The following is a 144179-nucleotide window of genomic DNA, read 5'->3' as shown; positions in this document are numbered from 1 at the left end:
TAGTCATCTTGGACTCCCAACCATACCAGGCCAGTTCAAATCACAGGATTTTTTTCCATAATGTGAGGATGCCCTTCCACCATTAAGCCTCAGCCAGGAAGTTTAATGACATCCACGAAAGAGATTATGATGTAGGGGAAGTCCTTTCCATAGAGGAAGAAAAAAACAAACACTACTCCTTCTAGTCCCTACGAGATTAGGAAAGAAAGAAAAAATGTTAGTTGAACACCAAAGATATTTGTCCTTGCTTTCTGATTTTACGGGCTAAATCTAGGTGGTGGATGTGGGGACACAATAGAAATATCTAAGTTATGGGGAAGCCTTGGATCAAAAAACAGGGAGGCACCAGTGGAATGCTTCCCCAAGCTCACTCTTCCTTAAGCTCCTCTAAGAAGAGTCCCGCATATGACCCAGAGATATTGTGAACCAGCAGTGGAAAGGACCACCATCTTGGTTGCCAGGTTCTGTGAGACACTCTTGATTGTGGAAGCATGCTGAAACCTGTAAGTCATCTCACTTCATCATGTAAAGATGTTTAAATCCCCCCCACCTGTGCCTTTCCTGGAAGTCCTTGATGTAGGAGTGAGATCAGTGGGCGGGCAAAGTGAAATGTGAGTTGTTATCAGAACTCCCTTGAGGACAGCTGTTGGGAGCACAAGGTACCTAACCTCATCCAGGAGTAGTTCAAAAAAGTTCTTTCAAGGTACCTGGGTGACTCGGTTGTTAAGTAGCTGACTTCTGCTCAAGTCATGATCTCTGGGTCCTAGGATCAAGCCCCATGTTCGACTCCCTGCTCAATGGAGAAATCTGCTTGTCCCTCTCCCTCTGCCCTTCACCCTGCTCATTCTCTCTCTCTCTCTCTCTCTCAAATAAATAAATAAATAAATAAATAAATAAATAAATAAATAAATAAATATCTTTTTAAAAAATTTTCTCTCTCCTTAAAGAAAGAAAGAGAAGTAGGGAGGGAGAAATCAAGAGAGAGAACATATAGTCACATGCTTGTGACTCATTTAATAGCAGCTCACTGGAAAATGTGAAAGTGAAGAGGTATGCCTATAAAATACACAGATGGGGAGAAGATCTGGAAGGAAAAGCTCATCCTCTGTGGGACCTGGAATGTCAAAGGCTTTTAACGGCCTTCTGGAGGCCCCAGGAAATTCTTATAGATGGAGTTCCTCAGCACCAGACAAAGTACTGCCAAGGGAAGAGGGGTAGATCCTGGGTGAGGCAAATCCTTTGGGTAGACATAGAGTTTCATGATTCAGGGTCATGAGATGGAGCCCCACGTTAGGCTCTGTGTTGGGCTGGGCATGGAGCCTGCTTAAGATTCACTCTCTCCCTCTCCTTCTGCCCCCTCCCTAGCTTATGTGCATATGTGAGCACACACACTCTCAAAAATTTTTATTTTTTTAAAGATTTTATTTATTTATTCATGAGAGACACATACACAGAGAGAGGCAGAGACATAAAGGGAGAAGAAGGCTCCCCATGGGGAGCCCAATATGGGACTCGATCCCAGGACCCGGGATCACGACCTGAGCCAAAAGCAGACACTCAACCACTGAGCCACCCAGGCGCCCAAAAAATTTTAAAAATAAAATAAAACCTTAAAAAAAAAGAAGAAAGAGAAGTTCCCTTTTAAAGTAAGAACAAGATTTTAAAATGTCTGCTTTCATCCCTTCTGTTCAACCTGTAGAAGTCAGCATAATAAGAAAAAATATATAAGAATTATAAAATGCCATTGTCTTTTTTTGCAGATAATATAATTGTCAACACAGAAAAACCAAAAGAATCTAGTAGAAACTAATAGAATTAATAAAAGAGTAGAACAAGGTAGTTGGCTATAAGATCTGGAAACAAAAATCAGTAGTAAACTTGACAAGCTTATTCCAAAATTGAATCTAAGTCACCTTTTTGAAGAAGGGGCTTTTCTACCAGACACCAATATTTATTGTGAACCTATAGTCAATAAGTAGGCCAAGGAAATAGAATATAAAACCCCAGATACAGATGTGTATATATATATATATATACATATATATATGCACATATATATATGCAAAAAAAATCAAATTTTCTCCAAAATGTGCAAGTCAAGCTCAAGAATTAAATTTGTTGGGATCCCTGGGTGGCGCAGCGGTTTGGCGCCTGCCTTTGGCCCAGGGCGCAATCCTGGAGACCCAGGATCGAATCCCACGTCGGGCTCCCGGTGCTTGGAGCCTGCTTCTCCCTCTGCCTATGTCTCTGCCTCTCTCTCTCTCTGTGTGACTATCATAAATTAAAATTAAAAAATTAAAAAAAAAAGAATCGTTTAAAAAAAAAAGAATTAAATTTGTTATAGAGACAGAAAGTGAGATTTTTTACACACTTGACTTTTTTTTTTTTTTTTTTTTTACCAAAACTTTACACTTCCAGCCTCCTCTCATACTCTGTTGTGGAGGTGAGAGGATAAGGGGACAGGACAGGAAAGGGAAATGTAGTCTGCCCCCACCTCAGCCCTGTCTGAATGCCTGGACAGAGGCATCTGGGTCATGGCAGGGAGTATGGTGTTTAAGCATTCCTGAGTCACCAGCGGCAAAGTGAGAAGGGGTGGAGATGGAGCCATGGTGCCCTGGCTACCGCCAGGTAGATACCTTAGACTTGAGAGAAACTCCCCTGACACAAGGCCAGTAGGCCGAGAGGCTGGTCCACAGATGATGCTATGCCAGCCCAGTCAATATCATATATTACCAACAGAATTCCTCTATTATGGGTAACACACCAGCAACTCACTTCCTAAACATTCTGTGATTTCCCTTCATGTGCCAGAAACAGTTTTCAAGTGTCTTTGCCCATTTTTAGAATTTTTTCCTTCCTCCTACCATCACTAAAGAGTAAGGCAAAACTACATAATCATGAGCTATGATTGTGTCACCTTACATTTATCAACATGTGAAACAGAGGGTGTGGGCTTCTGTGTCACGTGTCCTTTCCCACCTGCCCCTGGTTTCATCCCTACTCAGACTCCCCAAAGAGCATGAAAATGACCCTCAACCTCCCTGCCTTCATCCTACTCCAATTTCTCTGGTGGAACTGGCTCTATCTCATGACTCTCAGACCGTTGGCTGGCTGGTTCTGGTCTCATGCCCAGGTCTGGGCTCCCCACCCCACTGGGATGAGTCCTGTTAAATGCCCAGGGATTTCCCAGAGTGAACTGTGTCCCCAGTGTATCTCCACTGCCCAAGACCCCTGCCTCTTCCCATCACCAGAGAATGTCTCCCTGGTTTCAGCACCAGCACAGACCGGTAGCAATAACCTGTAATTTAGAACCGTGTGAGCCAGCTCTACTATTGTGCTCGATTCCTGGGTCCTGCTCCGTATGTCCCAAGTTTATTCCACCTCCTTCTCCCCCCTCACCTGCACTGCTGCTGCCTCAGAAAATTGATCCCACAAAGACTGGGACCTCTGGTGCCTTTAACTCTCTCTCCATGCACCAGTCAGATGGTTTTAATATGAAGATTTTAATGGAGGGACTGCTTACAGAAGTGTGGGTGTGGCTAAGGGAACCAACAAGAGGTGATTGGGCTCCCAGACAGCAGCAGCAGAGGCAGCTTTACTGCCCTTGGGACAGGAGAGCAAGGGAAGGAAATGGTGGCACAGGAGCCCGAAGAGAGCTGCAGGCTGGGGAGAGGACATTTCCTGGAGGGACAGAGCCAGTGTGAAAGCAGGGGGCAGGGATGTTATACTCTGACCTCTCTCTCCTGCTGCCCGCCAGTCTCCGATAACTCCCATAGGTCAAACCCAACAGGAATCCAGCTGGCATGTGAGCCCCCAAAATGCCACTCCTAGGGTCAGTCTCCAAGCTCAGAGCAGAACAGAGAGGGCAGAAAATGAGTCTGGGGTGGGCAAACAGCACATGCATCATACCTCTCATGGTAGGTCCTTCATTTCTTCTGCATCCCTGAGAGCTTCAGCTCTATCACCTGGGCTCTATCCTGGCCTCGAGAGAGGGAAGTTTCTTAAGTCCTTCACAAGGTATCCACCTGGCAGTTGCCAAGGCATTATGGCTCCCACCATGCTACTCCAGCTACCCACCTAGAAGTGAGATCATGACTCTGACTTTCTCCCACTCCTAGAGGTGGAGGATCTCTGGCACTTCCCTGATGCCAGGCGTTACTGCGGACTTACAGAGGACAGCGAGGGTGCGGCTCCACCAGGGAGCTCCCAGTGGAAATGCAGGCAGGTGGGACAGAAGCAAAAGAGAGGAAGACCACAGAACTGCACAGCTCAAGGCAGGTCCCTTTGGTCCAATTGCTTAGGACACTCAAAGGAGACAGTGCCCAACAAGCAGCAGAATGGCTGAGGCAGCCCTGATAGGGAGGGCTGCGGACCACGTAGTGATGCCCTTTCTGAGTTCACATCCTTCATTCTGTCCAGACCGTGCACAGATTCCCAGCGCCCATTCAGACACAGTTGTCCTGCTCTGACTTTAGTGCACATTTTCCTACCTGCATCTCATACCCCTAGCTCCTGCCTCTTTTTTCTTTCTAGGTTTATTTATGTCATCCCATCACTTTGTGTTGTCACCTAGTCCCAGTTCCACATTCTTTGCCAACTTTTAGCGACTTTAGAAAATATGGTTGCCATAACAACGCTTGCAAAAATCACGGGCTGGCTGCATTATTTAGCAGTTGGCATGTCCCACCTCTGAACAACAACCTGGCAAGACAGAGGGTGTGGGCTTCTATTTTATGTTAATATTGAGACTCAGAGGGAAGAACCAACACATTCACCACTGGCTGGAAGAAACACACACTAGCTCATTTAACTCTTCAACTACCCTGTTTGGTACAAACCAAACGAGTCCCATTTTATAGATGAGAAAACTAAAGCCCAGAGAGGTTGAGCAACTTGCCCCAGGTCATGCTCTCTATGAGTGTCAGAAGGGGGACAGAAACCCCGATCTGTCCAACTGTAAAACACATGCTCTTCACCAGTAACTTAAGTCTCCTCTATAAATCATTTCAAGGACCCTGAAGTGAAGACATAAACATGAGTGACATTGTGATGCACACCTCCAGAAGCCCCTGCTCCTAGCAACCTGCCCCTGCCCTCCCAAGAGCTTTTCTAGATGAGAATTCTGCTCTGGCCCATGGTTGGTTAAATAGAGCTAATGCTTCCTTGGTTCTCTTCTTCTGTGAGAACCTGGGGTGTTATTAGAATATCCTGGGATTCAATCACTGGTTGCCTGTCCCCTACACTGTAATCAGATCAGAATCTGACACGGAGACTGGAGTTCAGGTATAAGTGGTCAGTTACAAAATAAGTTCCTTAATGAATCAGATCATTAATTAAGGAGAACCCAGCAAGAAAGTGGGGGAAGCAGGATATGGAAGAGGAAGAAGCCAAGGAAGAGAGCATTTCTGGTGGGATCCCAGGCTCAGCCTAATCCCATGGGGAGGTCTGGAGCATATATTACCCTGGAGTTTGTCTACTATGGGGAGCTGAGCTCTGTACTTCTACACTTGTCCCTGGCTAGGAAGGGAGGATTTTGGGGGGAAGGTCATGGAACTCTCAGGCTCCTCTAGCTCTTGTCACTGCCCAAAATGATCTTTCAAAAGGCACAGGTGCCAGCATTCACAGCAAAGCCCAGGGCAGCTGGGGATGCAAATGGAGAGCTGGGCGGGGGGGGGGGGGGGGGGGACCTCAGGGGCTCTGGGTGGTTCAACAACAGTGCTCACAATACACACCAGCTCCTCTCCTAAAACCAATACTGTTCTACTCCAGGGCGACAGTCAGCCCCACCTTCCCGCTGCCATCACTGTCATCCAGGCAGTTCTGAGGATGCATTGGTTGGGTTTCCGGCCCTAGTACGAGTTTTGTCCAACTCCAGTGAATCAGTTCCCTATGTTGCTGAGTGTGCATGATCCAAGGGTGAGGGATAAAAGCAGCATTTTGATGAAAGGCACTTTTCTCTCCTCTCATTGCTGCTAGTTCTCTGGCTTCCCCACAGATTCTGTATACATCTGCCCCTCATCTCTACCTTATGTTTCAGAGAAAGATTGAATGAATGAATAGCCAGGGCTGTCAGAAGCAGCCTCCCAAATGGGGCGACCTGAGCCCTGGGTAGCTCCAGGGGGAACTGGGGTCCTGTGGTTGGGCCTTTTCAACCTCAGCTCAACAGTCTGCCATTGTATCTCCATTCCCTTTGATTCTAAGAACAGAAAAAAAGAAACTTTTGTTTTCTCCAGGGAGTGAGGAGGGATGGAGGTGAGGTTATTCTGAGAGAGTAAATTGAGACAGAAATGGGGCAGGACCTCTAACTGCTCCACACCCACTCACTATCTCTGTCAGTACAAGAGTCATTTCCACACTACAAAATTGCAAAAGCATGGCTGTTAGCACTTAACAAGCGATTTCCTGCATTATCTAGAGCAGTTTGGGATCTCGCATTCATCCTTCATCACACACACACACACACACACACAGAGCCCTGGCTGGGTACAGAGTAGACAAATGACCACATGCTCCTATCCTGGTTGTACCGGGAAGCTTGCGTGTAATGCCTGAATGGTCCATAAAACCCTCAGCCTCCTCACTTCATAACAGGGAAATCAGATCTAGAAAGGCAAACTGTCCTATGCAGAGTCACAGAACCTGTTGGGGGCAGACCATGACCTAAAGCCCAGGTCTGGTCCACGGTCTAAGGTGGAGGGCTAATTGTGGAGAGTCAACAGCAGTGTACAGCTGGGCCCAGCCAGCTGGGGTGAGAGAAGATTTGTAGGGGAAGAAGCTCTTAAAAAGTGAGAAACCAGTCTCATCATCTTTCTCAGGGAAGAGAGAACTCTTCCCAGGTAGGGCTGCCAGATTCACAAATTAAAATACAGAGTGTCCAGGTAAATTTGAATTTCAGATAAGAAATGCATTTTTGGGAATAAGCGTGTTCAAATATTGCAACTCCATCTGGCAATCCTATTCCCAAGGTTTGAATGGAGGGCAGGAACACTATAACTGCCACAGAGCCTTCATCCTTTCCCTGAGGCTGTCAGTGTTCTGACTATAACGAAATGAATCTGTCCTGTTTTCTAGCTTTAGTTATGGTCTGAAGTCAACAGAGCACCAGGAAGAAACTGGAAATATCAGAGTATTAACTGGGGAAGTAAAAAAAAATACAGATTCCAAAACTTTTAAACCACACTACCTCTTTGCTTTTCTGAATTTCTCAGAAAATGAGAAATAGACATGTCATGCTACTCTAAGGGATGCTACTCTAAGAAAGATGCTATGCAGATGACCCTGAAATTAAGCAGATGCTCCTTCACATATTTCTTGAATGAATGAATGAATGAATGAATGAAACACACCAGGCCTGAGCTATCTTTCAGGGCTCAATGGAATCCCCTCCTTCTCTAAGAACAAGGTGCTCCTGGATGTCAGGCGTCTGGCTCACTCATCCAGGACACCTAGGGCCTATCCTAATGCTAGACACAAAGCATGAAGCCAATTAAAAGTTGAATGAATGAACGAATGGCAGATCTGACCACAAGGACCTCAGGAGTTCAAGAAATTAGCAGCTTTCTAGGATTTTAAGTGCACAATGAGAGGAATCCATTATCACCAATCCTGAATTCACCCTTTCATTCAATACTAAATATGCTGAGCTTATTGAGGTCTAAGCAGGAAATAACTTCATTTATCCATTTGCCTTCAAAATTGCTCAACCCCTTCCCCTAGAAAACATCTCAGCCTAATTGACCCCTTTCAACAATAGGAACAGTCTCAGTTTGATACTGACTCACTGCTTAGCTATTGAAAGCCAAGTCTGGTCCAGTCCAAGTCAAAAACTCCAGTCTCGTATACAATTCTAAGCATCAATTCTCCTTGTAGCTCATCCCTAAACTGTGGCTCAAGACCCTGTAACGAGGAAGAGTGCTGTCAGCTGTCCTTGCCTTCCTCCACTTCTTCCCTCCAATGGAACAAAGCAGGAGAAGGAGGGATTAGAGAAAATAGGGAAGCATCAATGCACTTAGCTAGTGCTGTTTGTGGGTGTGCCTTGATTGTAAAAGTCTTCTGTATGTGGAAGGCTCTCAACCTTGCTCCTGGTGGGGCACACTGGGGAGTCCTTTGGAAGTACTTTTGCAAGAGCCTCCACATGATATATTTAAAGTAGAGAGTTTTCTCATAATGACTAGAGGTAAGGGGTACCTGGGTGGTTCAGTGGTTGAGCCACTGCCTTTGGCTCAGGTTGTGATCCTGGGGTCCTGGAATCGAGTCCCACAGCAGGATCCCCATGGGGAGCCTGCTTCTCCTTCTGCCTATGGTCCCTGACTCTCTCTGTGTGTCTCTCCTGAATAAATAAATAAAATCTTAAAAAAGAAATAACCAGAAGTAGGATGGGGTTGATGGCCAAGGAATGTATTCTAATATTTCCAGTAAATCTGGCATAGGTATGTCTAGTGCCTCTCTTGGTAATGTAGGTAAATACATCTTGCATCACTCATCCTAGTACCTCTCATTGGGAAATGAGGGTAACTTTCACCTACTATTCTCCCTTTCAGGGATTCACCAAAACTTCATGATATGAGGAAAAGCCCTTTCAACTTCCTGTGGAAGTCCATTTACTCATTCACTCCTCCATCTGTTTCTTAATCCAACACATTGTTAGAGTCCAGTTTTGAGTATGGCAGATTCCTGACAGAAGGAATCTAGATGGAAGATTTCACTGGGAGAAAGCATCTGATTCCAAAATCACACCAAACCACCAGTAATAATGGGCTTTAAAATAAAAAAAAAATGAAGCAAAGCAGTGTAATCAAAGGCCACAATAATATATGTGAAGCCTGACTCCATGGACATAACAACCATCCTTCCCTCTGCACTAACACACTCAGTCCAGGTTCCATCTGGAATCCCACGTTTCCTTGAAGAAAGAAGTGTGTTGACAAACTGGAGTCGGTTGCCAGATGTGACTGCATTGGGATAGTGAGGAACCTGACAGCCATACCCTAGGAAGAAGGGGTAGGTGAGTTCACCCAAGAAAAGAGGAGCCCAAAGGGAGAAGTGAACAGTATCTGCCTTCGATATTTGAATAGTAACCAGGCATGAGGGGAGCAATCTCAAAGAGTCAAACTACAATGACAGAAGCTTCCCAGAATACAGATTGAGTTGTGTGTATTAAATCACTTTCTAGAGATGCCTGGATGGCTCAGTGGTTAAGCACCTGCCTTCAGCTCAGGTCATGATCCCGGGGTCCTGGGATTGAGTCCCACATCAGGCTCTCCTTGAGAAACCTGCTTCTCTCTCTGCCTATGTCTCTGCCTTTCTCCGTGTATCTCTCATGAATAAATAAATAAATAAAATTTTTAAATAAATAAATAAATAAATTGCTTTCTAAGTCACCTGATTATTTGCACAGTGTGCCAGTGGAGGTGTAGACTAAGATCTGCTGGACCATCTGCCAGAAAGTGTCTCTACTGCAATGGTCTTCAGGCCGCATTTGTAGAACATGTCAAAATACAGGTTCCTGGGCCTACCTCCAGGCTGGAAATCAGGACCTCTGGAGCAAAGCCCAGGGGTCTGTGTGTTTCCGTAAGCTCCACAGAGGATTTTGAAGGGCCAGTCAGGACTGATAACAAGTCCTCTGCAGGGTAGGGAGCCACCTATGGTCATTGCTGATTCCCAGCTGAGATAATTTGAAGAAATATTTGGTAAGAAGTAAATTGGGGTGTTCTGACTTAATATAAAGACTATGGTGCCTGGCTGGCTCAGTCAATAGAGCATGTGACTCTTGATCTCAGGGTCATGAGTTGAAGCCCCATGTTGGGTGTGGAGCTTACTTTAAAACATAAAAATTAAAATTAAATGTAAATAACTAGGAATTGAACACACAAATTATCTCCTGATCCTCCCCAAATCCTACCAGAAAAATAACATAAATGCTTATAAAAGCATAAACCACAAAAATAAAGACAAGACAGGAAATGACAGGCATCACGTTTTGGAAGGTGGGCAGCAGTAGGAGACGCGGTAACTGAGTTAGTAGATATGAGAATTGAAAATCGACAGTGGGAAAATCCAAGAAGCAACCCACTTTGCTCAGCAGAACCCGCCAAAGTTTCCAATGTTATCAAGGGCAGGGTTAAGGGCAATGCTGAAAACAGAATGAGGTTGAGAGTCTAAGGGCAAAGCAAATAGACACCTAGATTCTCCTCCTTGGTGCCGTCCAAAGACTAAAGGATTCCATCCCCTCCACTCCCCCCAGAGAGAACAAAGTGGAAACACCAGGCACAGCAGAGGGCAGCAAGTACCATATTGAGAAAGGGAACACCAGCAAAAATGTGTCTACCTATCGACTTTAAGCCCCAACTGTCTTCCTCCACTTATCCCCTGAATTCTGGCAACTGGTGTCACATCCCCGAAGTAGAATGAGAAGTTTTCTCCTCTGGAAATTGGCTCAACCCAAAGAGGGTCACCTAAAGAGGAAAGACCTAAAGATACTGACATGGAATTTCCCTAACAAAATGGCCCAGCCACATCACTCTATAGTGAGACACAAAGTCAAAAGTGCTACCCATGAGCACAGACTTCTCCCATCATTCTTAGAGACATACACTTGAAGGTGAGCAGATAGCCAAATATCTGAGGAAAGCCATGGACAGAGACAGAAATAATAGAAGAAAGTGACTAAGAGGGGACATGTATGTGTACATATGCATAATATATATAAATATATTACACATTAAAATATATTATTTATATAAACATGCAATATAAGTTAAATATATAATATTCTACATGTATAAATATAAAATGTCAATGGCAATTCCATCCTTCCTATACATGTGCACTAGGAGACAGAATATTCAAAGTAAAATTATTTCCAATTTTATAAAGTGGGGAGGCCAGATACAATTTGAATGTCCATTGACAAGAGAATGGACCCAAGAATTGTGGTTATATTCATAAAATGGAATACCATAGAGCAAGGATTTAAATTTTTTGTTATATGTGTAGTTTGGAATATCCAGCAGGAAAATGATTGGAGCTCAGTTATATATATCACCAGGCAGATCTCAAAATAATAAAAAAAAGAAATCTCAAAATCAATATTGACTGAAAGAAATGAGCCACAAAGGGACACACATTTCACCTATAAATCTCCCCGGTGAGTTCCTCTGCCTGGAAGAAATATAATTTTCCAGGTCCGACCCTTCACTTCGTGTTTCTGTCTGATATGGCTTTGGGAAATCTCTCACCACCGATTTCCGGGGCTTAGCCATTTGGCCACAAAAGAGAAGAAGCTAGAGAGGGAAGCTCTTCAAGCCAGCTTGTTAAAGGAGCACCTAGAAACTTCTCATGACAGGGTTCAACTCTGTTCCCAAACACAAAACCAGGGGTTTAATCCAGAATTCCACTCTTAGGGTGTTTATTTATACCAAGTCTTTCACGATGTTTTTTCCACCCTGTCATGGCCTTTAGATACCAAAAGGCAGGGATGCCTGGGTGGCTCAGTGGTTGTCTGCCTTTGGCTCAGGTCATGATCCCAGTGTCCTGGGATCAAGTCCCACATCTTGCTCCCTGCAGGGAGCCTGCTTCTCTCTCTGCTTATGTCTCTGCCTCTCTCTCTCTCTCTCTGTCTCTCATAAATACATAAATAAAATCTTAAAAAAAAAAAAAAGGCAGCCGTTCCTTCTGTAGGCATATGGCAGGACAGTAATTAATTCCCCTGCCCCTTTCTCTCTGTGTACCTGTGGTCTGTGCCTGGCCCAGGCAGGAGGACATCCCACCCTCGCTGCCCTGGACAGTGCTGTGACACCACATCAGCACTACATCATCCCCACCCCTACCACACCCAGGAACCCAGATGCACACAGTCAGCGGAACATGGGGCGATGGTAGGGGTGAGGGAGGAAATCCTGAATTGACCAAGTTGAAATCTGAAATGATCAAAACTTTTCAAGTGGGATGCCTGGGTGGCATCTGCCTTCAGCTCAGGGCGTGACCTCTGATCCAGGGATTGAGTCCCACACTGGGCTCCCTGAGAGGACCCTGCTTCTCCCTCTGCCTATGTCTCTGCCTCTCTCTGTGTGTCTTTCGTGAATAAATAAAATCTTTAAAAATTTTTTCAAGTAACTTTATTTACCTGAAAAATGACTAGATTAAATTTTACGTATTCAGGTGGGAAGTGAGGCTGTGTTGGCTTGGCCTCTTCTAGAAGCAGACCCCAAAGTGGCTTATTTAGGGGTGGTGTCAGAAGATCCCCGTAGGAGAGTGGGGAAGGAGACAGCAAAGAGAGAGTGGCTCACAAAGAATTTGTCAATGAGCAGATGCCCATCATCAGTGAGAATGAGGAAAGTGGGCCAGTCGATGGTTGAGTCTTCCTTCAGGCCAGCTCCTTGGATCTACCAGCCGGTGCTGTCCAACAGGAGTAGCCAGAGAATATCCCCAGCGGAGAAGGTGTAGGAAGCTGTAGGGTTAGCTGGCACTAGAACAATGAATGTGAGGTGGCATGTGGGAGTGGGCATCAACAGTGTCTGCTACAGAGGCCCCAAATGACTGCGTTCATCGTTAGAAAACAAAGGAAATTTCAATTTTGCACTCCTGAGTTCTGTGGCCTTGAAATATAGTTTCAGGTTCACAGCAAAATCAACAGAAAGGACAGAGTCCCCCTATACCTTGTGCCCCCGCGCATGCCCAGTCTCCCCCATTGTCAGCCCAGAATTGTCCTCTTGTTACAGCTGATGAACCCACCTGGACACATCACTGCCACCCAAAGGGCATAGTTCATATCAGCATTCACTCTTGATGTTGTATATTCCGTGGGTTTAGACAAACGTATAAGACACATATCCACCACCACAGGATGGTTTCGCTGCCCTAAAAAGCTTCTGTGCTCTGTTTACTCATCTCTCCCTCCCCCCAGGCCCCTGGCAACTGCTGATCCTTTTACAATCCCCATACGTCTGCCTTTCCCAGGGTGTCATGTAGTTGGAATCACTACAAGATGCAGTCTTTTCAGATTGGCTTCTTTCACTCAGTAACATGCATTTAGTGTTTCCCCATGTCTTTTCCTGGCCTGAGAGTTCATTTCAGTAAGATTCCATTGTCTGGGTGGACCACAGTTTATCCTCTCGCCTACTACAGGAACACCCTGGCTACTTCTGAATTTGGGCAATGAGTAAATGAATAAAGCTGCTGCGAACATCCATGTGCAGATTTTTGTGGGGATGTATGTTTGCAGCTCCTTTGGGTAAATGCCAAGGAGCATGGTTGCCGGCTTGTATGGTAAGAATATGTTTAGTTTTGTGGGAAGATGCCATACTGTCTTCCCAAGTGTCTGTACCATTTTACATTTCCACCAGCAAAGAAATGAGAGTTTCTGTCACCCCACAACTTTGCCAGCATTTCCTCTTGTCGGTGTTCTGGATTTGGGCCATTCTGATAGTTATGCAGTTGCATTTTAGTTATTTCATACTAATTTTCAATTTAATTGTTAATGTAATTTAAATTTTTAAAAATATTTCCGGGCATTAAATGTCTCCTCCTTAAGTGAAGGAGAAAGCTGGCCTCTGTCCTCCACATAAGAATTAAATGTAAGGGGGCACCTGGGTGGCTCAGTGGTTGAGCATCTGCTCAGATTGTGATCCGGGGTCCTAGGATCAAGTCCCACATCAGGCTACCCAAAGGGTGCCTGCTTCTCTCTCTGCCTATGTCTCTGCCTCTTTCTCTGTCTGTCTCTTACCAATAAATAAATAAAAATCTTCAAAAAAATAATTAAATGTAAGAAGGGCACCCTAAGCCTGAGGGGTTATAGGAGAGGGCAGGAGGCATGCCCTCCCCACAGAACAGCTGGTTCCACCTTTTGGCTTCACCTCCCTCTGCCCTTCCCTCCTCCAACTGCCACTCAGAGGCTAACATTTATAGAACAGTTACCATACACCAGATCCAACAGATGTTAAGTATCACGATTATATTATTATCCCAGAACATTGCAAAACATTTGAAAACAACTCTAAATAGAAACTCAATGTATTTTAAGTGGCTCCATAAGGAGACAGTGAAAACAGATGCTCATCGGGAGAAAGTGCCCGGTAGACAATTTAGCAACATGATTCCATTCCAGAGTCCCCTGCTGTTTGTGGGTGACATCAAGTTATTGAAACTGCATTTGATCCACCAGCAAGTGAGCAGTGTTAATGCAGGCATTCGTGTGCTCCCAAGGACGCCTCCCTGGTTTGTGATCTGAAAAGCCTGGAGAGTTCACTGGCAGGTCAAGGGGCTAAATCACCAGCTCCTCAACCGCTGCTGGGTGTGTATATGCACAGTAAAAGAAACGGCAGCAAGTTTACATAAATTTTCAACTTGGTGGGCACCTGGTGGCTCAGAGGTTGAGCATCTGCCTTCGGCTCAGGTCGTGATCCTGGGGTCCTGGGATGGAGTCCCCGCATTAGGCTCCCCAAGGGGAGCTTGCTTCTCCCTTTGCCTATGTCTCTGCCTCTCCCTGTGTGTCCCTCATAAATAAATTAATCAATCAATCAATTAATTAATTAATATATTTTTCAACTTTGTAACCCTCTCAATTTTAAAAATTGTAAGTGTGGGAAGAATATATACAAGAATGTGCATACACAGACACATATACATACATACAGGGTTCATTGACAATTACTTTATTAAAACAAGATCACCTTATATATATGCTTTTCTACATCTAATTTTTCTCATTCATCAGGACCTTGGGGAGATACCTCCAAACCATCTGCATAACTCTGATAGACTCCTTTTAATGATGGCACAATATTTCCCAGCACAACCACACCATAGTCAAGCATGCCTCCATTTGTGGGCATTTACTTTATTCCCAGTTTCTTTAGGCACAACAAACAATATTGTGATAAGCACCTTGTTTTATACAGACTGGTGGTTTTAGTTCATGGGATAGACTTCTAGGAGAGCATTACTGGGCAAAAGTACATGTATTTCAGTAAAGCACACAGTTTCTTGAGTGCCTGACTCAATAAATTTTTAAAGTATAAATATTTTTTAATTGTAATAGATGTTGCCACGTTGCTGTTTTTAATTCACATGTCCACAGCAATGAGGGAAAGTGCCTTTTGCCCTCACATCCTTCCCTGTTTTATCCAGTCTGTTGGGTACAAAGTGACACTTATTACATTAAACTGTATTTCACTGGTTGCTGGTGAGTTTCAGCATCTTGTCCCATGTAAGTTGACCACTTGAATTTGATGTTCTGTGAATCATCTCTTATGATCATTGCCCGTCTTTTTTCCCTTTGGGTGCTTGATCTTATCCTTGTGGATTTAATAAAGCGTTTTTGAATCTTAACAGTTTTAACTATGTCATGTGCATTATTGATATTTTTTAATCTATCATTTATCTACTAACATTTTCTTTGTTTTTCTTTTTTTTTTTAATTTTTATTTACTTAGATAGTCACACACAGAGAGAGAGAGGCAGAGACACAGGCAGAGGGAGAAGCAGGCTCCACGCACCGGGAGCCCGACGTGGGATTCGATCCTGGGTCCGCAGGATCGCGCCCTGGGCCAAAGGCAGGCGCCAAACCGCTGCGCCACCCAGGGATCCCTCTACTAACATTTTCAATGGTTGTTTTTTTTTTCCATAGAAGCCTATTAACAATTAAGGGGAGGGGCAGTATATAAACACACAAGAAGGAAGAGGGAAGGGACAAGTGAAAAGAGAAAAAAAAAAGACTGCATTTGAAATAAACCCTGCGCATTTATATAAAATTATGTATAAGTTTAAAGAAATTAAATACGGAGATAAAAATATTTTTAAAAGACATAGTGATACTGCTTTTCTTTATTTTTAAAAATATTTTATTTATTTACTCATGAGAGACACAGACAGAGAGGCAGAGACACAGGCAGCGGGAGAAGCAGGCTCCATGCAGGGAGCTTTATGCGGGACTCAATCCCTGGACCTTAGGACCATACACTGAGCCAAAGGCAGCTGCTCAACTACTGAGCCACCCAGATGCCCCAAGACTGCTTTTCTTTTTAATTCAACTTTTTATTTGAGAAAACTGTATACTCACTTGCAATTGCAAGAAATTATACAGGTTCAAATTACCCTTTATCCTGTTTGCCCCAATAATAACATTTTGCAAAACTATAGTAAAATATCACAACCAGGGGACACCTTCTATGTGCTAGACATGGTGTCAGGTGATGCAAAGAGGGGGAATAAGACACTTTCAGTGTTGACAAATTTGTGGAAGAGACAGTAAGAGAACAAAGCAGTGGGGCACCTGGGTGGCACAGTCAGTTAGGCATCTAACTCTTCAATTTGGCTCAGGTCATGATCTCAGGATCATGAAATCAAGCCTCACATCAGGCTCCACGCTTAGCACAGAGCCTGCTTGGGATTCTCTCTGCCTCTCCCTCTTCCCCTCTTGCTCCTACTCATATGCTCTCTCTCTCTCTCTCTCTCTCCTCAAATAAATAAATCTTTTAGAAAGAGGGGGGGCACCTGGGTGGCTCAGTGGTTGAGCATCTGCCTTTGGCTCAAGTCATGATCCTGGGGTCCTGGGATCAAGTCCCACATCAGGCTCCCCATGGGGAGCCTGCTTCTCCCTCTGCCTATGTCTCTGCCTCTCTCTGTCTCTCTCTCTCTCTCTGTGTGTGTGTGTCTCTCATGAATAAATAAAATCTTCAATAAATAAATTAATTAATTAAAAGAGAGAGAGAAAACAAAGCAGTGATCATCCAGAGTGATGGCTAAGCCTGTTACCAGACAGAGACCCTGTTCCAAACTAAGGTCACCTGTTCAAAGCTTGAAAATCAACACTCTGAGAGACAAGTGATGGTGGGAAAGGAAATATTGCTTTATTCATGAAGCCAGCACCCTAGGAAGGTGGTAGACTAATGTCTCAAAGACGAACTTTCCTGTCCAGGGGGAGCCAGAGGGCTTTAAAGGGGAAGGCATGAGGAAGGAGGGGGGCTGCGTGTAGGAGGAGGTGTTTGGGCAGTTAGTCCGATGTTGACATGACCCTGCACAGACTTGGTGGCATCCGGGGCAGCCTTGTTCGAATGTGGTCAGGCCTTACCTTCTGGGAAAGTCTGGGCCTTTGCTCCTCAACGCCGGTGGTCTGCAAATCTCAGAGTAAGTTAGTCCTGCTACAGATCAAAGGACTTAGGTCAGCAACAGGGAGTGTGTACGCTTGAGGTTAGTTAACCCCTAACATGGGTTGGGGTGCTATTACAAGTAGAAGTGAAAGCATAGAACACCAAGTCTTTTTTTTTTTTTTTTTTTATTTATTTATTCATGAGAGAGAGAGAGGCAGAGACACAGGCAGAGGAAGGAGCAGGCTCCATGCAGGGAGCCCTAAGTGGGACTCGATTCCAGGTCTCCAGGATCACGCCCTGGGCTGAAAGCAGCGATAAACCACTGAGCCACCCGAGCTGCCCGAACACCAAGCCTTTTGTAGGATCATGGAGCCATGTGCCAACCAATCCATCCCTTCCTCCTCTTGCAATGGCCCCCAGTGACACATCTTCAGTTTCCACGGCCCTGTGTTTCTGTTTCTGGCTCTTCTATCAGGCTTCATCACTCCAGTTAACTCTTCCATGACAATATCACACTGTCTTAACGGCTCTGAACTTTCAATGTTGTGATATGTAGTAGAGCCGGACCTCACACTACCTTGTTCTTCTCTGTCAAGAGTGTTTTGACTATTCTTGGCTCTTTACTTCTCCATGTAAATTTTCAAATCTTTTTTTTTTTTTTTTTTTTTTGGAATTACATTGTATTTATAGCTCAGTTCTGGGGAGATTGATGCACGTGTGGCACTGCATCTCCCTAGTCATAAACATGGCATTTTTAGCAATCACTTAGATATTCCTTAACATCTTTCAATAAAATTTTATCTTTCTCATCACAAATCTTGCTTTGACAAATGAAAAATCTGAGTTTGTACAGAAAACTTCCTTGTCTTAACTTCCAAACTGCTCGGGGTCCCTGGGTGGCGCAGCGGTTTAGCGCCTGCCTTTGGCCCAGGGCGCAATCCTGGAGACCCGGGTTCGAGTTCCACGTCGGGCTCCCAGTGCATGGAGCCTGCTTCTCCGCCTGCTTCTCCCTCTGCCTATGTCTCTGCCTCTCTCTCTCTCTCTGTGTGACTATCATAAATAAAAATTTTAAAAAAATTCCAAAATGCTCATCTAGTTAACACTGATTTTCATTAGTAAATTGGCTGCTGCTAAAGAACTTTGAGAGGAGCTCTTCAATCTGAGTTCTCATCAGTGAGAAGCAAAGGCTGGGTGGGGACACCATTCCTAGGAGATTCTTAATTAGTTAATTTTCTCATCCACTTGTTCAAGGAAAAGAAAATGTTCACTGCTTAGGCAGTGCTCCAGGACTTAAGTAGGTTTTTAAAAGTTATATCCTTTCATTTTTCCAACAGACACTTACACTCCATGTGCTTGGCACCATGCTACCAAGATGCGGGTGGGAAATATATTGTGGTTGGTCCCTGTTCTCCCAGAATTTATAATGTCCCTATAGAGACAAGTCACCTCTGAGCTGTTCTTAACCCCACAGCCCAGAGCTTCAAGCATCCCAAACATTGATTTCAGTTTGTTCTTCTCATTTGGCCGAAGGCAAAGTGATGATGATGCCTAAAAATATGGTTCTTCTTTATCCCCACAATGTAAATTTTTAAAAAAATGGAACTACTGGTTTGCCTCTCCTTCATAGAGAAGGAGCCAGTGGTCCCCTCAATTCATGGACCGAATTTTTTTCTTAGTATATGTCTTTCTTGTACAATGTCAGGTAGTGTTTCTGTCACCAGCCTTTATCTCTAATTGGGGAACAAAAGACTTTGCTTGCGGTTAAAGGATTTTTTTTTTAGATTTTATTTATTTATTTGAGCAAGAGAAAGAGATAACACAAGCAGGGGAGGGGCAGAGAGACAAGCAGAACCCCACCAAGCAGGGAGCCTGATGCAAGGTTCCATCCCAGGACCCTGGGATCATGACCTGAGCTGAAGGCAGACGTTTAACCGACTGAGTCATCCAGGTACCCCTGTTAAAGGAATTTCATGTCAGCATGGAAGGCAATTTTTTTGGAGGAGGGGATTTAACAAAGGGGAAGATAGAACTTGAAATCTAGAGGCCATATACAGCCCTGAAGAGAAAAAGACAAGTTGCCCTGCTTGCAGTGATGAAATTATACTTCTAGAATATGAGACTTTTTAAAAAGGGGAGGGGTGCCTACAACTTCTCAAAGGAAAAATAATGTGAAACTATGAAATATGATTAAACTGTCAAAAAAGTATCTTGCATACACCTTTTGTAGGCGGTAAGTTGTGACACATAAGTTATATTTCCATTCTGCAACAGCCCAGAAATGTTAAATCTTTCTTTAAGGTAAAAAAGAAAATGTAAGAGCACCTTGGTACAACTCAGCCACCTACATCGTTCAGATTATCCCATCTCTACATCCCTGTACTCGCTTACTTCTTCACATTGACACATGTGCAGTTCTCCATTGCCAGGCTCCTGTATTTCTTATTTCCCTGTGGTCACTAAATATTTTAGGCATGATTTGCTGTGGGTCCTTTCTAACACTGCAATGTCTCAATACAGTAGTCATTAGCCACATGTGACCGTTTAAATTTTAATTGATTTAAACAAAATTTAAAATTCAGTTCCTGAGTCACAATAGTGACATTTCAAGTGCTCAGTAGCTACATGTGACCAGGGTCATTGTAACAGATGGCACAGATAGAGAACATTCTCTTCATCATGGAAAACTCTATGGTACAGTTGTTCTTGGTAATTGGAAGAATTTGAAAATCAAATTAAAATAAAAGTCTCTCCTCCCAGACTCCTCTCCTCCTCCCTCTTTCCTTCCTTTTCTACCATAGCCTCTTCCTACATCTGGTTCAGAATTCCTGGAAGAGATTGGACAGGATTCTCCAGGGTTTGTGAGCATGAATAAACTTTCCAGCAATGACCTCAAAGTTGTTATACATCAGTAAAAATACTGGAGCTGGAACCAAGAGAAATTTTAAAAGAATGAACTAAACAGGAAATCAATACTTAATAAATGTTTTTAGAAATTTATGAATAGGCCAATAGTTCTCATTAAAATGTTTATTATTATTTCGAATTAAACATAACCTGATTCACCTTAATTTTTTTAGGTAATGACTTAACATTCTGTGTAATATAATTTGAAGGTAGGTCTGTCTCTTTCAACATGTTTTTGATATCTATTGTAACCGAAAAAGTTTCCTCACAAGAAGTAAATGTCGTAAGGACATCATTGGATGTGCTCTCCTAAATTGCCATGCTTATTTTTTCTCTCTTCCACCATCAATTATGCAGAGACTCTTGTCGACACTCTGCAAGTGAATCACTCTGTTCCCTGAGGTTCTTGGAGACTAAAGAGAGGGTGTTGTGTTCTTATGTATTAACAAAATGTTTCAGTTCAAAACCTACTGAAATACTTCATGTGGAAGCTTTTAAACAGCTCAACTATTCTGTTCCCATCTTTTCCTCCGCTTTTTATTATGTAAAAAACACATAAAACTTCTCATTTTAACCATTTTTAAGTGTACAGTTCAGTGGTGTTAAGTACATTCACATTGTTGCAAAGGGATCTCCAGGATTTTTTTTTATCTTGTAAATATGAAATTCCACAGCCATTAACTCCTTTTTTTCTCTCTCCCCTGCTCCTGGGAGCCACCTTTCCACTCTGTCTCTGAACTTGACTATTTTAGATGTCCCGTGTAAGTGGACTCATGATATTTATCTTTTTGTGACTTGCTTATTTCACCTAGCATAAAGTCCTCAAAGTTTATTCATGTGGTGGCATGTGATAGGATTTCTTTCCTTTTTAAGGCTGAATAATGTGTGTGTGGGTGGGTGGGTGGTTATCACATTCTGCTTATCCATTCAACGGTTGGTAGGTGCTTGGGTTGCTTCTGTCTCTTAGCTACCGTGAACAGTGCTGCTGTGAACATAAGTGTGCAAATACCTCTTCAAGATTCTGCTTTCCATTATTTTGGATGTACACTCAGAAATGGAATTGTGGCATCATATGATAGTTGTTTTTAATTTTTTGAGGAACCTCCACATCGCTTTCCATAGAAATTGCACCAGTTCATGATCCTACCACCTGTGCACTACGGTTCTAACTTCTCCACATCCTCCCCAACTTACCTCACCTCACTCTACTGTTTTCTATCGTTGTTGTTTCTTATAGTAGTCATACTATTGAGTTTGAGATGATACTTCATTATGCTTTTTTTAACGATTTATTTATTTATTTGTGAGAGAGAGAGCATGTGCATGCAATGGGGGGAGGGGCAGAGGGGGAGAATCTTCAAGCAGACTCCTCACTGAACATGAAGCCCAATGTGGGGCACAATCTCACAACCCAGGAGATCATGACCTCAGCTGAAACCAAGAGTCAGATGCTCAACTGAATGAGCCACGCAGGTCCCCCTTCATCATGTTTTGATTTCCCTGCTGATTCATGATGTTGAGCATCTTTTAATATGCCTGTTGGCCATCTCTATATCATCTTTAGAGAAGTATCTATTCAAGTCCTTTCCCCACTTTTAAATTGGGTTATTTAAATTTTTGTTTTTGAGTTGGAAGAGGTCTTTATATGTTCTGGATATTAATCCCTCATCAGGTATATGATTTGCAGTTATTTTTTTTCCTGTTCCATAGCTCACCTTCTCACTCTTGTTTGTGTCCTTTGATGCACAAAAGTTTTTAAGTTTAATGTAGTCCCATTTGTCTGTGTTTGCTTTTGGTGTTTGCTTTTGGTGTCATACCCAAGAAATCATTGTCAATGTCATGAGCCTTTCCCCTATGTTTTCTTCTAGGAGTTTGACAGTTTTAAGCCTTAAGTTTAGATCTTTAATCAATTTTAATTTTCATATATGTTGTAAGATAAAGGTCCAACATCATTCTTTTGCATGTGGATATCCAGTTTTTCCAGCACCATTTGTTCAGAAGACTGTCCTTTCCCCATTGAGTGGTCTTGGCATCATTTGACCATATACACAAAGGTTTATTTCTGGGCTTTCTATTCTATTCCATTGTTCTATTTGTGTTTATGCCAATGCCATATTGTTTTAATTATTGTGGCTTTGTAATATGCTTTGAAATCAAGAAGTGTGAGCCCTCCAACTGTGTTCCTTTTCAAAATTGTTTTGACTAGTCAGGGCTCCTTGAGATTCTATATGAATTTAGAATGTATTTTGCTATTTCTATAAAAAATGTCTTTGGGATTTTGATAGGGAGTGCACTGAATTTGTAGCCTGCTTTGGGGAGAATTGATATCTTTTTTTAAAAGATTTATTATTTATTTATTTATTTTTTGAGGGGGAGAGAGAATAAGTGGGACAGGCAGAGGGAGAGGGAGAGAAAATTCCAAGCAGACTCTGGCTGAGCGCAGACCCCGACACAGGGCTTGATCTCACAACCGTGAGTCGAACCCAAGAGTTGTAAGCTTAACCAGTTGCGCCACTCAGGCACCCCTAGAATTGATATCTTAATGATAGTAAGTCTTCCTATCCATAATACAAGAGCTCTTTGCATTTATTTGTCTTCTTTAGTTTCTTTCAATGATGTTTTATAGTTTTAAGGATAGGAGTCTTTCACCTCCCTGGTTAAGTTTATCCCAAAGTATTTTCTTCTTTTTATTGCTATTATAAATGAAGTTATTTTCTTTTTTTAAGATTTTATTTATTTATTCATGAGAGACGCAGAGAGAGGCAAAGACACAGGCAGAGGGAGAAGCAGCCTCCCTGAGGGGAGCCTAATGCAAAACTTGATACCAGGACCCCGGGATCAATGACTTGAGCCAAAGGCAGACACTCAACCACTGAGCCACTCAGGTTCCCCAATCCTGTTTGTTATAAAAATTTTTATTATGAACATTTTCAAATGTATGGAAAAATAGAAAAAATAGTACAACAATCTTCTATATATGCATTACCTAAACTTAATGACTGTTAATATTTTGCCAGATTTGCTTCATACTTTTTGCCAAAGTATTTATAATAAATTACAGACTGTGACATTTTACCTCATAATACTCCCATGTGCATCTTTAAAAATAAGGACTTTCCTACATAAACCTATACTACTGTACCTAACAAAATGCACAATAATTATTTTACGTCACTTAGTACCCAGTCCATATTCAGATTTCTCCAATTATCACCATAACGTCTTTTGCAGTTGGTCTGTCTGAGCCAAGATCCACACAAGGACCACACATTGCATCTGCTTCGTAGGTCTCTGAAGTCCCTCTTAATCCAAAGACAGCTGGACAGCACTAAATTCTGGAATGTGTCTGGACAAGGCTGTTAGCTTAGGATCCAAAGGGGACAACAGAAGGCTGTGTTCATGGCTGAGGGTACTGGGACCTATAATAATATTTCATATCATAAACTCCAAGAGTGATGAGGTGCTTCTGGCTCCAGCATAAAATTTACTGTGCAAGTCTGGAGCCAAAGAGACAGGCTTCCAGAACAACTGTTGGAATCCTTACTTGATCAGATTTTGTCATCTGACATTGTATAGCCTGGGAGAAGATTTAGTGCACAAGTTTACACCTCCGTGTGGTTCAGTTAATGTTTCTAACCTCTTTGCAGTGAATTCTGACTATACCAACTCCCTTCTCCATCCATGAGATGAGTGAGCCTTGCTGATTTACCCGTCCATGATTGTTTCTTGGCTTTCTGCCAGGCTGAGCCCTCCCATGTCATTTGTCAATTCAATTGATTGATGGTTACTTGTCTTCCAAGAATAGGCTCCCAGATTTGAGACATTTGTCTTGTTTTCAAGGAAAACTGTGCAATTTATCTTTAAGTGAGAAGATCTTTAACACACTTTGCCACCAGATAACCCATGAATTCTAATGTAGTCACATGCTTTTCATGCTCCTCCCCTTAAAAATCCTCTTTATTGGGATCCCTGGGTGGCGCAGCAGTTTGGCGCCTGCCTTTGGCCCAGGGCGCGATCCTGGAGACCCGGGATCGAATCCCACATCGGGCTCCCGGTGCATGGAGCCTGCTTCTCCCTCCGCCTGTGTCTCTGCCTCTCTCTCTCTCTCTATGACTATCATAAATAAATTAAAAAAATTTAAAAAAAAAAAATCCTCTTTATTCAGGGCAGCCCAGGTGGCTCAGCGGTTTAGCGCCACCTTCAGCCCTCCAGGATCAAGCCCCACCTCGGGCTTCCTGCGTGGAGCCTGCCTCTGCCTGTGTCTTTGCCAATCTCTCTCTATCTCTCATGAATAAATAAATAAAATCTTAAAAAAAAAAAAAAAACCTCCTTATTCAGCAAACTATGTCAATGGAGCACTTCCTATTTGCACCTCTTTGCTGCAACACCTAGCCTCTGAAACAATGGTGAATGCATTCTTTTTTTTTTTTTTTAATTTATTTATGATAGTCACACACACAGAGAGAGAGAGAGAGAGAGAGGCAGAGAACACAGGCAGAGGGAGAAGCAGGCTCCATGCACCGGGAGCCTGATGTGGGATTTGATGCTCGGTCTCCAGGATCGCGCCCTGGGCCAAAGGCAGGCGCCAAACCGCTGCGCCACCGAGGGATCCCTGAATGCGTTCTTTAAGAGGTGTTCAAGATCCTCACGCCTAAATCCTTCCTGTTCTCCTCTCAAATCAAAGCAGATGATCCTTGGTGGCTACAGGTTTTGAGGGCTTTCCTTTTCATCAAATACTGTTTTTTTTTTTTTCAAAAAGTCATTACTCAAAAAAAAAAAAAAAGTCATTACTGCTGAGACTATTTGTCTAGTTCATCTTTCCTTTCCTGCTCATTAAAAGACACCTCTTGCATTTTATTACTGACAGAATCTAATAACCACTATACCCTGGGACACATAAGGAACAGCTCTCTGTACTTGTATCAAACTACATTGCAAACTTCCCACCTGTGTCATTTGTTTTAACATTTTCCAAATCTCCAGGAGTATTTTCCAAGTGTCCTCCACATATTTTTTTGACCAAGAACTGCATTTTAATTTTGCTACCACATTGGTTTCATGTATTCTTCTAATCATTTTATTTAGGATGAGATGTTTTTACACAATGGCATAGTGCTTTCCATCTCTAAACTCTTAAATAGGAAATATTAAAAGTGGCTATTTGCCGTGAAATTTCATAACATTTTGTTAAGTTCTGAGTCCTGTTTCCCATGATTTCAATAACAAAACAATGAAAAAGTAGATCATTTTGGATTAGGGCCCTATCTTATTCCAGTGTTACTTCACCCTAATTACATCTGCAAAGACCCTATTTCCAGGTAAGGCCATCTTCTGAGGTTCCAGGGGTTATGACTTCAACATATCTTTTGGGGGAACACAATCCAATCCATCACAGAGCTCTAAATAGTTGTTAGAGGAGTAACTGCAGACCCTCTGAGCACTAACGTCTTATGTATCGAGAAATGAGATGAAGTGTTTTCAAAGCAAGAAGCTATACGTGGAGAGAACACAATGACTATGGGAAGTGTTGTTAAAGCAAGAAGCTACACATGGGAGAGCACAATGACTATGATTTGTTACAGTTGGTACAGGTGATGTCAACCAGAGATATCATTCTGATCTCTGGATCTGTCACCAGATTTGGCTTTCTTTCTTTCTTTCTTTCTTTCTTTCTTTTTTTTTAGCCTGTTAGTAAAGGTTTTTGTTTTTTAATTTTTTTTAATTTAAATTGCATTTGCCAACATATAGCATAACACCCAGTTCTCATCACATCACGTGCCCTCCTTAGTGCCCATCACCTAGTTACCCTCTCCCCATACCCACTTCCCCTCCTGCAACCAACTCTTTTGTTTATTTCCCAGAATTAGGAGTCTCTCATGGTTTGTCTTCCTCTCTGATTTTTCCCCACTCAGTTTCCCCTCCTTCTCTGATGGTCCCTTTCCCTATTTCTTATATTCCATATACAAGTGAAACCACATGATAATTGTCTTTCTCCGACTGATTCATTTCACTCAGCATAATTATTGGGATCTAGCCAGACTGGGTTCTGGCTGCTGTTAAATCAAAATGTGTAACTGCACTCTCTAGCCAGAGGAGTGCTCCATGCAGGGATATTTCCTCCCACCTGTAGAAGCAACTGATGTTCATAATAAGAGTCCATGGCCCTGCATGGTCAGGAAGTATCTTATGAATCATCACAGTATGATGAAATTGTCTTCTGAAGAATGTTTCTGCTAAATGCATTTGAGTGATTTCATTGAAATTCAGTCTCAAGGTAAGTTCCTTAAAAGCGGAGATGGACACAGGATTCAGGTACACAATTTATTGAGGGGATCTCTGGAGAAGGGGAGGGAAAGAAGTAGGAGGCAGCAGGGGAAGCTGCCACGCAGGGATGTGGTCTCAGCTGCAGCGTTCCGTCAGCCTGGTCCATAGGGAGCTCTAGAGTATGAACTGCACCACATGGTCAGTCCCGTATTGAAGCAAGGAGGCTGGACTTTGGTACCCAGTATCAGTCATCATTAGCTGTGGGCTGTCAGAAAGGGGGTATAACATCTTCCAGGGAAGTTCCTGGACAAGGAAAGTTCTGCATGGAAAGGGTCAACTGTGAACTACCAGTTGCCAACAGTACCAGCAAGTGAGAGATAGCTATACCAGCCAGGAAAGGGAGCCCAGCACTTCTGTGCTCTTGGTGATGTGCATTGGAAAGAGAAAGGGTGGGTGCCTGGCTAGAGTCACTGCTGTGGGCTGAACTGTGTTCTCAACATCACCACCACCATCAAATTTTTATGTTGAGGTCCTAGGCTCCAGCACCTCAGAGTAACTGGATTTGGAGATAGGCTCTTTAAAAAGGTAATTAAGGGGCACCTGGGTGGTGCAATTAAGCATCTGACTCTTGGTTTCGGCTCCTATCATGATCTCAAAGTCATGAGATAGACCCCCGCGTCAGCCTCTGCACTCAGATCCTTGCTCAGCATGGGGTCTGCTTGAGGTTCTCTCTCCCTCTCCCTGCTCCTCCTGCTTGTGCATGCTTGCTCTCTTTCTTTCTCTCTCAAATAAATAAATCTTTTTTAAAAAGTAAAAATAAATACATAAAAAGGTAATTAAGGTTAAATGAGGTTATTGTATGGTCCTTAATCTGATATAACTGGCATCCTTATAAGAGGAAATTAGGACACAGACACGCAGAGGGAGGGCCATGTGAAGACACAGGAAGAAGATGGCCATCTGCAAGTAAGAGACAGAGGTTTCAGAATAAACTCTGCTGATCTTGGACTTCTAACCCCCAGAACTGTGAAAAAATAAATTTCTGTTGGTTAAGCCACCCAGTCTGTGGTACTTTGTTATGGCAAACTAATAGTCTAATATGGCAAAAACAGCCACTGATATTCATTAGCTCTCCAAAGGCCAGGATGTTTGGTTCACTGGGAAATCTCACCTCCCAATACTGCTAGAAAACCCTGACCATAGGGTTTCACTTTCCCCAGTGCCCAGAGGCCACCAATAAAAACAAATTCATCTAAGCTCTCCCTCTGTGGAAACATACTTACATTCAGGCATCTCCTCAGTGTATTTTCCCATACCCCTACAGGCAGTTTATACAGCCAGGAAGCAGGCTTTGTTTTGCTAGGAATTATAAATATGAGAGCTACTGCATTAGGGTGGTTTGAATAACAGTGAGAGAGAAAAGCTGTTAGCCCAGGCATGCTTGCTGTCTTCTGTTTATAGAACATTTTCACTCTGTAACGGTGTCAGGGGATATTAAAACGTCATCGATGGACAAAGGCTTTGTCACAATACCATCTTACGCAGAGGCTTACGGATTGTTGGATTACGATGGAGAAGTACTCAAAAAGCTATTGATCTCTGCTGTGTTGTATGGGGAAAAACATTTAGTGCTCTGATTTTACCATCTTCTCCTAAACAATTGCCAATGAGTTGCTTTTTGGTAAGGATTGCTGAGTTTGGGTATATGTCACTATTTGGAAATAAAGCAACTTTTTTTTTTTTTTTTAAAGCAACTTTTTAAAAAATATTTATTTATTTTATAGAGAGAGAGAGGGAGGGAGGGAGCACAGGGTGCAGGGAGGGGCAGAGCGAGAGGAATCCCAAGCAGACTCCCCACCGCATGTGGAGCCCAACACGGGGCTCAATTCCATGACCCTGAGATCATGACCTGAGCAGAAACCAAGAGTCAGAAGCTTATTAAACTGAGCCACCCAGGTGCCCCTAAAGCTACTTCTTAATGACCTTTTCCATAAGGGTGACGAAGGCCAAGATGAAATTTCCACAAAGGCAATTTTGGTTCCTTTCCTCTCCCTTCCCCACACCCTTAAAGCAAACAACAATGTTGCCTCCCTAGAGTCTCTTCAGTCTTTATTTTCTCTGTTACTATCAGTTAGTGGTAACTGGTGGAAATATGAAGTGAGGTGAGGTGGCAGGCTCAAGGAGGCAGGAGAGAGAGATGCATATCACAAATCATTCAATTCTCATTTTACTCTAGACCTCAGCTTTGGAGCTCCATTAGGCCCAGTGGCCCAATGACTCTGGCATTCACCCCCAGAAGCCCCAGCCAGCCTTCCTAACCTCTCAGTGTTGTTCATGGGTCCTTGGATAAAGCCCTCTATCTGAGGCAGCTGCTCACCACTGGCCAGAGGTAACCCCAACAGCTGCTCAGAATCTTCTCCCTGAGACAGAACATGGAAGACTCCTAACTCTGGGAAACGAACTAGGGGTGGTGGAAGGGGAGGTGGGCGGGGGGTGGGGTGACTGGTGGCGGGCACTGAGGTGGACACTTGACGGGATGAGCACTGGGTGTTATTCTGTATGTTGGCAAATTGAACACCAATAAAAAATAAATTTATTATTTAAAAAAAAACAAAGACAAAAAAAAAAAAAAGAATCTTCTCCCTGAACTCTGGGGGCTGGGGGGATGGTAGCTTCACTCCCCAGGGGACATGTGCCAATATGTGGAGGCATCACTGGCTGTCACACTGTGAGGAAAAGAGGGATCGCTACCTAGTATTTAGTGTGTCGAGGCCAGGGGTGCTCTAAGTATCCTACAACGCACTGGACAGTACTCCCCACCCCCACCCCAACATACACACACACACATATATAAAAAAAAAATTATCTGGACCAAAATGTCAACAGTGCTAAGTCTGAGAAACCCTGTTCTAACTACTTTTCATCAGAACCCCCTGCTCTAGCCTTGTATCCTGCCTTGACCTACATCATCCACCTATGCAGCTATCATTTGGTCTATAAACACTCAGCATGTTCCTTGTCTACGCCTGGAATTGTACCATTTGCTTTCAAACACACATGGACACATGGAACCAGAAGGATAAAGTTTTCAACTGTAGCTCAGTAACTAACGAGGGCAATAATTCAGAGAGTGATTTGACTTGTAGATATGGAGGAATGTTGTGTGGGACAGATGGGGGATGGCTGGGCACCAAGGTGCTGGCTGGGCTCCCTCGTGCACTGCAGTCAGCCCGTGGTCGATGACCTCACTCACATGTCTGCTGGGTGTCTGCCAGCAGGGGCCTTAAAGGTCTGTTTATCAGAGCATGTGTTGCTCATGCAGCAGCAGGCTCATTCACATGGCGTAGTAGTAGGGTTTCCGAGAGCACCATGAAAGGGTGAGCTCCCTTGTTGCAAGGGCTTTGCAAGTGCTCGGTTTGCAACACAGAGCAAGCCCAGGGGCCCAGCCCAATTTCCAGGAGTAAGAAATAAGCTCCACCTCTTGATGGGAGGAGCTACAAAGTTACACTGCCAGGGGGTGTAGATAAAAGGAGAGGAAGAAGTGGAGCTATTTTGCAATCAGCTTTGCAATGAGAGTGACTCATTATTAATCTTTTTCTCTGGTGCCTCTCCAAGACCAAATACTGAGTTCTTCCCATTGGTTTGGGTTAATACCATTTCTCATTTTCACTTCACTTAATCCTCACCCTAATCCCATGTGGGTTGGCCAAGCAAGTTTGGTTTCTGTTGTTTCTGTTTTTACTTTATAAGTGCAAAATTTGAGTCTCAGAAAGACAGAGTTCTAGCCTAAGGTCAAAGGCTAGTAAGTGACAAAAGTAGACTAGAGTAATGACCACGATGTGGTGACCAACCAGCAGCTGTCAGGAACTTTTACAGACTTCCTTCACCCTCACAACAATCCCCTCATGGATCCTATTTTGTAGATGGGTAAAGTGAAGCTCAGAGAAGTTAAGTAACTTGCCCAAAGTCACACAGCACATAGCATTGAAACTCTAATGTAGGAGTTAAATCCAGCTTTTTCTGGTGTTAAGCCAAATTATATCTCAATGTAACAGGATCATTATAAAAACAGGCTGAGCCTTTGTTGAAGCAGTAGGTGGCTCTGTCTCCAGGGGCGATGCTATAGTTAGCTGGGGTCATCTCTGTACTAAGAGCAATTTCCCCATTGTCTAAGCTGACACACAGGACAATGAAGAGCTTATAACCATGGTCAGCGATGCGTTCTGACAAGACTTAGAGGGCACATTGCTGTTTCTTCATGGGGATAGAGACCCCATCGGTGAGTAGCCTGCTTTCAGGTCTGCTGACCTTGACCAGCACCTCAGCCTAGGTAAACTATGTTAGGATGAATGACAGAGTTACATCTGGGGTTGAAAGAAAAGCAACTGGGAAAAGGAGTAGTCTTAATCTGCATCAACAAGGGCGAAGACAATATTCTTTTTCTTGATGTATTTTTCTGTTTACCAAAAGAATATGGTCAATTAAAAATGCTGTGAAAATGCACTGATAGTATCTTCCCCTATATTACAAATCCCCCCTCCTTCCAATGTACCCATTATGAATACGGTCATGTCTACTCTCCCCATGTTTTGTATATGTAGTTTATATGTGTAAGTAATTTACATGTATAATACAAGCCCGTGTTGTGTGAATGGGAATAATTCACAAACATCTCTATAATTTGTATTTGCCTATATAATTTATCAAAATGAGGACTTTCTGTACATTCTGCCTTGCAGCTTGCAATCTATTGTGAGCATTTACCCCTGCATGTCGATATTCTCTAAAATATGACTATAAGGGCTATGATGTATGGTCACAACTTGATCATCTCACTGGATTTCAGGGTTGGTTGTTTAGATGGACAGATCTGCAATTAGTTGAGTTTGGGATTTTGTTTTGTTTTGTTTTGCCCCTTAGCATTGAGACAAAGACATCTGGGGTGGCCAAATGGAGATAAGGGTGAGAAGGAAGGCAAAAACCATTCTGGTCTGTGCTGTCTCCCCACGCCTCCTTCTCCTGCAGTCACACGCAGGGGCCCACAGTCCTTGAGTTAATTAAAAATGCTTGGGGGTGTACAGAGTGAGGGTAGCACATTACATCTCTAAGGCTCCACGAAGCATGATGTTGCGTGGGATTGTGGAATGCATTATTTATTTTCAAATCCACCTTGCCTCCAGGTAAGGCAATTCAGTATTTTCAGTGTGTCCATACTGCTGTAGTCTAGGACAGCATACTGCTGGTCTAGGACATGGAAGCCAGATATTCAAGAAAAATTATAGGCTCAAGTGCGTGCTTGAGGTTGATTGGCAATTTGAGGCTATATGCCAATTTTTAAAATAATACTACCCAGAGTCCTCATCATTCCTCTTTTAGAGAGATTCCAGGAAGAAGGAACATTATCTTCTTGTACAATTTGTATCTCTGCTTGTCATTCATGTGACCAATAGAGAATATGCCTTACCCTGAACACTGTGTGAATAAACAGGACTTTCCAGCTGTGGCTTTAAGTCTCCTTGGTGTACCTTGAGCTCACTTTTTCTCATCGTGCCAGATATAATGAGGAAAATACAGTTTTTAAACTGTTTGTAGTGTGAGTAACAGCTAACAGACAGAGAAGTAAGCAAAATGTGCAGGGTGAGACGTATTGTTTTGTTTAGCCAAGCATCTTGTTAGGTAGGGTTGGTAGAGAAAGTCAAGATCCCTGTGGGCATTGCTTAGGTGAGAGAGAGAAGGATAAAGAATAATCAAATCATTCTGCATAATAATTTGGGATTCATCTGCTGGGGCCTGTAAAACAGGGTAGAGACTATGGAAGGGGAAATGGGACCAAAGGGGTCCCAGCAATATGGTGGAAGGAAGGGACCAGAGATAGGATGATGAGGCCAGTCCTGACATCAGTCCCAGAGAAAGGAGGACCCACAGAGGCAGCAGGCATAATGAGTGAGCAGAAGTCAGAGACCAGTGTCTTGGGTGGTCCCCCGGAAACTGACCTGAGACAGGACCTGAGTGGAAGTAGATGATTAGGGAGGTGATTCCTCCGAAACGCTGGTTAGAGGAGTAGGGTGAGAGAAATAGAGATGACAGGAAGTAGCAACAAACAGGACACCCCCTGCACAACCAGGACTCAGTCTTGCTAGGCAGCTCCAGGAGAGAGCACAGAACACACCTCAGAGTTAGCCCAGTGGCAGGACAAAGGGGATGGGCTGTTTATCTGCCAACTCTTATACATCATCAGCTGAAGGCCATCCTGGGGAACACTTCCTCCTCAGAGCTTCCAGCCTCCTCACTGTGGAAAGAAAAGCCTTATGCAAAAAGGTGCAGGGGCCTGCAGTAGAATGCAGTCAGCATGTCCTGCAATGGTGAGTGCCAAGAGTTGGGTTGGTCACTGGTGGGGTCTACTGTAGGCAGTTGAGATTGAGACTCACCAGTAGGAGTCACTAAATACCCTAATAGGACAGTTTTGTTGAAGGCTGGCCACAGAAAGGTAGAAATGAAAGGGAAAAAAAAGTCTAAGATTTAGGAAACTAAATTTAGGATTTAGGAGCCCCAGGATCATTGAGCTCAAACCCATTATTTTACAGGAAAGCATAGCTCAAAGGATTTCCTGGCATTTCTTGTCCATACAGCAAGATAGAAGCAGGGGATTAGGAAGAGAGGCCAAAACATCTAACTTTTTACACACCTGGGAATCCAGGAGGGAAGTAATCCCAGGGGCCAGCTGAGATGGTTGCTGATCAATTCATAGAATAAGCACTGCTAGCTTCCCGTTGTTCACATCTATCTGTATTGCAGGACACTTACTATGGCCCAGCATTGTTCTAGGATATTAGGACACAACAGTGAACAAAATAGGCAAAAATATTTGCCTTCAGGAATCTCACCTTTGAGAAGGAGAGATAGATAATAAACAAATAAGTAAAATATACAATATGTTCATGATGAGCACTATGGAAAAAAGATAAAATAGGAAAGAAGAAGGGGGTGATCTGATGTAGGTGTGTGTGTGGCTAAACAGGTGGCCTGATGAAGCCCACTAAGGAGGAGACATTTGTATAAAGATCTGAAGGAGCCATGTGAACGTCTGGGGTAAGGGCAATCTAAACAGAGGGAACAGCAAGTACAAAGGACCTGTGGAGGGACATGCTATTCTGGGGGGCCAGTATGGCTGGTACAGAGTGTACAGAGGACACAAGGAGGAAATGAAGCCAGATCATACAGGCATTGTAAGGACTTCTGCTTTTACTGAATGAGAAGAAAGCTCCTGTAGGGTTCTAGGCAGAGGAGGGATAGGATCTGAGTGGGTCAGGTCACTCTGGCAGCTGTGTAGATACTAGAGTGAAGAAAGGGATAGAGAAAGGGAAATCAGTTAGGAAGGTGGCTCATTCCACAGTGATAGCAAGGGGCAAGAAGAGATTGGATGCAAAGTACATCATTTTTAAGAGAAAGTAGAGGTAAAACATGCATTTGTACCAGAAGTGATGTCATAGATGCCCATGCCATAAAAACCTAAATGGCAAGAAGAGAGCCAGACAGGGACACTGCCTATGTAAGGTATGGGCTGAGAGGTGAGGGGTGGCATCCAATCATTCAGCCAGCGCCTCCCTCCTTCCTCCTTTCCTCATGGCAAAGACCCTCTTTGAATTTTCACTATTTTCCCTACAGAAGGCCCACCCATAAGGCACCCAGAGTGAGAGTTTAGACTGCAACTTTCCTGTTACATTATTTAAGGCAACTAGCTCACTCTTGATATTGAACCGCAGGGGACTCTGAAGTCGGCATGGACTTGTTACTTCCACACACCTCCTGAAGCTGGTTAATACTGTGGACTTTTGGGATGCCTGGGTGGTTCAGTGGTTAAGCGTGTGCCTTAGGCTCAGGTTATGATCCCAGGGTCCAGGGATCGAGTCCCGCATCAGGCTCCCTGCATGGAGCCTGCTTCTTCCTCTGCCTGTGTCTCTGCCTCTCTCTTTGTCTCTCATGAATAAATAAATAAAATCTTTTTAAAAGGACAAAAACAAAAAAAACTATGGATGTGTGGTAGGCTCCTGTGTTTCTTTCTGCCTTTTTTTTGTAAAGTGGAGGAGTAAGTGGTTATTTGGTATTTGTTATTACTATTGTTTTGAAGTAAAAAGGGTTCTTAAGACAGCTGATGTAACTTTCCACTCAGTCCTTCTCGAGTTAACAGTTAAATGTCAGGCCAAGCATCAGTGTCCTTTGGACTAATGTGGGAAGAAATATGGCAGGTCCCAGAACCATTAAGACTCAACTTCACATCCACACTGAACACCAACCAATACAGTGCCTTCATTTTGCCCAACGGTTGCCTTAATGACATACTGTGGATGTAAATCACTCTTTTCTAAACTCACTTTTCCTCTGTGGTGCCTCCGTTAACTCATACGGCAACTTTGTACAAATTAGAAGATACATCCTCCAGGCAGGTTATAGATTTGTGTCCAGATGTATCCAGACTGGATGCAACTCCTTGCTGGATGTTGGAGACTAGGTGAATGTAGCTGTTCTGCCTTTTGACCCCCATCACCCAGCATCCTTGTGAAGCATGCAATCTACTCTATAGTATCCAGCGGACCGAGCCCACATGAGTCAGGTATCAGTGAATTAAAGCCAGCTAATTATTCTAGATATTGCATTCATGAATTCCTGGGAAAGATCTGCCACACCCAACCCATACCTGCTGCAAGAGTTGCCTGGGCTACACACAAGGTGGCTATTTCAAAGAACAAAGAAGTTGAATGAAACACAAAAAAATTAGTGGATTATTTTGAGATGGGACTGTCATGGAAATTATCTTGCTACTGTTTATAATCTGTTGTGAGCATCTCAAACCATGAAACTGCCACAGGCAACGTTTGTGTCATGCTGGGAAAGACTGTCTGCCCTGCCAGTCATGGCCTGAGGTCCAGCAGCCCTAATCTTCCCTGAAAGCTGTTGTAGCCCAGGACACCAGGCCTCACCCTTACCCCCTTGGCCCTCACCATTCCCAGTATGCAATGGCTTCCTACACAAGAGCTTTCAACTCATTGCTCGAGAGCTGCCTCTGGCTGCAGTGATGTTCTTAGCCCACTGCACAGGGGGTACAGTATGCTGGAGGATTCGATTCCCCCAGAAGCTCTCCTCAACTGGTGACAAAACAAGTTGGAGGAACCTCCTCACCTCTTAGCAGTGCCAACCCTGAAGACTGTGCTTCTTGTAGTCTCATGGATTCCTCCAGAGGGATTGAGTCCCAGCTGCCCCCCTGGAAGGACCTCCTCATTGATACGTGCTTCTCTGTCTGCCTCCCCCACCACTGTGGGTTTGTCCTGAACATGCCCCCCGATGACCTCCCCTCTCTCAGGGTCTGCTCTGGAGAAGCCCAATCTACAGCAGCTGCTTAAAGGACTAGCTAAGTTGATTCTTCCTTCAGACCTTCTAGTCCTTCAGGCTCCAGTGTAGATGGGGAATAATTTTCACAGTGGAATTGAACATATGCAAATGACAGGCAAATCAATCACACTCAGTGGGGAGAATAAGAAGTATGGCTATTTCTGCAAACCTAATTATGCCAACGCCCACCAATGCCAGAAAGAGAGAGGCTGTTAAAACAAAGATAACAGAAACAAATGCACCAAAACAGCCAGCCCTGGTCCATGCTCTCAACTCCCAGTATTTGTTATTGGTCTCCCAGAGGAGACCAAGAGACTTCACCATAAGAAGTTCTGATTTGCAAAGGTGGGGGAGGGAAAGTAGAACCATCTCAAGGGTTTCTCCTCTGAAACATCCTTCACACCCTTTACCCAGTTATGTGCCCACTCCCTTGGATCTCTCCTGCTCCCCATGACCACCTCTGTCCTATGCTAAATAGCAAGACTTTTACCAGGAAACAATGGAACCGGGTCCACAATTATGGGAAAGACCATCCTTTCCCCACCGCACTAACCTTGGTCATAAATCAAGTGATCCTGAGTATACAGGTCTGTTTCCTTGCCCTTTTTTTTTTTAAGATTTTATTTATTCATAGAGACATACACAGAGAGAGAGAGAGAGAGAGAGAGGCAGAGACACAGGCAGAGGGAGAAGCAGGCTCCATGCAGGGGAGCCCAACTTGGGACTCGATCCCAGGACTCCAGGATCACACCCCGGGGCTGCAAGCGGCGCCAAACCGCTGCACCACCAGGGCTGCCCTGTTTCCTTGTTCTTAATCCTTTCACTTTATTTACCAATTTCAAAATTACTACCTAGGGTGCTAGTTGATTCATCTTCATGCAGCAGGTATTTGATTGCATTCGTATACAGTTTATTTAGAAAAGGCAGGATCAATGCTGGATTCTGCCCCTTTGTTTACAAGTTCCAGAAATAGATTTCATTGACTAGCATCCTTCAGTGGTGATCCATTGAGTGTAAGTATCATCCTGATACTTCCCAAGTATTTAAACATAATTAACATATAAAACATAATTGATGATGTTTCAGTCAGGACTCTTTCCAACTCCTAACTCATGTCACCCTCCCAACAATACCATGGGGTGGGGGCTCTCATCACCCCCATTTCACAGATGAGGAAATTAGCAAAGAAAGGTTAAAGGATTTGCCCAAAGCCACCAGGTCACATCAGGAAATGATGGAGTTAGGAGAAAAAGTTGGTCACTCTCCTGGCCACAATGAAAAGGAAGACCAGCCATTCCTCCTTTGTGGATCTGCGAAGGACTCCATGGAGGGGGAGGGGTGGTCGCAGCACCCGGTTGGACTCTGCACAATGCCCTGACACGCTCAGTTGGCACCCCACTGAGAATTCAGATCTAACTGACTTTGGGATGCTCTGTTATAATTTTAGTTCCCCCTGCCTTCCTTCCCAAGAGCCTCCTTCCTTTTATTTTTTAAAGATTGTATTTATTTGACAGAGAAAGAGAGAGAGAGAGAACAAGCAGAGGAACAGCAGGCAGAGGGAGAGGGAGAAACAGGCTTCCAGCTGAGCAGGGTGCCCCATGTGGGGCTCTATCCCAGGATCCCAGGACCACAACCTGAGCCCAACAAAGGCAGATGCTTAACCAATTGAGCCACCCAGGCACCCCAAGAGCCTCCTTCCTCGTCTGTGCATCAGCTTCAGTGTCCCACCCTGCTCCTCCCTTCACTGGAGCATGGGTGCCTTTCCTCTGCTTCCCCCAGAAATTCACTTCTCAGATCAAGGGGTAAGTCACAAATCAATTTCTGATGGATGAGTAGTAGGTGCTAGGTGCCAGACAAGTGCTTTGCAGATTTGCTCAATTATCTCCATTTTGTAGAGGAGGAAGCTGAGTGGTTGAGTGTTTCCTTCAAGTCACAAAGCTGCGGACCATTGGACCAGGATTCCACCCAGAGGGATCTCACACCAAAGCCCTGTGCCTCGCTTATGACCCACTGCTGCCCTCTGCTGGGCTTACGGCAGCACTGCCCCGCATGATGCCTATGCCTCTTGAGTGATTGCATCTGAGCAGGAAGTGATGGCAGCGGTGGCGGGACCTGAGAAGGGCAGGGATGGTATTTCTCATTCTCAAAGCTACTGTCAGAACCAGTGACAATGACAAATCGCATCAGTCAAAACTATATGTATTACTTTGCTATGAAGAACATTATTGGGATAATTGCTGAAATTTGAATAAGGTTACAGAACAGTAAAGGAGAATAATGTCTATAATTTCAAACAATTTGAAAAAGTGTGTGTGGAGAAAGGGAATAATTGGCAAAATGCTAACATTTGAGGAATTTAGGTGAAGTCTGTGGGGGAATTCTTTACACTATTCTTATTTTTTTGTGCATCTGAAATTATTTCAAATAAAAAGTAATTGTACCTTCAATAAGCCACCAACTACATCTCTCCTGAGATGGTATCTGGCAACTGATGGAGTCTGTAGGAGACAAATTTATGATCCACAGGGCTCCCTCCTCAGCTCCTCTTGATGACGATGATCACAATCACCGCAGGTACAGAGTACAGGGACCCTTGAGATGAGTAGAGGAAGAAGCTGCCTCTGAGGCAGTAGTGGCTAGGGGACTTCAGTTCTCATAGCACCCCATGTGCCGCCCCACCAATGCACATACCTATTTACAACTACAGGCAACAAGTAGAGACCCTCAAAAACCATAGGCCTGTCTGTGCCCAGACACTGGCACTGGTCAGCACAGTGAAGGAGCAGAAGGCATTTCTCATAGGAGAAAGAAGGGCATAAGATGGGAGAGCTACAGAAGAGAAGCCTGGGTGGCAAAGGCAGGAGCCACCTGGGAGCACACAGCAAATATTACAGGCATTTGTGAAGCAAAATAGATGCAGACTCAGTCTCTGAGATACAGGGAAAAGGAATGAGCACTAGGTGGAGGCATGTCATTCCACACTGCAGCCATGGTGGGCAACACCATTCCAGGGATTAATCCAGAAAGCTCACCTCAGGGACCCTGGGACTCCCAACTGGAGACACTCCCCCAAGAGGGCGAGGGGGTGTCTGGGAGGGAATCAACTCACTGGAGGGAGTTTCAACCACCAGTTCTCAATCTTGGCTACACATTGGAATCAGCCAGAGAATTTCTTTCAAACACCCATGCCAGAGTCCCAGCCCGAGATTCTGAGGTAATTGGCTTGAGGTGCTCCATGCCTGGGCATGGAGATTTTTTTTCAATTTCCTCAGGTGATTCTAATGTGCAGCCAAGCTTGAGAATCACTGGCTTAGAAAGCACTACCTTGGGCAGCCCCGGTGGCTCAGCACCGCCTTCGGCTCAGGTCCTGATCCTGGAGACTCAGGATCGAGTCCCACGTCAGGCTCCCTGCATGGGGCCTGCTTCTCCCTATGCCTGTGTCTCTGCCCCCCTCTCTCTCTCTGTCTCATGAATAAATAAAATCTTTAAGAAAGAAAAGAAAAGAAAAGAAAAGAAAAGAAAAAAGAAAAGAAAAGAAAGCACTACCTCTAAGACTCTTGGAATCTCAGAGAAATCAGGACCACATGAATAAGATTGGAGGGCCCATCTTCACTGTAGGAATAACAACTTCAAACACCCTCAAATAGAAATCAGACTTAACCCTGAACCTAGTCTCCGACGCACGTGCATTTGACCCTGAAAATGTGCTGGGCTTTCTTGTTAAAATTGAGAAGAGGCAGGAATTAAGGGAATGGCAACATGGTTTTATTCCATTTGACAGCAACCCGGGCTTTGATTTTGGAACTAGCAATGGCTTTTATGGGGAGGTAATGGCTTGTGATTATGTCACGGTCAGGCCATCAGTCCATTCTCTGGGGCTTTCTATCCCAACTGCCTGTCCTCTGAACATCAGAATACAGAAGTCATTCTTGCTTTGTTTCCCTCTGCCACTTCCCCCAAGAGGCCAAAAAAGTAATGGCACCCCTCCTTCTTGAGGAAAGGGCCTCTAAAATTCTGGCCCTCTTCCCCAGGAGGAAGTTAGCAGCCACTTCTGTTATTAGGTGGGAGGGGGCTATCCGAAGACAAACTCCATACAGGTCTTTGTCCTGGCTCAAATGCTGGATTGTCTGAGGCATGAGACCATCTCATAGAAGGCATGAGGGGAAGGGCCCCAGGTGAAAAGAAGTGGATCCCTAAGTCCAGAACAATGAACAGAGGGCTTGGCTTTGGATCTGAACTCCTTCCCATCAATTGTCTCACCTAGTCTCCTGGATCCTGGTACAGAATAATATCCACATCCCCTGGATTGGACATCCCCACATGGATATTTCAAGGCACATCAGATCTACTGTATCCAAAACCAAACTCCTGATCTTCCCTCTCTGCCCCACCTCCTACCCCAAACCTGTTCTCCTTCAGCCTTCTTCGGCCCCCCAAAATGGTGCCACCACTCTTCCAGTTGCCCAGGCCAACAGCATCATAGCCATCTTTCACTCCTCTCCCATGCTATATAAAATCATTCAGCAAATTCTGATGATTGTTTCTCACTATACCACCCATGCTGAGTCACTGTCTTCTGCTGTCTCGATTGTTGTTGTGTCCCTCGCTCTGGTCCTCCTGCTTCCACCCCTCTGAAATCTGTTCTTAACACAGCAGCCAAGTGAGTTTGAAAACAAACATCAGATCAAGTCACTCCTTGGTTCCAAACTCTCCAACAGCTCTCATCTCGCACAAAGTAAAAGCCAATGGCTTCACCCTGCATAATAACATCCTATCTCTGGGACCTCATTTCCTACCACTGGCCCTCCCCACTCACCCTGCTCCATCACTGTAGCTCCTTGAGGACATTTTGCATTTTGCTGCACACCTGCCCCAACACCCTCCCCCTACCCTTCAATGCGTCCAGTGGCCTAAACTTCACCTTGATAGCAAGGCCTTCCCCAATTACCCTATTTAAAATAATCTCTCCCCATTGGCATTCCCCTCCCCTGGCTACATTTTCTCCAGCTAAGATACTACCTTTTTCACGTGTCTGCCACCCTCTCTTAAAATGAATTCCATGAGAACAGGGACTTTGTTGCTGCATTCCCAGCAACCAGATGGGTCAAGCACAGAGCAGGCCCTCCAGGAACGTTTGCCGAATGCATGGAGATCATCAAGACCTAAGCATAGGGGCTCTGAGGTGGAAGGTCACCAGATGCAGTCAATTGCAGAGGTGCCCATAGGAGATGGGCCCTGATGCCATTGACTGGGGCCTCCTCAGAGCCAGCAGATGGACCTCACAAGCCAGGACAAGAGCCTTCAGCACATGGACAGAGGACTGGGGCCCCACCGTTTCTCCGGCGGGCAGGATGAACGTAGAATGGTCAGGCTGTCAGGGCACCTGGGTGGCTTAGCGTCTGCCTTTGGCTCAGGTCATGATCCTGGGATGCTGGGATCAAGTCCCGCATCAGGCTCCCGTCAGGGAGCCTGCTTCTCCCTCTGCCTATGTCTCTGCCTCTGCTTCTCTCTCTCTCTCTCTCTCTCTCTCATGAATAAATAAATGAAATCTTTAAGAAAAAAAAAAAAAAAGAATGGGCAGGCTGTGTTTACTGATGAGATCGCTCCTAAGTACTGGCTGTGGAACAAAACACTGGGCTAGGGCATGTGTGGGTAAAGGGCCAGGGTCTGGGTTTGGTCATGCAAAGTCCACATGAAGAGGCCTCGCAGCCCATGTGGGTTAGGGGTGCAGACTTGGGAATCGTGGAGGTGAGTGTGGTAATCAGAGCCCTGGGAGTGGGTCAAAACACCCAGGACAGAGTTCAGTTGTGGGGGGGGAGAAAGCCTCAGGCAGAGTGCCACAATCTCAGGGACAGGTGGAAAAGGATACTCAGAAAAGTGGCTGAGGAGGAAGAGTTAGGGAAGCTGGACCAAAACCAAGAGAGCAGATTGCAAAGGCCAAGGGCAGAATGTCTTTAGTCGCTGGCAGGGGTGGCAGCATTCTGGGAAAGGATTCTGGTTCCACACCGCACCACCCCCCGCCCCATTTCGAGCCAAGTCCCACGCACCCATAGCCTTCACAAGGCACTCGTCCCCCATCAGAAACCACAAACAATACAGAACTTAATAGATGTTTATTTGTGTAACAGGAACATTCAGGTATATAAATAAGGTAAATATTTCCCAATGTACAATACATGATGTTCTGGAACTGCACTGAAAAAGAATCTACATGTACTGTTCAACACAGATCAGAACACAGAGAAAGGTCAGCTGTGGCTAATACACAAGGATTCCGCAAACCACCAGGTCAGGTAAAGGGCACAGCCGCAGTACACCTATCTGGGGAGGCCCTAAGGACTGTCAGGTGGGCTCCACACACCCCCAAGAGCTGCTCCAAGGCTACCAGTGTGTGAGCGCAGGAAAAGCAAGTGTCAGTACTAGTTTACCCGTCTGACGTGACTGAATCACACCGCACGAGGGGAGGAGCAGAGACACTGACCTTGAGGAGGCAGGGTACACATAGGCTAACCTCTGGGTGGCACAGACACAGCTGGGATGGGCCAGAGGTGACTGCCTGGCACTCCCCAATGGGGCAGGGAGGCATTTCTGTCTGGGGGAGCTTTCGGGTTAAATCGATCCTCAGAGCAAGACTGAATTGAGGAGCAGGTCCACAGCTGTGCCCAGCTCCCCCAACACCCCAGAGCTCCTGGGGCTTCCACAGAGGGGCCCCCTACCTCACCCACTTTGGTTTTCCCCTTCCCTTTAGGAAAGTATGAAGCATCAATAAAAATTTGCTATCAGCATCAGCTCCAGAGGATAGTCCATATTCCGTGAGCTTTGAATCTTCCTGGATAGGCTTCTGAGCTCTGTTTCTGGTCCCTGCACCCACAAAACACAGGGCTGGCCCCCCATTAGTCTGCCCTCAGCCACAGGACTCCTGCCTGGCCTCTCCTTTGCCTTCTGTGGCTTCTCCCCTGTCTTCTAGGTGGAGGGCAACAAATCTCTGCATTCTGTCCTGACTTGTTCTTGCAGCTCCAAGTCCTTTGCTTTTTTTTGGCCATGATGTCCACTCATCTCTTCCCCTTTCTAACCAGTTCCCCAGACGCCCAGCCAGCATGACCTAAGGAGTGACACGACACTCTGTGAATGAAAACAAAGCAGCACACGAAGGACATTCTTAGAAGAACATGGATATACATTCTGCCAACTAGAATTCCCTTCCTATTCTGGCATTTCTAGGCACAAAGGCAGCAAGCCCAGTCCATGAACTGAATGAAGGGGAGAAGCAGATGTGTTCCGGGAGCCAAGGACAAAAACAGTATAAGAGACACAATTTCACTTGGGACAGAATCACCAGGTGGCTAAGTCCACTTACACCCTGTGAGTGTTACTTAGGTAAAGCCCTAGGGAGGCTGCAAGGAGCTAGGTAGGCCCTGCCCTGTGCCCAGGAGACCAACACAGGGCATTGTCGCCCCAATATCCAGAGGGCCCCTGTCCCCAGTTGAGAGCCCATTTCTTCACAGACAGAAGGCAACCTGTGTCCATCAGATGCAATAATTAGGGAAGAAGTGCCAGGCCTGGCAAATATGAGTCCAAGAGTGCGTGAGGGCAAGCTAGGATCAGCCTGTCAGAGCAGATGCTTACTGAACACTTCTACAACCTTCTCCTGATTCCATTCATAGTCATTACTTCATTATTTAACTGAAGGGAAGAGACCATTCTTTAAATACAATGGGGCTTTGAGTCTGGTCTTCATTCCCCAACAACACCCAGGAAACAGTCCATGGTCTATTGGTAGTTATGATTATTCCATTGGCTTGAGACTCTCATGGATTCTGTCAGCAAGATTCCTTCAAAGCAAAGAACCCTCCACCTCAAACACATGCCCTCCCCCAAGTCTCCATCTCCATTTGGAAAACCAAGTGAAATATTGTTCACACAATCCCAGTGCCTGTTTTCCGTTCATTCATCACACACCTATCTGATCCTTTAAACTAACCTTGATTCTAGCTAAATGAAACTCCACCAGAAACAAATACTCCATGCCATCTAGGCTCTCAAGAGGTCATCTGCTTCTAGCCCATTAATACCTTTTTAAAAGAGATTTGATTTATTTGAGATAGAGAGAGAGCACAAGCAGGAGGAACAGCAGAGGAAGAGGAAGAAGCAGGCTCCCCGCCGAGCAGGGAGCCTGACACAGGGCTCAATCCCGAGACCCTTGGGACCATGGCCTGAGCTGAAGGCAGACACCTAAGCAACTGAGCCATCTAGGCACCCCTTGCCCATTAATACTTTTAAGAAAGCACAAAACACAAGGCCCCTGACTTGTTATGTTGTGAGGGTATGGGCAGAACTAAGATTTCCATCAGTACTATAATCTGCCACATAGGTTTCTCTTTTCCCCATTCTCCTTGGCCCTTGAGAGGCCCACCCATACAGGAAACTGCTCAGGCCACTGAGCTGTGTACAAAGGAAAATGGGGTCCAGAGTGAGTCACAAGACCTCACCTCTCATGGAGTGGAGGCAGCATCAGGCAAGAGGTAAGAACCTTCTCCAAGGAGAGGCCAGGCCATGGGCAACAGAAAGTGGGCAAGACCTCACGGAAACCACTCCAACTAAGAGTGAAGAATTGCTGCCCATCACCATGTCTTCTTTCCTTTTGTCAGGCTAGCCTTCTAAATGAAGTCTGATGCACCCACACACTGTAGGTGGGTGTTAAAGTTGGCCTGCCTCTCTCAAAATCTTCTAGACTGTGAACACCCAGGCTGTGTGCAGGGCAAGTAACAGTGTAGTGACTAAGAACCCAGTCTCTGGCATTACACTAACTTGGGTTCAAATTACTTATTGAGTTTGACAAGAACTACCATTTATTGAGTGCTTACTAAGTGCCAGGCACCGTGCTAAATGCTTACATGCATTAGCTCATAAAATCCTCAGAATAACCCCTTGTGGGAGGTGACTGTCAGACCCCATCAGATTGGAGGTACACCTAGTAACCTGCCTAAACTCGAATAGCCCTAGGTCTATCTTCTTAACTAGTGAGATCAGCCTGTCATGGTGCCTTGGTTTCCTTATTTATAAAATGAGGACAATAATATATAATCAAAGGCTGTTTTCTGGATTAAAAGGGATAATGTATATAAACCCTTAGCATTATACCTGGCACATATTAAGCGCTATGACTATTATTGCAACTATTATTATTAATAATAATAACACACTGCTGGTATCTTATTTGCTCAAGAATAAAAAGGAGCCTCAGCAGATAGGCATTTGGTGGAGAGGGGAAGGAGATGGGACAGGGTCTTCAAAAGGCCAAGGGATTTGAAACCCACTACCCATAAAATCTTAAGATGCCACATATTCTGCCCTCTAGTCTCATAAATTACTCAAATATTCTACAAACCCCAACATCCAAAGTATATCTCCCAAATTGCCCTCATAGCTGTGAGCTCTTTGCTCTTGAAAACACAGCCCACCTACAAACAGGTGAAAGCCTTACTCCATTAAGAGACAGCTCCAGGTAAGAATAACCTCTAGCCACCTGAGAGCCCAGGTAGTAAGGTCCCTACTAGTCAACCTAAAAGGCGGTGACAGGGCAGAGCCAGAAGGAACAGAAAGACAGGAACACTGGACAGTGGTACAAGCAGTCAGCAGCTGAGACTCCATTCCTCACTGAGAATGCCTGCCTGCTGCAGAGATGTGGATGAGCAGAGTCTAGGACCAAGATGAGGTGGGCCTAGAAGAGACCGTTCACTCTTGATCACGTGGTCCAAGAGCAGCACCCTCTGCAGATCAGGCCATCAGGCCCTCACCCAACAACAACAAGGGAAACCAAATCAGACAATGGGAGTGTCAAATGTCTTCCAAAAACTGGAAAATGGACAACTGTGTGAAGAGTGATCAAGGGAAAGAGAAGTTCCTTTTGACCAAGACGAGGACAGAACAATGAGACTCTGGCCAAGAATCAGCCCCCTTAGGGAAGAAGCTGAGGATTTGTTATAGCTGCTTCTTCAGAGTCCCTGCTGCACACAAGCACAGTGAGTATGCCCATGGTTCACTGTCTTGTGATGTCTAGACAGCCACCTGGACATCCTTCTCCTAGCCGTTCCTCCCCTCCCTGACTCTGGAAGAACGGGAACCCTGGGAAAAGTAAAACCACCCCCTCGCTACTCCACCTGATACTCAGCACATCATCACAATGGGAAAGGAAGGTAGGCCCAGATGGAGTTACTCTGGAAGCCAGTGACAGTGCCTAAAATATTATGGACACAGGAAGAGGTTCCAGAATGACGGATCACATTGCATAGAGTAATGGAAATCTACTTACTTAGAAATTGACCTAGGGCAGGTTCCTAATAGAGAAAGGCCATTGCTGAGTTTTCTGAGCAGTGACGCTCTTTGCCCTGAGTCATTTACATCCTCCCAACCACCTCCATCGACATGGGGGTGCCGCTGAGCCTGCTGGGGACTCGTGGACAGTTTGAAGATCTGAACTCAGGAAACCATTAGGATCATCTTCCAGCCAACTCAGCAACTAGCTTAGATTCAATTCAGGGTCTGTTTAATCTTTAAAATGTGTTATGCAGGAAGATTCCAAAAATATGTTACAGGAGAAGCAGCCCAGTGGGAAAAAACAAATACTATGAAAATGGCTCCAAAGTCTACCTGTATAAGATTAAATGTTACATTCCACCCCTTCTAAAAGTGAGACACTAATTTCAGACATACATTATAGAATTAGAGATACAAAATATAAAAAACACTAAGAGTAAATAACTTAAAATATAATTATACTGTAGCTACTAATATGCTCAGAATATGAAACAGGCAAAAAATAATAAGCACAAATAAGATCCAGGTTGCCTTAGGGATTTCACTCTCAGAAGCAAAACATACATGTACACTTTCTCAATGCTGAGGGTGGTGAAGGGGAAAAGACTCAGGCATCCCATGAGCAGTCACGAGTTGGGCTCACCAGGGAGGATGCTCAGGCCTAGCCCTCTGTAGAACCCCTCCCCACCTCCAGGTTTCCAGGACACCCTTGCTCATCAGCTCCCTCTGTAAGTGCCAACCTGGTGCTGGGCCTCCTCGGCTTGGAGAACCAATGCTGCAGAATTCCAGGCACACTTAACACCATCTCACAAAAGCAAGTGGGGCCAGGGATCATCCCTATCCTGGTGAGCGGGGCAGTGCAAGGTGGAGTGAGGCTTGCCTCTGCCTGGTGACCCTGGAGAAGCACTCTTGCTGCTCTGACCCTCAGTGACCTCACTAGTAAGGTGCTCAGGACTCTGACCTGAGGTGCCTCCAGAGATCACTAGATTCTGAGCAAAAAACAAAGGTTTCTAAATTAGGACTGCAAGATAATGATGATGCAGAAACAAGTGGGGAATGGAAAACCACACATGGGAGGGAGAAACTGAAGTCACAACAAGGGAGAGCACACAGTTTCGGTCACATTTTATTTCTCACACACACAAAAAAATGGATCTGAAGCAAGTTATGCCATTCATGAAGATCAGTCCAGGGGTATGTTAAAATAGTCTCCTACATCTTGACCATACGGTGAAATATCCTAACAAATGGGAGAAGGAAAAACACTGTGCATATTCAGAGACACAAGGTGGCTTTGCTTTCCTGGCTACTAGGCTCTAGGAAATTCTTCTTCTCTGACCAGAAAGCAGGTGGGGAAAACAGAAGATAAAACCCAAGCTGACCTTCTGGGCTTCTTGCTGAGAGCTCTAGTGAGAATCCAGCTTCAGTTTCCTAGGACCCCAGAGGCCCCCTAGGTGACCACTTCCACAGAGGAAGGTGCCAGGCACCCTAATCCCAAAGACGGTCTTCTGCAAGGGCTGCTGGGCTCCAGCCACCAAGGCCCCCACCATATGCCCACACTAAGGCAACAGAAACAACCAACCCCTTGTGTCTCTGGTTTCAGAAACCAAGTTCATTCTTCAATGTGAAAACTAGATTTGTTACTAATGACCTTCACTGTTTAAGATTTATCAGTGAGCTACTGACTCATCTCAAGGTCAGGCATTTAGTAATAGCCTGAAATCTCTTGCTGTTTGGGTGCCCAGGCCACAACTCGATACCCACAATTAGCCTCTGGTGACATGAACTTGCTCAGCCAGAATCACAGAACACTGGAATTAGGGGAGCACTCAAGATGAGGACCAAGAAAGTGCTGTGTCCTGCCAGATGGTCACATCAGGATCACACAGCCAGAACGGAAACCCCATGTAAAAACCCATTTTGTTTTTAAGGGGCCTCGGCCCTGAACCAGAAAAGCCATGTACTGAAATGGAAGTACAAGCTCAGAGGGGGGAAAGTGGCTTCAGTGCTGCAAACGTGGAGAAAGCCACACAGTGATCATGAGCTGCAATGTTGGGAGGGGCCGGCTGCCCTGTGCCAGACATATCAGTGACCTAAGCTGACTGTGAACATCCAGGGAAGGCTGATTTAAACAGAAACAGAATGAACCAATAGCAGACCAAGGTGCTGAAGCAAGTCACTGCACCCTCATTTGGCAATGAGAACCAGCATGGCACAGAATAACCGAACACCTGAGCACCAAGTTCTCTCTCCTAACCTCCCTTCTTGTCCTGACAAAGAACTTGTTGCCCCAAAGTCAACCTCACTCCTATAATCAGGCAGGGGAAAAAAAAAAATCACAGTTTAAAAGAAAAAAAGGTCCCTCAATAAAATACAAACTACATCTAAACTGGTCACATTTATATATAATATATATATATATATATTATATATAAATGTGCATGTAATCTTCAGAATAGTCACACCTCTAATCAGGTTAGGTTTTCCAGAGTTGTAAGCAGGATTTTGTGGTTTCAGTGAATAAGTCATGGTACAATTGAAATCACTGTAAGAAAGAAGTGATTTTTTAAAACACACACAGATACACACTTGCCATAAGAGTAGTATATATACAACACAGCAGCTATTAGGGTGGTCGGTCAGGCAAAGGGTGAGTGAACAAGAAGCCCCCTGCTCCCTGCCTAACAGGAAAGCCCCCAGAAAGGATTCAGCAGCAACAAGTCTACAGCACAAACGTGAACAGTAGCGTCCCTGAAAAGACATAGCTGGACTACCCAAGAGGAGCCACTTGAGTCTATAACCTGTGGAAAAGGGCTCGGTTACAGTACATTCTACTGCATACACTTGAAATATTACAGTGTATTTTTTCAGACTATTATAAATAATTTCTCGTGCTTCCTGAAGAAAAAAATATTGAAGCCGCCTTTCGGTCTATGATGAAGTAAGGTGAACCCATATCAAAGCAGAGCTCACACTCCGCAGGACTTTGTGGGTAGAATGCTTATCTAATTAACAAACTTTTGTCCCTCCAGCGTACAGAAGGCAATTGTCCCATCATTCCAGGGCAGGAATTCTTGAGAAGCCCAGGTGAAAGCTCTCCAGTAGCAAAGACATCCAAGCTATGCACCTCTTCCCAGCTGGGGGCAGCTACAAAGACGACAGGCCAGGGGACCCCCTGAACTGATCAGACACAGATGAACATCCACTTTCTGATTGAGCCCAGAAACAGAGGCTCTAGCTTGGGAGCAAGAAGCACAAGCAGATGCACCCTGGTTGGACAACACTGTCTTTCAGGTTAAAACTTTTTTTAAAAAACCCAAATGGTCTTACCCCCGTGACTTCTTTCCAACTCAAAGCTGTAGTTTATCCACGACCCAAATCATAAGCACAAAGACAGTATATACAGATTGTTTTTAAAACCCACAAATAAAAAACACTCTAACCCCCCCCCCCCAAAAAAAAAAAAGAAAAACAGTGAGTTGAAGCCTCGTCATTGTCTGAATCACATCAGTGGGGCTTGCCTTGGAACCTGGCCCCTTGCTCCGTTTGCTCCTGCTGTCTCAGCCCCAGGGCCCCTATTCATCCTCCGTGGCAACTGTCAGCATCCCCTTGTCAGCCAGGTGAGATCTGAGTGTGTTGAAGATGTGAAGCTGTTGATCTGGACGCAAGGTCAGGAACTGCTGAATCAGCTTGCTTGGGTTGGGGCCCCTGGAAGAGAATGTGAGGAAACAGGAGCCCATCAGCTTCTAAGGCCTGATTACCCAAATGGTTGCTGTTCTCTCTGGATTCTCTACTCATGGAGGGCAGGATGGGGGGCCCTTAGAGAATCCAGACAGAGTACAACTAAAAACTGCATTCATGTTTGGGACGCTTTTCACTCCAACTGATTTGTAGCTCAAATTCTAGAATTTCACCACATTCAAAATTCCACCAACATGGTTCAGATGGAATGGCACAGTACCTGATAAAACTGGCAATGTACACGTTGACAAAGGTGGCCATCAGGTACTGGCAGTCAAAGCGATCCATGATGCCTCCATGGCCAGGAATGGTGTTGGCGAAGTCCTGTTTGAGGCAGAGGAAGGACTGGTGAGCCTGGGCTAGGCCAACACCAAACCCTGGCCTATGGTCCCTTGTCAATGCCCCACTAATGTCCTGAGTAGCTAAGGGCAATAGAAAGTAAGAAGTGTTGGTTCAGGGGGATCCCTGGGTGGCTCAGCGGTTTAGCGCCTGCCTTTGGCCCAGGGAGTGATCCTGGAGTCCCGGGATCGAGTCCCACATCGGGCCCCTTGCATGGAGCCTGTTTCTCCCTCTGCCTGTCTGTGTCTCTGCCTCTCTCTCTCTCTGTGTCTCTCATGAATAAATAAATAAAATCTTAAAAAAAAAAAAAAAAAAGAAGAAGTGTTGATTCAAATGCTGAGGGTATTATAGAACACAATTTTATGGTAAAAGGCTTCTTCTAAAGAAAGATACAACATATATTAACAAATAAACTGAAAATCCAACTACAGTTGACCCTTGAACAACAGGGGTTTGAACTACATGGGTCTACTTATACTTGAATTTTTTTCAGTAAATACAGTAATGTAAATGTGTTTTCTCTCACAATTTTTTTTAAAGATTTTATTTATTTATTCATGAGAGACAGAGAGAGGCAGAGACACAGACAGAGGGAGAAGCAGGCTCCATGCAGGAAGTCTGATGCAGGACTCAATCCCAGGACCCTGGGATCATGACCTGGGCTGAAGGTAGATGCTCACTCACTGAGCCACCCAGGTGTCCCTCTTTCTAATTTTCTTAATCACATTTTCTTTTCTCTAGCTTATTTATTGTAAGAATACAGTCTATAATACATATAACATACAAAATATGTGTTAGTCAACTGTTTATCAGTAATTCTTCCAGTAAACAGTTATATGTGAATTTTCTACTGTGTGGGAGAATGGGGATGGTGGAAGGGAGCAGTGCTTCTAACCCCTGCATGTTCAAGGGTCAACTATACTGAATTTTCTTGGAAACAATGTTATTCTTGTTTTGTTGTTGTTGTTGTTGTTTTTTAGAGAACATAAGGCAGTGGGAGGGGGGGTGGGGGCGGATGTGCAGAGGGACAGAGAAAGAATCTTAAGCAGGCTCCACACATGGGGCTCAATCTCACGACCCTGAGAGTCATGACATGAGCTGAAATAAACAGTTGGACACTTAACCAACTGAGCCACTCAGGAGCCCCAGAAACAATGTACTTTTAATTAACCAGCCTAAATTCCACCCATAGGTGAAGAAGAGCACACATTAGTCAGTTTACAGCTTGGTATTTTGAAGGAGGTGGTGGTTGATGGGGAGGGAAAGGAGGATATCAGGCTGAGAGACAACGAGAACAACAGAGAAGAAAGTTTTCCTACTTTGATTTTAAAGGCTCGTTTGAATCCACTTGCAAAGAAACCTCCAAAGGGGCCGATGAGCGAGGCAAAGGTGGACAGGGCAATGCTGTGAATCTGGAAGGGGTACATCCAGACTGTTGTCTGAGAAGAATAAATGAAATCAGTCAAGATGCCTTGTTAACATAAATAACTCTTTATGAAATGAACTATATTTTCTCCCCCAAAAACAAAATTAGTAAGAAAACTAGATTTTGTTTGTTTATAAATCTCTAATGCCTGGCTTAATAGAGAACATTTATGCATTCAGTCTGTTGCAATATGATGTTTTAGTTGAAGTATGGGGAAAAAATCCAGCCTTACACAGTAGCTGAAAGAAGGAAGAGTATTTCAGCATTGTCTTTTCAGATAATTATAGGTACTCTTCTCTGACACTACACCAGAACTGGACAAGTGGTAGTTTCTTAAAAATTTGGCGCAGTGTGGAATTTGAAATCCAATGAATGAACTTACAATACTCTTAACATTGAAATCCACGGGTCTTACACTTTGAATGAATCTTTTACCCCACCTGACAGTTTAAACACCATGCATTGCCATTTAGAAAATGATAGTTCACTAAGTTATATAAATCTTCCAAATGTAGACACATTTTGCTATAAACAATGTCAAAACACATGTCAAAATAATCATTATGTTAAAATCATTATAAAAATCCCACACACAAAAATCATTGCAGCTCACATTCACAAAGCTTTGAAGTATTAGGAAGCTGTCAAGCTCCAGTGACAGGTATATGCTTTCCAAAATACTGATTTTCACTAGGAAGCCAAATTCTATCATTGGTAACAATCACTGTCAGGTGTTTTCCTTGAAGTGACAGGCTCACTTCATCCGTTTTCAAAGAAAATGTTTGTCAAATATGCAAAGTTGAAAAACTAGTCAGTTCAAGTAAAAATTATGTCCCTATAAAAAAGCAGCTAGCTCAGCTCATAACTCAAACAGGTACATGTCTGCTTTTCTTTAGGTAAAGGAAATGAATACTTTCTATTTGTGTGTGTAAGAGTACTAGATAGGTATATATTCAAGGGTCAGGATTTAATAAAATGAATCATTTTATGGTTTCACCAAAGACACTCTTAAGAGGAACTACCTTATTCCTACAGCAAGTGTGTGGCATGAAGAATCCAATGTCTTAGTTCAGTTAGGTGCCACTGCCTTCACTCATGCTAGAGTATCAGCAAGTTTACCCACAACTGCTTTTCACCTTTCACAGCAAATGTCAACAAGGTTAAAAAAGGCAAATAATGTCATTATATCATTATGAAAATAACTGTGACCTCAGAGATTCCCTAAAAGGATCTCAGGGACTCCCCAGACCACAGTTTGAGAACCACTGGTCTAAATGAATTGAAGTGAGATGAAATGTTTCCTTCTGTTCTCACCCTTATCTGACTTGAACAAGTCTCCTCCACGCTGGGATCTGCAGCATTGTGGAGGGAAGAAGCAAGGTTTTTTCTTGAGGGAGTTGCCATGGTGGAGAGAGGGTTCACTCTCTGCAGTCACTAGCTAACCAGGGATAGTTTGCCCAACGTGAGTGGCACATACCAAGCCAATGACTGACTGGATCACCTCAGGAATGTTGTACTCCTGCAGACGAAAGAGGTCGGAGGGCTCGCAGTCCACAGTAAAGCTGTTGGTGTCATTGTTGTATTCCACAGGGCAGACAAAGCATCTGTACCCGGACATCACATAGGACAGCTGAAGATAAAGAGCAGAGTTGGGCAGAAGATACAAGTCCCAGCCATCCTGCCTGAGCAGCTCGCATGGGGTTTCACTGCATCTCTCACAGCGCCTAGGACCCTGCTAACTGTGAGCTGTGCACTAAATCAGAGGTTCATGTTTCCCCACAAGTATTTTGCCTGAGTTTGGAAAAGAATTGAAAAAGAGGTTCATGGCCCACTGAGGCTTTACACATAGTTGCCCAAACACCCAGGTCGAAATCCAGGAAAGACCTGAAGGAATTTAGGCAAAGGACTACAAGAAGCTTCTCCCCATTTAGGGGAGCAATGGTCCCTTTTTCTCAAGATCTCTTAATTTAATTTGAACTGGAGGCATGTTGTCAGGGAGTGGTATAGTGAGAGACAGCCCGCCTAGAGGAAGAATATAGAAGAGCAAGGAAGTAAAGGAACCAGTACTGGAGGACGGCTGGCACTTCTGAAAAAAGAGAGGCTGGCCTGATGGTCAGAAGCAGGGAATGCTCCAGAAAGGGTGGGAAGATCATCCTCCTCTCACAGGGCACACATGGGAGAGAACCTGGGCTGGAGTGACATAACTCACCTCACCTCCTACTCTCAGCTACCAATCACTCAACCTTGAAATACCAAATGTGTAGATAAGGACATTACCTGCTGAGTGTCACCACGCCTTGGCATGAGAGGAGTACAGGTGCATCTGGCCCCCTGCTCCTCAACTACCAAGACCCTGTTTGAAAACTGGCAGATGAAGGACAGCTGACTCTGCTGAGCCAGTGACAGAGCAGGCCATGCTCATGCCCCTCACGGGGTGAGGTAATCACTCAGTGGGACAGAGTCCTTGGCCTCAGGAAACCAGCTCTCTAGCCCTCGGCAAGCTTTGATGGTAGGTGTGAGGTCTCTGTCCGTTCCCCCAAGCAGCAGGGACCACCACTTACCAGCAGGCCAAACACCACAGTAGCAAAGAATCCTCCAATGAAGCCTTCCCAGGTCTTCTTCGGGGACAGCTAGGGACAAAGAACAAATTCTTAACAAAGGGCATTTTGACAACTGGCTTTGGAAACAATGATTACTTGTTTAAAATCTTTCTACTATAAAAAATAAAAAACAAAAAACAAAAGAAAACAAAAAGCCCCACCTCATTCTGTTAACCACCTCCCCTTCTAAAATAACCCTATACTGGATCTCCTTACTCCCAGCCTCATACCCCTCAGTTTCCTTTCTGTCCCAATTAGTCATTCAAGTCAGATAATTAGGAAAGGGTATATACTAATTTAATGACAACACTCATATTCAGACCAAAGCCCCCGAAATGTGCCTATTTTGTCTATAAACATTCTATTAGCTCTTTTCCTCTCTATGAATAATTGTCAAATGTCTTCCTTTGGCTTTTCTCTCAAAACTAAGTCCTTGCCAGCTAGACTTTCTTTGGGATGACTGAAGATACACACACATACATAGGCTAGATTTCTTTTGTTCCCAAGCTGCTCTGCTTGTACTGAAAGCACTACCCTTCCCTCATGGCAGTACTTCATGTTAGGATGACCCACTTACCTTAATGAGAGGGGTCCGACCGAAGAAGAAGCCAAACATATAGGCCATAATGTCATTACAGATCACACAAGAGATAGGGACAATGAACCTAGGGAACAAACCAAAGTAAAAATCAACTTTCCCAAGACGGCAATACCTCAGATGTCTACAAAACAATGCCGTTCATCAATTCCAATACCAACGAAACCTGTAAGTACTTATCCATGAAAGAAGCTAGAAAGAAATAAAAAACAGACAAACTATACCTAGTACCAGGGACAAAGCAGACATTCACATGTTTTCTGAATAACTCCTGAATAAATGATGGTGTTCTATAAAGTGCCATTTGCTTTTTCTTTTACAAAAGTAATATATGCACAGTGTAAACGTGGTAATACAAATTTGAACTGTAAAGAAGAAAACGTTTACCCTGTTTCCCTCATCCCTATCTCTATTCCCCCAAAATAATTACTTGTACTCATTCCTGACTTCTCTCCTTCTAGTGGTTACCTACATAATTCTATGCAGTGTATTTCATGTTTATTTCATAACTTACCTACTTTTTTTGTAAATGGTTTATGACTAACTCTAGTGAGCACTACATTTCCCTAGGGCTATGCTGAGCGCAGAACCACATCCCACACAGCTAGCTATCTTCTTGACCCATCACCCCTGGCCTGCTGATCGCCACCACGAAAAAGGAGCCGTACAGCTTCACACCTGTACCATCGTTCTGCTCTCCTCAGTCTCCACTATCACTTTTTAAAAATGTCCTCTATTTAAATTTCCGTATTTAACATGATATACATAAATCTCTGATTTCTTGACCCATCAATTAGAGGCAACATTTTCTGTTTGTTAAGAAAGCATCTGTATAGTCCCAAACCCATACAATGTCAAAGTTCTACTTTGTCAAGGCTTCTAGCACATATTCTCTGCTCTTCATATTTTCTACATCTATAATTAAATCCTATAGGTTGTGTGAAAACCAATAACCAGAAATTTTACTATGATTCACATACAACCAAGTGGTATGTTTGGCCCTAAAGATAAGGACTTATCATGGGCCATTCCTTAGAATTATCTAACAAAAACTCTGAAAGAAAGGGAAAGATTGTGTGCCTCCTTAGGCCATTATTATCATTGTTTTAAACGTTATAGTGCCTAAGGCCAACATTTATGTCTCTGTTCTAAGCACTTTACATATAGTTACTAATTTATTCCTCAGGAGGTAGGTATTACTATAACCTCATTCTGAGATCTGAAAACAGAGGCACAATCTGGAGTCTTAATCACACTTGAGTACCTCATATAAATTAGGATATGCCTTCATCTTCTCTCCAAGATCATCCAGCTTCCTCAGTCAACCTCCTGATTTCTGTATATCCTGACAGATTTCTTGCTGAAACCATTGTACTTCTGGAAAAAAATCTACTAAGTAATGACTACTATATGGTTCTTTTGACACATTGCCAGGTTCTATTTGCTAATAGTTTATTTATAATGGTTACCTGTAATCATTAAAGAAATCAGTGTAACATTCTTCTTTCTACCTCCCTAAGCTTATTAGCTTTCATATGAAGGGGTAGTAAAACTCTGCTATTATCATTGGTTGCTTTTTCCCACGTGTGGATTCTTAGGCGATTTTCAAAGTTCTTCTATAGTTCTTGATCTTTTCAAGTTTTCTTCTTCATGACTTTTGGGAGTTTACATTTTCCCAGATCATGAAAGTTTCCTTTAGTTTTTCAAACCTGTTGCCATACAGTTGCATTGTCTTTGATTCTTTAATTATCCATGTATTTGTTAGTCTAGAATATAGGTTCTCAAAGTATAGGTACTGGCAGCAGCAGCAGCATCACCCGGGAATATACTAGAAATTCTCATTACTGAATCTATTGAAATAGAAACTCAGGAGGGAGGCCCAGTGATGTGTGTTGTATGTAACTAGCCCTGCAGGGGATTTTGATGTAGCTCAAGGTAAGAACTCTTGGCTTAGAAGGTAAGCTTGAGTTCTCAGCCTACTGGACATGAGAAAACCCACAAAATAAAAGGGAAAATCTCCCTCACTGACATCACTCACCAGATCATTCCTTCAAACAGGTTGTGAATAACGAGATGTGACTGAGTCACAACAATCAATAATGTTACATGGGTCCAGCCAAACTGCAAAAGATGATCAAAAATACATTTGACCTATATGTTACCCTGAAAGGAACTTCAAATAACAGCCAATAACAAATAGAAAATAGCTTTAAAAAAAAATACAAAAAAACAAAAACAGGTAGAATAGATGTCTGTACTTGTCTTACTATAAGTAAAAAGGTACAGAACAGGCATTTGGTATGAACTTTGCCCCCAGCTACAATTAGGGACCACAGATGAGCAAGTCTTTCTCCGCTCTGAAAGCCTAGGTTTCATCTCATTTTCTCAATAAATGTTGAGTGCTGGGGCGTTTGGAGTGGCTCAGTCAGTTAAGCGTCTGCCTTCAGCATAGGTCATGATCTCAGGATCCTGGGATCAAGCCCTGTGTCAGGCTTCCTGCTCAGTGGGAAGAGTCTACTTCTCCTTTTGTGTGCGTGCATTCTCTAAGTAAATAGAATCTTTGTAAAAAATGTTACTTGAGTGCTTGGTACACTCAGTCAGGGGTTGTTTTCAAGTTGAAAGAGAGAGGTAGCAGGGCCTGAAGCTTCACCTTGAGCCTTACTTGAAAGCCACCTCCAGGTCCTAGTGGAAAGACTGCCTGGAGTATAAATTAAGTAAAAGTGATTGGGTCTGTGTGGATGCAGAGCCACCTAACTTAAACAGAGACACCCCTTCATGTTCTAGGTTCTAGATGCACACAAAACAGACTGCATTCCAGAGTTCCGATTTGTCACAGAAAGCAGAGTCTTGTTGAGTTTCTGCAGAACTTCACTTAAGCCAAGAATTCTGACACACATACATATATTTCCCTTACCATGTAGAACTGCAGTCGATAATGCTTCTTGACCAGACTCAGTACAAACATGCAGAATCCTAGTTTGAGGAGGAGAAAGGGCAAAATGAATCACACCCAACATTATCTCTGTCCTAGTCATTTCCTTTAGATGTGTTAAATGGTCCTTTGGCCAATTTCCTGGCAGAAGTTAACCAGCACACAATTCCAAAGCCCAGGGGAATAAACCTAGTTATTCCAGTAAGAGTTAGGAACAAAACTGCACTCCTTTAAGACAATCAAAGGAAGGCAATATTTTTAAATCTTGCAGACTACACTTGATTTAGAACACTGTTCACCAGATAGGAATGTTTTGATACTAGAGCAGGGGTCAACCAACAAAGGTCAGACCAGCTGCCTGTTTGCCTATTTATTTTATAAATAAAATTTTATTGAAACACAGCCATGCCCATTTGCTTATATATTATCTGGGGTTCTCCTTTCGTGCTCAAGGGTGGAAGAGTTGCAACAAAGACTCAATGGTCCCCAAAGCCTAAAATACTATCTGGACCTTTATGAAAAAGTTTGCTGACCCTATCCTAAATTATAGGTTTGGCTAAGGGAGGATCTACCTAGTATGGAGTCAGGGCCTTGCAATTCTCACAAAAAAGAAAAAAAAAATCTGCAGGCCCACACACTTCTCCAAGAAGGAAAGAGACTTTTACCCACAAGAGTGGCTTGGCCCCTCATGTGGCTATTCCAGACTCCTGACCTCCCACTGTGGGGGCTACTTTCAGGGTCTGAGGCATGCTCTTTGACTATGCTCAACAGCAACAGACTCCCTGGCAATGGATTTTCTGGTTTAATGGCCAGGTGTTATTCACAGAGCCCAGTATTGCTATCAAGCTGATCAAAAATAGGTCAGACTGAAATTTAGGTCAGAACAAATTTCTCCTGTGCCTCAAACTGGCTTTGAGAGTAACTACGAAAAACACTAGCATTAACACTTAACACTCAGGTAGGAATGAGTTTAGACTGACACAGCACCTTACTGTTTGTCAACTTTTAATGTATCTGATTAAATCTTCACAGTACCTCTGCTGTTTTAGCTCCAGACTACAAAAGAGTCTCAGAGATTAAGCTCCCAGCTCCTATGAAATCACACTCTTTTTAAACCCAGATAGGTAAAATTTCTACCACACTGTAATGGCCCTCGTGCAGCTCCTCAGGTGACTCCCCTAAAGGTAGCTGCTTGTTTTTATACCCAAACTCCTAGGTGGTTTTTGTTTTGATCACACCACAGAATCTCTGCCAATAGCAGAGTCAGGAATGGACTGTGTTATGCTGTCCTCCAAAGGATGCTGGGACACAGGGACAGGTGGCACAAACTATAGTCCCTAAAACCACACAAGGCCCTCAGTCCCATTTCTTAGTCAAAAGCTGCTATGACTCACATTTAAGGCAGAGCCCTCAGTTCTGCTGTCCCACACAGACTTAACATCATCCAACCTGTGCATTAACCAAGAAGTTCCCCAACTTCTACTCAGCAAACGTACAAAAACAAGACAAACACAAGAACTGGTAAACCGCTAAATGCCTACCTATTAGATAGAGAGTAAAGGAAATGAAGCGGTGGTATTTACTGAGAATCCGCAAAGGCTCCTCTCTCTGGACCAGAGTGAAGAAGTAATCTGTCACTGTCTCGCCATAGAAGAAGTAATTGACACACAGGAGAAAGTACCTGTAAATGAAGACAGGTCACCACCATGGGGAGCACACATGTAGCCTCTCCTTCACAGTGAGGCTGACAGGAAGCTCTGAGGATCAGAGGAGCAGTCCACCCGAACCCTCCCGTGGCAGCTCCCAGAGGGACAAGCCAACCACAATTTCCTGTTCACTGGAGACCCTGTGGGTGAGAAGTTTTATCTGGAAATCCATGGCAGTTTTCACTCACTCTCCATTCATCACAAACCTGAGACTCAGTTTTTGCCCCTTTTATAAAGTCACCATGCCTAACCTAAGAACACTCCAACCATAAGATGACCTTCCAGAGCCTGCCTCATCCTGCCTCCCCATCCTGTTCCCATTCTTCTGGGAACCCTGCACACCTATCACAGTGGTTTACTCTGGCTTTGCCACCATCTGCTTCACTCCTATCTCCCCCAGCCTGGGACATCCTCTTCACTTACCCATTTTGTCACTCATTACTCAAATACCATTTTCTTCATAAAAGCTTGCACAACCTAGCATGGTATCTGCCTCCTCCATGTTTATTTCTATAGTATGTAGTATTTGGACATTTCACTAAGCAATTAATTGTGCTCTGAGTATCTCCGTCTCTGAAGCCTCTCTGACACATAAACCTTTCACCAGCATTAATTCATTTGTTTATAACCTGCCTCCTCCACTGGACCTCTGGGAAGGGAGAGGCCATGGCTCATATACCTTGGCAGTCTCAGTGATGCTTTGGAGTATGGGCACACACAGACCTACTCCAAATACTCGGGATCCTGAGGTAGGAAAGAGAGTAGAGAGCTTCTCTCCTCTATTTTCTTTCTTCTTCTTTTTTTTAATTGTGGAAGTTCAAGAACTCTTATATTGGATTTATTTTCTGTTACATGAAAAACACTCCCTTAGGTCAGTGACCACAACAGAAGGTCAGAGATCCTGAATGTGTTTAACAAAATTTAAAATACTGCTTCCCAGCTATAGGACAGTCACAAGAGAGACCTACATCTTAACCCAGGTGACAGGCACAGGCCCATGCGGAGACCATGAGGCAGGCTGCACGGCTGGGTGGTAAGGAAGCATCTCTGGGAAGGATATGTCTGGCCCAAGTCTGAGCACTTCAGCTCCCTTGGCCAGAAGCCCTCATCTTGGGCTGCTAAGTCATGGAACCAATCCTTGAGTCCCAGCACAGCAGGTGAGAAGATTCTGTATTTGCCCCAACTCCTCTCAGCACCACACAAGAGATCTGTTCTTGTGTTCCCTGAGGACACTGAAGCCAATAAAACAGAGTTTCAGATCAGGACAGGATCTCAGACATCACCTGTGCTACAGGTTTTAACTGTGTTTCTGCCTGAAGGCAGTCGAGCCCTTTCCTAGGACAAAGGGAGCAGAGTTTCTCAGAGGAGCCCAGATCCTCTACATTTGGATCCTGCGCACTCTGGTCCATTAGGTGCCTCCATCCTGAGGAATGGGGGGGGGGGGGGGTCCAAAGTTGACTGACTCAGTCTCAACCAACTGTCTCAAGGACGAGGAAACCAAGTTCCAGAAATAGCAACACCAGCACTGACAACCTACAGATGACTCTTATGGGACACTCAGATAGCAGAGCATTAAAAACATGCTGGTCTAGAATTGGGGGCCACTGTGCAAAGTCTGATGAATCCAAACACCAAGGCAAACGTGCTCAAGATGTAGCCAGTATGGGAGATTCCAGGCCCCAGGTAAGTATTCAACACTCCTCACATGCCAGCCACATAAAATACTTGGGTCTTTTTTTTTTCTTTAGATTTTTTAAAATTTATTTATTAGAGACACAGAGAGAGAGAGATTAAGAGAGAGAGAGAGAGAGAGAGAGGCAGAAACACAAGCAGAGGGAGAAGCAGGCTCCATGCAGGGAGCCTGATGTGGGACTCGATCCCAGGTCTCCAGGATCAGGCCCTGGGACAAAGGCAGCGCTAAACCGCTGAGCCACCGGGGCTACCCAAAATACTTGGGTCTTAAAGGTGCCATGTGAGTCGGTGGCCATCACTCCCCACCTATCCACCATGACTGTAAATACCTACCATAAAATGCTTTTCGTCCAAATCCATTAAGGGCCCCTGTGGGGTTAGTGGGCTTACCAGCTGAGGGTTCTGAACCAGGGCAGGTCATAGGAGTGGTAGACATTGTAGCCAATAGTGATAATCTCATGGAAACATTTAATCTGAACACACATCACCTGCAAGACATTAAAGAATCAGAACACCTGCTAATTCCCAGTTCTTAACCATCTTGGGAAGCAAAAACCCACACATGGGCCATGGGTCTTGGAAAGAAACTATCATATTTAAGAATGTCAGTCCTACAGTGATTCTGCTCTACTTCTCCTTTCTCACTCACACCCCCCCCCCTTGGCAGTGCAGTCCTTTATGTCTCACATAGGAGATCCAATAAATACATACCACTGAAGCTTCAATTAACTTTTTATTGTTGTACCTCCCTGGACTCAATTAATCTCTTCTCCTTTTGACTTTGAATAGAAATACCTGAAAAGCCCCAACTGCTTTGCTCAGCAGTCAGCCACTAGTCATCTGACCCTGTCCATGACAGCAGGAAAACTAAGAGAGCAGTGCTGTGGACTGGGATTTTTAAATCAAAGTCCTAAGCCCCATAGTGAGGCCCCAGGAAAACAAGAAACAAAAATCAGAATCACACAGAGTCATAGCCAGGGTCATAGGCTAATCAAACAGCTGAAATAATAGTATCAACTTTTAAAATGAAGAGATATCTTTAACCACACACAACTGGCCTGTGCCAACACCCTCCAGTTGGCTCCTAAAAATGGAGAGGTCAGATATTCTAAGGCAGATGTGGTCTAAGGAGCCGGAACTCCCACTGATGCCCAGAAACCAACCCAATGCCCTACACTTCAGATGACTGATCCTGTGGGAAAAAAATGAAGGCAAAACTAAAATAGTATGCAAATGACACTTACAATGATCATTAAAACCATTGGTCCCAGGTAAATGATGATGAAGAAAAATGCAATCATGGCCAAAGTCAGGATGCCTCTCACCCACCAGTTCTTCCATCTAAGAGAAGAGGGGAAGGAGAAAGCATGTTAGGAGCCCAGAAAGAAGTGCAGCACAAACCCAAGGGGGATGGCTCTTTGTGGAAAGAGAAGTCAATCCCTTCACCTCAACGGAGATACTAGCCACAGGCAGGCAGAAGAAGGGCAAACAGAGCCATCACTTCACCCACACCAAACTCAGCAGGTGCTCCAAAGCCTACAGAAAAATATACCCAGCTTTTATCTTAACAAAACAATCAGGCAAAAGTCCCAAGGGAAATGTGGTGCCTACTTCTGTACCTACTTGGATGGTTTCTATGGCTCTCAGTCCAAAGAAAAAATAACGTATATATTTCCAGCAGCAGAATCCTACATCACTCTGCCCCTGCATCTTTATGGTGAGAACAACACTAACTGATGATAATAATGATCAGAAAGATGCATTTGGCACTTTTATATGGCTTCTGTGTATATTAATGCATTTAACCCTCAACACTAGTAACCTTTACAGAAAAGGAAAAGGATGCACAAATCAGACAGCTGGGATGTGGTCAAACTGAGATTTGAATCCTGGGAGTCTGGCACCAGAACCCATGTCCTTGACAACTGCACAATACCAACTTTCAAAGAGACATGTGTATGGGAGACACACATAGAGCCACCTTCAGATGATGTTTTGGGGTCTTAAAGTTTGTGTTTTTCATCTGACCACATAGCCAGTGTTGGAGAATCAGAGTTTCAAGGGACTAACATTTAACCCTGGATTCACTTGAGTTGAGATTTCTCAATTCTTCTGGGAGAATTTAAGGAACGTCCACAATGCATGTGTGTGGGTCAGGGAAAACTAAACTCTGACCTAGAAGTTGGGCTCCTCTGTGAAAAACCGCCCGTCTATTAGACACAAGCCCCTTTGCATGTTGTGTCAGCAACCTTGCCCACCACCACCGCTTTGTCCACACTTTCCCCACCTTCCTTGGACGATTGTACCTTCCAGCCCAGCCTATAGCACCTTTCAAGGGCCAGATCCTTCTAGACTGTGCCCATAGTAGCCAGTAAGCACTAGATCACATTTAGCAGAGACCCATGCAGAAGCGGGGAGACCATGGCCACTGCTAGGCAGGCCCCTCACCCACATACTGTCATAGCTGTGGGGGCTCATGTCCTAAGACTGCAGGCTGTCTGAGGGCTCTGGGTCTCCCCTGGCACCTGGACCTGAAGCAAGGACCCCACAAGCATCTGCTCATGAAGCCAGGTTACCTTGAAGACAAGTTGGAAAGGGCCCTGTTGAGGACCTCTGGTGTATCATCTGTAGAGGCTGATAAAGGAGCAGCTTCTGCTCGGCTCTCACTGTCCGATGCAGTCTCTCCATCTACCTTTGCTTCTGTCTCTGATTCCTACATGGCAGAAAAACAGACGAGGAAAAGGTCAAAAATGCTTAGCAGGATAGTGATGAATACATGCCTGTCATAGGAGATCTGTGGGAAAAGACACCACCCCCACCCACCCCCGCCCCAACAAGGCTCAAGGACCTAGCACAATCAAGTGACAAAACAGATGGGACACACAGTGATCCCAACACTGTTGTGACATGTGCCAAGATGGCCAACTCTCTGCTGGAAGTGAGGCACGCATCTGTACCATGAGGAAATGAGTTACAGCCACAATCTGCTCAATCCCCCTTGCCTGGCCAGGGGCAGGAGAGGAAACAGTCCAGACAAGGGAGAAAGGGGCTCTTTTGTATCCAAAGCCAAAGGAGAGGCAGGCCTGATTTCATCAGGACCTCATTCCTGACCCTGCCCTTGCTGCCAGGTTTACTACCTATTAAGGGTTTGGCCACTGGCACCCAGGAAGACACATCCACCTCTAAAAAACCCCTCTCCACCAACACCTATATCATGGAGGAAACAGTCCCTGCTCTGCTATATGAGGAGGACTCCTAGTGCCACCAGGGTGGCCCATGGCTCTGGCAAAGCTCTTAGAGAAAAGCTGGGTGTGCAGGCTGTCCCGCACTGGACCCCCCCAAAGTCCACAGTGCTACTTCCAGACTCCACAAGAGCACCCCATGGGGAGGCCAGCCCCAGTCAGTGTGGAAGCCACATAGTACTGCTTACTAGAGTCAAGACTTCAGCAGGAGTGGTATGCCACTGTCCTTTCCCTGCCATGCAGCTCAGTGCGATGTCACTCAGAATTGCCATATGGGCTCTGGCTACATCAGAAACTCACCCTGCTTGCCAATCCCGATGAGGGGACCAGAGTCATGCCAGCAATAGGCTCTCTATCCAAAGTACCAAGGACAGGCTGCTCTGAATCCTAGGGACCCTACTACTCAGAGCATTTATCTCTTACAGGAATTTAAAATCACTGCTGTTGGGGAGATGAGAGAGAAATCAAATTGCTTCAAATTAGAGTCTAACAATACTGCTTCGTATTTGCAGAGCTCTCAACAGCTGTAAGAATGTTTCCCATACCTGTTGTGAACCTCAGAGAAGTTTTGGAAGGGAAAGGAGACCGGAGATCTCTACAAATGAAGAGACAGAGGCTCTGAGAAGTTCAGTGGTGGGTCCCAAATCTATTAACGAAGGTCTTCTGACTTCCAGGTGTTCATCCCACTAAATTTCCTTTAAGCATCTTGGAATCCATTGTTTTTCTGACACCCAACACTTTGTGAGGAGCCTTGATGTGGAGAAGGGGTGGGCTGGGATGGACAAGAAGTACCCAGCTCAGGGGATTTTCCTGGACATCAGGCATTCCTCCATGCAAATTTCTAGGAAACCTCATCATGGATGAAATCCCCAAGGGGCAGCGCTGTGATTGCCAGGTAGCAGAGAGAAGAGGGGCACCCTAGCACAGCTCAGGCCCTGGGACAGCAGGGCTTTGATGTCAGGCTCAATGTCGTTGGTTGGAAAAGTGGAAGCTGCACTACGCACAGGCACACCATCTGGGCACACCAGGCAACACGGGTGTGGCAACCTAGAGCCAGATGATGAGCTTGGGGGTTGGTCATGAGCACAGTGGCGTTGTCACTGGGGCCAGGCAGAGCCTCCCATGGGAAGGTGAAGAGAAGGTGCACCTGTGCACCCTCCACCTCGCACTTCTCCAGAGGCACAAAGGTGGACTCAAGCCCACCGCTGGGTCAGATGTACTTGAGGGAATTGAGGATCTCTTCATTCCTGGCATTTTCCTGATGCTTGAACTGGCTCCACGAGAAGCTGCTGCAGCACATTCATCTGAGTGGAGTTACAGACCACTGTGCCTCAGAACAATGCCACGTTCTCAATGAGGGGCACCTTAGTCCACAGGGAGCTGCAGGGCATCCAGGCTCACGGGCTCCCCACTGGCCAGTGCACACAGAGAGGGCAGACACGGAGCTGGAGCGTGGGAGTGCGGAGCTTAGGGCAGAGACCCCATTTTATTTTTTCAGTAAGACATTCAGGATGAAGTAAACCAGAAATGGTAAAAGGATGTTTCACCACACCTTCAAAGACTTCATTATATATGTGTGTGAACACAAAGAGTCACTTTTTTTGTTTTTTGTTTTGTTTTTTTAAGATTTTATTCATTCATGAGAGACAGAGAGGCAGAGACATAGGCAGAGGGAGTAGCAGGCTTCCTGGGGGGAGCCTGATGCGGGACTCGATCCCAGGACTCCAGGATCATGACCTAAGCCAAAGGCAGATGCTCAACCACTGAGTCACTCAGGTGCCCCAGTCACATTTTTTAATAAGTTGAATAATTTGAATTTCCCTAATAAGTATATGAAATCAAGCACCATTTCATGTTTATTGATTCTTTGGGTATCTTCTTTTGTAAAGCGTCTATCAAGTCGTTGACCATTTTTCTACCAGTTTTTCTGCCTTCCTTTGGATTCATAGGAGCATCTGATACATCCCAGCCTTAAGTACACTGACATGTTCTCCCAGCCTTCTCCAACCCCACCTCCATCCCAGTCATTCCTTCTCCTACCCTCCTCCCTTTGGGCACTGGCCCCATTGAGAACTGATGGAGAGATTTTTCTAATTGTTGCTCCCTTAAGATAAGGACCACCTTTTTCTCACGACCTACCCATGCCTGGTACAGAGCAAAATACTTACTAATGGATGGAAAAATGGGAAGAGAAAGCCAGGAATTAATCCCAAGTGTGGTAAAGAGTTACCCAGCCCCTACTCTCAGGGAAACCGCTCTTTTTAAACTAACTGTGATAACACCACAAAACGGGGCTTTAACTAGTGTGAGGCTGCTGATGTAAGACAGCTGGCTTTGGTAAAGGACCTGTGGAGATGACCTCACCAGTAGGATCTGAGGGAAGAGCTGTAGCTTCTGATGACAGGGTCACTCTTCCTTACTCTGCCACAGCTCAGCCAGGTAACTCTGGACAAGTCACACAAGTACCTCTGTACTTCAGTGTCCTCACCTTATAAAATATGTCCAGAAAGAGTCCTCCTTACTTGCGGGAGTTCCCTAAAGAGATACAGCAAAACTCCCACCCAGGGCTATGTCCTACTCCAGCACCCTGAGAGGTTCTGAAATACAGCAATGCCACTGGGATTAATCACCTTCCAGTTAGACTAAATGAAGACTGAGGCATTCAGAAAGACCTCCCATTCTTTATGTGAACATTAACACCCACACCCTAGCGGCAACCATCAGCGATATGAAGTAACGATGCTGCAGTATTATCTAGATCCAACCCCTAAACCAAGGAGCTCCAGCATGTGAGCACCTGGGCCCCACCAAAGCCTCCCACAGATGCTCACCAGGAGCATCTGGAAGCCACAGGGACTGAGCAGGAGCCCAGCAGGGGAGAGGGCATGTATCTAGGCACAAGCACATGTGCACGCACACACACATGTCCCAGCACAAGGTTATTTTTAACTTCCATCCTGTTGTCAAGGAGACTCACAAAGGCTGCTGGTTTCCCCAGGAGGGGAAGGCAGGAAGGAGCTGAGGCAGAGCGCCTGCAGGGGAAGGGCAGGGAGCTCCAGCTTGGTGCTGAGTCTCTCTGGACCTTCCACAACTTTTGATGAGCATTAGCGCAGCACTGTGTCCTGCAATATCACCCTACCTGATTCCTATCCTTCCTTGCTAGATGGGGTGAGGGGCAGAAAGGTGTCCTGAGATAGAAAATAGTTGAGAGGGAGAACTATCTATAGTTCTAGATACTATAAGGGGCACTTGGGTGGTTCAGTCAGGTAAGTGGCTGACTCCATCTCAGCTCCAGTCACACGAAGTCCTGGGATTGAGCCCTGCATCGGGCTCCACACTCAAGGGGGTAGTCTGCTTCTCTCCCTCTCCCTCTGCCTCCCTCTCTCTCAAATAAGTAAATCAATCTTTCTTAAAAAGACCCTATTATTGGGGTGCCTGGGTGACTCAGTGAAGTGTCTGCCTTTGGCTCAGGTCATGATCTTGGGGTCCTGGGATCGAGCCTCACGTCGGGCTCCCTGCTCAGCGGGGATTCTGCTTCTCCCTCTCCCTCTGCCCCTCCCCCAGCTTGTGTACACTCTCTCTCAAATAAGTAAAATCTTTAAAAATATATATATATCGCAGCCCGGGTGGCTCAGGGGTTTGGCACCACCTTTGGCCCAGGGCATGACCCTGGAGACCCGGGATCGGGTCCCATGTCGGGCTCCCTGCATGGAGCCTGCTTCTCCCTCTGCCTGTGTCTCTGCCTCTCTCTCACTCTCTCTGTGTCTCTCATGAATAAATAAATAAAATCTTTTTAAAATAATAAATAAATAAGTAAATAAATCCCTATAACTATTATTACTAAGATGTCAGGGGGCTTGAGATGAACTAAGAAATGAAGTTACCGCCCTAAAGGAACAAGCCTGAAAGAGATTTCTAGGTTTTACTTTTCTCTTAACCAAATAACCCCAGGGTCCTGAGCCTGATGCCAGGACACTGAATAAGTACCATCAGAGCCCTCACCTGGTGGCACCCTCTAGGTAGGAGGTCAGCATCTAGACAACCACTCCCTCACAAGCTGCAACAGGACCCAACAAGGCAGAAGGGCAAATCCCTGTGCAAGGCTCAAGGGCATAGCCCAGAATACATGAACGGAGAGGGGGCAAGACAGCTGGCTCTGGGTTCCTGATGCCAGTCTCCACCCACCCCCACCCCCAGGTGTAGATGTCACGAAAGAGCAGGTCAAAGGAACACAAACTTGAAAGAACCTGGAGGCTTATCGTGTTCTGACTCCTCTCCACCCCGTGGGAAAAGGCCTTTCACCTGGATCACCAGGACTTCCTCTTTGGCTCTTAGGCTGCATACAAGAAGCCAAGTGCTAGTGGCAGTTTCCATGGTGGGTAGGGATGCTGAGGAGGCAGGGACCTAGAGCCCAAGTTCTCGCCTAAAAGAAAAGTGACATGTGCTGGACCTAGAGTCAGAGGTACTGAGAGGTATGCTGGTTTGCTCCTCCAAGGGATGGCAAGATAGGCAGAGGTAGAGATGACCTCCTGCAGAAGGAGGCAGCAGCCAGTCAGGGAGAGCAGGGCCCAGGACCCAGCTCTGATGCTCATTATGCTCCCCATCGGCCTCTGATCTCTGGTCTTCCGAGTGAAGAAAGGATCCCTTATCCTGGACAGCTACTGGAATGGTCAAATGCCACACCAATGCAAGTCTGTGAAAACTATAAAGGAGCTAAAAAGCAACATGGCCACACCTGCCGGAGCGTGGAATGGAAAAAATGGCAGCCATCAGGACTTTCTGGGGCCCATGTGCTCACCAATTATGTGAGCTCAGCATTGGCCTGCCCTGCTTCCTTTCTCATGCCTTTCATTCATCCAATAGACAGCCCCCCAATTCAATAAAAATCTACTTCCCAAAGCTACTGTGGAATGGGGTGGTGTGACACACAAAGGCCGCAGTATATCCTAGTGCTCTGAAGTGGGATGCGTGCAACACAATCTACTGAAGTGTGGGAAGAAATATTAGAACTTACTCCTATTTATCTCTTTTGTATTTTCTTTCCTGTGCATGCTTTATAATGGAACTACCAATACACATATATAACTCTGTGCAAGCTGGGGCACAAGGCTAAAATATCACATACATGCCAGGCACGGCGGTGTCTCAGCGGCCGTGGGCTCCTTGTTTCTCACTGTGCTGAGCAATGCCTGGAACACAATAGGCACCCGAAGATTTGACTTAATAGGCTAGTGAGAATTTTACTGCAGACCAAAGAATCCAGACCGCCCTGAGTGTGACAGAACCCACTGTGATTTCCAGCTCACGTGCCAAGACCCACGCCTCTGTCTCCCAGTGGCCCTCACAGCAAGACCAGACTAGTCCCACTCTGGCCCCCTCCCTGCTGGGAGGACAGCACAGGAAAGCTGCTTTGCTGCAGCCCAGCTCCCAGGCAGCTCCTCCTCCCTTTTCAACCCTAGGGCCCCAATCAGAGGCTAAGTGGAGCAGAGCCTACCTCTGAAATTCTATCTCAATCAACAGCCATCCTCCACAATCCCTTAGCCATTCCCCAAGGGGCTTGTGATGCTGGTGTAAACAGGAAACAAAACATATTTCAAAAAGAAAGAAAAAAAGCTCTCTCCTAGGCCCTTCTGGTTCACTTAGACCCTGAAGAGAAAGCAGAAAGTCAGTCTGAGGACAGACAGAATGTCCTGGGTACTAAGAGCTCAGCTAAGACCTATTGACATTTTTGGAGAAGCTCAAGCTCAGAAAGGCTTTCCCTACCAGCCTTCCAGGGCCTCTCTACCCCCACACTGCCCAGAAGCCAAGCCCAGCCCTGACCTGAGAGGCTCAAAACAACACAGCACATAAGTGTTGCTTCTGTGGAAGCAAGAGAAGGCAGTGAGGGAGGGCCAGGGGAGCTGTGGGATGGGAGGGGAAGCTATCTATGGTTGAGGCCTGGCTTTTCCTGGCCTGGGGAGGGACCTGCACTCATAGAACTCATTTTCACTGTTATTCTCTAGGTAGAAAACTCTACCTCTTCCCACTCCCTCTTAATTCCCAGTGTTTGCTGAAGGACTGCCTTGGACTTACAAAAACTTATGAGGCAGCATCCTTTTGAGGCTCCCTTTTGGTTACCAGCTAGTGTCAGGGCCCACCCTCTGAACTTGTTGTTTCTCAAGACTCTATAGTGACACCCACAAGTGGTGATGGTCAGAGCTTGACCAAAAATGGTGTGGCTGTGGCCAGGCTGAACAGGAGCCCTTGGCATTGTATCAAGCAGGATTCTGGCAGAGGGTACTCACCCCACAACACATTTCTTTACCAGATGCAACTCAGTCTTGTACCTTGCTAAAGAAGACATATTAATATTCTGTTCGTGTTTGCCGGTGAGGAGTAAAAAACTAGGGAAAGAAAATAAATGGTTCCATCTACTAGGCTCTTTCTTCTCTTTTCCATTTTCAGGGAAATTTCATTACAAGGTAGTGCTCAGGGCACTGGCTGGTTCTGCTTCCAACAACTCTGTTCTTTCCAATGGCAATGCTTTCAAATTCATAAGTTTCATTTACTCGGTGACTCCATAACTCACACAAACTATGTTTCATGCTGCTTTAGATGCATATCACAAAACTTATTCTAGAAGAAAGTCATCAGGCTGAGCCTAATGTTTCTGCTAAATATTGGGCTTGCCATCTCCTTAAACCCTGTGGCAGCTGCTGGGCAATCCATTACCCTACTTATAGACACATCCCCAGGAGAGAAATTGCCAGAAATAGATTTATACGTAAGAGTATCAGGGACCCATATGTCCCTCTTACTAAGAAAGTCAAGTAGAGGGGTGTGTGTGTGTGTGTGTGTGTGTCTAGTGTTAGGAAGAGCAAATATTTCCAGTTTTTCCGATATGAATGCCATTTAACAAGTTCACTTGTTTAAACAAAAGGTCAAGAAAGAAGAGTTCTACTCTGAAAGTCACAATCATCCCCAATACAGCCATACAATGTCCTCCAAAAGCCTCATATGAATATGATCTACAGAAAACACATTCAGCTACTCAAGATGGACTGTTTCACCTAAAGTACTTCCACAGGTGACTCCACTCCACACCAAAGAGCTCCGAAGAAAGGACATGAAAAGATGCATGCATGGGAGACAGCTATGACTCTGGCTATGAACCATTTTACCTCCAGACAACACTATTACCAGGGGGCTACTGGGGCCTTTGCAGAAAATATACCACTGATAGCCACAGGCCAACACATGGCTCCCTTGGAAGGACAGTCCCAGCTGCACTGGGATACACAGACCCAAGCTCACACCTTTGCTACCACCTCCTCTGAGACCTCACACCATTGATCATCCTCTTTCCCATCTGGATCCTCCCCTCCCCCTCATCACAGGCCCTTACAATCAGGTAAACAGGCTCAAGAATAAAAAGCTTTTGACAGCTCATCCACCCGATGCACTTTCTTCCCTACTTCACAGGCGAATCTTTGGCAAGAGCTATGGCCACCCATTCCCCTCTCTGACTGCATCAGTCCTCAACCACAGCAAGCCACCTGCCTCCCAGCCACTCTGCTGCAGCATTCTCCCCTCACCAATGAATGACCTAATCACTAAGCCCACAGCACTCTGTCCTCCGCACCTCCCTTTGCTCAGGCAATGCAAAAGACACACCCTTCCTTTGCTTCCAGGCAGCACATCCTTCCCAGCTGCCTCTTCAGCAGGGCCTTCTTTAGCCAGCCTTGTCCTTGGCAGCTTCCTCTTCCAGCATCTTAATTTGGGGGTTCCACAGGGTTTCTTCTGAGGCTCCTATTCTTTACTACCCACTCTCCTCAAGTACTCTTATTCCTTCTGATGCCTCCAACTGCCTCTCCTTGGGCTGCAGGCCCATTCATCCAAATGTACTAGATGTTTCCCCTTGGGTGTCCCACAGATGCCTAAAATCCTCCATGTGTCCAAAACCAAATTATGTCCTTTCCCCTGAATTCTCAAGTGAGAAATGTGACCATCATCTTCGGTGGCTCCTCCCTCCACCCCTAGAACTATCTATCACTCAGGCTGTTAATAGTTCCAAAAAGCTTTCCACTCCATCTACTCCTTCCTGTCATTTCTGGAACTCCCTTTAATCCAAGCCAACACCATCTCTGCTCTGGGAACCTGCAGCAGCCCAACTGGCCACCTCACTCCAGTCTTGAGTACACTCCTACCTTCCCTCTACTGTTAACACTGCACCAAGAAGGACCTTTCCAGAAAGAAAATCTGATCATGTCACTCACTGTCCCGAACTCCTTCTGGAGCACTCCAATCTAAATAGAGGCAATTTTCTACCTCTAGTAATCTAAAGGATAGACCTACACTTTTTTAAATGGTGTACCAGCCACTTTGAGATCAGGGTCTTATTGACCCTTCCACTGTCATTCCTAACAGCCATTCTGAAGTATAGTCAGTTCCTAGAACAGGTTGTACTTTCTCACCTTTAGGGCTTTTGTTCATTCTGTTCCTACCTAGAACAGTTTTTGCAAATCACCCATGGACACCCATATCTCTTCTTTCTGATCAATTTTAATTTATCCTTCAAATATTGGCTAAGAGAGATGCCTGGATAGCTTAGTGGTTGAGCGTCTGCCTTTGGCTCAGGGCATGATCCCAGGGTCCTGGGATCAAGTCCCGCATCATGCTCCACGCAGGCACCTGCTTCTCCTTCTGCCTGTGTCTCTGCCTCTGTCTCTCATGAATAAATAAAATCTTAAAAAAAAAAAAACTCAGCTAAGAGATTCCTTTCTCTCCAAGCCTTCCCCATTTCCCTGTGTGCCCCAGTGGCCCCCCCTAACATTTCTCAAGAGCACACCCCACACTGCATGGTCTCCCGCTATTGACTTCCTCACCACAATACACCGGGCATCTGGCTTGGGGCCTACAATGGAGAAGACAGTTAGTAGGTCTTACCCCAGCTGCCCAAGGTACCACAGCCAATCATTCAGAGAAGACCCAGGCTTTACTGAATTGGCAGAGAACTGGGTGACTCAGCAACTCATTTTCTATGCTCTTAATGAGTATTACCTGAGAGGGGTGCCTGGGTGGCTCAGCTAGTTGAGCTGACTCTCAATTTCGGCTCAGGTTTTGATCTCAGGGTCCTGGGATGGAGCTGGGTCCTGGGTAGGGCTCTGTGCTCAGCAGGGAATCTCCGCTTGAGATTCTCTCCCTCTGTCCCTCCCCCTGGTCACATACACACACCCATGCACACACGTGTGCTCTCTCAAATCTTTTTTTATCTTTTATTTTAAAGACTTATTTATTTATGATAGACATGGGGGGGCAGAGACAGCACGTGTGTACATAAGCAAGGGGAGGGGCAAAGGAAGAGCAGACTCCCCTACTGAGCAGAGAGCCTGATGCAAGGCTCAATCCTGGGACCCTGAGATCACTACCTGAGCCCAAGGCAGATGCTCAACTGACTGAGCCACCCAGCACCCCTAAATAAATCTTTTAAAAAACAAGTACTACATGAGGCATCACAAGGTTGCAGCCCATGGTCCCACTGTCCATCTTCTTTCTTAGACATTGTCACAGAAGCCCCCTGATTTTTAGCTGGGTTTAGATTAGAACCAAGACTACATTTTCCGATTCTGGCCAACAAGTCAACAGCAGAAATGCTGTGTGCAATTCTACCATTCTTCCCTCATGCTGACTAGAATGAAGACTGGCTGGTTGGAGCTCCAGCAACCAACTACAAGGTAAAATCCACCTATTATGAATGACTAAGCAACAAGATGGAAGGAGTTAGTGAGGAAAAACTAGCTATGGAGGAGGACTGTGTAGCAGCACAAACAGTATAGGGTCTCCATTCCTTATCACTCTAGAAAGAAAAGCACTTCTATCTGGGTAAGCCACTCTTATCTTGGGTTTTCGGTCATTTGTGGCCAAACATATCCTAAGTGATACAGGGGATTCACAAAGCCCAAGATGTGTAGTAGGGGTGTTTCTGAGAACCATTCGGTAGCAGAAGAGGAAGCCTGTTCGAATGCAAAGCTTTCAATTCACACACCATAGGCCTGGTTCCCACCTCCTCAAAATATGCCAATCTCATACGTCAAACCAAGAGTACAGATGACAGAGAATGAACAAGAATTCTCCTTTCTCCCAACACTCTCTCCTTCCTTCTCCACTAAACCTCCCTCTTGAGTAAATGCATCTGCTTACTAAAAGAACAAAACTCTAATCTAGTACCCAACCTCACAAGACATTATTTCATTCAGGTCAGAGATGGCCAAAGGTGGAAAAATGGCCTATGTCTCACAGGAGGCTCTGCCCAAGATTCTATCCTGATGAGACCGCTTGTTTTTCCATTGTCTGAGTTAGAACACAAAATACTAGAAGCCTGGCTGGAGTCCAATAGGTAGAGGACCTCTCTAATATTTAAGGAAAAATTACCAAGGGAGAAAAAACATTTTTTAAGTTTCCTCTTTATTAGAAAAAGACTCTTTCAAAGAGAATATATCAAATATTACCCAAAAATCTAATAAGATGAGAAAGAAAAATATATTTGCAATCCTAAAAGTAGGCTCAAGCATGTTCCCTAGACCTCTGCCAGAAAGTGGAACCAGGACGAGCTGCTAAGTTCCATATCTGAGAAGCCCCTAACTCATAAATTGCCTTCCAGTACCTGCTTCAGTGTCCACCATCTCCAACCGTTACTACAAAGCTGACTATACAAGGTAAGCAGACATGAGAGCTGATGTCCCCAGTGTCTTGTGTTCCAACCTACCGGCCCCTGTAAGTGGGCAAGAACCCTGAGCTGTTTATAGCATTAGAATATTACACTGTTACTTTTTTGGTATTCCTGATCCATAACTAATAGTCATGGAAATAGATGCTAATCAAATAGATTCCAATATTTCTCCACTGGGAAACAAAAATTTAACAGTGTTTTCAATCCCAAAATTGTTGTATTGGCTGTAAAAGAAATTATGAAACCAACAATGTGAAATTGCTTTTTGGATAAATCATTAAGGATGACCGCGAAAAAATGAAATGGGAAAATGAGAAAGCCATTTAAGAAATAAAAGACTCCTGATCACCAAAGGTGGGATTAATTCGAGTGTTAAAAGACTAAACGTGATTTAAACACAAGTATATGAAAATCTGTGAGTTCATAATGATAATTGTAAGAAGCCACACTGGCTACCTTTGAAGGTTGCTGGGACATGAGATGACCTTTTGAAAGTCAATAATTAAAAGGAAAGAGTGTTTATCATGCCCTTTCCACACAATGGGTACGAGGAAATTGATTATTCTCTTTTGTGTTTGAAAAATTCCTTCAATAAAAAGGTTAGGAGAAAAAAAATGGGAGAGCCACCTGGTCTGCTGAACTGCAAGGGACTTTGAGATATCTAGTATCTCAGCAGTGAAAAATCAACATGGCCTCAGTGTGATGCCCCAGGCTCCGGGTACTAAAACAAATGTGAAATTTCTAACACTGCTGCCAAACTGGATGGACTTTCCAGTCTTCATCTTGTTGTACCTCTTGGCAATATTAATTAGATCTAGTTGACCATTTCTTCCTTGAACATTCCTCTCTTTGGGACCACAATACATACTTTCTAGGTTCTCATTCTACCTGACTGCTCTGTCTCAACCTCTGTGCTATTTTCCCTCTACATGACCTCTAAATGTTGAACCACTTCTGGTCAAATTCTAGGCCCTCTACATTCTCTCCCTAAGTATTATCATCCAACCCCTTCATTTTAATTACCAATTCCACCGACATAAATCCCTCCTGCAGTGTCAGACCCAACTACTGCTTCCAAGTGGAAATAGTAATGACATCTCCACCAGAAAGTTCTCCAAGGCATTTCAAACCTAACTATCTAAACAGAACTATAGATGTTTCCCACAAACTGTTGATCCTGAGGCCTCACCCCACTGACAAGCTGATGACACCACAATCTATATCCTGTAGAAGCCAGAAACTTGGGAGTCATGCTTAATTCCTCTCCCATCTTCCCCCAGGTACTGGACACTGCAATTGGCTCCCTCCAAAAATCCATTCCACTCCTCCTGGATGGTACATGGTAGCCTGTGAAAACTAATTATTTTAATTCCATCCCCTTTTTCAAATCAACAGGTTCCTGAAGAGGCATTTTTACCCCCAGCCTAAGCCATGACTGTTTTAGAGCAAACACTTGGCCTAAGATGGTGCAACTGAAATACAGCTCTAGAATCTGGTAAGAAGGCAAGGGGAAGAGACACTTGAGCTCGCTCTCCCTCACTAGCCTGAGGAAAAAGGAAACCAGGTACTACCAGCACTGGATTGTACCTCCATCAGAGCTTGATGATGACCAACACCTGAAAGGCACAGAGAAGTGAAGACGGAGAAGAGGTTAAGCCAATGGATTTCATGAATATTTGCAACTATGAATTTGCAAATTATTTGCAAATCCAAGTCCTGATTCCATAGCCAAAATATATCTCAAATCTATCCCAGGCCCGATCATCTCTCATCTACAATGTATTCCTAATGGCTCCTTCCTCTCTCCCAGCTCCTCACAGGCAGTAATCTTTCCAAAACATCGATCAGTTTTGAAAATTAATGAAAGGAAATCTTATTCACAATGAAGTCAGGAGGCCAGCAGGGGAAGCTCTCAAGCCCCTATCACTCCTAATCAAGTGCAGACCCAACAGGAAGAGACTGTCAAGTCAGTAGATCAAGTCACTACTACTTTACTATCTTAGCAGAATTAAGAAAAGTTCTTTCCTTCACTGCAACCACTCAATGAGAGACAGTCCTAACTCAACCAATGAAAAGCCACTATACTTGGAACTCCCAGCTTATTCCCAAGGACCTTTTGTTTGTAACAGCCTTGCACTTACTGCACTCTCCTCTATAAAAGACCATATATATTTTTTTAATCTCTAATAATGTTTTTTGGTTTTATATATATATATATATATATATATATACACACACACACACATTTTTATTGGAGTTTGATTTGCCAATGTATACTATAACATAAAATAGTAATAATAATAATAATAAAATAAAATAAAAGACCATTCTTCTCCTTTGTTCTGTAAACTTGCCCGTAGTTTTGCCAGTAGCTTTCCTGCTTCAGATTACAAGTCTCTATTATTCTCAAATAAACAAACCCATTTTTTTAACAAACCCTTTTTGCTGAATAAACCCAATAAAATGACTTTTTTTAAAAAAAGATTTATTGGGCGGCCCAGGTGGCTTAGCGGTTTAGTGCCGCCTTCAGCCCAGGGTGTGGTCCTGGAGACCCAGGATCGAATCCCACGTCGGGCTCCCTGCAGGGAGCCTGGTTCTCCCTCTGCCTGTGTCTCTGCCCCTCTCTCTCTCTCTCTCTGTGTGTCTCTCATGAATAAATGAATAAATAAAATATTTTTAAAAATTTTTTAAATATTTATTTATTTATTCATGAGAGACACAGACTGAGAGAGAGAGAGGGGGGCAGAGACAGGCAGAGGGAGAAGCAGGCTCCTCACAGGGAGCCTGACATGGGACTTGATCCTGGATCCCGGGATCACGACCTGAGCCAAAGGCAGGCAGCCAACGGCTGAGCCACCCAGGCATCCCGACTTTTATTTTTAATGTTAACATTACTTGTGATAAGAAATGGGATCCAGGAAAGATCCGCCCTAACTCCAAAGCTGGTGGGCAAACAGGTGCCAGTATTCACAAGACCAAATGGACTCACTGCTTTCTCACCAACTTTGGAGTGTGAAGGTAAGTTTTTCTCCTGGATTCCAAGCTCTACTTTGTGTCCAAGCTCTTCAGGCTTTATTTGAGATGTCTTATTAAGGCCTTGTTTCTTTTTTTTTTTTAATTTTTATTTATTTATGATAGTCACAGAGAGAGAGAGAGAGGCAGACACACAGGCAGAGGGAGAAGCAGGCTCCATGCCCCGGGAGCCCAACATGGGATTCGATCCCGGGTCTCCAGGATCGCGCCCTGGGCCAAAGGCAGGCGCCAAACCGCTGCGCCACCCAGGGATCCCAAGGCCTTGTTTCTTATGAGAGTATTCTTTTGGCCTTTAGTCTGACTCCTTTTCAGAGTCAGACTTCCTGTTGGAACCCTCCTGGCCTTCGACCTGATTCTTCTGGAACCAGGCTGGTCCTGTTGAAACTGTGCTTTTAGGATTTTTTCTCCTTATTCTAAAGAAAAACCTCTATGATATAGGATTCTAGTCATCAAAATGCTATGAGGGTGCCCCCCTTTCTGGGACCCCAGCCAGTTTTATGTTTAAAAACTATGGTCCAAATAAATAAATAAATAAATAAATAAATAAATAAACAAACTATGGTCCTTCCACATGCACATTTATAACCAAATGGACTGACTTAATGAAAACTAATTTAGAGCACCAATGGCCATTATGGAGAACTTTCAATCTCCCTAAATTTGTTTTCTCAAATTAAATTAGAAAGCTATGGCTCCTTAAATGAGAGAGAGAGGGAGAGAACTGAATGAGATGCCCATTTTAGTTGATACCTTGAGGCCTCCAAACATTTTCAGGATTCTGTTTGCCTCTGTGCAAAATACTATTTCTAAATTAACTGAGGCAATCAAATCATGGAAAGAAGTCTAAATGGTTTCTGAGTCTTGTTTTCCTAACTAAATGGAGCAACTTAAAAGTAATTTAGAACTTCAATGGCCATTATAGAGAACTTTCAATCTCCCCAAACTTATTTTCTCAAAACTGAATTAGACAGCCATGGCTCTAAGATTGTCAAAACTGAATAAAATTTTGAGATTTGGGGATTTTGAAGCTTCCAAACATTACCAGGAATCTAAAGTTGCCTCTCCTGGACTAATGGAAGCAAGCAAAGGAGATAAAAGGGGCTTCGGAGGCCTCTTTTTTCCTTTCCTGTCTTCTGTCTCAGGATGTATCTGGTGTGCAGTCCCCAACTTCTCTACATCACCGCTCTACTAACCTTTTCATTGAACTTCCCTTTTCCTCTGAATCTCTCCCAATTCTCTCCTTTCCTGAACCTAATAAAACCTGCCCCTTTAAAGTTAAGTCATCTGAGGATCTGAATAAACCCCAAATTTCTTATGTTCCCTGGACCAAGGCCAGACTATGAGCCAGAGTTAAAGAGTTTCCTAAAGTGACTCAGAATTCATGTTAACTGGGACGTCTGGGTGGCTCAGCAGTTGAGTGTCTTCCTTAGGCCCAGGATGTGATCCTGGAGTCCTGGGATCAAGTCCTGCATTGGGCTCCCTGCACGGAGCCTGCTTCTCTCTCTGCCTGTGTCTCTGCCTCTTCTCTCTCTCTCTCTCTCTCTCTCTCTCTCTCTCTCTCTCTCTGTGTCTCTCATGAATAAATAATAAATAAAATATTTTTTTTAATTCACATTTATTAAAGAATTTCTTTTTAAGATTTTATTGATTGATTGATGAGAGACACAGAGAGAGAGGTAGAGACACAGTCAGAGGGAAAAGCAAGCTTCCTATAGGGAGCCCAATGTAGGACTCGATCCCAGGACCCTGGGATCTTGACCTGAGCCCAAGGCAGACACTCAACCACTGACCCACCCAGGAGCCCTACTAAAGACATTAACATACTTATTCCAACTTACCATCCCAGTTTCTCAGACTTGTATCAGCCAGGCCGTGTGCTTGTCAGTGAGGACCAGCCTAAACACCGGATAAAACTTGCCCCATGAAAACACCCTAAAAGATTTAGAGAAACAAACCCCTAACTTTTGGCAAGATCCTAGAACACTCACTGGAAATCTCCATGTGGCAATCACAGTAGCTTTTCCTAAGCCTGTTGATTGGAACAAAATTCTGTCTTACACGCAAAAACCTAATGAACCTGGTCATCCTATTATCAACTCCAAACTGTCTTTAAAGAAGATTCTGATCTTCCTCTAGAGGCTGAAACCTTCTGGGTAGCATTTAGTTCTACGTTTACTAACAGGCTGAATGAACCAGGATCTTTTAGTTGAAGGACCAGCATGGAATGGAAAACTGTTCACTCCACATTTAGCTAGTTTTGCAAGCCAGCTCATTCAGAGCCTAGCAGGGGTCACCTGCAACAAAGACCACTAAAAGTCTCAATTTTCAAACGTGGCAAATGAAGGTCCCTCAACAGAGTAAAACTCCCTGGTTTCTGTTATTGGTGCAAAGGGCCAGGGCACTGGGAAAAAAGACTGTTACAAAATTAAGCATTCCAGGGATCCCTGGGTGGTGCAGCAGTTTGGCGCCTGCCTTTGGCCCAGGGCGCAATCCTGGAGACCCAGGATCGAATCCCACGTCGGGCTCCCAGTGCATGGAGCCTGCTTCTCCCTCTGCCTGTGTCTCTGCCTCTCTCTCTCTCTGTGTGACTATCATAAATAAATAAAAATTTAAAAAATAAAATCTTAAAAAAAAAAAAAATTAAGCATTCCAGAAGCCTTAAGCCTTCTAGCCAGTTACCTATATCCTCCTAATTCCCTGGTTTGGATGACATTACAATCCAGCCCTATCAGAATTTTTAAATCCCTAATACTTACCACTGTACATGCCTTAAACCATTAGTCTACTGACAAAATGATTGCATTCAAGAACCAATATGTTTTGATAATACGGATAAATATGTTTGGTCACAGTTTGTATGTTTTCACTGCACAAACTAATCACAGTGATTCCCTGAAGACATGACCTTGTCCATGGAACTTTCATTTGCTAGAAAATCCTGCAACCTTGTGAAGTCTGAAAACAAAAGCAATGTGAAAGAGAGCAACCAAGGCTTGGTGACATTTGAGCCCCTAGAATTTTTTTTCTTTTTTTTGAGACCCTAGATTAAATTAGGCCTAAAGCTGGAATTCCTCCGGTGTTTAAGTTACATGAGCCAATACTTTTTTCATCAAATTTGAGTGGCTTCCTGCATTTATAACTAAAACAGTCTTATTTTTTTTTCCTTTCCAATCACATCCTTTCTGTTGTTCTTCCCCACACTTCCTAAATGCAGGTTGTGTTTGTATGTTGTATCCTCAGCAAGTGAGCCACTGTCATCAGCTTCTCTTCTATGGACTCATCCTCCATAACACTAGTTATTTCCTCTCCCCCAAGCTATAGCACTACATTTCAACCTGCCAACAAGACACCTCCAATGTCCAACCAGCACCTCAAACTCAATGGGTCCAAACCCATCTTCTCCTTCCCAACCCACAAAGGCTCTTCATTCTGTTTTACTTCAAGACCCTAATTTACTTGAAATATGCTCCATATGCTCCATGGGGAACACTGATCCTCACCATTATCTCCATCCCCTGTTGAAAACCACAGGCCCCAAATGGCATCACTTATACCAACTTCCCAAACCAGAGCCTAACACTTAATCTAACTGCAGTTTCAAACTCCCCCAGAAATGCAGTCTTAACGGGTCAGTCAGGAATTTTTGATCAGTACCAGTAAGTCTGCCACACGGGCCCTTTCTAACCCCCAAAGGAAGATAAGGTAATCTGCATGAGAAGACCCCCCCAACTTCTCTTCCTTTGCCTGGAACAATCCCTTTGCTGGTAACTTTCTTTCCCCCCATAAAAACCTTCCATTCCATACAACTCCTCAGAAGTCCCCTCCACTAGCTAGATGGGATGCTGCCTGATTTACAAATCATTTAATAAAAGCCAACGAAAGCTTTTAAAAATTTATTTAGTCCAACTGTTAACACCTCCCTACACACACACACACACACACACACACACACACCCCTCATCAGTTCTCAAACTATGTGATCCTCTCCCTACAGGGTCTTTCCTTATTCCTAATCTCACTGCTAGTACTATTGCTGAAGTCTGCACGTCAACCTTTCTCTACTACGCTGGCCTCCCAACTGGTTTCTCCACCAATTCCTCCCTTCTCTAATTTATTCTGCACATATTCCCAGATTAATCTTCATAAAGCACAGCTCTGATCACACCTCTCCTCTACTCATTTTTGCCTAGTGAATTAAAGACAACTACCTCTATTCCAGGCCCTCCACACCCTACACACACCACATACTTCATCCAAGCAAAACTACTCGTTGATTCTGATTACATCCCACTCTTCCTTCTTCTCCTTTGCTCCTTGCCTTTTCTCTTCCTTGCTCATCCTTCAAGTCCCATCTTATTTTTTTTTTTAAGATTTTATTTATTTAAAATAAAGAAACACAGAGAGAGAGGCAGAGACACAGGCAGAGGGAGAAGCAGGCTCCATGCAGGGAGCCCGATGTGGGACTTGATCCAGGGTCTCCAGGATCACACCCTGGGCTGAAGGTGGTACTAAACTGCTGAGCCACCCAGGCTGCCCAGGGAGAGAGAATCTTAAGCAGGCTCCACACCCAGGGTAGAGTCCAAGGCGGGGCTCCCTCTCACGACCCCAAGATCATGACCTCAACTGAAATCAAGTAGGATGCCTAACTAACTGAACCACCTTGTTGCCCCAAGACTCATTGAATTTTAATCAAATTCATTAACCTTTATCTATGAAATGCCTAAAATAATGGTATGCCAGTATTTGGGTGGAGAAGACCACCCTAAAGCTACAGCTTTACAAATCCAACTAGTGACTAAAAAGGCTGCATTTTCAGCCCTTCTCAATGGTTAAAATGACTGGGGTTGGGGAGGCTGGTGAGGGAGTCCTCAGGGAGCACACATAAAACCCAGAGTGGTCATAAACTGTATTTGCAGACAAATACCTGATATTGCCAGGGGTAATGATTATATGTGCAGAGTAAAACTTTTCAGAGCCCTAAATGGTTCAGTCCTACCCTACAAAATATACCTCTGCACATTTCCCTTGAAAGGAAAATGCTCCAGAAAGAATAAGAACACATCTGTTCTTTGAGCCAATCAGATTCATTAGCAGAAGGGCCCTTCCAACATTAACACTTCAAAATGCTTCCCTCATATTAAAAAATACCTGCTTTGTTCTTCATAACATCACTACCACCTGATATTATTAAACATTTGAAAATAAAAAATAAAAAATAAAAAAACATTTGCCCCCCACCTCCGGAAAGCAACTCCATGTGGGACTTTGGTTATTCACTACTATATCCCCAATGGCCTATAACAATGACTGATATATACAAGGTCCCCAATACAGGTTTCTTCACAAAGGGAAGAAGAGAGAGAAGATGACAGGTTAAGGAACAACAAAGGAGTTTCTCCACTCCTGAGTCTGTAGGTTAAAATGGCAAGCAGGGATCCCTGGGTGGCGCAGCGGTTTGGCGCCTGCCTTTGGCCCAGGGCACGATCCTGGAGATCCGGGATTGAATCCCACATTGGGCTCCCGGTGCATGGAGCCTGCTTCTCCCTCTGCCTGTGTCTCTGCCTCTCTCTCTCCCTCTCTCTCTCTCTGTGATTATCATAAATAAATAAAATTTTAAAAAATAAATAAATAAATAAAATAAAATGGCAAGCATAATTTCTCACATAGCCAGCCACTCTGCACAAAATGGTGCCAAGCTTACGGTGTTCACCCAGATTTGCAGATTTCATAAGTGGAATGAATGAGAAATTCTTAAGAATGTCCTAAGGGGGGATCCCTGGGTGGCGCAGCGGTTTGGCGCCTGCCTTTGGCCCAGGGCACAATCCTGGAGACCCGGAATCGAGTCCCACGTCGGGCTCCCGGTGCATGGAGCCTGCTTCTCTCTCTGCCTGTGTCTCTGCCTCTCTCTCTCTGTGACTATCATAAATAAACTAAAAAAAAAAAATTTTTTTTTTAAATGTCCTAAGGATGAGACCTCAAACATCTAGGAGACTAAAATGAGTAGTACAATGAGAAAATAATCTCCAGCAGCTGCTGACTGCTTTCTGTCCAACAACCTTGCAAAAGGAAAATACCTGCTTCCTGCAAGCTTGGGCTTCCAGAAGCTAAGCCCCTGCCAAACTGGTTGTCACTCTAAGTAAAGACAGACAGATGCATCAATTGAAAAAATTACTCACCATCTTTGTAACAAGCACAGTTGTAGCAGCCACTGCAGTCTTCACACTGTGGACAGGCTGGCTGTTGTCCCCACCCAACTCCATTCTCAGCTGAGAAGTTGAGGTTTGATTAATAGAATAAACTCTAACACCTCACTTTTCTGGTAATAAGGAAAAATCCACTAATTCACAGTGAAATTTCTAGATAACCAAAATGTACCTGCTTCATCAATTAAAAAAAAAATGGTTTTCTTATAAATGTTTGAGGTTGCAAATCCTCTACCTAAAGATTATTATGCACCTCTACAATGAGGACACTTAATGACATCATCCTAGGTTTCCTTTGTTAAAACAAAATTCATGGGACGCCTGGGTGACTCAGCGGTTAAGCGTCTGCCTTCAGCTCAGGTCGTGATCCCGGGGTCCTGGGATTGAGTCCCACATCGGGTTCCCTGCATGAAGCCTGCTTCTCCCTCTGCCTGTGTCTCTGCCTCTCTCTCTGTGTTTCACATCAATAAATAAAATCTTAAAAAAAAAAATTCAGCCGAGTAAATTTTAAAGGTTTTATCGGCTTTATTCAATGATTCATGAATAGGGCAACATCCCACCTAGCAGACAGAAAGGAGCTCTGAAGATCTGTACAAAATAAAAGACTTATATAGGCAGAACAAGGTAGGAATAAGGAAGTCATGCTAGGCCAAAGCAGACTGGTTACTGTGAGGTCATTCTCCTTTAGGGAATTCCCTTAGGGAAAGATAGGGGTGCATCAGGCAGATTATCTAACTAGTGCTGTCAGATAACTTCTGACTAGTTTAAGATTCCATTTGTGGGAGAGCCAAAACTAAGTTTCAGTTTGGTGATGTAAGGCTTAGCATAAGTGAAGTCACTTTGGGGTCTGCTATCTTGCTTTCAACGCCTGAAATCTCTACTGTTCTTCTGCCTGGGCAGGACTCAGGGGCTAATGAGTGAAGGTGCTATCTACCCCAATAGGTCAGACTCTGTGCTTCAGTGCTCAGTTTTGAATCCCAGAGCATCCTCCCTCATTATCAGGACACTGGCTATCTGCAGACCTGTCTTCAGAGTGTTTCCAAAGCTGCCTCTCTCCCAAAGAACTCTAACAAGGATGGAGAACTCAGATGGCCCAGGCTCTCAGAACTAGGCCTGCCCTAAAAATGAATACAGTCAGTGAGCAATTCACAGTCTGAGAGGGTCCTCGGGCACAGTGCCCAACACAGGCTTCTAGGTGCTCACTGTTAGACCTCAACCCCTGCTATTCTCAAAGCATTTACTCCAAGAGGTCCTGGCTGGGAGCAATAACCTCTCAACCAGAAACGCTTGAGGCTGACAGGACCAACAAGACTCGTGGGCCCTGCAGATAGGTATTCTGCAGCCTGAGGCAGACACGGGGCGAGAAGAAATCTATCCATAAGCTTGACACACAGAGAAGGAAACGCAAGTCAGCATGCTTTGCGGCTGGTGACAGTGAGGACCTGTAAACACCCAAATTCATCTGTCACACCTGCACGTCATCTATGCACCTGTAGAGTTTTATTCTATTAGGGAGAGGCAGAGGATGAATGCCATGAAAGCCTCCAAACTACAAAACTTCCAAAACAATAAGCAAATGTATACTACTAATTTTCACAAAAACATTCTCAGTACTTAAGAATGATAATACCGGAATTCACTAAAGCTACATTAATAATGAAATCAATCCTATAAACACAAGTAAGAAGTGATAAACTAGGCAAAAAACAAAAAAGAAAAGGTTGCAACCGATTTTCCAAAGAAGCAAGTCTATCTCAATGAGAAGAGTATCTAAGAGGCATGGGGAAAAGGGGAACCAGTACCAGCTGTGTGATCTTAGGAGTGATTGTGTCACCCTCAGGCCTCAGCTTTTTCAAGACAGAAACAATTCCTATCTCAGAGGTATTAGGGAGATAAAATAAGGTAAGGCTATGTTTTTCAAGGTGTGGATTGAAACGTACTGGATCTTAAAATCAGTTCAGTATATCACAACTATCAAAAAATAAAATATAGTGCCAGAGGGCAGCCCCAGTGGCTCAGCAGTTTAGGGCCGCCTTCAGCCCAGGGAGTGATCCTGGAGACCTGGGATCGAGTCCCACGTCAGGCTCCCTGTGTGGAGCCTGCTTCTCCCTCTGCCTATGTCTCTGCCTGCCTCTCTCTCTCTGTCTCTAATAAATAAATAAAATCTTAAAAAAAAAAAAAAAAAAAGCTAACTAGGATCTGAATTTATTAAAAAAAAAAAAAAATATATATATATATATATATATATGGTGCCAGAAGTCATGCTACTCCTAAAAGGGGTACATACCATGTTAACATAATGTGGTACTTCAATACCAAAAATAAATACTGACATGCCAATATTTTCTTTTTGTTCTACAACTCTAGTTACTAAGCTCAACAAATTCCTCCCAAAACCAGAGGCCTAGTTCTCACTGCCCAGCCTATTGCTAATCTTCACAGCTGACTTAGCACCCCTCTACCTTCTGACAACCATATGTGCTAGGAACAGCCAAGTCTGACAGCAACCAGGAGCTTATGACCATGTCGGCAGGATGGCTGTGCTTTCAAGCTTGCTTCTCCCAGGGATGGTTAGTTTTGCCTCCCTGTCAGAAACCATCATAACAGATCAACACGCCTGAATCTCATGGGAGCTACAGAACTCCAAGACAAAGAGCCCAAATCCAAACATTTTATTGCTGAGAGACAGCACCTAACCAGAATTTGAACAATTTCCATAGAAGACTGGAGAAGAAAGGAAGATGAAGAAATGGGATGTAGGAATAGAGCAGGTTCCACAGAGGAGCTGAGGTAGGCCTCAGGGGGTATGGGCTCCCTGGCATGCAGGCCTCACATTGGTGCAGCCTCCAGGGCCTGTGCTGAGATGCCCCTGCTTCCAGCATACAGGCCCCAAGGAACTCTGGTGCCACTACCCCACCTCCTCTCTCCAAGACAAGTGCAGAGTGAGGCAAGTGCTCTCCAACTCCCATGGCCCTGTTGGCTAACCCTGAGATGCTCACAGGTCCTCTTATATTAGGAGCTCTTTGGCCAAATCATGACTAGGGAGATCAAGAAAGCAGAAGGGCTAAAGCAAACAGCATGGAACTCAGACTCGGCCTACCTGGGTTCAAAGTCTAACTTGTGTTTTAGATCTTTTTGCTCATCCCTGTAAAATGGGAGTCAATATTCTGATAATCCAGGAAGCCTGCCTCTAGTTATAGATATACAAGTAGCCATGGGTCACTGCATGATCAGGACTTACAAGAACTTCACAGCCCTGCTGAACAGGTGATCACTGCAGCATGTCTGTGAAAAATGAGATCTTTCGGGTTCCTTAACTATTCAAAATAAGAACAAAAAACTCTTGCAAATCAATAAAATGTGGTCATGCCAACAGAAAAAAAATCAGCGAGAAACAATTTGCCAAATAACCTGTATATTTATCTAACCTCACTAATAATCAATGACATCAAAAATAAAATGGACAGGGACACCTGGGTGGCTCAGCAGTTGAGTGTCTGCCTTTGGCTCAGATGTGATCCCGGAGTCCCAGGATCGAGTCCCACATCAGGCTTCTTGCATGGAGCCTGCTTCTCCCTCTGCTTATGTCTCTGCCTCTCTCTGTCTCTCCCATAAATAAATAAATAAATAAAATCTTTAAAAATAAATAAATAAATAAATAAAATGGCCATAGAAGCCATTTTCTCACGTCAAACTGAATAGATAAAAAGAACATTCACAGTGGACTGGACCAGGCTCAGAGAAAACCAGTATGCTCATATAGTACTCATGCAAATGTAAATTACCAGCACTTTATGAAAGGCAAGTTGGAAATATGTATTAAGAACCTTTAGGGGCACCTGGGTGGCTCAGTGGTTGAGCATCTGACTCTGGCTCAGGTAATGATCCTGGGGTCCTGGGGTTGAGTCCCATATCAGGCTCCCTGTGAGGAGACTGTATCTCTCTCTGCCTATGTCTCTGTCTCTCTCATGAATAAATAAAATCTTAAAAAAAAAAAAAGCACCTTTAAATGGCTCACATCTCCTCTGATCTAGTCATTCCTTGGTGAGAAATATACCCAAAGTGAGTATCTAGAGAAATACCTCATTTACAGGAGGATGTTCATCATGCCATTATGAGAAGAAACCATTTACATGACGACCTACTTAACAAAGATAGGGAGGGCAGCCCGGGTGGCTCAGCGGTTTAGCGCCACCTTCAGCCCAGGGCATGATCCTGGAGACCCAGGATTGAGTCCCACATCGGGCTCCCTGCATGGAGCCTGCTTCTTCCTCTGCCTGTGTCTCTGCCTCTCTCTCTCTGTGTCTCTCATAAATAAATAAATAAAATCTAAAAAAAAAAAAGGGAAAACACCAAGCAGCCACAGAAAAAAAGATTAGCAGGGCACAATATAAATGATAGCAGCAGTTACATTCTAGGTAGTAAAATTAAAGGTAATTTTAAAATTTTAAATATTTTCCCATCACCTCCACATTTTCCAGCAAACAAGTATTGATTGCTTCCATACTTTAAAAATGCACCAGATGGATAGATCTAAGCTTCTCAACTCCTCTGTGCTGAGGTGCTGAGCCACCTTTGCTGGCTTCCCCCTAAATTCTCTGGCCTGGCCTTCAGGGCCTTCCCCCTGGGACCCCTAACTTATTCTTCGTCCATCTTTCCAGACGCACTCCTGTTCCTCCAGCTAAACTGTCACCACCCCCCATAAGCCCTTCCCCTGCCCTCACCCAGGCAGTGCTAAACAAGTCAGAATGATGATCAAGCCCTAGAGTCCCACATGGATGACCACAGGAGACAACATGAGATTCTTCAAAGTAACCAAAACCACCAGCCCCTGAGGTCAGCTTCCATATCTATACTGAACTCATCAAAACTAAGAGAGATTTGTGATGAATGAAGATGGAAATCCTGGGCTAAAAAAAAAAAAAAAGAAATCCTGGGTTAACTTTCCCTGGAAAAAAAGGGGGGGGGGCTGAAAAATCTCAAACCATCCTGGTTTTCCATCCCTTTCTTGATCACCTAGATACCAAAAGTCATTGTTTTTTCAACTTCATATAATGGCTCATTCTTGTATTTTAGATTTTCTTTTATTAATACAGTATTTATTTGTCTTCCCTCTATCAAATCCTGAGCCAACCACTTTCCCCAGGCTGCTTGTAGAGGTATAGAAAAAGGAACATACAGGGCGAGACACAGGATAAAGATCAATGGGAGATGAGACACAGCTCCTTCACATGGTGAAGATGACAAAGACCACCATCGGGCAAAAGAGCCCCATGGCCTCTGAGAGGGCAAAGCCCAGAATGGCGTAAAAGAAGAGCTACTGCTTCAGAGACAGATTCCTGACATGACCAATGATGAAATTCACAAACACAGTCCCAATTCCAGCCCCAGAGCCAGCCACCCCTACTGTGGCAGCCCCAGCCCCAATGAACTTGGCCGCTGTGTTGATGTCTCTTGGTTCACAAGCTATGGCTGGGAATAAGTGAGGTCAGGGAACATGGGGCTGCCAAGCTGTCGAGGCTCTCATCTGTCAGTGTCTCCCGTTGCTTTTAACATCGCTGCAGACATTGATCGGCTCAACAGCTGAGAGGTGCTCCTGCCCAAGGGGTTGGAGACAAACTTTGCACAGGTGTACATTTTCAGGGGATGAGCAGTTGTGGCAGGAGAGCTGTTCCCAGTGCAGAGAAGACAGAGAGCTTGTATTTTGGGTATTTTAAAACCAATGAGAAATATAAGAGCCATGTGTTACAACACCAAAGCCCATTATTGAGGTAATTTTTCCTGAGATCTAGGAAACAAGATATCTAACCAGTTTCAGGACTCAAGCAGGATCCTCTAGAATTATGAGATGTCACTTGTCTGATAAAAAGCCTCTAGGAAAGGCTGATATCTCTAGAAGAAATAGTTCTTTGACAGAAGTGCTCAAAATAGTTACTGTCCCAAAGTGTTTTCAACAGACCACTATGTGAAAATTGAAAATTCTCTGTACAGAATTCTCTGTGGAACAGATAGAAGATAGAAATGGCAACCGTTCAAGAGAAAACTGAGTCTGGCTGACATCCCTGTAAAAAAACAAAGCCTATGTGGCCCTTGCTCTCCCAAAACTATAGGGGGTGACAGACATCAGCCTCAACATGGCATAGACCAGACTGTAGTGGAAGATTCTATTTAAAGTAGCCAGTAAAGGAGGTGTTTGGGCTTCCACAAACTACCCTCATATTCTAAGTAGGATGGGACACTACCCACCTATAGCTGAAGGGAATATAGAAGATTTATGATTTATGCCTTCAGAGGGAAGCCCCTGGAAAAACTGGCTAAAGGTGATCAGAATGCAGATTGGCTGGTCAGTCCCTCCGAGCCCACTTCCCTGTATGACATAATGGGACCATTTCTCAACTGATTATTTTTCCACCAATGACCTCTTGTTTAGACGACTATTATTATTTTGAAGCCTAAATTTATCAGTAACTGATTCATTTCTCCAAAGAGAACTGCCACATTACACTAAGAACCTAATCATGGCATCCTTGTTAGGCCCTTCAGGCAGCAAGAGAACCCTGCCAGGACTTGCACCACCTCTGGCAAGTGACTGTTTCAACATCTAGGGAATGTACATTTCTGTTGCAATGATGGAAAGAGGCTGCATGTGTGATAATTTTTATCTAAAGTCATCTTGTTGGGCACCTGGGTGGCTCAGCGGTTGAGCATCTGCCTTTGGCTCAGGGCGTGGTCCCGCAGTCCCAGAATCGAGTCCTACATCGGGCTTCCTGCATGGAGCCTGCTTCTCCCTCTGCCTGTGTCTCTGCTTCTCTCTCTGTGTCTCTCATGAATAAATAAAATCTTTAGAATAAATAAATAAGATAAAGTCATCTTGTTAAGGCAGCATAATTGCTGGCTATCTTTAACAGGTCATTTCCATACAATTTCATAAGACTTAAGATCATCATTTTAGGGGCATCTGGCTGGCTCAATCGGTAGACCACGCAACTCTTGATCTTGGGGTTGTGAGTTTGAGCCTCATTTTGGGGGTAAAGACTACTTTAAAAAGTGGAGGTAGGGGGATCCCTGGGTGGCGCAGCGGTTTAGCGCCTGCCTTTGGCCCAGGGCGCGATCCTGGAGACCCGGGATCGAATCCCACGTCGGGCTCCCAGTGCATGGAGCCTGCTTCTCCCTCTGCCTGTGTCTCTGCCTCTCTCTCTCTCTCTCTCTCTCTCTCTCTCTGTGACCATCATAAATAAATTTAAAAAAAAAATTAAAAAAAAATTTAAAAAAATTAAAAAAAAAAGTGGAGGTAGGGTGCCTGCGTGGCTCAGTAGGTTAAGTGTCCAGCTCTTGGTTTTGGCTCAGGTCATGATCTCAGGGTCTTGGGAGCTACTGGGATGCAGGGAGTTTTCTAGATATTATTCCTTTGTTTACTAGACATTTACAGACCACTCAGCAACAGATCCTCAAGGCCTGTGCCTTGAGGGTTCTTTCTCTAAGCCACAGGCAACTATCTGTGCTTGGTCCCCACCATTCTTTCCCATTCTCACACCTACAAAACAGTCCTGCTTTTCTCCTTGTCTGGCTGTCAGTGACCTGGCTGAGGAGGTACCACCACCTCCACCACCAAAGGAGACCACAACTGGACTCTTCTACTCTCTGCCCTCATCTTCCCACAGCTTTGCTTCTGTGCAGTGGCTTTGAAGAATGCCTGCCAATTTTTCATAGGCATCTTCAGGCCTCTGAAGTACTCAAAGTTCTGTTTGTCTCAACATCTATCCTCTTTTTCTTCCATTGTAATAGGAACCCCAGGGCTCAAGCACATGGCGACCTAGAGAGGGCATTTCCCAGCTTCCCTTGCAGCCAGGCAAGGACATGTGACAGAGTTCTAGCCAATGGGGTAGATGCAAAAACCATGCATTTTCTAGGAGTCCTTACAGGAAAGGAACAGGCTCTTTCTCTCTCCTTCCCTTCTTCCTGTTTCCTGAAATATGGATGTGATAGCTGGAATTCCAGCAGCCATTCTGCACTAGGGGTGGATGTCACACACTCAGGATGGTGGAACAGCAAGAGAGAAGGAACCTGAATCCTTGACACTGTGAAGGTGCTGGAATGCCCACCTCCAGACTTCTGTGTGAGGAAGAAGTGTACTTATACTTCTGTCTTGTTTCATCCACTATCATTTTTAGTTTTCAGTCACTTGCAGCTTAACAGGACAGCAACTAGTTTTTAGTATGGAAACCTGATACTTTGTGGTAATGTTTAAAGAAATAGGTTATAAACACACACAAGTACCGGTTATTTCATAAAGTAACAGGGGCTTTTTTTTTTTTTTAAGATTTTTTATTTTATTTATTCATGAGTGATACAGAGCGGGAGAGAGAGAGGCAGAGACACAGGCAGAGTGAGAAGCAGGCTCCATGCAGGGAGCCCGATGTGGGACTCGATCCCAGATCTCCAGGATCATGCCCTGGGCTGCAGGTGGCGCTAAACCTCTGCGCCACCCGGGCTGCCCAACAGGGGCTTAAAAAGCTTAGCAAAATCCATAAAATGGGAAATGTATAAAGGTTTACTGTTCGGAAAAACTTACGTCCTATCACCTTCTGAGATACCATCTTTCATGAAGGAATTTTTGGACCATTGTGGGAAATAATGTTGGCCAGGTAAAACCTTGTCTGCTCCTTCCACTTGACCTCTCCATGGTACTCAACACAGCTTTTCTTTCTTCTCAAACACTTGTTATTTCAGAATATGGTCTCACACCACCCTCTTCTGACTCTTCCTTGGTCTCCTACCCAGTGTCCTCCCCTCCATCAGCCAATTCCAATCAAACACAGGCACTTACCATGGTCAAGTGTCACCTCTTGCCCTTCTTAATGTAAAGAAGCCCAGAATTCAGAGGTGCCATGAGTCAGGAGGAACCATGTTTATCCTTCACCCCAAACACGGAACAACAAAAGTGTTGTAATGAGTTGCTTCTAATGTAAGATCAGCTCAATCTCTCAAAACTGAAAACTTCCTGTTGATGAAAGCAGACAGAGAGCATGCCTCATATCCCCCTGATAATGAATGTCAATAAGCACAGTAAGGAATAAAACCATGACCTTTTAGGCAGAAATAGTAGGGACAGGGACCAACCACAGATGAGATTTCAACAAATTTCTGGATAACAAAGTAGACTAAAGAACTAAGATGGAGGAAATAAAACAGAAAGTGTAGCCAAGAGTATATACTTGAAGAAGGCTCCAGAGAAAGTAAAGCCCTCTGTCCTCTGCTACCCCCTGGAGGAGTCTCTGGACTGAGATCTGATATATGAGATGATGGATGAGATTTAGGAGGTTCAGCTCCCTATCCACTCAACCTAAAATGAAGCCTATCAAGCACCAGGTCCCATCTAAGCACAAAGAGGTCTCAGACAAATTCCCAGTCATTAGAAAGGCAAGGCAAGACACTGCTACTCATTCTTTCCTTGTCCAAACAGGAAAGCTTATTTGGGTTATCCTGCCCCCTCCATCCTGTCCCTCATCCACAATTGTCCTTGAAGGGGAGAGGGACAGAAGATAATCTTTAGTACATAGTCCCTAGACCCAGTAAGACTACTGGACATCAAATTGTAATACAAAACCCTGGGCCACATACAAGGACTTGCAACTAAATAGGCTTGGTGTCACCTGCCTTGGGAGGAAGTGATGTGTTCTGCAGACCAGAAGAAAAGACTGGATTAAGCAAGCACACCCTACAAACCCTCCCCAGTTAGTGTTTTCCTGGGAAGACACACACAGATTGTTAAAATGCAAACTTCATAAAATGCACGTTTCTCAACGTGATGTTTTTAGTCAATGTTTACATAGGAAGCATCTGTGTCTCAAAAATCCATTTGACATTTTTTTTACAGACTTATTTTTAGGAAGAGAGAGTGAAAGACGTTTGGGGGGGAGGGGCAGAGAGAGAGGAGGATAGAGAGTTCCAAGCAGACTTCCCACTGAGCATGGAGCCAAACATGTGGCTTGACCTCATGACCCTGAGATCACAACCTGAGCCAAAATCAAGAGATACTTAACTGACTGAGCCAGCCAGAGATCCCCATTTGACATTTTAAACAAAACAGTGAGTGGGGAAATTTTTGAGTTACATTCCAAACAACAGTGGGAGGAGGTCAGAATCATTAGATTTCAAATCATTAGTCAAAATTCAAAAGGAATGTACGGTCTCTAAAATTACTGGTATTTGAGAGTCACATTGGCAACATATGTTTTATGAACATATGATAAGAGGCTTTATTTTAGAGAATAAAAAAGATCTGATGTCTTATAGCACTGTACAAAGAAATTTTTAATGTAACAATCAGGGGTGTAATAAAAGTACATTCTGTAGTTTTTTTCATCCTAAAGCATGGTCTACAAGAAGATGAAAGCTTGCCAGTTCAGGAAGCTCTACTACAACACCAAGCAAAGGCGACTGGGTTACCCAGTCGGATGACCCACCTTATAATGGATCCCATTATTAGGGTGACCATATAAAGTATCCTCCAAATTGGGACATTAGAGATCAAAGAAGAGTATCACCCACCTAATCCACATCCATTGGCAATGACTGCTTCAACCTTTCTTCTCCTTGGTGAATAACACAGTTCATTAAAGCTGCAGTTCTTGCTTTTTTTTTTTTTTTTTTTTTTTTAATCTCAAGACCTGGGCAGCCCCAGTGGCCCAGCAGTTTAGCGCCACCTTCAACCCAAGGTGTGATCCTGGAGACCCAGGATCGAATCCCACGTCGGGCTCCCTGCATGGAACCTGCTTCTCCCTCTACCTGTGTCTCTGCCTCTCTCTCTCTCTGTCTCTCGAATAAATAAATAAATCCTTTAAAAATAAATAAGTAAATAAATCTCAAGACCTCTTTACACTCTTAATTATTGAAGACCACAAGAGTGGTCTATGTAGATTACATCAATCAATACTTGCCATTATTAGATATTAAAACAGAAATTCCCAGAATACACAAGTGTGGTAGTTCCTCAGGAAATTAAACATAAAATTACCATATGATACAGCAATTCCACTTTGGGGTCCATGCCCAAAATAACTGAAAGCACAGATCCCAACAGATATTTGTACACCCATGTTCATGGCAGCACTATTCACAGTTTGGGTCATTTGCAGGTTGTGGCTACTATAGAGAACACTGCTTTCAATATTCTATAACTTGTCTTCTAGTGACCATTATGAACATTGTGTACAGATTTCTATCAGGTAATCACCTATGAATGTTCATAGGATTTGTGTATAGTAGGTTTTATTTTCTGTTAAGATTTTATTTGAGAGAAAGAGTGCACACATGAGGGGGTAGGGGAGAACAGATAGAAAGGGAAAGAGAATCTCAAGCAGACTCCAAGCTGAGCACAGAACTCAGCCCAACAGGGGGCTCAATCTCATGACCCTGAGATCATGACCTGAACTGAAAGCAAGAATTGGACACCCAAAGGATGGAGACACTGACACCCCTATACACAGCCTTCAGTAAATATTTACCAGTTTTCCAAAGTAGTAATACCAGTTCATACTCCCACAAACAGTATGTGAACTCCATATATTTGCTATCTCTTAGTATTTTCAGTCTTCTGAATCTCAGCCATGCTGGTGGGTGTACAGTGGAATCTCACTGGAGGTTTTAATTTTCACTTCTCAAAAAAATTTTTTTTTCACTTCTCTAATGACTAATGATGTCAAGCACATTTTCATATATTTATTGACCATTTGAAGAGCCCATTTTTTTGAGTTCTCTTTTTCATATATTTAAGTTTGTAGGCTTTCCATAGATTCTGGATATCAGTCTTATGTCAAATATATTTTTTAAATCTTCTCATCTGTAGAATTCTTCATTTAGTTCAAAAAACAGAAGTTCCTGATTTTAATTTAGCTCTTTTATAGTTTCCTTTATATATTGTTTCCTTTATAGTTAGCATTTTTATTAAGAGTTCTTAAATATCACTATACCATTATCACACCTATAAAAATTAACAATTCCTTCACATTAAATCTCCAGGATTTGGGCAGCCCTGGTGGCTCAGCAGTTTGGTGCCACCTTTGGCCCAGGGACTGATCCTGGAAACCTGGGATCGAGTCCCAGGATTGAGTCCCACCTCAGGCTCCCTGCATGGAGCCTGCTTCTCCCTCTGCCTTGTCTCTGCCTCTCTCTCTCTTTCTCTGTGTCTCTCATGAGTAAATGGATGGAATATTAAAATAAATAAATAAATAAATAAATAAATAAATAAATAAATAAATAAATAAATAAATCTCGAGGATTTGAATTTATCCAAAATTTTCTAGTTTTTTTATTTTCATAGCAGTTTGAATGAGGACCCAAATAAGGTCCAGAAATCATTAATACACCTTATATCTTTTAATGTGCAAGTTTTATATCTCTTGCTCCCCCTTTTTTTATAGTGGGGCAAGATGTCTCCTTGACATGTATTTTCTAAAGTAACCAGGTCATTTGTCCAGTGATATTTTTCAATGTGTTCTCCTGTCCCTTTAATTTCCTGTAAACTAGTACTTAAAACGAACATCTTGTTCAGGCTCAGGTATGATTTTTGGACAAGACGCTCCATTGGTTGTATTGTGTACTTCCATCAGGAGATACATCATATCTGGCTGTCTGATGGTAGCATTGATGGTTTTGGTCTCATTCTATCAATTCCCTGGGGAGTTGAATATATTAATATTCTATCACTCTTTTTCCATTTGTTCTATAAGGAAACACTTCTAGGGGCACCAGGGTGGCTCAGAGGTTGAACATCTGTCTTTGGCTCAGGTTAGTGATCCCAGGGTCCTGGGATCGAGTCTCGCACCAGGTTCCCTGCAGGGAGTCTGCTTCTCCCTCTGCCTAGGTCTCTGCCTCCCTGTGTTTCTCATAAATAAATAATAAAATCTTTTTTTTTATTTTTTTAAAGATTTTATTTAACAAATATTCACGAGAGAGAGAGAGAGAGAGAGAGGCAGAGACCTAGGCAGAGGGAGAAGCAGGCTCCATGCAGTGAGCCTGACGTGGGATTTGATCCTGGGTCTCCAGGATCACACCCTGGGCTGAAGGCAGGCATTTAACCGCTGAGCCACCCAGGAATCCCTCTTTTTTTTATTTTTAAAATATTTTATTTATTTATTCATGAGAGAGAGAAAGACACACACACACACACACACACACACACACACAGGCAGGAGAAGCAGGCTCCATGCAGGGAGCCCGACGTGGGACTCGATCCCAGGTCTCCAGGATCATGCCCTGGTCTGAAGGCAGCGCTAAACCGCTGAGCCACCCGGGCTGCCCCTAAAATCTTTTTTAAAAAAGAAAGAAATGTAAAACTTCTAATCAACTATTTGGTTACTCAAAGATACAGTTCCTATGCGAAAAACATGATAATGCCTCAGAATAACTTCATCCTAAGCCTCATTACTCTGAGGAGAAAACTGAGGCAAATTATTGGGGGGAGCCAGGTTATAAACCAACTAGTTCAACTAGGAGTCTGTGCTTGTAACTACTAGGCTGTAATGCCTCTTCTAAGATCAGGAAACAAGTGAATACTCAGTAGGTCTTTGTGGGGGAGGAGAAACCACAAAGATAGACACTCTCATGCAGTTAGGGTAGCTACAAATTTACTGCAGGAAGGAAATACATTAATTGTATCAAAAGTTTAGACAATGTACATCCCTTCTTAAAATCAGCAGTTCTAAACATAGAATTTCTCTAAGAACACGCATGTGCAGAAAGGGGTTTTTGCATTTTGTTTTGTTTTAACAAGGGTATTTCCTGCAGCTTGCTTATAATAGCAAAAAATTTAAAACAACTTAAAACCCTGATTGATTCAATAAGTTAAGGCACAGCCACACAATGAAATGATACATAGCCATTAAAAATGATGGTGGTTAAATGTTTACAGATTTGAACAATGTTTAGAGCATATTCTTAAGTAAAAAATGAGTTCTAAAACAGTAGTATACATAGTACAGGACTGTGCAGTGCATATAAAAAGAAAGGCTACACACCAAAACATCAATGACAGTGGTTATCTCTCAATGTCAGGCTTAAGGTGATTTCTTTTCTTTTTGGTGTTTCTACAATGAATATCTTTTATTTTCATCTGTTTCTTCATAATAAGAAAAAGTTTGAAATACTGTTTATAAAGAACGAACCTTAATGATGTGGAGAATATGCTTCTGACAGCGTAAAAAGGCAAGCTATCAGATCATATGTGGGAACTACTATTACAGTCAGGTGCAGCCGCATGCATTTGAACAGCTCTGCATGATGGGATTATAGGTGGATTTCATTCTCATATGTATACATTTCTGTGATTTCTACAATAAATATATGCCTGATGAAATAATGAGATGGAGAAGAGCTAAAACAGATTTTGAGAAAATAAGATTTAAATAAGTAGAGGTATGGAGAGGGGTGACAGACAAAGAGCACAACTCAGGAGTTGGAAATAGCAGGAGCCAAGATTGACACCACAGGGGCACCAAACAAGAGGAGAGACTCGTTAAGAGAGAAGAGTGTATTGTCTTCTATGTCCAGAATTCTTTTTTTCTTTTTTTCCTTATAATTTATAGGGTGGTTTCAGAACTGTTAGCAGATAGAAAGGACAGATGGACTAGAGGTGACTAGGTACAAATTCTAAAGGGATGGAACTCAATTAGAAGATTTCACAATAGTGCTGAACTACGTGAAATATTCAAGAGTAACAGATAAGAAATACAGGTAACACCTGGCTAGAATCTGTGACCTGGACGGGGTGAGAGAGAAGACACAGAGACCAATGTACTCTAAAGCTAAAGCAACTTAGAGATCTGATTCTACTTGCAGAGACAGGAGGGTCAATGTCTAGAGCAAGAGAAGTCAGATTTGAGATAGTTACTGATTGAGGGATATGCACCAAGGAATGTCCTGGATGTCATGAAACCACCAGGACTAGCAGGACACAGATTGTCGGGAGGAGGCTCTGAGAATCGCCCACTAAAGAATCTGCAGTCAGGCAGCCCTGGTGGCGCAGCGGTTTAGCACCGCCTGCAGCCCAGGCCGTGATCCTGGAGACCCTGGATCGAGTCCCACATCAGGCTCTCTGCATGGAGCCTGCTTCTCCCTCTGCCTGTGTCTCTGCCTCTCTCTCTCTGCATATTTATGAATAAATAAAATCTTTAAAAAAAAAAAAGAATCTGGAGTCAATGACAGAAATCCCCTCAATGTCAGGGACCCAGGAGCAAAGACTATTGCCAGAAAATCCCACATCTTGGGCAGCCCGGGTGGCTCAGTGGTTTAGCGCTGCCTTCAGCTCAGGGCGTGATCTTGGAGACCCGGGATTGAGCCCCATGTCGGGCTCCCTGCATGGAGCCTGCTTCTTCCTCTGCCTGTGTCTGTGCCTCTCTCTCTCTCTTTCTCTCTGTCTCTCATGAATAAATAAAATCTTAAAAAAAGAAAAAAGAAAATCCCACATCTCAACAGCTCTTTCAAAAACACAGCAGAGTCCTCACAGAGGAGCCCTAGGCTGGCCCTGCAAGACCCTAATACAAATGACTTGCTGCCAAAAGGTAACAATAGATGTCTAACTTTAGAAGGACATATCAGGTCCTGCACCAACAGGAGGCACTCATGAGCACTGCAACTTGGCTCAAGAGGCTGCCTCTGTGGAGCACTGGGGAGGAGGGAAGGGGGAATTCACAGCCTACACTTTGCACCTTTCAAATTCTGAACCATGCACTGCCTAGTCAAAATGACACAATAAAGTTTAACTTTCTTGAAAAGGTCACTCAACTTGGTGGGCCCTATGCCATCCCCACTGTTGGGGCAAACAGCATAAGAACAAAGATTGGGGACTGGACGGGCAAGCTGCCTAATGGAACCAGCCTACCATTGCTGGCACTGCACCACCCTGCCACCAGGCTTGTAAGGCAAGAACTCTGCCCAACACCAGGAGCAACTTGGTATTTTTCCAAGAAGACTCTGGCAAAAACACTATCAAGAGTCAGGGTCTCTATGTCACTTTCACAAATCAGAAGCAGTATAGCACATGAAAGTCTCTGCCTTCTCATGCCCAGTAGCCTCCAGCACCAGTCAGGAAAGTCGAGGAGGCTGTCACAGCACAGGAAATAAGAAACCGTGTGCAGGAGAGTTACTCTGCAAGCCTACTAGAAATGCAAACAAGTTTAATATACTCCACCAGTGTAGATCTGAGAACAGAAGAAGAATGCACAGATCAGAAACACAAGAGTCCTCTTAGCAGCAGTTTTGCTTTTCAAGGTCAACCAGGGTCTGGAAGCAGGTGATCCTCCTGAGATATCCTCAAAAGGTCACAGTGCCTATGTAATTGACCTCACATCATCTCATCACATAAGCATTTCACCATCTCACATCACAAGAAGGGTGAGTACAGAACAATATTTTGAGAGAGAGAACACACTCACATAAGTTTTATTATAGGATATGGTTGCAATTATTCTATTTTAATATTGTTAATCTCTTACTGTGCTAATGTACAAATTAAGCTTTTTCATAGGTTTATGTATTTTAAAGATTTTATTTATTTATTTATGAGAGACACAGATAGAGAGGCTGAGATACAGGCAGAGGCAGAAGCAGGCTCCATGCAGGGAGACCGATGTGGGACTTGATCCCAGAACTCCAGGATCACCCCCTGAGCCAACGCAGATGCTTAACCGCTGAGCCACCCAGGCATCTCAGGTTTATGTATGTATAGGAAAAAAACACAGTAGAGCTAGGATTCAGTAGTGATCTGCAGTTGCAGGCATCCACTGGGGTCTTGGAACAAATCCTCTACAGATAAGGGATGGGAGGTGTTACTGTATTAATGTTCACATTCTTTCAAACACTTTATTTTTTTAGATTTTATTTATTTATTCATGATAGTTACAGAGAGACAGAGGCAGAGAGAGAAGCAGGCTCCACGTGGTGAGCCTGATGCAGGACTCAATCCCAGAACCCCAGGGTCACGCCCTGAGCTAAGGCAGACACTCAATCACGGGCCACTCACGCATCCCTCTTTCAAATACTTTAAAGGATAATTATTTGCATCCTTTTGCAACTATGAAATTAGTTACAAGATTCATTTTTGTGCATTTAGTTCTATTTCTTCAAATCAATGGAGAAAGAATGGAATATTTGAAGCCAAAACTGGTATAAAATCCTGAACATTTTCTTATGAACACAGACACCAGCCCTTCTTCAGAGCTAAAGGGACTGTATACAGCGGACGCAGGATTCAGTGAAGGTTCTAAGGAGAAGGGGTGCTGAATACTGAGTGACTGATTACTGCTGGAACAAACAATTCTGATATTAAAAGTCATCCAGAAAGCAACCTCATACGCAGCTCAGTGTGAGGAGCCCACACCACACTGGGACTTTCTTTCAAGGATACCCGAATGGTGGCCCTCAGGGATGGAGACTCCAAAATACATAAACCACCAGTACCTGGGAAAATTGGACCTAATCAGCTTTTTCTGCCAATTTTTTTCCCCTCAGAATCTCCACATTTACTGACAACTTGCACATATACATGTGCAAGTTTTTGAAAACCTTTTGCTATTTTTCTGATTTTTGTAGCCACATAAGAAAAACAGGTGATATGTGGGCATGCTTTTAAAGTCTGTAAATTAATTCTGTACCTTTGCAGGCAGCATTATGCAACATAATGAGAAAAAAAAAAACAGTTAGGAAACCTTCATACCCTATGACCCATATCTGCCTCCAAGGAGCTGTGTGACCTTGAGCAAAGAAACTCTCTGGGATATGGTATCCTCCTCTATCAAATAATGACCTCTAAGACCCTTCTAGTTCTAATAACCAATGAGAACAATTTAACATTTTTAAAAGATACAAATTCTTCCAATGAAATATCACAAATGTGTACAAACACAAAACATCTCAAATCAAATCAGTTTTTAAAAAAATATTTTATTTTTAAGTAATCTCTACACCCAACATGGGGCTCAAATTTATAATCCCAAAATCAAGAGTTACATGCTCTACCAAGTGAGCAAGCCAGGCACCCCCAAAATTAGCTTTTTAAAAAAACTAATGAATAAAAAAGCCTAATTTTAAGTAGTCACAAAATGAGAGCTAATTGAGTTTATAAAATTATACACTTTAAAAAACTAAAATAAAATTATACACCGTGATCAACATAAATAAGAAACTTAAAATGGTGGATTATGTAGCAAATCTTGTCATTTCTCTCCCTGTTTAAGAACCATAGCCAAGGTTTACTAATTTTTCGATCCCTGAAGTATTTCTCAATATAAAAACAAAAGAGTTGAAATAGAGCATTTCTCCTATATCTGTAGTTTTATAGCTCTTAAACTAAGATTTCATTATTTCAGTAATTTACTCTTAAAAATCAGAAAAACATTTTTAATTATTCACCACTATCCTAAAATAGATTATCACCAGTGCAATAAAGGGAAGATAATTGTGTACAGCAATGCTACTTCTATCTGTGATTTGGAACACTAAAAAATTTGGCCTGAAAACATACATCACAGAGTGCAAGCCCTGTCTATAACACTTTCCTTAAAAAGAGATGAATAGGGAAAGACTATTCCAAACACTCATAACTTGGTGATTTAATCCTCTTACAAGAGTGGAAGGTGAGGGGCACTTGGGTGGCTCAGTGGTTGGGTGTCTGCCTTCGGCTCAGGGCATGCTCCTGGGGTCGAGTCCTGCATCAGGCTTACAGCAGGGAGCCTGCTTCTCCCTCTGCCTATGTCTCTGCCTCTGTCTCTCATGAATAAATAAATCTTTAAAAAAAAAAAAAAGAGAGAGAGAGAGAGAGAGAGAGAGAAGGTGAATGTGATTTTTTTCTATAAAACTCTATTTCAGGGAACCCTGAGGGCTTGGGATCCCTGGGTGGCTCAGCGGTTTAGCGCCTGCCTTTGGCCCAGGGCACGATCCTGGAGTCCCGGGATCGAGTTCCGCGTCGGGCTCCCGGCATGGAGCCTGCTTCTCCCTCTCCTGTGTCTCTCTGCCTCTATCATAAATAAATAAATCTTAAAAAAAAAAAAAAAAAAAAAAAACTCTATTTCAGCCAGAAACAGTCTTAGCTAATACACCATCACAATGTGATGGCTTCTGCCCTATTTAACACTCATATTCATTTAAACCACAGGAGTATCCTCTGAAACACATGCTATCCTATCACCTCCATTTTAGGGACAAACGGAGGCTTTTATACAAGTGCCTTGCTCAAAGTTATACAGCTGGTAAGTGGCACAGTCCCTGCACCTAACGACCATCTCCAGTTAAAATTTATTTTTTTTCCAGTTAAAATTTAAACTCCTCTTTCTAAACAATGTCATTATTTCCTCCCCAGGCTGGTCTATCTATCTACAAAGGAAGCCTTGAGACGAGCAGAGCTCTAATTTAAGTAGCACTCCAGCACCTAAATACAGCAGAGCCTTCACTGTAACCTCCAAAACAAAGTTTCCTGAAATGCCAACCCAGACATAAATTTTAAAATGCCGATCTTTTGGCCCATGTTTCATCCTTTTCTTTCCTAACCTCCATTGGAAAAACATGGTTGGGCAGAAGGAGGATCATTCTCAAAGCTTAAATTCCAAGCTTCTTAAATTTGGCAACAATACTGTGCTTTGGGACTTTAAAATTATAAGCACGGTTCCCAGAGGAAAACATTTCCTTTATTAGCAATTGGCTTTGAAAATTCCATTCTAGGATGCTAAATATAATAAAATACCTTCTGACTTCTAATAAACACATTCTCCAGACTATTTTGAAACTAATGATCGTTTGCTTATTTACAAAACAATTTTGCCACAACCATTAAGCAAATGGAACATTTTAAAGAATCCTTCAAATTTGTTCCAGTTCTTTTAATGAACTGACCTGATAATATTTTCTGAATTTTTCTATGAAAGAAGAAAGTTCTCATTTCACGATTCATTTTTTTTTTAAGATCTTATTTATTTATTCATGAGAAACACGGAGAGGGGCAGAGACCTAGCCAGAGGGAGAAGCAGGCTCCATGCAGGAAGCCCAATGTGGGACTCAATTTGGAGACTCCAGGATCACGACCTAAGCCGAAGGCGGATGCTCAACAGCTGAGCCACCCAGGCATCCCTCACGATTCATTTCTTTAAAGAGATATCCTTGTTTTATCCCAATTTCCTTAGGTTTTAACACAAGAACATCAGCAAAACAAGAATCATGGAGATAGGTTTCTTAAACTATGAAATAGAGTAAACATTTTTAAAGACTCTATACATTCATCAAAGGCACATAAAGCATTTCACAGTTCTTAAAATGTATCTTTATTATTAAAAATGCCATACATGGTAGTTCAGAAATACTGAGTGACAGGGTGAGGAACTGACTGCCTTGTTGTGGGCTAATGGACTACATCAATCAGGCTTTTAACCGAATGCAGTAGCCGCTGTGTTTTAGGGAACAAGCACTTAGTAGAGCTCACAACTCCAGTCATTCTGTCATTGTATAAGTGGTTTAAATGCAGTTGCAAACATTTAAGGTACCTTCAGCTGGACAGCTCCTCGTGGTCTCCCTACCTAAAACACGGAATGAGAAAGTAATTAAGACTCAAATGGCACTTTTTCTCTGGGAGATGGATTCAAGGAGTTGAGTGGGAAGGGTAAAAACTTTTCACCTCATAATCCCATGGGGGCAGAGGGGTGGTTTTGTTTTCACCACTAAGTATGTCTATGACAAACAGCTTTTCAAAAAAAAATATATCCCACTAGCTACCATGCCTTCTTTTGTCTCCAAAGTTCCATTAACATTAAGTCTCAAACAAGGCTACGCAATCTCCAACTATCTAAGGGGCACCTGGGTGGGTGGCTCAGTGGTTGACTTTCTGCCTTTGGCTTAGGTTGTGATCCAGGGGTCCCATATCCCCCCCCAGCAGATTCACAGGGGGCCCCCCCATCAGGCTCACAGCGGGGAGCCTGCTTCTCCCTCTGCCTATGTCTCTGCCTCTCTCTGTCTCTCATGAATAAATAAAATATTTTTAAAATCTCTAAACACACACCAACATGTATATGTAGGGTAGGGCAGAGTTCTTTTAGGCCCAACCAGGATATTTAATGGAAAGATAAGAGAGTTCAAAGTACCTTTCTCTACAAATGACTCCTAAACTTGCACTGAAACCCTAAATTTTCTCCAAAATGTATTCTAAAAATTAATAAGAAGAGTTCTCCTTGAAAGATCCACTATTAATAGCAGCAACAAAAAAACTTGTTTAACACCCTATTATCCTTCACCCAAAACATGCCTCCTAGTATAACTACTCTGTTGACACCCTGTCCCCAAAATTTGTGCTTTCTCCCTTCCTGGTGTTTCCCTAATGTCCCTTTCCTCCAGTTATCAAAACCTCCAAGCTGCATCCGTAAGTGGGTGCTGTGAGGCCCAGTGCAGGACAACTGGGATTGGTGGCAACAGCCGTTCCTCAGCTCCCAGCCCCGTGTTATTCAGGTGGGACTATGACGGCAGGTCCTCCAATTATGCACACTGACCTGAAATTCAGGCTGTTAGGAGAAACCTTCCGGTTTTTAAAATAGCAGCGAGGGATGCCTGGGTGGCTCAGTGGTTGAGCGCCTAATCTTAGCCCGGGGCCTGATCCGGGGTCCTGGGATCGAGTCCCGCATCAGGCTTCTCCCTCCGCCTAGGTCTCTGCCCCTCTCTGTCTCTCATGAATAAATAAATAAATACGTTGAGAAAAAAATAAAATGGCATGAACCAAAGAATACATGTGCAGGTCACCCGCTGGCAACCCTCGAGTTAACCAGCGTCTTCCATTCCGTGCAGGCTCCCTCAACGCATCCTTCACACCACTGCCCGCTCAGCTTGCCTAACACACTGAGGCTCCTGAAGCTCGACGCCCTGCCGCCAAGTCCCAACCCTCCTGCTGCGCTGTCGCTCGGCGTCCACAGAGCCACCCTCCGCCGTGCCCAACTCCCCTGCACAAACCCTTCACTTCAACGAAAGGTGTCTCCTCCCCCCCCCCCCCCGCCCCCGCCAGCGGCGTCCCCGCCAAGATGGCCTCTGTTTTACCCTCCTGCTCCGCTCCATCAATGCCCACACTCGAGGCAGGAAACCCATCCTGGGAGTGAACCTTCCAACACCTGCGGACGTGAGTCAAGAAACCTGCTTATTTTAAAGCGAAAAGATTGAACTTTCAAGAAAGAATTTAAATCTCCTTAGAGGCAAATTCCAATGGCCTTCTCTGAATTGCCGCCTCCCCGCCCAAATATTCCCAAGGGGGAGCAGACAGCTCTGGACAGGCTCAGAGGAGGCTCCTGCCAGTCCAGGCTTGGCGGGGCCCCGCTGCCCCCACCGCAGGAAGGCCTCGGCGAGGTGGCAGCCGGGCAGGGGACCCCAACCACCCCTGCGGGGCCGGGGCCGGGGCCGGGGCCGCGCGCTGCCTCCCGCGCCGAGGGATGCCACCGCAAGCAGAGCCCGCAGCCGGGGTCCCGACCCGCCGCCCCCTCCCGGAGACCCTCGGCGCTGCCCAGGCCCCGGGCCGACAAAGGGTCAGAGAGCGAGTGTGCGCTCCGCGCGCGCCACCCGCCAACATCCGGGGGGCGCCGCTGCCCCGCCGCGCCAGCCCCGCCGCCGCCGCTACCTTGTCCTCCGGCGGCGCGTCCGGCTCGCGGACCGCCCTCTGCCTCAGCTCGGTCATGCTTGGAGACCCCGGCGCGACGTCGCTGCAGGGGAGCAGCGCAGCCGCGGGGCGTGCAGCTCAGCGCGGGCGCGCGCGGACTCCGCTCGGCCGCCCCGCCCCGCCCGAGCGGCTCGCAGGACCCACCGCAGCCGGGCCGCGGGCGGTGGAGCTCGGCCCCGCCCAGCGCCGCCGCCGCCCTTTCACCCGGGCGGAGCACAGTCGGCCCGCTCCGGCCCCGGCCAGCTCTCTCCTCCAGGGAGCAGGACCCCGGAGCGAGCGCGCACGCGCACCGCCGCCACCGCGGCTCCGGAGATCCACCAATGACGCGAATCCGCCGGGGAGGCGGGGCCGCGGGAGGCGGGGCAGAGCGGAGCGCTGAGGCGTGCATTGGGCCAGCTGCGCGAGGAGGCGGGCGTTTCCGAAGCAGACGAGCCAATGGGAGCCCCGGGCTGACGCGGACTGGGGGCGCTGGCACTCCGGATCCTAGAGGTAAATCGGCTGCCCGGGGTGGCGGGGCGGCATCCTCCGAGCTCTCACCTGCTGGGTGCTTGCTGCTCTCGGCTCGGGGTCCTCCGTAGCCGCGGCTCGTCCCTCCCGTGTACAGAGAGACACTCGTCAGGTCCTCAAGTGGAAAAGCCGAGGGAGCCCCGCCGTGTAAGAGGAGAGGCTCACGTGATAAGGAAGCGAAGCCCAAACTTCAGTCTGTAGCAATTCCGGAGTGTGCAATAGGCTAGCCTCTGAGCTGAGTAATCGCTTCACCTCATACAGAGAGAGAAGTAGATACGGTGTTTATTTTACAGATAAGATCTTCCGCGGTTTTTCAAATTTCTGCCTCCTGGACTGCTAAACAAGAGCTTTTCTTGGACAGGAATGTCGGCTGCCTCGTTCACAGGGGATCCCCCTGTATACCGGACATATCCTTAGCACTTGAATGGATTTAAAGATTCTCCTAAAGGAAAAGGATCGACCAAGGTCTCGTAACTACAAAGACATTGCCCGCTAGGAATTAGAACACAGATCTGTTAGTTACCAAAGCCCACGATAATCATTGTCCGTATTGCCTCGTTCAAACACTGCACTGCCTTCAGCGGTTCTTATTCTCTGCTTTAGGAGGGGTGTAAAACAAGTGTGAGATGGGGTCCCTTCCTGTAAGCATACCGTCACTGAACCAAGAGAAACGCGCACACGTAGGAGTGGCGATTTCATGTCAGCGATTTTGTCCTTAGCTGTGGCTTCTGGATAAGGTAGTGAGAATTCTGAGAAAGGCATTCTGTTTTCTTGATTTCTGTAAGTATAGCCCCAAGTTTCTGTAACAGTACTTCACAGTGACAGTAGACTAAGTTCGGGGTGTGCTTGGTTTCCTACCCACAGCATTGCACAAATTCTTGGCGGGCTTTTTGTGGGAGAAGAAACAGACCGCTCCTTCCAGGCCATAATTTATAGAAAGCTTTGCTTTTGTATTTTATTTTGTCTTTTGCTTCAATGTTATTTATAAAAAATAAATAACATAGTCGTGGTCATTTTAAAGCTCTTTTAATCTGTTGAGGACCGTGTGACCATCATTATGACCAATGTCAGTGATTACTTCTTCATCTAAAGATCAGACACCTCTTGAGTAAATGAAACAAGGTTTATTACCTAAGAGATGTAGAAGGATGTCAACACAGAGAAAGCCACAAAGGTCATCCTCTGACATAGAGGTGTTAGTATCCAGATCCTCACGGTTAGGGTACGTAATTACGAAAGGTCACAACTGAGTAAGCAACGCATCAGTCGTTCCAGCTCAACTGTTGCCTTTCAAACCCAGCCTAATATAAAGGAGGCTGAAGAGCAGTGCATAGCAATTAAAGTTTCAGAGTGTACAGTATGATTACTAGGGTAGATAAACCCCTACAATTTGGCCTGAACAAATTTCTCAGCCATTGCTCTAAGCCCTTCCAGGCTAACTGAGCTTAAACCTAGTACATATCTAAAGTGCTGTAGAGAACCAAGGAGCAGGTATTCAGACCACTGAAAGTCATACTAATAGGCCTTTAGGCAAGCACTAGGGTCTCTCTCTCTCTCTCTCTCTCTCTCTCTCTCTCTCTCTATATATATATATATATATATATATATACTGTAGAAAGAAAATAAAAGTAAAGATCTCCCCCTATCTCCACCCTGAAGAAAATCCTTTACATTACCTTACACCTGCTCCTCTATCCCTGACTTTTCCCTTCTAGTCCTCATATTAGCTCCTTCATGTAGCGTCATTTCTTTCAGGCTTGTGGCTTATCTTGTTTACAATGACTTCTTTTCATTACATTCCTTGATTAGTTCCCAATATTTTTAGATGTTATTTTGATTACTTGATATAACTAGCAAGAAATTCTCAAGTCCCCCAGAATGTTTGGGCTGTGAGCTCAGTATAAGTGGAAAGCTATTGTTGTAATTATTATTCTATAATAAAAATTATTTTATAATAAAAACATTTGAAAACTGTATTAGTACAAACAACAAGAAAATCCTTCAGTTCCCTGAATAGTGTTTTTCATCTCTTAGCTGGGAAGAATTGTCAATAAACAATTCCTTAAACAGCAACTTCTTTTAAAAATTGTCAATAAATAGGTGTGCCTGGAAGGCTCATTCAGTTAAGCATCTTCCTTTAGCTCAGGTCATGATCCCAGCGTCCTGGGATCTAACCCCACAACAGGCTCCTTGCTCAGTGGGGAGTCTGCTTCTCTGGCCCTGCTCTTGTGCTCATGCTCTCTCCAATAAATAAATAAAATATTTTTTAAAAATTGTCAATAAACATAAACAGACTATCTGCTTTTTATCTTGCCCTTCAACATTGCCCTTTCAGTATTTAGTTTGACAGATGTTCTCAGATAACTAAATCTTCCTCAATTTAATGAGGCAACATACAAAATGGAATTGAGAGTGTGCTCTGCAGAATTGTCAAACTTCTTAAAGCTTCAAAAATGCAAATCCTGCCCTTCCACAAACTTACAGACATACTCAATCATTAGTCCATCTAAACTAGAGTCTAGATGTCAGCAAAACTCTAGGTCTCATTTTTTCAAACCAATAGTCTATGTAGGGGCACAGGTGGCTTTAAGCAAATATTCATCTATTGATCCCACATGAAACAGTACTACTCAGTCTTGATTATTTATCAGAATTATCTGGGGAGTTTCTAAAAGATAGTAATGGACCAACTAAATAAGAATTTCTAGAGATGGAGCCTAGAGAAAATAGGCTTTTTTGCTGTTAGTCTTCTTGGGTGATTCTCTTTTTTTTTCTTTTTAAAATTTTATTTATTGAAGAGACAGAGCACTAATAGGGGAGAGCATAGGAAGAGAAAGAAGCACACTTCCCACTGAGCAGGGAGCTCCACACAAGACTGGATTCTAGGACTCTGATATCATGACCTGAGCCAAAGGCAGATGCTTAACTGACTGAGCCACCCACCGGCTCCTCCCCAGGTGTTTCTAATGGGCAGCTAGACTTAAGAATCACTCTAACAGATTTCACCTTATAAGGAAACTTGCCAGAAATTATATAAAATAGTTTACGACATTTTTCTCTCCAAACATTCATTAATATTTTCTTTTTTTAAAAGATTTTATTTTGGGACGCCTGGGTGGCTCAGCAGTTGAGCATCTGCCATCGGCTCAGGGTGTGATCCCTGCATCAGGCTCCCTGCATGGAGCCTGCTTCTCCTCCCTCTGCCTATGTCTCTGCCTCTCTCTGCCTCTTGTGAATAAATAAATAAAAGAAATTAAATTAATTAAATTAATTAATTAATTAATTAAATTAAATAAATAAATGTCTCACTGTCTCTTGTGAATAAATAAATAAAAGAAATTAAATTAGTTAAATTAATTAATTTAATTAATTAATTAAATAAATAAATGTCTCTCACAAGAGACAGAGAGAGACAGAGACATAGGCAGAGGGAGAAGCAAGCTCCCCACAAGGAGTGTGAGGCAGGACTCAATCCCGGTGCGAGTGCGGGGGAGATCTCCACTTGAGCCAAAGGCAGAAGCCACCCAGGTGTACCTCATTAACATTTTCTGATCAATACATGTCCCACGAAGAAAATTTGGAAAATGCAGAAAAGTATAATGGAAAACATTAAAATCATTCGTGGTAGTATCAGCCACAGGTAATTAATTACTATTTACATTATTGCATTTTCCTTCTATTTTCCATGCACTTGCACCTAGTATAACAATTTTAGAAAATTGGAATACTACTATTTATACCATTTCATAACCTGACTTTTCTGTTTATCATTCAGTGTCCTTTAAGAATGGCATTTGTTGGGATCCCTGGGTGGCGCAGCGGTTTGGCGCCTGCCTTTGGCCCAGGGCGTGATCCTGGAGACAGGGGATCAATTCCCAGTCGGGCTCCCAGTGCATGGAGCCTGCTTCTCCCTCTGCCTGTGTCTCTGCCTCTCTCTCTCTCCGTGTGTGACTATCATAAATAAATAAAAATTTAAAAAAAAGAATGGTATTTATTTTTTTATTCATGAGAGACAGAGAGAAAGACAGAGGCACAGGTAGATGGAGAAGAAGGCTCCATGCAGGGAGCCTGACATGGGGCTCTATCTCGGGTCTCCTGGATCAGGCCCTGGGCTGAAGGAGGCGCTAAACTGCTGAGCCACCCAGGCTGCCCTATGAATGGTATTTGAAAGGCTGTTTAGTATTCCATGTTATAGATTTAACATAATTTACCAATATTTTGTTAGACCTCAGGGTTATTTCCAATTTCAGAGGAATTTTTAATAATTCTCCAAGAAACATTCTTTTGTTTGTTTGTTTTTGTTTTTGTTTTTTTGTGAGTAGGCTCTAGGCCCAGCGTGGAGTCCAACACAGAGCTTGAACTCACAACCCTGAGATCAACACCTGAACGGAGATCAAGAGTTGGATGCTTAATTGACTGAGCCACACAGATCCCCCCTCTATAAGAAATATTCTTAAACGTGCTTCATCTTGGTAAGTATCTCTGATTACTTATTTAAGAAAATATCCTAGAGGTTGAATTTGTGTGTCAAAGAATAAATAAAATTTGAAGGCTTCATACACATTACCAAATTCCCACCAGAAAAATTACAATTTATACTGTAATCTTCAATGTATGAAAGTGTCCCCTTCCTTGATTTCTTCCTAACAATGAATGTTGACACAATTTTCATTAATTTGGTAGATTAAAATTCTGTCTCCCATTAACTTACTTTTGTATATTAATGTGGCTAACCATTTTGTTCATATACTTACTAAGACTGAGCCTTGGACACTGCAAGCTAGCTACTTCTGGCTTTTGTTTGATGCATAAAGTCCTCTTTTTTCTTGATCAGTTTGAGTTGGCTTCTCTGTCGTGAAACTTAAACTGTACTAACCAACACAATGCTCTTAGCCGTACTGAGTTTTAAAATGTATGTAGTAAAAATAAATAAATAAATAAATAAATAAATAAATAAATAAATAAATAAATAAAAAATAAAATAAAACGTATGTAGTCATTCCTTAGTTTTATGGAGGCTTTCCTTTTATGTTTAGAAGCCCATAGCAAGATCTCATGGATATTTACCAAAAGACTTTCACACATCTTATTGGGTTTATATTTATTTGAAAAAAAATTTTATTTTTTTTATTTATTTGTGATAGTCACAGAGAAAGAGAGAGAGAGGCAGAGACACAGGCTGAGGGAGAAGCAGGCTCCATGCACCGGGAGTCCAACGTGGGACTCGATCCCAGGTCTCCGGGATCGCGGCCTGGGCCAAAGGCAGGCGCCAAACCGCTGCGCCACCCACGGATCCCTTAAAAAATTTTTTAAAGATTTTATTTATAAATAAACTCTACATTCAACATAGGGACCAACCCCAAGGTCAAGAGTCATATGCTCTATTGACTGAGCCAGTATGGATTTGAATTTTGAATTTATTTATTTGAATTTTAATTCTTTAATCTATCTGGAATTTATTTTGGTGAACAGTTATTAGGAAGAGTCTATACCTTTATTATTTCCTAAACATTTAATCAATTTTGATAATTCACTTAATACATTGTTTTTCTCACTGACTGGAATAGCACCTTTACCAGATGTTAAAGCGATCCTTTTAAAACACAAATTAGATCATGTCAAAGATCTTCTGATAATTTTCTCTCACAGTTGCAAAGTCCTACAAGCTCTCCTACTTCCCTTTGCAACCTCACCTTGCACCAGTCCCCCTTTTACCAATGTGTTCCAGACATATCAATCTTTGAGTTCTATTATATGTCAATTATATCTCAATAAAACTGAGGGAAATTACCCATAAAAAATATCTTCGAATTCTAAAATGAAGTACTATCTGAACATCTTCTAAACATGCTGTCCTTTTTCAACATATTATTCTTTCAGCCCAGAATACTCTTTCTTCCACTCTCCAAACAGCTAGCTTTTCTGGTAAAATCCTACTACATTAGAGGGCCTTCTACAACAGGTCATTGCCCTCCATATATCCTCATTTCAACTGACCATGTGCAATGTGGGTACCATATGGGTGGAGTTTAATCACCATTTAAAATGTCTTCAAGTTGATTACACTTAGATCTAGCATTAAACCAAAATGTAATTATGTAAGCAAAAAACCAAGAAATAGAGTAGCCAAATATACATTTATTATTAGTGAAGCAAATGTTCCTCCCTGGAATGAACAGATTCCACATTTTGCAAAGGAATGGAGACTCCAAGAGAACTAAGAAAGGAAAATAAAGATGGATAAAACTATTATGTTTTGATATTAAAATGTATGCAAAGGATAGTTGATCATACATAAAACATGAAGGTCCCCCTATCAAAATTTACCAATGGGAAACCATCAACAAAATGAAAAGGCAACCTACTAAGTGGGAAAAAATAATTGCAAATTGTATAAAGGATATAAGGGGCTAATCTTACACAACTCAATAGCAAAAACCAAACAATCCAATTTAAAAATTGGGCAAAAAATCTGAATAGACATTTTTCCAAAGACATGCATATAGCCAACAGGTATATAAAAGATGCTCAACATCATAGAGAGATGCAAATCAAAACCACAATGAGCTATCACCTCACATCTATTATCAAATAAACAAGAAGTGTTGACAAGGAAATGAATAAAGGGAACACTTGTGCACTTTGGTGGGAATGTAAATGGTTGCACCCATGATGGAAAACAGTATGAAAGTTCCTCAAAACATTAAAAATAGAACTACTATGTAATCCAGCAATTCTACCTTGGGATAGTAATCCGAAGAAAATAAAAACACAGGGGCGGCCTGGTGGCTCAGCGGTTTAGCGCCGCCTTCGGCCCAGGGTGTGATTCTGACAACTCGGGATGGAGTCCCACATCGGGCTCCCTCCATGGAGCCTGCTTCTCCTTCTGCCTGTGTTTCTGCCTCTGTCTCCTATGTGTGTCTCTCATGAATAAATAAATAATCTTTTTTTAAAAAAAGAATTTGACAACCAAAACACATTTTAAAAAAATGAAAACACTAACTTGAAAAGATAAATATTTCTGCATGTTCACTGCAGCATTGCTTACAGCAGCCAAGCTATAGGGACAACCTGAGTATCCATTGATGAATTAATGAATACAGAAATTGTCATATGCACACATATACACACCAGAATATTATTCACCCACAAAAAAGGATGGAATCTTGCCATTTGCAACAATATGGTTGGATCTTGAGGGCATTATGCTAAGTGAATAAATCAGATAAAGACAAATACCATATGATCTCTATGTGGAACCTAAAACAAAAGCAAAAACAAAAACCGGAGCTCATAGATGGAGAACAGATGGGTGGTTACTAGAGGTGGGAGTGGGAGAAATGGGTGAATTGCTTTCTTGTTTTTGTTCACAGTGACTTTAAAAACTTTTTTTAAAAGGGGGTGGGGGAAAAAAGGGGGGGGAGGGGACGCCTAGGTGGCTCAGCGGTTTAGCGCCGCCTTCAGCCCAGGGCGTGATCCTGGAGACCCCGGATCGAGTCCCACAGCGGTCTCCCTGCATGGAGCCTGCTTCTCCCTCTGCCTGTGTCTCTGCCTCTCTCTGCCTCTGTGTGTCTCTCACGAATATCTTAAAAAAAAAAAAAAAAAAATTTACAAATGGGGACACCTGAGTGGCTCAGTGGTTGAACATCTGCCTTTGGCTCAGGGCCTGATCCCGGGGTCCTGGGATTGAGTCCTGCATCAGGCTCTGTGCAGGGAACCTGCTTCTCCCTCTACCTACGTCTCTGCCTCTCTGTATCTCTCATGAGTAAATAAAATCTTTATTTAAAATCTTATTTGAGAGAGAAAACATATTGGGGAAAAAAAAAGAGAGAGAACATATTGGGGAGGGGCAGAGGGAGAAGGAGAGGTAGAAGCAGACTCCTCCCGGAGCCAGGAGCCAACCTTGGATCTAGATCTCAGGACCCTGGGGTCATGACCTGAGCCAGAGGCTCAACTGACTGAACCACTCACGTGCCCCCTGCAAGTTTTTAATATGCAGATTAGAATTTTCACGCAAATAAACTTAGATTTTTAAAACAAGATTGCTGATATCTGTATTTAGGAAAATATTGTAGATTGCAATCTTTCAGTGGTCAGTTTAGCCACATTTATCAAAACATCACTTCTACGATAGCAAAAATAAAATGCACTTTTAAAACAGCTGTATTCCTCGGGCTGCCAGGCGTCTTCCTCCCGGTGGGTTGGATTTGCCTTTCACTTTCACGGCTAAAGTCTTTCTAGTCCTGAAGCGGGAGGTTGAGGAGGCAGCACAAGACTGTAATTCAAAGAACCCCAACCTGGGTCTGGCCGTCACAAGCCCAGACTTGTTCAGCGCCCGGCGTCGCGAGCCGGAGCAAGAAGGCGGTCCTGCGGGAGGCGGAGGCGCCCCGCTCCCGCCCCGCTCCCGCCCCGCCCCTGCAGCCGACCCTTCAGTGGACGTTCAGGGAGGACGGGCTCGAGCAGAGGCCAAGGACACTATTGGCCCAGGAGTCCGTCCGCCAGGGAGTGGGCGGGGCAACGTGGTGACGCACCACACGCGGCGCAGAGGCGGAGAGCGCGCGCCAGCAGACGCGGCGCTATTAAACGGTTGCAGGCGGAGCGGGCGGGTTGTGCTCGTCCCGGCTCCCAGGCCCTCGCCGCTGCGTTCGCCAGCTCGCTCGTATCCCGTGACGCCAAGCCGGCCACAACTTCCTCTTCGTCTCCGCCTGCAGCTGTGTCGTTGTGACTCTGCAACCATGTTCGAGGCGCGCCTGGTCCAGGGCTCCATCCTGAAGAAGGTGCTGGAGGCGCTTAAGGATCTCATCAACGAGGCCTGCTGGGACATCAGCTCGAGCGGCGTAAACCTGCAGAGCATGGACTCCTCCCACGTCTCCCTGGTGCAGCTCACTCTGCGCTCCGACGGCTTCGACACGTACCGCTGCGACCGCAACTTGGCCATGGGTGTGAACCTCACCAGGTGAGCCCCTGGGGTCGCCAAGGGCCGGGCTCTCTTGCACCCCCACCTCCGGCTCTTGGCGGGAGCGCCGGCGAGCTGGGTCCTCATTGGCTGGCGTGGGCGACCCGCGCCTTCTCATTGGCCTGCGGCGCCCAGGGGCGGGATCTAGCGGAGCGCGCGGTTCCGAAAGCCCGCGCTGGCAGCCGCGCGAACCGGCGTTTTCCGCGCCAAAGTCACAAAGCGGGTGGTGGCGGGAAAATGACGGGCTTCTTCGTGGTGCCGGGAAAAGACTTACACAGCACCTTGGCCACTAAGTGCCGGCGGCCTTGGATGAGAACCCTTTGGCTTGACTGCCTTTAACCGCTTTATAATGTGCCCGAGTTATGTCGCCCTACCTAGGGACCATCGGTTGATTCTGGTCCTTTATTATTAGGAAGTCGCAGTGAGCACCCTAAGTTCCTGGACTTAAAATTTCTCCAGGGCAGTGGCTTTCAACTCTTTGATCACTACATGTCTAGTACATGAACATGTTTAAAGATTTTATTCGTGAGAGACGCAGGCAGAGGGAGAAGCAGGCTCCCTCGGGCTCCACATAGGGAGCTCTATGTGGGACTCCATCCCAGGACCCCGGGATCACGACGTGAGCCAAAGGCAGGCGCTCAACCACCGAGCCACCCCGCCTTCCGAAAACATGTTCAAATATGAGGCTTATGAGAAATACTTGACCTCGACTACATGCAGTGTGTATTTTTTTTTTTTATTTTTTTTTTAATTTTTTTTTTTTTTTATTTTTTTATTTATTATAGTCACAGAGAGAGAGAGAGAGGCAGAGACACAGGCAGAGGGAGAAGCAGGCTCCATGCACTGGGAGCCTGACGTGGGATTCGATCCCGGGTCTCCAGGATCGCGCCCTGGGCCAAAGGCAGGCGCCAAACCGCTGCGCCACCCAGGGATCCCTGCAGTGTGTATTAATAAGTATCTTAGCTCATTTTTCTTGACCGTCAGGACCCAATAATTTGCTTCGCGTTCCAAAGGGATTTGCAATTTGCTATGCGTGAAATGCTGCTCTTTTTATATCTGGAAGTGAAATTGCTCATGGTAGGCTGTGTGCCTGTTTAAGAATAAATACTGCCAAATTGCGTTACAAAATGGCCCGATTAGTTTACCTCACCAATTCCTCAGACGACCTTGGTAAAGATGGTAACTCCTTGTTTCAATTGGGTCAGAAATCTTAACGATTCTGAGAACGTTGTGGCAATTTTAAATCCTGTGTCTTCCGTGTTCTAGCATGTCCAAAATACTAAAATGTGCTGGCAATGAAGACATCATTACACTAAGGGCTGAAGATAATGCGGACACCTTGGCACTAGTATTTGAAGCTCCAAGTAGGTGAAACTCTTCTACTAAATTAGAGGAAATTTAAATGCAGTGTGAAATATTTCTCTTAGTTGTGAAAAACTTAAGAAAATGTTCCTAATGATTGTAAAACTTATTAATGGCATAGTTATAAACTTACGTGCTTTTCTTCAATCTGCTTTCTTTTGGTAGATCAAGAAAAAGTTTCAGACTATGAAATGAAGTTAATGGATTTAGATGTTGAACAACTTGGAATTCCAGTGAGTATTAAGAGTAGACTTTAAAGCAGTGTTAGGGGATCCCTGGGTGGCTCAGCGGTTTGGTACCTGCCTTCCGCCAGGGGCGTAATCCTGGAGTCCCAGGACTGAGGCTCCCTGCATGGAGCTTGCTTCTCCCTCTGCCTGTGTCTCTGCCTCTCTCTGTGTCTCTGTGTCTTTCATGAATAAATAAATAAAATCTTTAAAATAAAAATAAAGCTGTGTTAGCAGAAATTCATTCAGGTGAGGTTGAGGTTTATCAACATAAGAAATGTTGAGATGTTTTAAAATCCTTACTATCTTCTTGTTTTGTTTTGGTAAGCAGTTGGGCCTGCTTGCACATGCATCATCATTTGTAGGCCATACCCTAATGTCCTCTTGATTTAGCCCTGGAGGGTGATTAGGGGGAGGCTCTTTTCCCCTGGATAGTGCATTTATCATTAAAGATTTAAACTTTAATTTTAGTTTTCTTAGTATGATTATTCTTATGACATACTTGTTTTATATCTGCATTTATTTTTTGAGTTAGAGAGTTATGTTATGGAAATACACAATGAGTGATATTTTAAAGTAATCAGAAAACCTTAAATTCTGAATTCTTGTCTAAATGCTGAGGCTTCAGAAAAATGAGAATGCCAAATTTAGTTTTCCAGCAAGTGAACTCTAATTTTTCATTTTAACAGGAACAAGAATATAGCTGTGTGGTAAAGATGCCTTCTGGTGAATTTGCACGTATATGCCGAGATCTGAGTCATATCGGAGATGCTGTTGTAATTTCCTGCGCAAAAGATGGAGTGAAATTTTCTGCAAGTGGAGAACTAGGAAATGGAAATATCAAGTTGTCACAAACAAGTAATGTCGATAAGGAGGAGGAAGCTGTAAGTAGTGTCTTAAAAGTAAACAAAATACTTTGAAGAGAATTCTGACCTTGTTTAACATTAGGTTGTTCCTTAGTTTTTTCGGGCTGCTACAGCAAAATACCATAGACACTGACTTAGAAACAACTGAAGTTTATTTCTCACAGTTGTGGAGGCTGGGAAACTGGCAGAGTCAGTGTCTATGAAGACCTGCTTTTTGGTTCACAGACAGTGGGCTTCTCAACTGGTAGGGTCAAAGAAGCTCTCTGGGGTCTCTTTTAGAAGGGTATAGCATTTAGCAACCCCCCAAGCCCTACCTCCCAAGTACCATCACATGAAGATTTGGTTTTAACATGAGTTTTTGTGGAAGCAAACATTCAGTCTATAGCAAGATAATTGCAACTCAACAGACGGATCTAGTTGGAGGTAAAAACCTACCGTTTAGGAGCTCTTAGATAAATCTTTATATTAGCTTTCTACACTCTATGCCCAGTAGGGGGCAATTAAGGTTTTCCAATATAATCAAGTGCTTTATTAATTTAATTTATTTTTTAAGATTTTATTTATTCATGAGAGACACAGAGACATAGGCAGAGGGAGAAGCAGCCTCCCTGCAAGGAGCCCAATGTGGGACTCAATCCCAGAACCCCAGGATCATACCCAGAGCCAAAAGTAGATGTTCAACTGCTGAGCCACCCACGTGTTCCTCAAGTGCTTTTTTTAGATCCTCATTTATAAGCTAATATTTTGTAATTGCATTTTTTAAAAGGTTTGTAGCCTTTGAACCAACATCAGCTAATTCTGGGACACATGGATGGCTCAGTAGTTGAGTGTCTGCCTTTGGCTCAGGGTGTGATCCCAAAGTCCCAGATTGAGTCCCACATAGGGCTCCCTGTATGGAGCCTGCCTCTCGTGTCTGTCATGAATAAATAAAAATTTTAAAAAAATCAGCTAATTTTGTAAATGAAAGTGAATTGACGGTTTTAACCTCACAGGTTTATTAGGATTAAATATGGTAACATATTCAAAGCGCCTAACATAGTGTCTGGCATTTTAAGTTTACGGTAACTATGTTAGATATTCTTGTCCCTTGCATAAGTAGTCAACCCTCAGGTTAAATGAAGACTTTAAAATATTAGTAGCAAAAGTCCAGAGGCTAATTCTGCATTATCTGTCTCCTAAATCACATTGTAATTCACCTGCCAACCCAGGTTTTTTGTTTTAATTAAATTAATTCTTTTATAAATAGTCTTATATCTGAAGGATAAGCATTTAATGACATTCATTATTTGATATTAAGAAATTTAGCAAAAATATAAAATAAATTTAGCAGTGTTTCCTATTTTCTTGGTTATTTCAGAAATTTGAATCAAGATTTTTTTTTTTTTTTTTTAAAGAATTTATATTTATTTATTTATTTATGATAGTCACAGAGAGAGAGAGAGAGGCAGAGACACAGGTAGAGGGAGAAGCAGGCTCCATGCAGGGAGCCTGATATGGAACTCAAACCTGCGTCTCCAGGATCACGACCTGGGCTGAAGCTAAACCACTGAGCCACCCAGGCTGCCCTCTTTTCTTTTTTAATTTATTTCATTTTTATTTTTTAAGATTTGGGCAGCCCTGGTGGCGCAGCGGTTTAGCGCTGCCTGCAGCCCGGGGTGTGATCCTAGAGACCCGGGATCAAGTTCCACATCAGGCTTCCTGCATGGAGCCTGCTTCTCCCTCTGCCTGTGTCTCTGCCTCTCTCTCTCTCTCTCTCTCTCTCTCTCTCTCAATAAATAAATAAATAAATAAATAAATAAATCTATCTTTAAAAAGAAAAAAGATTTTGCTTATTCATGAGAGACACAGAGAGAGCGGTAGAGACATAGGCAGAGGGAGGAGCAGGCTCCATGCAGGGAACCCGATGCAGGACTCGATCCTTGCTTGGCCTGTGGGATTCACGCCCTGAGCCAAAAGCAGACCCTCAACCTCTGAGCCACCCAGGCATCCCTCAGATTTCTTTTAGTTCATTGGTTCTCCATTCAATTCTGCCCCCCTCCCCCATTACAATTTGTTGAAGCAAGTCCTTTGTCACTGAGTTTTCCCAAAGTCTGGATTTTGCCCATTGTATCCCTCTGTCAATTAATATGTTTATCTAACCTGTATTTCCTATAAACTGGTAGCCACAGCTCCGGAGGCTTGATGATATTCAGTGTTTTCTTTGTTTTGGGAATGAGAGCAAGAATACTCTACAGATGGTGGTGTGTGTACCTCTAGTAGGTGTGAGGTGTGTACATGTATTTTCTTAGCCATAATAATCATTTAGAATCATTGGTCATTAGGGTTATAATAATATATTTCATTCCTTCATTTATTAGCTGATTTAATTATTAAAAGTATTCCCATAAAGAGCTTTCTCTTATCACGTAATTTGTTTACCTGAGCAATATATAGTACAAATGGGAAAGACTAAATACCTGAGTCTTTTGCTTTATTTACCATTCCTCAAAATTGGCTACTTTGAAGAATGATATGAAACTAATAAATGTTTTTTTGTTTGTTTGTTTGGTTTTTAAATGTATATTCTAGGGGTTCCTGGGTGGCTCAGTTGGTTAAGCTCCCAACTCCTGGTTTTGGCTCAGATCATGATCTCCCTGCTTGGGCTCTTTACTTAGCTGGGAATGTGTTTGAATATTAACACCTTCCACTTGCTCACTCTTGCATGCATGCGCGCTCTCTCTCTCTTTTGCTCTCTAATCTTTAAAAATAAATGTATATTCCAAACTAATGAGTTGTAACTTTCTTGATGTTTTTCAATATGATTAATCTTTTGTTTTCTCTTTCAGGTTACCATAGAGATGAATGAGCCAGTTCAGCTAACTTTTGCACTGAGATACTTGAACTTCTTTACAAAAGCCACTCCGCTCTCTCCTACAGTAACACTCAGTATGTCTGCAGATGTACCCCTTGGTAAGATAATCAATTTGTTGAATCTTGTTTTGTAGATTGCATATGTGTTACTTCTCAATAATTAATTATGTTCCTGTCTTCTTTCAGTTGTAGAGTATAAAATTGCTGATATGGGACATTTAAAGTACTACTTGGCTCCCAAGATTGAGGATGAAGAAGGATCTTAGATATTTTTCTTAAAATCCAAGAAAATAAAATTAAGCTCTTTAAGAACTGCTTCTGAGATGCCAACATGTACTTATGTTTCTTCTGTCATCAAATTTGTACCTCTGAGTACATATGTAGATATTTTCTGTAAATAACCTATTTTTTCTTCATCCTTTACAATTTGTTTAAAGAATAAAGTCAAATCTGGACTTGTTAACCTAGAAATATTTCTGCCTTACCTAAAAAGTTCTCGTGATTTTCATAACAAAAGGGTTTTGACTCTAAATGCAGTTTAAATAATTTTTTTTCAATTTAAATAAAGGTTATTTGAATTCCAAATATCAGAAGACCGTGCCTTCATTTGGACTGTTGCAAGTATCCTAGGGAATTCAGTTCAAGCTACCATTTCATGTAAATGAAGTATTCCAAATACAGTAGGTGACAAGATATTTTTGGGGATTCACTTGTCAAACTTATTTTGGTATTCTAACTTGAGTTCAAGAAATGAACAGGAGAGTAGACCAAACCCTATATATTTTTTTAGCGAAAACTAACACTTTTTTCAGAAGCTTTTTGTATCCAAAGCTGTGGGCTTTAGAAGACTAGCATTGCTATAGGCCAGTGTTTCTTTAGCCTAGGGAGCCTTTTAAAAGAATCTTGAAAGATTTAGTAGATTTGATAGGGCCCAAGCAATATGTTTGTGCAAAAATTATTTTTGTAGTATAAATAGCCTTTTTTGGGACTAGTAGTTGTCAAACAGACTGTTGAAGTGTTACTAATTGTGTCACAAACTGGCATAGTACACGTTGAGAATTGCTTCATTAAAGTCCTTTATCCCAGTGTATTTTGTGCTGGTGGTTTAAATGACAGGTTTCTTTGTTGTAATACCTGGACGGAGTTCTAGTTACTGGACCTTCTGTGTGCCTGGGGGTGGGGAAGGACATTGGCTGCCGAGGGGCCTGACGGGTTTTGGGAATGATGTAACTTATATGACTGGTGATGGTTCCAAGACTGTATGCACTTCTCAAACTCATCCAATTGTACTTTATTGTATGTAAATTATACTTTAATAAATCTGACATTTACAAAGCTTCATGTGCTGCAAAATGTCCCTTGTGGGCGGGCCTCTTATCTGGGTAAGGATCGACATCCTGATCGAGAGGAGAGGGAAACCACTAGAATGTGGGGCCACGACAGTAGTGGTGGGGTACTGACCAGCAGAGACCACCGGCACGGCGAGGAAGGCCTACAGCCCGGGCAGTGAATAGGCGGCTTGGCATTCCCGTGGTTGCTGCACTGTCGGGGTTTCCGTCTCCCAGGGGTGCCGCTTGAGCTCCCAACACTGCGCGAGGGATCAGAGAAAGAAACGGGGCAGCCGGTCACCTCAGACACCCAGCGGAAGGGGCCGGCAGCAAGCCCGGGCCGCAGCCCCAGCCGCAGCGACTCCCGAGACCTCCCAGGGCGAGACTCCACCGGCGCCCCCCTCCCCCGCGCCAGCTCCCAGAGCCTCCCGCAGCACGCTCCCCCTAGCGCAGGGCCAAAGCCGGACCTTCCAGAGAGCGGAAGGAGGGGGGCGTCGCTCCCGGTGACGCCGCTTCCGGCGCGCTGCCTTTCGGCGCATCACTTCCGGCGTCGAGCTCGGGTGGGGCGGGGTGACAGTTAGGCGAGGCGTGCCATGAGGCCTCAGGCGCCTCCGCTGCCAACCGTGAGTGAGCCGTCGGCGCGCGGGCGGCCTGGCGCGGCGCTCCGGTAAGGCGTGCGTGCGGCGGGGCGGGAGCAGAAGCGCCCCCCTCAGGCGCCGGCGGGGCCGAGACTGCGCTGCCCGTCGAAATCTAGCTCCGCGTCCTGGATGTGGAGCGCTCGCCAGGCCGGCCGATGCTGGCCTCTTCCCAGAAGCCGGTTTTGTTTGTTTTCCGCCTAAATTCGTGTCGGTTTTTCTTTGTCTTCCTGGCTAGGTCGGGAGACGGGCAGGAAGGTAGTGTGTGTGTGGAGGCACCTAATGCCAGGCTCTGCGCTGACTGCTTCACTGATGCTTTCAAGGTCTTGCAACATTGGCGTGGGCAGGGAGTTTGCAGGTTGTGGTGCAACCGGTAAAAAAAAAAAAAAAAAAGCCTTTTGGGAACTTGGGCTGCTACTTTGAAAACCTCGATTTACGTTTTTCCTTTCTCTTGCAGAATTCTTACTCTTTGACACCAGTAAGCTTTCGTCTCCCTTGTTCCTTATTACACCCAGCGCCTTTTTATGTTTTTTTTTTTTTTTTTTTTTTTTTTTTTTTTTGCCTTTTTATGTTTTGATGCAGGTGTAGGAATAGGTAATGACAAAGTACGGAAACTTTTTTTGAAAAGAATACAAATCTGAAGTGATTAAATTCCCTCAAACTCCCACATACCGGTAATTTGGACTTTATAGAGTTAAATTTAGATTATCATGAAACCGAGATCGCAACACTTAAAAATCTAGTATTAGATGCAGTTTGAGCTAACTTTAGAAAAGCATATAAATTAGCATACTTGATTGAGTACTTGATTTCTGCACTGGTATATAATTGCTAAAAAGGGACATTTGCATTTAGCACCAATTCCATCATAATGCTAGTTATTTGAGGTTGACTACGGGCCACTGGAAACAGCTCATTAATATTATAGATAAAATATATAGAAAGCACTTAGAATAATAGTACCTGGTAGGTACCAACACTGGGTAATTATTAACTGACATTGTTATAATGATGATGGTTGTTTCCAAAGTGTCATACCAGAGGAAGGCAAAGTCTTTATAGTTTCTGGTTAGTTTGTTTTTTTAATGTTGCACTTATTGTAAAATACATAATTTTCTCTTTTTACAGATACACTTCACCTTTTTTTTATATATATATTTTATTTATTTATTGAGACAGAGAGAGAGAGAGAGAGGCAGAGACACAGGCAGAGGGAGAAGCAGGCTCCATGCAGAGAGCCTGATGTGGGACTCAATCCCAGGTCTCCAGGATCCCGCCCCGGGCTGCATGCGGCACTAAACCGCTGCACCACCGGGGCTGCCCCTACACTTCACCTTTAGAAATAGCTTCACAATCAAAATAGATTTACTTTTTAATCATGATTTTGTGATTTAATGGAGGAAAAGTGCACAAATTACAAATGTTTTCTGATTTAAATGTCACTGCTTTTTAATCTTCCCTACTATCTCTTAAACTGGTGACAAAATAACTGTGATTTAATTACTGAAGTTGGCTTTGACTATTTTGAACAAAAGACAGGTTTTATTCCTTTCTTTTTTTCTTTTAAGGAAACCATAGAAGTAATATGGAAAATGAAATCACTACTTTCAGTGCTTGGGGTGGGGCAGAGAGGCAGGCAGATTGGCACTGGTACCGTGCTGACTGATAACCAGTACTGATAGTGCTGACAGCCAAATTTACAGGAAGCTCTACAGATTTTTTGCATTAAAAGAATGATGCCATTAGAGGGAATCAACAAAATGCTGATGTGAGTGTATTCCGTATCCCACCCAACTTCCTCCCTGGCAAATAAAAGAATCATTTGAGCATATGCTCCTCTTGCCTTTTCCTGAAGCAGGGACTGGGGCCAGGCAGTATTAAAGCAGAATTTAAGTCACCACTCTTCCACCTACTCTGTGTGAGGCTTTGGAAAAATTAAGATGCAAAGGAACATTGGTGACAAGACAAATATGAGGCCTGTTTCTTGGCAAATCTTTTGATTCTCATTCTACGAGGACAAACCAAGGTAGATACATGAGAATGTTTTCACTCTGTCAAAGAAATACCAGATTTCAAGTGCAATGGAACATAAATTGCCAGTTGCTTAGTATGACATCTCAGGCTCAAAACTCCAATATACGTAGCACACTGTTGTCACTTGCAACAATAACAGTTTTCTTTGTCTTTAGGCAATAGCTCTGTCAGTGTGTTATGATGCCGTCTCGTACCAACCTGGCTACTGGAATCCCCAGTAGTAAAGTGAAATACTCAAGGCTCTCCAGCACAGACGATGGCTACATTGACCTTCAGGTAGATGCGGAAGGGAGCTGGTGAGACTGGCTGGCTCTGTTTCTGTTGAGTTAGCAGGAAGACCTTCCAGGCAGAGGTTCTGCTAACTGTCCCTAGGGGTAGAAGGAACAAGAAGGAAACTAAGCTCTGAGACCCTTTCAACCATAGTTTGCTGAAGGAGGGACCTTGGTAGAGCAGTTTCAAAACGATATAAATACTATTCATTTCTAAGAGTTTTTAGTTGTAATGCCAAAGCCCAGTAATTACAAATTTTATTTGTTTTTTCTGGAAAATACTCAGATTGTGTTTTGTTAAGTAGAATTTTTTTTTAAGGACTGTGTCATTGGTTCGTTTACACTTTAGTCAAAGCCAGTTCATCTTTTAAGGGAGAAACTAACTGCTAAAGCCAGCAAATTGTGGGAATCTTCCTTCTTTCCTGATGTCATGAGATCCAATTTATTAAAGGTATTCTTTGTGGCAAACAGTAAGTAAAACAGAATATTTGTTAAGTTTGTATCCTACCCTGATCATTAGTTATAAAATTCTTAATGGTGTAGCATCTCCTTTTGCCCACTTCCCCTTAGGATAGTTTAGGTGGACCCAGGGCCAAGGAGGAAAAAGCAGGAACCCGTCCCTTTAAATATAAATAAATCAATTACTTTGTGCTCTTTGGACTCATATTTGAAGGAGAGAGGTTTGGGGTTTTTTTTTGAAAGTACATCTGGGAAGCTTCCAGCCAGTTAGGTCAGATACAGAAATGAGGCAAACCTTAGAAAGCTTGTCTCTGAATCTTAACTTTGAATCAAACTTATTAACAAGTCGGGTTACTTGATCCAGGGGGTGGGCAACTAATGCTTTAGAAAAAGCTATCTCTAAGACCTTTGACTATGTGCTGGCTTAACTTTGAATGCCAAAAATCACATATTTTCTTCTCCAGAGCATGATGTTCATTCTTGAATTCCTGTAGATTAGTACAACCTTCCGTGTGCCAGGCACTTAATAAACACATGTCTAATCAATGAATGACCATAAAGTGTCTTTTATTTTTGTAAAAAAAAATGTTTTCTTATGGTACAATGAATGGTATGGAATGAGATTAGAAGTAGAAAGAGTAACATTCTGCTGGGACTCCTCTGGTGACTGTTAGAGCAATAACTGGAGCTTCACCTCCGGCTTGTCCCTTTCCTTTCTCTCCCAGAGCTATCATGGGTAAGTAGGACTTCCTTCAAGACACACAAAGCATCTAGGTTGGTTCTTATTATTGTCCTTGTTTTAAAGTGTCTGAGTCCTGGTATTTTCATAATGCTCTGCCTTTTTTGTTTGTTTCTCCTCCAGTTTAAGAAGAGCCCTCCTAAGATCCCATATAAGGCCATTGCGCTTGCTACAGTGCTGTTTTTGATTGGTGCCTTTCTCATAATCATAGGCTCCCTCCTTCTGGCTGGCTATATCAGCAAAGGGGTAAGCTGAAGGGTTTGTGGGAATGTGCCATGAGATCTTTAAAGTGTGAGTCTGGGCTGTATTGTTTTATATTCATGTCTAGTATGATTCCTGTACACTCTAGCAGAAAGAAGAAAAGAGTTTTCTTTTAGATTTTGTTCTCAGATGACAAAATACGTTTTGTTACGTTTTGTACAAAATACGTTTCCTCTTTTGAGTAACAGCATGCTTGTCCCACAGTTTCTAGGTGGGTGGGGACAGGTAGGTACATTTTCCCTCCAAGATGTAGAGCAACCTTCCCAGTCATGGTTTGAAACAGCAAAGCCAAGCCTAAGATTGAGGATTCCTGATTGGTAATGGCTGTAACTGGAGTAGAATGTGTTACTGTAATTTCACAGTGCACAGACATACTATTCCAGGTTTGGGGAGAAGCAGTGAGCTTTGTATAGGTCTGGAACCACCGACTAAGCCAGGACTTGTGACTCATGAGTCTGATCCTTCTTACATTAGGTTTGGTTGGAATTCTTGTTGAGCTTCAAAATGTTATCTTCAAAACCTGAAGTGGTATTTGGTGGTTCTTTTTCTCAGGCTATATATATACAGTAATAAACAGCATCCATCTTGATCTGAACTAATAATGATGATCTTACGTCATGTGTGTTCTTCAACACACACCAGGCCAGGGGATGATGGTCATATTGTTCTACACAGAGAACACAGCCACGACCTGAAAAACTGTGGACATGACAGAAATTGGGAATAGTAGCACTGTTGTAATAAAATGGCTGTATATGGCTTTTAAGAAGTAATCTGATTTGCCTTTGGTCCCTATCTATTTAAAAGTATTATATGGTCACCAGATGTTTACTTGGTATAGTCTGTGTTTGAACACCTAACTTCAGGACTGTGCCTTTGGTTAACCTTAATTGAAGCATGCAGTATCAATCCCAGAGGACTCTAAATTATATACTAAAAATTGAGAGTAGAGGTGAGATCCACATGCAGCAAATACCATTTTACTTTGTGTGGTTTATAAAACATTACTTTTTTTTTTTAAGATTTTATTTATTTATTCATGAGAGGCAGACAGAGGCAGAGACATAGGCAGAGGGAGAAGCAGGCTCCATGCACCGGGAGTTCGACGTGGGATTCAATCCCGGGTCTCCAGGATCACGCCCTGGGCCAAAGGCAGGCGCCAAACCGCTGTGCCACCCAGGGATCCCCTAAAAGACTACTTTTTAAATAAGGATAAATATGTTAATTTTAAAAATCACTAATAAGTTTTGGGTTTTGTGAAGTTTTTTCACTTTTTATTACAGGTATTTGAAACAAAACAGAAGTAAATGAAATAATATTTTAAAGCCCCGTGTGTCTTACCATTCATCATCAACAGCTATAAACATTTTGTTTCGTGTATTCCAACTGTGTTTTCTGTGTATGAAGCCAAATACCAAATTTACATTTTGCTGATGTTCGTTATTTTATTTTTTGAGAGAGAGTGGTGGGATGGAGGACAGAGGGAAAAGGAGAGAGAAAGAATCTGGGCAGCCCCGGTCCCACAGCGGTTTAGCGCCGCCTGCAGCCCAGGGTGTGATCCTGGAGACCCGGGATCGAGTCCCACATCAGGCTCCTTGCATGGAGCCTGCTTCTCCCTCTGCCTGTGTCTCTGCCCCTTTCTCTCTCTCTGTGTGTTTCTCATGAATAAATAAATAAATCTTAAAAAAAAAAAAAAAAACATTTAAAAAAAAAGAAAGAATCTTAAGCAGATTCCATGTGGAGTCCAGTCTCACAACCCTGAGCTTGTGACCTGAGCTGAAATGAAGAGTCTGATATTAACTATCTGAGCCACCCAGGTACCTCTGTTTTGCTGGTATTCTTAAGTGTGCATCTTCAGTATGCATCTATAACAGTTTTTACTTAAGTTTAGGGGTGCTGTATTGATATCTTTGATCTTGTTCTTCATTTTTTTTTTTTTTTTTTAGATTTAGGAATTTGCTTAGATTCAGGGTTTTTTTAGTTGATACTAAGATAGATTGCTGGGTTTAAGTGTCTTCAGCTTAATTCATTTATTATAAACTTCCCCATCACTGTTTGTTTTTTTTTTAAGATTTTTTATTTATTTACTCATGAGAGACACACACAGAGAGAGAGAGAGAGAGAGAGGCAGAGACACAGGGAGAGGGAGAAGCGGGCAGGCTCCATGCAGGGAGCCCAACATGGGACTCGATCCCGGGACTCCAGGACCACGCCCTGGGCCGAAGGCAGGCGCTAAACCACTGAGCCACCCAGGGATGCCCCCCATCACTGTTTATACTAATGAATCCACTTCAATCATTTTCTGTAGTCATTAGCTGAAATTCCACTATAAAGCACTTTCTCAAATCTACCATCTGGTTACCACAAAATATAATGTGTATAGTGAAAATAGGAAAAATGTTTACTTCTGTTTCACAACTTGTATAAAAATGTATCTAGCAATCTTAAAAGGGGTCAGAGAATGGTGAGTATCATTGTAAACTATTTTTTCTTTCACATATTTGTGTTTCAGTCATAGTCTATATTCTTTTTTTTTTTAAAGTAGGTTCCACGCCCAGCGTGGAACCCAAAGCAGGACTTATATTCACAATCCTGAGATCAAGACCTGAGCTGAGATGAAGAGTCACATGCTTAGCTGACTGAGCCACCCAGGTGCCCCCCCGTATTCTTTTTAATACCTAAATTGTTCCATATTTGGTCAGTAGGACCCCTTCGTGTTACTCCTTTGTCTTTTAAATGTGACCCACATAGCCGTTGATAGCTTTCTTGCTTTCTGGCACAGCAAATTATCCCAGGCTCATCTATATATTTCCTGTCTCCCAGCTTGTAAACAGCCATTTCTCTGAAGAGCCCTAGTTTCTTTATAGGAAGTAGATTTAGAGAGATCACAGACTGGGCATTAGTGGTGCTCCTGCTTTGGTTTTCATTGTTTCTAGGCCTTTTCTGTGATGGAATCAGGAAATAGGTATCTTTTAGAAAACAATTTCCAGTGTAAATTTAAGAGTAGAGTTAATTAGAACTTAATTTCTTTTGATTTCTGTTTGTAAGTGAAGCAGCCAAAATTATATTGAGATAGATAACCTAACAATAAGGATGCCTGGGTGGCTCGGCTCAGTGGTTGAACATCTGCCTTCAGCTCAGGGTGTGGTCCCGGAGACCTGGGATCAGGTCCCACTTCAGGCTCCCCTCGAGGAGGAGCTTGCTTCTCCCTCTGCCTGTATCTCTGTGTCTCTGTGTCTCATGAATAAATAAATCTTTAAAACAAAAACAAAAACAGCGTAAGATGATAACCTAACAATGTACGCTGTATAACTAGCCCTGTTAAAAGGAGATTTTTAGATTGGATTTAAATCTTTAGATGAGGAAAAGCTTAAAACCTGTGATAAAGGGGAGCCTGGGCGGCTCAGTTGGTTAAGCGTCTGCCTTTGGCTTAGGTCATGGTCCCAGGGCCCTGGGATCAAGCCCTCTATCGGGCTCCCTGCTCAGCGGGGAGTCTGCTTCTCCCTCTCCCTCTGCCACTTCCCCTGTTTGTACTCTCTCTGTCAAATAAATAAAATCATTTTTTAAAAATGGGAAAAATCACAAAAGAAAAGAGGATAAGTTTAACTATATAAACATTTAAAATTCTACCTAAAGACAGAGTAATTTTATAAAAGTGGATTCATTTATTTAATACATTTATATGTTGGGCACACCTGGGGATATAGGGATGAACAAAGTCCCTGCCCTCCTGGAACTCCCAAAATAACTGAAGCCCTACTGATAAAATCATTAAACACTATTTCTTCCTTTTTGGCCTGTGAATTGTGCTCATGGGAATATACACTAAAGAAATAATCTGAAAGGCCAGGAAAAACAGTGACATTTATTGTGGTATTCTGTACAGTTACAAAAAGTGAGAGACAACCAAAATATCTAACAGTGAGGGAGGGGGGTGTAATTGACCTATGACATGTTAATTTCAATTGTATAACATGATTCAATATATGTATATATTGGGAAATGATCACCAGAATAAGTCCAGTTAACATCTAGCTCTAAAAAAACAAAAACAAAAACATCTAGCTCTACATAGTTACATTGTTTTTTCCCTCTGGTGAGAACTTTTAAGATATACACTCCCAGCAACTTGCTAATACAATACAGTATTATTAGCTATAGTCCCCATGCTATACATTGCTTCTCCAGAACTTCCTTATTTTGTAACTGGAGGTTTGTACCTTTTGTCTGTCTTGTCTCCTTTGCCTATCTCCCACCCCCAGTGCAGAACTTTTCATAGTATTTTGGCAATTGCTTGTTTTGTAATAAGAGACTAAAACAAGGCACAGGGTATGGTGTGTTCACAACTGGAAACTACAATGGCGAAACAGAAGGAAATAAGCAAAATATGGGTGAAGATGGACAATTGACTTTTTAATTTTTAGTGCTTTGCAGTTTTTCTGCATTTTATAATCAGGGGGAAAAAAGATGTAAACGTGTTCCCTTGGTAGCATACTACCCAAAGGAAATGCTCCAAAGAGTGTAAGACCCTGATGTATGGCTGTGTTTTATTTTACAGTTTATAATTTGTATCTTACTAATGTGTTTGCCTCCTTCTGCCACCAGGGGGCAGACCGAGCCGTTCCTGTCCTGATCATTGGCATTCTGGTGTTCCTGCCAGGATTTTACCACCTGCGCATTGCCTACTATGCTTCCAAAGGCTACCGGGGTTACTCCTACGATGACATTCCAGATTTTGATGATTAGCGCCCACCCTCAACCCTGAGAAGAAGAAACACAGATGGGACTGAGAACAGAAACTGGCTAAGGAATTCTGTAGTTTGCAGATGTTAAACAAAAGAATGGCCAGATTTAAAGGTCCACCCTCATGATGTCAACCGAGCATACAATTACAAATTAACTGGCCCTGGCAAAAGCTGACAACTTTTTCCACACAAATATCTATCTTGGAAGAATAGCAATGTTAATGGTGTGGGAAAGCAGGAGGTTATTATATAGTGGAAGGTGTTACTGCTGCCACCCTTTTTAGAGTTCAGCATTTCTTTTAAATAGTCCTCATTGTCAGTTTGTTTTGGTGGCAAATGGAAGAATTCAATATGTCAAATTTCATATTACTAGTAATTTATTTTGAAAACATCTAAGTATCTTACCCCTACACTCATTCTCTAACTTTGTGTTCCAGTGGAAGACCTTGGCAAAATCAAATGTCAGTGTGGGTGCATCTGTAATATTTTTTACTTGCTTTCTCATTAATAGCCAGGACTTTTTTAAATCTCAGAGCAAGTTTCCAAAAGGTAAACATTTTCTCTGTTCAGGAATCCTTGGTCAGCTTTGATTTGGTCCACCAGTAAGTTGACCAGCATTTAATTTGGGTCATTCTGTTCTTTGTAGATCAAGATGTTCTGTATATCATGCCTTTAAGGACTGGACTTTGGCTGTTTCCTAAGGAAAAAATGTAGATAAATGGTTGTTACTTATAGATTATAAACCTCTTATTAGCACCTTACATTATGATGTCATTCTGCTGAAGATTGCAAGACTCAGCCTGGATCCCTAGGTGGACCAGACTGCCTTAATTTGATTCTGCTTCCTAGCTTGCACAAAGTGACATATTCAAAAGAAATTAAAATGCCAAAATCTAAATCCTAGACTTAAAGTGAATTAATTTTAAGTATATTTCAGAAAACATTTTAATGATTATATGATATCTTTGATACCAATACTCAGGGCCAACTTCATTTTTAGATAACTAACCATATGGGTCAGACTGCTTTTCAATCCTCCTCTTACTGTGAGCTTATGGACCTAGGTGACTAGAAGCCAGGAAGGGTCATCAACTGAGATTTGGAGGGCTGTAGGTGGAACAGGTTTATTGGGGAAGGTGAGTTCACTTTCAGATATGTTAAATTGTAGATCTGTACTTTACATCCACATGGGACTGTTGAGTAGGCAGTTGCAAAGCATGGATCTAAAGTTCAGGAGGGAGTCTAGGCCCGAGATAGAAATTAGGGAGTCATTGTTGGGACACTAACTAAAAACTGGATGATACCACTCACAGAGTGAGTGCATATGGGAAAAAATTAGGACTCAGGAAATGAGGGACAGAGAGGGCTGACCTGAAGCAACCTCCAAAGTTAAGTTCATTTGGTAATGGGAGAGCAGGCTGGGGAGCCCAGTACTCTTACTGAAGTTCCTATGTAAAAGAGATCTGTAAAGCATTATCCTTGGAACTGTTTTTATTTTTATTTATTTATTTAATATTTTATTTATTCATGAGAGAGATAGAGAGAGGCAGAGACGTAGGCAGAGGGAGAAGCAGGATCCATGCAGGGAACCCGATGTGGGACTCCATCCTGGGACTCCAGGATAATGCCCTGGCCTGAAGGCAGGTGCTAAACCACTGAGCCACCCAGGGATCCCCTGGGAACTGTTTTTAAAGTAAAACTCAGACCAGAAGGCTTTAACCAAACCAAATTTTTTGTTTTTGTTTGTTTTTAAGGTTTTATTTGAGAGAGAGAGAGCGAACAAGCTAGGGGGCAGGGAGCAGAGGAAGAGGGGAACCAGACTCCTCGCTGAGCAAGGACACCCCCCCCCCCCCAATACTCCGCTTAATCCCAGGATCGAGATCATGACCTGAGCTGAAGTCAGACACTTAACTGACTCATTCACCCAGGCACTGCCCCTATTTGGTCCTTTTTATAAGGGTAATCGTGTCCCTGGTAAGGAGAAAACACTCAAAATGGAACATGGTTATAAAATTAGAAGTAGGCGTTTTGCAGTAGAAGGTAAACATTTACTCCCTGACCCAGTCTCTAAGGTTGTCTAATGAAGTTTCTTAGACACCTATCCAGAAGTGTCGTAAGCACATAAACATATATATCCTTCTTTTTAAAACTCAGGTTCCGGGCAGCCCGGGTGGCACAGCAGTTTAGCGCCGCCTGCAGCCCAGGGTGTGATCCTGGAGACCCTGGATTGAGTCCCACGTCAGGCTCTCTACATGGTGCCTGCTTCTCCTTCTGCCTATGTCTGCCTCTCTCTCTCTCTCTCTCTCTCTCTCTCTCTCTCTGTGTCTCTATGAAAACAAAATCTTTTAAAATAAATAAATAAAAACTCAGGTTCCCATTGTATAGTTCTATAATTTCCCTTTTTTCCAGTTATTCTGTTGGGTGTATCTTTCCATATACATGGAGATCACATCCTTTTTAAAAATCTACACTAGGGGATCCCTGGGTGGCGCAGCGGTTTAGCGCCTGCCTTTGGCCCAGGGCGCGATCCTGGAGACCCGGGATCGAATCCCACATCAGGCTCCGGGTGCATGGAGCCTGCTTCTCCCTCTGCCTATGTCTCTGCCTCTCTCTCTCTCTGACTATCATAAATTAAAAAAAAAAAAAAAAAAAAAAAATTTAAAAAAATAAAAAAAAATAAAAAAAAAATAAAAATCTACACTAGAATATAGTTTTCATGTTGTGCATGTAGTGTTAGGGTTCTAAGAGCAGAGATCATAAAGTTCTAATCCTTCCCTCTCTGATGTCCCCTAATGAGTGGTCCTTGCTGTTCTATTTGAACATTCACACTTACAGTCTCATTCCAGGTGAGATTGTTATTGAAGTATTGTTTGATTTTTTTTTTAAGATTTTATTTATTAAAAAAAAAAGATTTTATTTTGAGAGAGTGGGCAGGGAAGGGGTAGAGGCAGAATGAGAGAGAATCTCAGGCACACCCACACTGAGCACAGAGCCCAATGTGGGGCTTAATCTCATGACCCTGAGATCCTGAACTGAAGTCAAGAGTTGGACATTTAGATGATCCCTGGGTTGCTCAGCGGTTTGGCCCCTGCCTTCAGCCCAGGGCATGATCCTGGAGTCCCAGGATTGGGTCCTGCATCAGGCTTCCTGCATGGACCCTGCTTCTCCCTCTGCCTATGTCTCTGCCTCTTGTTCTGTGTCTCATGAATAATTAAATCTTTAAAAAAAAAAAAAAAAAGTTGGACGTTTTACAGACTGATCCACCCAGGCACCCCTCAGGTATTATTTATTAAGACAAAATCAGACTTCCTGTAACTACACTGCCAGTAAATGTTTATTTTGGTTCTTTATAGAAAACACCCAAACCTTCATAATAGTGAATGTTTCTTGAACTCTTGTCAAATGTACCAAGCACTTTTATTTACATAACTTTCATTTTAATGCTTGGAAAAAACACCGAGTTGGATGATATTCTTAGGTGATAGGTTGGATATTTGTAAAATTTTTTTAAAAATAATTTATGTATTTATTCATGAGAGACACAGCACAAGAGAGAGGCAGAGACACAGGCGGAGGGAGAAGCAGGCTCCATGCAGGGAGCCCGATGCGGGACTCCATCCGGGTCTTCAGGATCACACCCTGGGCTGAAGGCTGCGCTAAACTGCTGAGCCACATGGGCTGCCCTAGGTTGCACATTTGTAAAGAAGTAGGGTGAGTGTGGGCAGAGCCATAAACTGTGGTGGGGACCAAGGTCAATTGTCAAATGTATATTTTATGTAAAAGCAGCCTTTTCCCTCCCTGCCCTTACTGTTAAGCCAAACCATGTGCTCTAGCTTTATAAGGATTTTCTTATTTGCAACAACTGTTACACCTCTCAGTAGTCATTTCCAAGGCTAAAAATCATCCCCACTTGAATCAGCTGTTCTACCTATGATGGAAATTCAGACCCATTGCCCCTGGATAAGCTTCACACAGTCTGTGCCAGCCTCATATCGACTGCTTCCTTTCTGCCAGGATTTGTTAGGTGCTAAAGGCCTAACAGGAGAAATTGAGCATGATCAGCGGGTAGCAGAGGTTGCAAACTAGTGGACACAGATGTTGGCCTGCATTTTGTTTTTAAAAATGGAAAAGTTCAATGATCTGATTTGGGGCTTTTCTTGGAAAATCAGTATATTTTTCTTCCTTACTGAGAGGCTACAACCAACTGGAGCAGAATTCTCCAGTTCACCAAAGTTCTTATTGTTGCTTTACCTTTGTGCCTAACCTGCTAATTGTTTTCATTAAGGGCAAGAGTCTTTTAGGGTCCCACAAAGCCTAGCACAGTGTTGGTGGACATTTCAGGCTATTAGATGAAGAACAAAGTTGAAAGTATGTTTCTATCCCAGGATGCTAGTTCTGTTCCTTTGAAGTGTGGACAGTTGGGCTGATTTAGATGCTCCTAAATGACCCTCCCGCCAGCTGCCTGGCAGGCTGCTCCCCTTCAAACAGATTTGGGGCTACCTGGTGAGTTCAGTCTCTGCCTGGCACCTTCTACTGAGGCCACTGCACCTAATTCACAACCGTCTGCACGTTCCCTCCTACGGGGTCTTCCAGTGTCCCAGTCAGCTGGCCTGGAAGAGCCTTCTGTTCTGGCTCAGTGAGGGAAGCTGGTGGAAAGACAACAGTTTTGACATTTTGCTGACCGTCAAAGGGGTATAAGCCAAATTAACTCACCTTAGTTGTCTTGTGTCATCTAAACTATCTTGAGGCTTCTCTCCTAGACATGATCCCACAGGCTCCTGGCCTCACGTAAACTAGTTATGGTTTCATGCCAGGGTGGGAAAGGTAGAGTCCTGTTAGCTCTTGAGGCATTGGGCAAATTACATCTGGAGCTTCAGTTTCCTTATAAAGTGGGGGTAAGCCAGTTCTACCTCCTAGGGTAAATGTGAAGATTAAATAAAACTGTGGAAGTGTGCTTCACACAGAGCCCGGCACCTAGAAAACGCTCAGTAAATGAAAGCTGCTGTTTGAGAAAGTGAAGACCGTGATTCCTTTGGCTTCAGGGATTAGTGCTTCGGGTGAAGTTCATGAGATGAGAGAGCCCATCTGTTATCCCTGGGGCCAACCTGAAGAGTCTGCTGGTCCGTGGTGGAACCACCATGGAGTCCGGGGCCAGAGCTAGCATGGCAGTCAGCCCCAGCCAAGGCAGGGCCCCCTTCGCTGACAGAATGGAGGGATAAGATCTCCAGCCCCTGGCCCTTTGCCAGCATGCAGCTGGGATGCTGTATACTCTAGTCCTGTGGAGCAAGAGGAGAAGGTAGAGAACCTAAGCACCCCATTCTTTCATTCTTCTCACTAACTGGAGAAGAGCCAACTAGAAAATGCTCCAGTCTTGGCTAAGGTGCTAATCCTTTGAGAAGGTTTTCTCTAGGATTAATATCCACAGAGTTGGCTCTAAGACCATCATCCTCAGGCCCGCTATGCCCCTACAACTGAAAAGGTGACAATAGAATCACCAACACAGCTAGGAGGGTTTGTGGCCTGGCAGAGTGGGGAAGACGACTGACACCAGGCAAGAGTAAGCATGAGGAAATGGGGCTGAGTCAGATCTCTGGATATAGCTACGGTTTCTGTCACTGTAGCCATGATCTGAACTTTTAAGTTGGTGTTTTTGTTTTGTTTTGTTTTGTTTTTTAAGAATTTGACAGAGAGAGAAAGAGCATACAAACAGGGAGCAGCAGATGGTGGGTTGGGGGGGGAGAAGCAGACTCCCCGCTGAGCAGGGAGCCCGATGCAGGGATAGATTCTAGGATCCCAGGATCATGACCTGAGCCGAAGGCAGACACCCCTGAACATTTTAAGAATTAACATGTCGGGGACCCCTGGGTGGCTCAGCAGTTGAGCATCTGCCTTCGGTTCAGGGCGTGATCCTAGGTCAGGAGATTGGATCCCACATTGGGCTCCCCAAAGGGAGCCTGCTTCTCCCTCTATCTATGTCTCTGCCTCTCTCTCTGTGCTTCTCATGAATAAACAAATAAAATCTTAAAAAAAAAAAAAAAGACTTACGAGCATATTGACAGGGTACTTACAGAGAGCTCCCAAGTTCCCCTTCTTGGGGATATCAGAAAATACCGGGTATTTCCCCTATTTAATGGGAGTGAAATCACAGTGGGACCAAAGAGCATAGAATGGTGCGGGCCCAAGATCAGGAACTCCTGCTCATTCTGAACATGACCCAAGATAGTCTTCCACCATATTGCTCTCCCGGATGTTTGCATACCACCTCCAGCAAGGGGCCAGGGATCCTCCAGTCTTACCTCATCAATTGGTAGTAAAAGAAGTTAACTTCTCGAAACACAGAGATTAGGATTTTGCACTGTAGAAAAACAAGGCAGACACAAAGTCTCCAAAGTCACTTAGGTTTTTGCAGGGTAGAGTACATTTACTTTCCAAGGCCCAGGTCACCAAAACTTGAAACTTGAGAGTACTTTGGGGGGAAAATATCTCTTTATTAAAACAACTCAACTTAAACATTAACCAAAAAAGTAGGCCACAGCGCTTTGAAGGCAGCTCTATCTTGATACAGTTAGGTCCTCTAGATGCCTTAACTATTACCAGTCACAGCTTTAATCTAACCTTAGTTTTATCTCCAGACTTTGTTTTAAATCTGTCTGTTAATTCACCTTGCATTCTACTTTTAAGTTTATTCATGAAAAAAATAAAAAATAAGTTTATTCATGAAATGTTTTTTGGGCACCTACTATAGACATTTGCCAGACATCAAAAAGGAATCATCCATTTCCTCCCGAAATTTGCAACTTACTTAGGGAGAAGAGATCCATATCTGAACTAGTTAAATGTAGTAAGTGATAGTCATCTATGAATAATTTAGAAAATTGTTGCTCTAAGTGGATTGGGGAGGAAAGGAGGCTCAGCAGGCTCTGAACAGGTCTGGGAGAGACAGGACTTGAGCTAGACCAAGGATGGGTAGGAGGGAAATTGGTTGAACTTGGGCTGGCCCCCAACTGGTAATGGGGGCTGTGTCCAGGCAGGGCATCGGGAGAGTTGGGAATTAAGGTTGCTAGGTTATGTGGACCTAGGTTGTGACCAGCTAAGGAATGGGAAACTGTGGTAGTTTTCTTTTTAAATTTTGTTTTATTTTTCTTGAAACGGTGCACATATCATAAAAGTTAGTTACATCAAGCTCATTACGAAAATTAGTAGTTCTTAGCAACCCCTTCTCCCTCATTCCCCAAGGGACAAACCAAGAACCTTTTGTTCTTCCAGCTGAATCTCTTTGTATTGACTCTGAATCTCCACATGACATATTACCACTTCACAGTTTTTCAGTACTAGGCCTAATTAAATGAACTTTATCTGCTAGAAAATGGTGATTTTGCTCCATGCCTTCTCTGTCTCCTGTCCTATTCACATACTCGCAGGCCCTCCGTTTTCTCCATATAATTGTGTGATTTTGGTTAGATCAATATTAAGCGTTGTGACATGACTAAGAATATATAAACCCTATTTGCAGCTTACCCAGGACATATTATGACTTACTTCTCCCTTCTGGCACAACTTTTAGTTTTCCCTGGAGTTGACAATCTTATTTTGTTTGTTTCTGTGATTTTCCTTGCAACTGTCACTCATTCAGATTCCGCCATTTCTTTATGTATCCCCTGGTATTCTGTCCATGTCATGGAGAACTCTCTCTCGAGCCTGCTGCCCTGTCCTCTACCTGCTTTTTGTACCCCCAGAGGTGAGGATGTGACTGCAGAGCCTTCACCTTTCCCATGTGACTTTTGTGGGGATGTCTGGGGCCACTCTGATTCTGGGTTCTTCGCTTTGCTACCATTTTTTCATTCTGGATGCCTGTAGGATTGCATTCACTGTTCTGACATTTCACATTTCACATTTCACATTTCAACATGTCTTGTTGTTGGCCTATTTTTCTCCAGCACAAGTACTCTGGAAACTCATGTCTTTTTAAAAGATTTTATTTATTTATTCATTAGAGACAGAGGGGGGGGGGGGCAGAGACACAGGCAGAGGGAGAAGCAGGCCCCATGCAGGGAGCCTGATGTGGGACTCCATCCAGGGTCTCCAGGATCAGGCCCTGGGCTGAAGGTGGCACTAAACTGCTGAGCAACCCAGGCCACCCTTGAAATTAATTTCTTTGATAATTTCCTTCACTCTAAGGTCTCTGGTTTTTGTTTCTGGAATTATTTCTTTAGGTGTTGGTCTTTATCTTTTCTCTCCTATTTTTCACATTTTTGTCCTTTTTCCATATTTTGTCTTTTTGATCTTCTCTAGGGAGGGCTTATTTAGCTCTGTCTTCCAACTCTTCTGTTGTACTTTTTGGGTTTCTGCTGTCATAGTTTTAATATCCAAGGACTCTTTTTAATCTTCTGGGTGTTCTTTTTATGGCAATAAAATTTTATTTTGTGGCCATAACATATTTTCTTATCTCAATATATTAGCATAAGTATTCACTGAATCAAGGTATCTGGCTGGCTCAGTCATTAGAGCATGTGACTCTTGACCTTAGGTCCTGAGTTCAAGCCCCTTATTGGGTGTAGAGCTTATTTAAAAAAAAAAGAGAGAGAAAGATAAGTGTTTACTTATCAGCATAGCAGTCAGAATAGACCTTTAAAAATATGTCCTAGGATGCCTGGGTGGCTCAGTGGTTGAGCATCTGCCTTTGGCTCAGGGCGTGATCCTGGAGTCCTGGGATTGAGTCCCACATCGGGGTCCCTACAGGGACCCCCCTTCTTCCTCTGCCTATGTCTCTGTCTCTCTGTGTCTCTCATGAGTAAATAAATAAAATCTTTTTTAAAAATAAAATAAAAATACGTCCTATCTTGTCATTCCTCTCAAAACACCACCATGGTTCTGCATCTGACTCAATAGGAGAAGCCTTTGTCCCTGCAGTGGCTGCGGTGGCCCAGTGTGATCTCTCCTCCCCTGAGCCTCCCTGGCATCTGCTGTTCTACCTCCTGTTCACTCTGCTTCAGCCACACCAGCCCCTCAGTGCTCCCTGACTTCTCCAGGCCCAAACTCCCACCCCAGCACCTCGGCCATAACTGTTCCTTCTGCCCAGAATCCCCCTCTCCTTCAAGACATTGCTCAGCTTGCATCTTCTCAGTAAGGCCTGCCCCGGCCTCCACGTGTAATACTGCAGCTTGCTCACGACCATGTCCCATCCATGCCTAGAGCACCAGCTCTCCTGGCCTCCTCTCTCCTTCTTGACTCTTCCATAGCAAGTGTCGCTTTCTAACTTGCTGATTTTATTTATCTATTATGTGTATTTCATCATTCCATTCCACTCCATCACTCCACCCTACTTAGAAGGGCAGACATTGGGACACCTGGGTGGCTCAGCGGTTGAGCGCCTGCCTTTGGCTCAGGGCATGATCCTGGAATCCCGGGATAAAGTCCCACATCGGGCTCCTGCGAGGAGCCTGCTTCTCCCTCTGCCTGTGTCTCTGCCTCTCTCTCTCTCTCTCTCTCTCTCCCTGTCTCTCATGAATAAATAAATAAAATCTTAAAAAAAAAAAAAAAGAAGGGCAAGCATCTGTTTTGTTCACCGATGTTCCCAGCAACTTAGAACTATGCTTGGCACAGAGAGCAGCAGTAGTCTTTGTTAGGTGAAAGATGAATGAATGAATGAATGAATGAATGAATGTCTTTGTGAATTTTCATGGTTTGGGTAGCCCGGGTGGCTCAGTGGTTGGTTTAGCACCACCTTCAGCGCAGGGCCTGATCCTGAAGACCTGGGATCAAGTCCCACATCGGGCTCCCTGCACAGAGCTTGCTTCTCCCTCTGCCTGTGTCTCTGTGCTTCTCTCTCTCTTTCTGTGTCTCTCATTAATAAATAAATAAAATCTTAAACAAAAAAAAAAAGAATTTTCATGGTTTGATTTTGAACTTTACTTCTCCCTGCATGCTGGTCTTTTCTCTAGGTTGCTTTTTCTACTTCTTTGCTTCAGTCTCTATCTTTCAGGTTATCTAGGCTGTCAGCTCATACTAAAGATTAAGGAGATAAAACCCAGTGCCACTCTATGCCTATGGAATGGCCTCATTGACTATGGGATGAATCCTCTGAGCAGTCACCTACATGGGCCATTCATTGGGGAATACTCATGGTCGGTAGCTTCAGATCTTTCCCTGAGGCTGGTCTTTCTCAGAGAGGGCTGGCCACCACTGCCTGAGAACCAACTTGGCAACAAAGGCCATGAGTCTGAGTCTGGACAGTCAGTATGTGGACTTCTACTTAGCGCCCTGCTCTCAGTTTGCTGTTCCCACCTCGGCTGTGAGTGGTTATCTCCCTGCCTCTCCATCAGAAAGCCCCATTTCACAAACTCTCGCCAAAGTTCAGGCTTCCAGATTTCCGCCAGAATACTGGAGTGATCTTTGCCCTGTGATTTAGGGCCAGGGAGGAGAGAGATAGGGTTAATTTTTTTTTTTTTTTTTTTTTTTTACTTTTTATTGAAGTGTAATATACATACAGAAAAGTACACAAATCAAAAGCTTGCTGTATTTCCATAAACACATAAAGTCTAATTCGTTTTTTGTAAAAGATTTTATTTATTCATGAGAGACAGAGAGAGAGAGAGAGAGAGGCAGAGACAACACAGGCAGAAGGAGAAGCAGGCTCCTCGCAGGAGCCCGATGTGGGACTTTATCCCGGGACTCCAGATCATGCCCTGAGCCAAAGGCAGGCTCTCAACCACTGAGCCACCCAGGTGTCCCAATGTCTGCCCTTCTAAGTAGGGTGGAGTGACGGAGTGGAATGGAATGATGAAAAACACATAATAGATAAATAAAATCAGCAAGTTAGAAAGCGACACTTGCTATGGAAGAGTCAAGAAGGGAGCCTGACGTGGGAGTTGATCCCAGGTCTCCAGGATCACACCCTGGGTCAAAGGCAGTGCCAAACCGTCGAGCCACCTGGGCTGCCCCAAAGTCTAATTCTTTTTTTTTTCTAAAGTCTAATTCTTTTTTTTTTTTTAATTTTTATTTATTTATGATAGTCACACAGAGAGAGGCAGAGACATAGGCAGAGGGAGAAGCAGGCTCCATGCACCGGGAGCCCAACATGGGATTCGATCCCGGGTCTCCAGGATCGCGCCCTGGGCCAAAGGCAGGCGCTAAACTACTGCGCCACCCAGGGATCCCTAAAGTCTAATTCTTAACTAGACTTTTAGCCAATCCACTCATGTATGCTTGACCTCTGTCCCTGCTTTTAGAGGTCCTTGGCATCACCAATTCCCTGTGTTTTGAGGGGTCCTGCATAAAATCATGCTATTATTAGACCCGGTTGTCCAGCCTTTGCTCACACTTCTGACCTCGCCAAGTCAGGAGACCTGAGCACCACTTCCCTCACTGACTTGTCTATACTCAATAAATATATGTTATGACACTCTCAAACAGAATAGCTTCCTTCCTTTTCAACTCTCTACCCTGGAAAGGACTCATTTTTCTTTTCTAAGGGAAATTGGATGAGAACTAATTGTATTGAAGGTTTTTTTGGTTTTCTTTTCTAAGGCTGTCTTGTTGCTCTTTGAGATCCTTAGAAAGCCCTGTAGAGCCAGACCTGGCAAAGATTAGGTCCTGAGGTTCAAAACATGGTGAGTAATTGACAGTCTGTAATGAGGGTAGAAGGCAGCAGGTCAAAGGCTGCTTGTCTGTAGGTTGTCTGTAGTCCAGGAAGGAGACAGCTGCATGTTGAAATCTGTCTGGACATAGCCAAGACTGTGAGAGTGTCTCTGGTCATCTGGGGTCAACCTGGGGTTTCTGGGCTACCTGGTCATTTACCAGGCTTTGAAAAACTAATTTATTTAAGTATGGAGCTGTATTAAATAAAAAAACGCCCCCCCCCATTAATAGTTTGCCATTGTATTCTTTTAGAAAAAAAGTGCATATATAAAGCTACATAAATATTCTTTTTCAACTCTTTTCATTGTGAAATATAACGTACAGAAAAGCATGCAAAACATAAATGTATGGCTTAGATAATCATAAATCAAAAACTCAGGGAAGCACCTGTCAAGTCAGGAAGCCACACCAGCATCCTGGGCAGTGGGGGCAGCCCTGACAGCAAGGTGAGAGGCG

At 43.8% G+C, this 144179-nt stretch overlaps 3 protein-coding genes and 1 pseudogene across 12 annotated transcripts; 2 read left to right on the top strand and 2 right to left on the bottom strand.

Annotated features, from left to right (window-relative positions):
* Positions 1 to 41738: 41738 nt before the first annotated feature.
* On the bottom strand, positions 41739 to 107196 carry CDS2 (CDP-diacylglycerol synthase 2). The gene is made up of 13 exons (XM_072736334.1): positions 106813 to 107196; positions 63570 to 63706; positions 62238 to 62334; positions 61384 to 61481; positions 59137 to 59276; positions 57578 to 57636; positions 56702 to 56784; positions 54643 to 54730; positions 54027 to 54095; positions 52943 to 53095; positions 51359 to 51478; positions 49921 to 50024; positions 41739 to 49667 (listed from the first exon to the last, which is right to left on the bottom strand). Exons 1-13 carry the CDS (start codon positions 106867 to 106869, stop codon positions 49535 to 49537), a joined length of 1338 nt encoding a protein of 445 aa, XP_072592435.1. The 5' UTR covers positions 106870 to 107196; the 3' UTR covers positions 41739 to 49534.
* Positions 89258 to 89984, bottom strand: LOC112930016 (ATP synthase F(0) complex subunit C2, mitochondrial pseudogene; annotated as a pseudogene).
* An 8679-nt stretch (positions 107197 to 115875) lies between the features above and the next one.
* Positions 115876 to 122955, top strand: PCNA (proliferating cell nuclear antigen). Its single transcript, XM_026012311.2, has 6 exons — positions 115876 to 116314; positions 117581 to 117678; positions 117842 to 117909; positions 118590 to 118784; positions 121592 to 121715; positions 121803 to 122955. Exons 1-6 carry the CDS (start codon positions 116094 to 116096, stop codon positions 121880 to 121882), a joined length of 786 nt encoding a protein of 261 aa, XP_025868096.1. The 5' UTR covers positions 115876 to 116093; the 3' UTR covers positions 121883 to 122955.
* A 520-nt stretch (positions 122956 to 123475) lies between these two features.
* On the top strand, positions 123476 to 132984 carry TMEM230 (transmembrane protein 230). Of its 10 annotated transcripts, none has more exons than XM_072736330.1 (6): positions 123489 to 123611; positions 123818 to 123902; positions 124162 to 124253; positions 125769 to 125889; positions 127204 to 127326; positions 131947 to 132984. In XM_072736330.1, exons 4-6 carry the CDS (start codon positions 125791 to 125793, stop codon positions 132085 to 132087), a joined length of 363 nt encoding a protein of 120 aa, XP_072592431.1. In that variant the 5' UTR covers positions 123489 to 123611; positions 123818 to 123902; positions 124162 to 124253; positions 125769 to 125790; the 3' UTR covers positions 132088 to 132984. The 10 variants fall into 10 exon arrangements, with proteins under 10 accessions (XP_025868102.1, XP_072592431.1, XP_072592432.1 ...); XM_072736331.1 differs by having other exon boundaries at positions 123818 to 123952; XM_026012318.2 differs by lacking the exon at positions 124162 to 124253.
* Positions 132985 to 144179: the final 11195 nt, after the last annotated feature.

Source organism: Vulpes vulpes, chromosome 14 (assembly GCF_048418805.1).
Source record: "Vulpes vulpes isolate BD-2025 chromosome 14, VulVul3, whole genome shotgun sequence".
NCBI lineage: Eukaryota > Metazoa > Chordata > Mammalia > Carnivora > Canidae > Vulpes > Vulpes vulpes.
Note: the sequence above shows the minus strand (reverse complement) of the source record. Positions and strands in the feature narration are given on the sequence as shown.

Coding starts and splice junctions, on each gene's coding strand:
- TMEM230 (XM_026012317.2), top strand. CDS start 125,791: ATGATGCCGTCTCGTACCAACCTGGCTACTGGAATCCCCAGTAGTAAA. Junction 125,890..127,203: donor ATGGCTACATTGACCTTCAG/GTAGATGCGGAA, acceptor TTTCTCCTCCAG/TTTAAGAAGAGCCCTCCTAA. Junction 127,327..131,946: donor CTGGCTATATCAGCAAAGGG/GTAAGCTGAAGG, acceptor TTCTGCCACCAG/GGGGCAGACCGAGCCGTTCC.
- CDS2 (XM_072736334.1), bottom strand. CDS start 106,869: ATGACCGAGCTGAGGCAGAGGGCGGTCCGCGAGCCGGACGCGCCGCCG. Junction 53,096..54,026: donor CTGTGGTGTTTGGCCTGCTG/GTAAGTGGTGGT, acceptor CTTTATCTTCAG/CTGTCCTATGTGATGTCCGG. Junction 51,479..52,942: donor TCCAGTCAGTCATTGGCTTG/GTATGTGCCACT, acceptor TATTCTTCTCAG/ACAACAGTCTGGATGTACCC.
- PCNA (XM_026012311.2), top strand. CDS start 116,094: ATGTTCGAGGCGCGCCTGGTCCAGGGCTCCATCCTGAAGAAGGTGCTG. Junction 116,315..117,580: donor ATGGGTGTGAACCTCACCAG/GTGAGCCCCTGG, acceptor TCCGTGTTCTAG/CATGTCCAAAATACTAAAAT. Junction 117,679..117,841: donor ACTAGTATTTGAAGCTCCAA/GTAGGTGAAACT, acceptor TTCTTTTGGTAG/ATCAAGAAAAAGTTTCAGAC.